General features: G+C 43.8%; 2 protein-coding genes, 1 long non-coding RNA gene and 1 pseudogene across 5 annotated transcripts; 3 read left to right on the top strand and 1 right to left on the bottom strand.

The window, feature by feature from the left end:
- The first annotated feature begins 7,971 nt into the window (after positions 1 to 7,971).
- On the top strand, positions 7,972 to 21,883 carry DHRS2 (dehydrogenase/reductase 2). 2 transcript variants are annotated; one of them, XM_032179538.2, is made up of 9 exons: positions 14,379 to 14,752; positions 15,160 to 15,337; positions 15,497 to 15,674; positions 16,110 to 16,211; positions 19,481 to 19,548; positions 20,440 to 20,491; positions 20,738 to 20,872; positions 21,160 to 21,215; positions 21,475 to 21,883. In XM_032179538.2, the coding sequence occupies exons 2-9, from the start codon at positions 15,198 to 15,200 to the stop codon at positions 21,584 to 21,586; spliced, it is 843 nt and encodes a 280-aa protein (XP_032035429.1). In that variant the 5' UTR covers positions 14,379 to 14,752; positions 15,160 to 15,197; the 3' UTR covers positions 21,587 to 21,883. The 2 variants fall into 2 exon arrangements, with proteins under 2 accessions (XP_032035430.1, XP_032035429.1); XM_032179539.1 differs by lacking the exons at positions 14,379 to 14,752; positions 19,481 to 19,548; positions 20,440 to 20,491; ... (1 more) ...; positions 21,160 to 21,215; positions 21,475 to 21,883 and adding exons at positions 7,972 to 8,092; positions 17,990 to 18,764.
- A 15,764-nt stretch (positions 21,884 to 37,647) lies between these two features.
- LOC116484642 (small ribosomal subunit protein eS10) lies at positions 37,648 to 38,207 on the top strand. The gene has a single exon (XM_032179540.3). The coding sequence runs from the start codon at positions 37,675 to 37,677 to the stop codon at positions 38,170 to 38,172; it is 498 nt and encodes a 165-aa protein (XP_032035431.1). The 5' UTR covers positions 37,648 to 37,674; the 3' UTR covers positions 38,173 to 38,207.
- Positions 38,208 to 40,214: 2,007 nt separating this feature from the next.
- LOC116484704 (dehydrogenase/reductase SDR family member 2, mitochondrial-like) lies at positions 40,215 to 88,541 on the top strand (annotated as a pseudogene).
- Positions 88,542 to 109,969: 21,428 nt separating this feature from the next.
- Positions 109,970 to 136,076, bottom strand: LOC131381428 (uncharacterized). Of its 2 annotated transcripts, none has more exons than XR_009210197.1 (7): positions 136,021 to 136,076; positions 112,898 to 112,997; positions 111,876 to 111,958; positions 111,556 to 111,711; positions 110,609 to 110,776; positions 110,291 to 110,386; positions 109,970 to 110,190 (listed from the first exon to the last, which is right to left on the bottom strand). It is a non-coding gene; the product is annotated as an uncharacterized LOC131381428 (long non-coding RNA). The 2 variants fall into 2 exon arrangements; XR_009210198.1 differs by having other exon boundaries at positions 110,291 to 110,399.
- Positions 136,077 to 144,179: the final 8,103 nt, after the last annotated feature.

Genomic DNA, 144,179 nt, shown 5'->3' on the forward strand with positions numbered 1-144,179 from the left:
AGGCATGCGCCACTACACCTGACTAATTTTGTACTTTTAGTAGAGACGGGGTTTCTCCATGTTGGTCAGGCTGGTCTCGAACTGCTGACCTCAGGTGATCCACCCACCTCAGCCTCCCAAAGTGCTGGGATTACAGGTGTGAGCCACCATGCCCGGCTTTTTTTTTTTTTTTTTTTAGATGCAATTTTGCTTTTGTTGCCCAGGCTGAAATGCAGTGATGCAATCTCGGCTCACCACAACCTCTGCCTCCCGGGTTCAAGAGATTCTTCTGCCTCAGCCTCCCGAGTAGCTGGGATTACAGGCATGTGCCACTATGCCTGGCTAATTTTTGTATTTTTAGTAGAGACGGGGTTTCTCCATGTTGGTCAAGCTGGTCTCAAACTGCCGACCTCAGGTGATCTGCTCGCCTTGGCCTCCCAAAGTGCTGGGATTACAGGCATGAGCCACCGTGCCCGACTTTTTTTTTTCTTTTTTTGATGTTGCCCAGCCTGGATTGCGCAGATGACCTCCAACCTTTCCCCTGTCTACTGACTCACTGCTGGGACAGACATTAATTAGAACTCTGGCTCTGCCAGCTTCTTATGGCTACAATATGTTCTTCCCTCCTTTTACACCCCAGGGCCAAGTTTTCTGGTGGCATTTGAAGCAGTTTGTCTGCTTGCATAGGATCTCACTCTGCTTTTTTTTTTTTTTTTTTTTGAATTAGGACTCCTTTGGGAAGAGGGAAATTCTTCCTTTGTCATTTGCAAGTTCTTACCCCAAGCTCCAAGTCCTATGGAGGTTACTTGTTTATGTTAAGAGGGTAAATAAATGTTGCCTTCTCAAATCCAAGGGCTGATATTTTTGTGAGCATAAGAAGGCTTTCCTTGAGTATTCCTCTTGCTTCCTTCCACTTTCTCCAGTAGCCTCCATTTCTCTAATTATTTCCACACCCTTGTCAATGTGCACCAAGACCTTCAAGGTCATATTCGAAGGGAGGGAAGTCCACCCCCTTGCGGCGGGACAAGACAGGCTTCTCATCCACTTAAAGAACATGGGAAATGGGAATCTGAGAAAAGAGACAATCATTTTGTTGCTCTGAGTGAGCATCACTATACGGTCATGGAGACAAGGATACAGGCCAGCCCAAGGCTGCAGGAGCAAGAGACCCATAGGACAGAGCTGAAGGCTGGTCCCAAGCTAACAGATAACCATTAGAATAGAGACCAAGGAAAGATTAGAGGTACACAGTAAGATCAGTTCATTCTGGAACCCCAAAGATGAACAGGGGGCCCCCTGTTCACTCCAGTATCTCCTTTGTTCTCAAGTGGGTAATTGTGACGAGATGGGACCAAGGTTAAAGGTACACAGTAAGACCAATTCATTCCAGAATGCTAAGGACAAATGGGGGACACCCTATTCAGGATAATAGGAAAGTAAGAAGGGGTAGCATCTTTTTCCTTTTTCCTCCTCTGTTCTGTCTTCACAGATGGGTAATTGTGTCTCCAGACCACAGGACATGGCCCTTGGATTCATCCTCCAAAACTGGAAAAAGTTTGATTCCCCTAAACCTTAAAACAAACAAACAAAAAAACCCCTAGTTTTTCTTTATAATATTGTTTGGCCTAAAAATAAACTGGGAGAAAATACAAAAGTCAGCCTTAGAACTTAGTGCCTTTATGCAGGAAATCCTCAAATTAGCCTCCTTGGTCTTTTATAACTGAGAGCAGAATAAGGAGGGCAGGGCTAGGGAGAAAGAGAAGTGCAGGTACTAGAGGCAGGCCGAACTATTAGCTGCTTTGCAAGCCCACCAGTCCCCTCCAGGTTGCCTTAAGGACACTCCTCCAGATAAGGGCCATTGGTGCTGAAAGACAGGTCACTGGAAGGCAAACTGCCCCAATGAGAAAATTGGGAAAAAGGCCCACATGTCTTACCCTGTCTGCCACAAGCTTGGCCACTGGAGATGGGACTGTCCTGAAGGCTGAAGGGCCCCTGGGACAGAATCCCAACCTCTGATGGCCCTGAGCTGAAGGGGCTCTCCACTCCAGCTGGCTTCCAAACCAGACATTGTCACCAACAGGACAAAGCCAAGGGCAACTCTGGAGGTGGCAAGTAAAATTTAAAGTTTCCCTTTTGGGTTTAAGAGCTGCCTACTCTGTGCTAATCTCCTTCTCTAAGCAACTCTCCTCCAAATCCTGTTGGGATCCACACCCCTTTATATTACTTAGGGGACTAATTGCCATTCTCTCACCAGTCCCTGGTAATGTCTAGATACTCCACATCTCCTTGGGGCAAAAATATACTTTCCAAGATGGATGCCTACTTAATATTTAGCCTATCTTTGAATTCATCTTTCCCTCTGATAGCCCTATTTCTCCCAAAAAGCTACCTAAATCTTTAACCTAAACATTTCTACCTCAGGGGTTTAGAAATAGCCCACTCTTACTCAAACAAGCCCTAGCAAAAAAATTTAACTGAGCAATCTCTTGAGAGGGCTAACTTCTACAGTATGTAGACAATCTCTTTATCTGCTCTCACTTCATGGGACTTGCACAGCAACATACAGTACAATGCTTAACTTTCTAACAGAAGGAAAATTACTTTGTTTAATTCAAAGGTTATAGAGATAAAGAGGTATTTTTGGTGAGGAAGGTTATAAATAAAAGACATTTTATATGAGAAAGGTTCTTATATGGTAAATTCTTGTCCTAAAGTAAAATGACTGGTTGTTTAGAAAGAGAGATATTTAGGACAAGTAAGAAAGTCCAAGAATGTTGTAGATGGTTTGTGTAAGTTGTAAAAAGATTTATGAAAGGGAATTTATGAAAGAAATGTTATACAATTTTAAAGGTTAGTAGGTCTACTAAATGCTTTAAGGTCATAAGCAACTACTATGACTCTTAACTGTGCAACTTGCCTGCTTTAAAGCTATTATAATTCTAGGTAAGGTCCTGGGACATACAGAGTTAGTCATGCCCCCTAGCTATGCTGGAAAGTCAAACCTTATGTGCACTTCTGTCTGGTGTTCTAGGCTCCAAACCCAGTACATAATTAGAATAGCTTACTTACTATGATTTTCACCAAAAGTAAAATTTGCTAAGAGTTAACAATGTAACATGTCTGGAAAAGCAGTTTTACAGGCAAGGTGTATAAGGAAAATAGAATGTACTTTTGTTAAAACCTTGTAAGAAGTAATGTAGACATTTTTGCTTAGTTTAGAGGGTTAAATAATGGTTTTAAGTTAGACAGAATAAAGCTGAAGATTTGAGCAAGTTGTAGGAGGTCTGTGAAAGACTAATCTTGTAAAAGAAATTCTGTGTGTGAACATATTAGCTAAAATTAAAGGAGCATTATTCAGTTTATCCATAAATTGAACATTGGAATAAACATACAACATGGTTTTCTTAGAGCATTGTTCTGTTGTTTAACAGAAAATTGTAAAGGGTTATAAAAGGTTTATAAAAATCTTACCTTATGGTCAAACTGATTAAGATTGGACAGATTTATCTACAAGGTTTTATTAAGAATTGTGTTTAACATCAATAGTATACTAACGCAAAAGTAATATTTGGCTAAAATTGTGTAAAACCCTTGTAATTCTGATAGGACTTAGTATATGTTACCAGTGATAATTGTAATTGTTATGTTAAATTATTGTGTGCCACAAAGATAGCAAATTTCCTTGTCAATTGCATCTTTGGCCGTGGCTGCCCTAAGACGTTTTGTCATCCACAGACCATTATTGTCTTCTTTTGAACCTCTGTAAAAGATGGTTTTATAATCGCTATAGGACCCTAACAGGTGCTCTTAAATCCAGGTTTCTGATAACTTTGGAGATTGTGACATTGGAATAGAAGAAAAAACTTTCAGGACTCTCATGGAGAGCTGAAATGTTCGTGAATATCAAGCAGAATAGGAGTTAACTGCATGGCCTGAACTAATAGAAGACTGAAATAATCCTTTTGTGACTTTTTGCTGAAAACATTACTGATCCTTTGTTTTTCAGAGCCAAGAAAACTTTTCTTCTGAGCTGTTTACAGCTTTTAACAATTAAGTAAAATATACTGCTGTAAACAAAATTTGGAGCATGTTTGTTTCTTTCTACCTGATTTCTTTAGGATTTGGAAACTATTTGTGAGTATTCTTAAGTTATGGCAATATAGTTGTTTGCATAAGTGCAATAAGAATCTGTTTCCTTTTGCAACAGGACACAATTGGAGAAACTGATTATTTTACCAAGGCTTTGACTAGAATGGTGTGCTTTCCTTTAAGGAATCAAATTTGACTTACAGAGCCAATAAAAGCCCCTTGGGAACACTGCCCTCATAGCTTGTCCACACAGTTCTTGTACACGGTTCTTGACTTGTGGTAAGTAGAGAATGTCACTTTCTGGCAGGTCCAGGAGCCTCAAGTTATCTTGGGACCTCTAGAGGAGAGGAATTTACCCAACTCATACAGGTATTTGATGGCACAAACCCATGGCTTGTCTTAAGGCTTTAAAAAGTCTTATCTGAGATTCCTCATGGAACAGTTTCATCAAAGCCCATTTTAAAAGAAGACTATACGGCAAGTAATTATTTTTACTGTATCTTATGTAAATAATCAGGCCAAGTATAATAAGACTAAAGCTTATTTTGTAAATAAGTCAGTCCTACCATGATTTGTTTTTAGTAAAAAAAAAAAAAAAAAAAGGGAAATTAGAGAGAGAAAAATTACGTTTCAAGAACTATGGTATACCTGTTATTAGATTCTAGTCTTATCAGTTGCTTTTGAGTTTTTTTTTCCCTGCAATTTAGACTGACCTTGCTTATTCCTGTGAACCAACCAGTGATCTCTGGCTGCAGCTCAGAATAAACAAGAGGGATGGGCCATCAAGCTCCAGATGATCCTCAGTGAGGAATACCATACTCTCAATATTCAGGAGTCACCCTTCTACAGAGGACCCTAGACTGCTCATCAGTGGGACACAACAGAGGTGAAATTCTGCCCCTGCCTTCCTTGGACCTGGCTGAATACTGCTTTCACCAACCCATGGAGCCACCCTGCCCTGACAGCTAGCAAGAGGCCAAGACTCACAGAACAACCACCACTGCCCATCTGTCAGCAGGAGGTAGCTATAAAAGACTGATCTTTGTCCATTTTCCCGAAAGAATTGGGAGTTTTGGATGAACTCTTGATGGGGGAAGTGTTTACAGTAGGTAGTCAGGTAGACATGAACAGGATAGGAGAGGCCCCCCACCCACCCAGGAATGTCAGGAGACCATCAGGTGATGGTCAGACAGTTGTTATACTGTCTCTCTAAAATAATTGGTCACAGCTGGTGCCAGGGAAAGGCTGTCTCCCAACAGATAGAAACACCTGAAGCTGGTGATCAGCAGCTTCTTGATAAGATCTCAGGAGTTGGGTGAGTGGGCTCAAGCATGCACATCAAGAGGCAAAATGTTGGAGTTTAGTATATGACCTTCTTCTAGGAACACTTGACCGGTAAGGGAAGAATGCCTCAAGTGAGCATGTGTACAACTCCAGTAAACACACTGTGCATACAGCCCCCTCCCAAGTGCTGGTAGGCCACTGTGCATGCAGACAGCCCACCCCAAGGGAAGAATCAGGGGAGAAGTAACACAACCCCGGAAGCTTGGCAACATATAAGATACCAAGTCAAAGTCAAACGGGGCACTTGATCTCTCAAGTCACCTGCTTGGCCCTCTTCTAAGTGCACTTTACTTTCTTTTATTCCTGCACTAAAGCTTTTTAACAAACTTTCACTCCTGTTCTAAAAGTTCCCCTGGTTTCTCAGTCTGCCTTATGCCCCTCAGTCGAATTCTTTCTTCTGAAGCGGCAAAAACTGAGGTTGCTGCAGACCCATATGGATTTGCTGTTGCTAACATACTTTGGTACAATGTGACTCATATGTTCCCTAGTGGTAACATCTTTAGGTCTCAGATCCTGATAGGGACCAGAAAGCTCTGGAATTCTCTCTCCAACAAAAGATTACATCGGGGACAGAACTCACTCCCAGCTGAAGAGTGACTCAATTATTAGGTTGGTGCAAACGTAATTGCAGTTTTTGCATTGTTGAAATTTGCCATTTGATATTGGAATATATTCTTAAATAAATATGCTTATATTGTCCGGGCACGGTGGCTCACACCTGTAATCCCAGCACTTTGGGAGGCTGAGGTAGGCGGATCATGAGGTCAGGGGATCGAGACCATCCTGGCTAACATGGTGAAACCCCATCTCTACTAAAAATACAAAACAAAATTAGCCGGGCATGGTGGTGGGTGCCTGTAGTCCCAGCTACTCGGAAGGCTGAGGCAGGAGAATGGCGTGAACCCAGGAGGCGGAGCTTGCAGTGAGCCAAGATCACAACACTGCACTCCAGCCTGGGCGACAGAGTGCGACTCCATCTCAAAAAAAAAAAAAAAGAAAAAATTATATATATATATATGTGCTTATGTTATACATCATTTTAATGTGCATTTCTTGCTTTGCATTTTTTTTTGCTAAGGACTTGTTACTTGCTGTTTATTTTATACTTATTTTAGACTATGGAAATGGTGTTAGACAAAAAGCAAATTTGAGCGATTTTCTTATTTGAGTTCAAAATGGGTTGTAAAGCAGTGGAGACAACTCACATCATCAACAATGCATTTGGCCCAAGAACTGCTAACAAATGTACAGTGCAGTGGTGGTTCAAGAAGTTTTGCAAAGGAGATGAGAGCCTTGAAGATGAGGAGTGTAGTGGCCGGCCATTGGAAGTTGATGACAAATTGAGAGCAATTATCCAAGCTGACCCTCTTACAACTGCACTAGAAGTTGCTGACCACTCTACATTCGGCATTTGAAGCAAATTAGAAAGGTGAAAAAGCTCAATAAATGGGTGCCTCATGAGCTGACTCAAAGTCAAAAAATTATTGTTTTAAAGTGTCGTCTTCTCTTATTCTATGCAACAACACTGAACCACTATTCAGTTGAATCGTGATGTGCAATAAAAAGTGAATTTTGTATGACAACCAGCAACGACCAGCTCAGTGGTTGGACTGAGAAGAAGCTCCAAAGCACTTCCCAAAGCCAAACTTGCACCAAAAAAAGGTCATGGTCACCGTTTGGTGGTCTGCTGGTCTGATCCGCTACAGCTTTCTGAATCCTGGCAAAACCATTACTTCTGAGAAGAATGCTCAGCAAATTGATGAGATGCACTGAAAACTGCAACACCTGCACCTGCAGCAGGCATCAGTCAACAGAAAAGGCCCAGTTTTCCATGACAACGTCCAACCACTCATTGCACATCCAACATTTCAAAAGTTGAATTAATTGGGCTGTGAAGTTTTGTCTCATCTGTCATATTCACCTGACCTCTCACCAACTGACTACCACTTCTTCAAGTATCTCAACAACTTTTTGCAGGGAAAACACTTCCACAACCAGCAGGATGCAGAAGATGCTTTCCGAGAGTTCGCTGAATCCTGAAGCATGGATTTTTATGCTACAGGAATAAATAAACTTATTTCTCATCGGCAAAAATATGTTGATTGTAATGGTTCCTATTTTTATTACTAAAGATGTGTTTGAGCCTAGTTATAATGATTTAAATAATTTAATTATTATTATGTTATTAATACTATATAATTAGTCATATTCTGCAATCCAAACCCTTTCTTTGAAAACTCCTGTGTTCCCTCCACAAATTGAAGAGTGGAATTGCTTTCTACTCTTCCCCTGCTAGCATGGATAATAAAGACATCTTGCTCCCTCTTATCATAACTATTATTATTTTGATTTCTTTCCACAAGCAGCAAGCAGCTGGACTCTTTTGCTGGTTATGCTTGTTAAGTGGTATGTGCAGCATTCTGCAGAATATTACTCAGACAACAAGTCCTGCACTTCCCCTAGGTTTCCTCCTAAGGTGTGGGTGAGGCCTTTTCTGAAACCCTCCTCCAACCTTTCTGAATTCTGGGACTATAAATTCCAGGAATCTTTGAGTTGTTTAGATAGAATCTGCAGTGCCTGAAGTCCAGCCTGCTGCTTACTCACATCCCCATACTCAGCTGAAGACTGCCTGACAGAAGGGCTGCCAACCTGCACTCTGGACAGACAGGTGCACAGCCAGGTAAGCCTGGGCCAGCATCACACTGCCCAGGGCAGGCATGATGTGGCTCAGGCTGGGGCTGCCTTGCCTTACTGCCTTGGGTTGGGTCTATAATGACTGGAACTGCCCATCTTCACTCCTGTTTACTTTTTATGTTGATGCTTCTTTCTTCCTGCCTCTACGTCTGCAGCTCAGTCTATTTCTTCTTTGATTATCAATACAAAGCTCTTGGGGCTATCAAAGTCCTTTGGACCACCCAAGTCAACCCCTTATTTTACTGTGACACAGATGGAGGCAAGAGGGGAACAGACTCGCCCAAGATCACACAGCGTCTGCTGATATCTCCTTAGTGCTGATGAAAAAGAATCAAACTGTAAAATATTTGAAGAGATTTATTCTGAGCCAAATGTGAGGACCATGACCCACGATACAGGTCCAGGAGGTCCTGAGAATATATTCCCAAGGTGGTTGGGTTGCAGCTTGATTTTATACATCTTAGGAGAACAGAAGCTACAGGCAGAGACATAAATCAATACATGTAAGGATTACATTGTTTTGGCCCAGAAAGGCAGGACATCTTGAAGTGGGGGCTTCCAGGTCACAGGTAGATTTAAAGATTTTCTGATTGGCAAGTGGTTGAAAGGGTTAAGCTCTGCCTAAAGAGTTGAGGTCAATAGAAAGAAATGTTTGTAGTTAAGATAAGGGGAGTTGTGGAAGCCAAGGTTCTTGTTACGTAGATGAAGCCTCCAGGTAGTAGGAGTCATAGATAATAGATGGTAAATATCTTTTATCAGACCCTAAAAGGTGCCAGACTCTTAGTTAAATCTCTCTTGGATCAGGAAAAGATCTGGAAAGGGAAGGGGATTTTCTATAGGATGTAAATTTTCCTCACAAGAGACAGCTTTGCAGGGCCATTTCAAAAAATGTCAAAGAAATGCATTTTGGTGTAAAATACTTCAGTTTTTTTCAGGACCTGCTATCTGTCATGTGATGCTATGCTAGAGTCAGGTTAGAATTTGGTATCTTATTGCTACAAAGTCTGTTTTTTCAGCCCTAAGGTCTCCATTTTAATGTTAATGCTGGTCAGTCGTGCCTGAACTCAAAAGGGAGGAGGGTATAATAAGGCATGTCCAACTCTGCATTCCCATCATGGCCTGCACTGGTTTTTTAGGTTGACTTTGGAATGCCCTTTGCCAAGCAGAGGAGTGCTTTCAGTTGGTTATTTCCTGTTTACATTATTCTCTTTTCTGATTTTCAATGTTTCTAACTCTTCCTTGTCTCTCATTCTTTCTCCTCGAATCTTTGTTTTCTTCCTCCACCCCCCCCACCCCTTTCCTTTTCCCTTCTCTTCTCTCTTTGGACCAGTGCTCAAGGTCATTCACCTCCAAGATGGGACTAGGTTAAGGGTGTGCCCATTCAGCTTCCCCACCCCCAAATTTGGGCATCTGAATTGATCAGCATGGAAAGGGGTATCAGAGTGGGCTGTGCCAGGCTCAGGGACCATTCTAAGCTCCCAGGACCTGTGGTCAGTTCTGCTCCAGCTGACCCAGGTGACTGTTTTGGGGAAAGCATAAGTGAGTGGGGAAGGGTGAACTAGAGGCCTTGGAAGCTGCTCACTCTTCCCATCCTCCCAGGCAAAAGAGGGGCTTTGCATGGGAAGGGGAAGCAGGGGAGACAGAGGAGGCCTGACTTCATCTCTGCAGGTTGTTTACCTGCAACAGGCCAGGCAGAGTTGCCTTTCCTTACAATAGCTCAGCTTTCCTGCAAACCACATTGAGGCAAGTTCAGACAAGCAGGGCTCGGTGAGAACTGTTAGAGGCCAGAAAGGGGACAGCCAGACTTGCTGAGATAGCAACACTTCTCAGAGGTGCTGTTACTCTAGCCTTCCAGCAGGGGGCGTCCTGTCCCGACAAAAGGCGAGTCCTCTTTTTCCTGCTGTCCTCCCAGCCAAGGGGACTGGATTCCTCTCAACCTCAAAACGGGGTTAATCTGTGCTCGCAGCGGAAGGAGAGGAGTTCCCAGGGGGGCATAACAATGTTCAGAATCTGGTGTCCTGTTTAGAAAAGGTAGACCAATCAGGAGCTGAAACCCCTTGTCTCCACGAAATGCAAGGCTGTAAATATGACCTTGCAGGAAGGAGAGAGGCGTGTGAGAGAGTAAGCGAGAGCAACAGCAGGCAGAGTGGAAGCAGCTGGGAGGGAAGAGGGAGGAGGTCTAGGACCTACAAAGATTGTTTTTGGAAATACAATATCAGAAGAGATACAATATCAGAAGAGATACAAATCGGAAATCAAGGCTTCCTTCCCAAAGCAAAGCATTTGGTCGCCTGCATTTTGACACTGAGTACAGACTGATATTTAATAGACAGTTTCTTCACAATTCCTGAGCAGCACCCATTCACTTATAATTTATAGATACAGACCCCTAACTCTAGGGAACTGAGTTATGCAAGGGTTGCTAAGGAACAAGGGGAGACGCAGTAGGTAAGGCAGGGGTTGCTTAGTAACCAGGAGTCCCTTGGTGATGGAGTGGCCAGAGCGTGTCTGGAACCGATGAGGGTCTGTAGACAGAGTCATCCCATGCCAGAGCCTCCTGAAAGTTCACATCTGTCGGCCCCTTGGCCCAGAGCTGCTAGAGCCTGCCTTGCTTCACCTTCCTGGCACTGTCCTGTCCCACATGAAAAGCACACTCTTAAGTCCCTGAGTGCCCTGCTAACCCCTTGCTTGAACCACTCCTTCCCTCCCTCTCTCAACAGGAAGCTCATCAGATTCTTCCATTAGAGTAGGGGATGGCAGGCCAATGGGAATCCCACATGGGGGAAGGCAGGAGCCTCTGGGCTAACATGAATGTGGAGCTGGGAAATTAGGGTTTGGGTGAAAGAGGGTCCCCTAGACAAGCATCCCTGGCATTTTCCAGTTCCTGGTGAAATATCTTCATACCTGAGTCTCCCATGCCAGATCCTCTCCCTGCCTTCACATCTGCGCATAGCTACAGAGGCACACCCTTCCCTTCTGAAGGGCCTCCTGAGGGCCCAGGTCTCCATACAGCAGCCTGGATGTCTGTGGCTGCTTTAACTGGCTCAGCTCCACAGACCTCCCTTCAGAGAGCTTCAATCAGCACCGGCCTGCTGGTGTCATTCAGAACTGCAGTCTGCTTTCTCAGACATGAGCCCCCCATTCTCTGTATTCCATGCACATACGCATCCCTGCTCTCTCCCAAACACCCTGGACATCCACACCCTCCATTCTTCCTCTCAGCCTGTTTCCCCTTGACAGGAGGACCTATCCTGTTGCTGCCCCTGTCAAAATCCTCCTCAGTCTTGCAGGTCCTATTTATCTGCAACTTTCCCAGCCTGATTAGCTCACCAGCCTTATTGAGCACTCCTGTGTTTCAAGCCCTGGGCCCCAAGAGGGAGGAGTGGAGCCTGTGTTCAAGGAACTCACGTGACACTCAATACTGATCCTCTGCTTCCTGGCTAGGATACTCCATGGAAGCCCTCTGTGAACTGAATGTTTAAAATCAGAAAGTTTTGCTTATTTAAAGCAAAGCCCTTTGCATAGAACAACTTTGAGAAAGTATCTGAGATGCTGGCAAATTTTCTTCTGAGAAGGCAAATTGGAGGATTTAATTTTTGAATTAGTTTTAAGCTGCTTGAATTTTAAAATTTACCATGAGCAGGTAATCTTTACTTTTAAACTTTTAAATTGTGAATTATAATACATACGTAAAAAATATACACATACATAGGTGATAGAATATATCTTCATGGACATCATGTAAGCATCACTTGCTTATCAAATACAATATTGCCAGCACCCTAGAAGCTCTTTGGTTTGCCCCTTCTTTTTTTTTTTTGAGACAGAGTCTCCCTCTGTCACCCAGGATAGAGTGCAGCAGCGTAGTCTTGGCTCACTGCAACCTCCAACTCCTGGGTTCAAGCGATTCTCCTGCCTCAGTCTCCCAAGTAGCTGGGACTATAGGCATGCACCACCACACCTGGCTAATTTTTGTATTTTTAGTACAGATGAGGTTTCACCATGTTGGCTAGGCTGGTCTCCATCTCCTGACCTCAAGTGATCTACCTGCCTTGGCCTCCAAAGTGCTGGGATTACAGGCATGAGCCGCCGTGCCTAGCCTGTTTGCACCTTCTTAATCATAACTGCCTCCCCACAGCTTTACCGCGGAAATACCCACTGTCTGACTTTTGTGGTGATCACTGCCCTGCATTTCTCCGTGTTTTTGTCACCTGTTTGCCTTCTTAAGCAACATAGACTTGTTTTACCTGTTGTTGAAACTTGTGGACTCACATAATACATATTCTTTTGTGTCTGACTTCTTTTACTCAACAATATATTTTTTAAGATTCCTTTATGTTGTTCAGTGTAGCTTCAGCTCATTCACTTTCATTATGGTATAGTATTCCATTATAGAAATGCAACACGATTTGTTTATCCATTCCACCGTTAATAGGCATATAGACTTTGATATGGTTTAGGTCTGTGTCCCTGCCCAAATCTCATGTCGAATTGTAATCCCCAATGTTGGAGGAGGGGGCCTAGTGGAAGGTGATTGGATCATGGGGGCAGATTTCCCCCTTGCTGCTCTTGTGATAGTGAGTTCTCATGAGATCTCGTTGTTTGGAAGTGTGTAGCACCTCCCCCTTTGCTCTCACTTCCTCCTGCTCCAACTGTGTAAGACCTGCCTGCTTCATTTCACCTTCTGCCTTAATTGTAAGTTTCCTGAGGCCTTCCCAGCCATGCTTCCTGTACAGCCTGTGGAATTGTGAGTCAATTAAACCTCTTTTCTTTATAAATTACCCAGTCTCGGGTAGTTTTTTTTTTTTTTTTTGAGACAGAGTCTTGCTCTGCCTCCCAGGCTGGAGTACGGTGGTGCAATCTCAGCTCACCGCAGCCTTGACCTCCTGGGCTCAAGCAATCGTCCCATCTTAGTCTCCTGAGTAGCTGTGACTACAGGCACACACCACCACACCCAGCTAATTTTTGTAGAGACAGGGTTTCACCTTGTTGCCCAGGCTGGTCTCAAACTCCTGAGCTCAAGGGATCTGCTCACCTTGGCCTTCCAAAGTACTGGGATTACAGGTGTGAGCTACAGTGCCTGGTGTCAGGTAGTTCTTTTTTTTTTTTTTTTTGAGACAGGGTCTTGCTGTCGCCCAGGCTGGAGTACAATGGCGCGACCTCGGCTCACTGCAGGCTCCGCCCCCCGGGGTTCACGCCATTCTCCTGCCTCAGCCTCCCGAGTAGCTGGGACTACAGGCGCCCGCCACTTCGCCTGGCTAATTTTTTGTATTTTTAGTAGAGACGGGGTTTCACTGTGTTAGCCAGGATGGTCTCGATCTCTTGACCTCGTGATCCGCCCGCCTCGGCCTCCCAAAGTGCTGGGATTACAGGCGTGAGCCACCGCGCCCGGCCAGGTAGTTCTTTATAGCAGTGTGAAAACTAACACAGACTTGTTTCCAGTTTGGAACATTCTAAGCAGGCTTCTGTGAACATGTGTGTATAGTCTCTTGGTGCACACATGACCTCCTTTCTGCAGGATGCGAGTTCCCTCTACAGAGTCAGAGATCTGTATTTTCAACTTCTCCATATAATGCCAAATCATTTCCTAAAGTGATTGTACTTACCCTCTATCCAGCAGTGAATGAGAGTTTCTGTTGATTTTGCTTTTTCAACTAGAAGTGAGAGGTGACAACGTGCTAGCAGCCCTTGCTCACTCTTGGTGCCTCCTCGGCCTCCACATCCACTCTGGCTGTGCTCGAGGAGCCCTTCAGCCCACCACTGCACTGTGGGGGCCCCTCTCTGGGGCTGGCCAAGGCCCGAGCCGGCTCCCTCTGCTGGATGCGAGGTGTGGAGGGAGAGGCACCGGCAGGAGCCCACACTGTGCAGGGCGCTAACCGGCCAGCAGGGGCTCGGCGGGCCAGCCGGTGCCAGCTGGGCTTGCCTGGGGAGAGCTCCCTCTGGGCTGCTGGAGTGCCTGGGCTGGGTGCCGCAAAGTCCCTCAGTGAGTGCCATTGAGAGAAGAAGCCGGCTGCGCTTCTGGGTCCGGTGGGGACCTGGAGAACTTTTCTGTCTAGCTAAAGGTTTGTAAACGCACCAATCAGCACTCTGTGTCTAGCTAAAGGTTTGTAAATGCACCAATCAGCACTCTGTCAAAACGGACCAATCAGCTCTCTGTAAAATGGACCAATCAGCAGGATGCAGGTGGGGCCAGATAAGGGAATAAAAGGAGGCCACCCGAGACAGCAGCAGCGGCAGCAGCCTGCTGCAGTGCGTTTGCATGCTGTGGAAGCTTTGTTCTTTTGCTCTTTGCAATAAATCTTGCTTTGCTGCTGATCACTCTTTGGGTCCACGCTGCGTTTAAGAGCTGTAACACTCACCTGGAAGGTCTGCAACTTCACTCCTGAGGCCAGTGAGACCACAAACCCTCCAGAAGGAATGAACAACTCCAGACGCACTGCCTTTAAGAGCTGTAACACTCACTGCGAAGATCTGCAGCTTCACTCCTGAAGCCAGCAAGACCACGAACCCACTGGGAGGAATGAACAACTCCAGACGCACCATCTTTAAGAACTGTAACACTTACTGCCAGGGTCTGCGGCTTTATTCTTGAAGTCAGCGAGGGCAAGAACCCACCAATTCCAGACACAGAAGCAGTTAATAACTGGTATAATTATTTGTTGGTGCCTGGCATCTCATTTAACTGGGAAGCTGCATGGGTGGGGTCCAGGGCTGAGTCTGTGGTTTGCTAAGGTGTCTCCACCTCTACTGCCCAGTGCCTGACACATTGCCAGTACTCAATGTTTGCTATGCAATGAATGGAAAAATCACCCTTGTCTACTGAATGTTGAGTCTCACATTTTAATTTGTGAATAATTTCGCCAGTTTTATAGCTTAGGAGTTTTCATGGATTGCTTTCCTGACCTGAGGTTCCCCTGTTTGAAATTTACCCTAACCAGCCTGACTCTGCCACTCTGTGTTGCTGCCCTTGTCTCTCTGGAGGAAGGAGGAGGGTAGATTACCTTCATGCTCACTGAGGCATCAGTGATAAGTGAAATTGATCTTTTCCCCCAGGCCCGATTCAGCAGGAAGCATCTCAGACACCAACCACCATGCTGCCAGCAGTGGCCCGGGGCTACCGGGGCTGGTTTCATCCCTGTGCTAGGCTTTCTGTGAGGATGAGCAGCACTGGGATAGACCGGAAGGGTGTCCTGGCTAACCGGGTAGCTGTGGTCACGGGGTCCACCAGTGGGTGAGTGCTGGATTGCCCATGGGTCCTGGCCCCTCACAGGGTCCTTGTGGCTTCCACAAGGACTCAGGGTTTTAAAGACCCAGCCTTATTTGCTGATTTCCAGAGCTGGGTAGAGGAAGGACAGTGAGGCTGACTTGTGCCCTCCATCTCTGCATCCAGGATCGGCTTTGCCATCGCCCAGCGTCTGGCCCGGGACGGGGCCCATGTGGTCATCAGCAGCCGGAAGCAGCAGAACGTGGACCGGGCCTTGGCTGAGCTGCAGTGGGAGGGGCTGAGCGTGGCGGGCATCGTGTGCCACGTGCAGAAGCCTGAGGACCGGCAGCGGCTGGTGACCAAGGTGAGGGGGCAGGCGATGGAAGGACACAGAGAGGAGAACATGCAGAACTTTTCCTTCACTGCTCAGCCCTGGGAGGGGGTCTAGAATATGTCCTGAGACCATGACTGCACCCAGGCTGCCCAAGCTAACCTCGCTACCCAGAAGGTCTCTCAGGAAAGTGGCCTGTTCGTGAGAGGATCCTCACCCCACCCCCAGGCCCTGGGAGAATCATTGTGGAGGAGGAGTCTGAAGGGGTGAGCGAGGTCCCCAGAGGGACTCCTGGAGGAGACCTTCCTCTCTCAGTGCCTGGCCCCAGGAGCCTGCCCTTGGGACACCTAGGTCATTTTCCTTTAGGAGCCCTGCAAGCTTTGCCTGAAGGCCCTATGACCTGGGCTGCCCTGGGAGGAAGAGCCCTCCTCAGGCCATCTCCACACTCATCCAATCCCCTCTCCGCAGGCCCTGGAGCACTGTGGGGGCGTCGACTTCCTGGTGTGCAGTGCAGGGGTCAACCCTCTGGTGGGGAGCACTCTGGGGACCAGTGAGCAGATCTGGGACAAGGTGAGAGGCCACCCCTGGGGAGGCAGCTGAGGGCCCGATGCCAGTTCTGTGCTGGGCTCCAGCATGCATGTGCCCACCAAGACTCTCTGTTTCCCTCCAGAGGTTACGGGAGAAGCAGGCCCCGGGTGGTAGTCCTGCCTGGCCAGCTGTCTCCCAAAACGTGCCCGGATGCTACTTTCTGGCTTGTTGGTTCTTAAATCTGACCCCCACACTTTCTGCTTTGTTTTCTCTTCTCATCACTTTTGCATTTAATCATTCAGCAGATATTTATTGCTGTCTGCCAGGCACCACCATTCCAGGCTCTAGGGATACAGCTGTGAATGGTTAGTCAGAGTCTCTCTGTAAGAGTCAAACAGTTCTGTATGGTACACCCTTTTGTAGGGGAAGATACGGATACTGTGTTTTTCTTTGGTGACCTGTGCCTCTTGCGGAGACTGTCTGTCCTAGAAGGGGGCTCCTCGCTGAGTCCCACACGAACTTGCTGTCAGGACCAGATCCAGCCATCAGCATTCCGGGGGCTTAGACATCCCAGCCTGCTGCAAGTCCATTCAAGGATTCTGCCACCTTGTCCACAAGGGACCGGGAGAGACCTTGTAAAATGCCTCGAAGCTCATCTTGGGCCTAGTTGTTCCCCAGTGACTTCTGTTCCCTTCACTCTCATGTTTTGTTTCCTGTTCTCTCTGCCGGAATGCATGGTGATGAATCTCATTCTTTCTGCCATTGTGAGCATTCCCCACTCTGCCCTAAGCACTGGGTCAAAGTGTTCCTGCCTTCTGGCCTTAGTGTGTTCTGCCTTCCCTAGCTCCTGCACTCTCACTTGCCAACATCATCTTCAGGCTGGCCCCTCCCTTCTGTCTGCCCTTGGCTGGGTGCCCTTGGCTACGTCCTCAGAGATGATCTGAAATTTGAGCTCCCTGCAGCCCCTGCTGAGCAGCTTCCCCAGGCTCTTTAGCTATGTTGTTAATGCCTCCAAAGGATCATTTGTGATTTTACAGCTGGGATTTTATTGCTGACAGTCTCCTAACCCTCCTGAATCATTTTCCTGTTTAGTGTCTCAGTTCACAGGATCATGACTCTTTTTCTCGAAACTGTTTGCAGTCCTCCCTCCTGAAGCTGAGGGCAGATGCCAACAATCTGACCTTACTTTCTCTGATTCTCCCCTGTTCTCCAAGGACTTGGCCTTCAGTGAGCAATTCTGTACCACTGGACAGAAATCATTGATGACTTGTCCCTGATCACATCTGCCATCACCTCGGAGGTGAAATTGTCACAAAATGAGTTTAGAATTTACCAGATGCTCTGCTTTCAACTAAATGCGTTTTCAGTAGGTGTCCTGTAAGGAGAGTTCGTTACCACTCATCTTATTCTTGAGCCAGTTTTGAGGCCAACTCCAGGCAGACCCCCCTTCTTTCCAGCAGGTGGGGAAACCTCTAATCTGTTAAACTACCAAAACCACATCACCTCTATCCTTCTCCTGATCCAGTGACTCCAGCGTGCGCCCTTTTTCAGGCTCATGGATAGTTCTCTGCTCAGGACTACTTGGCACACAGAGCTACTCTCTCTTACTTTCTAATGGGGCAGTTTTCTTCATCAAGGGAGGGAGTCTCACCTTTTCTTTGGCTTAGGTTTTGTCCCTGAGTCTAGGAGGGGTCTTACCTCAGCCCCTCACTCAGCCTGATGCACATGGAGTATTGGACAGATATCCTGTGGGCTAGTTGGGGTCTGTTTTGACCAGGAAACCCTTACAGCTAGCCTAATCCTCAATTCCTTCTTATTAGGGACCTCAGGGTGGTACCCCCTTCTGACATCTGGGCCACTTCTTGCAGTCATGGGGGGTCATCCCCCACACTGGTAACCTCTCGTCAAATGGGCCACAGCAACATTCAGCTTAAGTATTTCTCCTTCCCACATCCAAGGGATTGAGTGGGCGTGAGATCGGGGAGTGGAAAAAACAGTGAACAGTCCTGGTCAGTTGCAGATGTGCAGTCTCATTCCCTAGAGATGCAGGATGCAGCTGACCTGAATCAGGACAGATCCCTGCAGGAGGGACTCCTGGTGCCATGTCAGTCCCACCTGGCACTGCCCTAGCTCTCAGGCTCCGCCTCTGCATCTTTCCTTGCTACTTCCTCTTTCACTTCTCCCCTGTTCCCAGACCCACCAGACAGAGCTTCCAGAGTGTCAGGACCTGTGTGGCTTAGCCCAGATTCAGACTTTAGTCACAAGCAGGATCAGCATAGACATCTAGCTCCCAGAATGGCAATCCTCTGTTGTGTCTCCCTGTTTGTATTGGCTGCAGGAAAGCTCAGAGCCAAGTGTGCGATAAACTGGTGTGTGTAGGCCCTTACAGCCTGCGTTTTTGTGACCAAATAATAGAATAAATGCTCAGTCCTTATCACATGCTGTGAACTGTAGGCACCAACCTCACTCTTGCTTTTTCTTATTTTTCTACGCTGATTTTTCCATTTCTCCATTTCTTCACACATAGTACCTATTTGATTTATTTTGTGCTGTTGCATTGTGAGTATGCCTTAAATTCTATGGGCACTAGGCAAGAGGACAAGCAAATGAAAGCTCAGAGAGACAAAAAAGGCTCTTCCAGAAATCTCCCTTGCTTCTAGCACCTGCTTCCCCTCCATCAGGCTGTCTTCAGTCTTTCTCCAGAGGCCTCTGCTTACAGTGTGTTGTTGTTCTCTTTTTAAGAGACAGGGTCTCACTCTGTCACCCAGGCTGGAGTGCAGTGGCATGATCATGGCGCACTGCAGCTTCAAACTCCTGGGCTTCAGGGATCCTCCTGCCTCGGCCTCCTGAGTAGCTAGGATTACAGGTGTGCACCACCACACCAGGCCAATTATTTTAAAAATTTCTTGTAGAGACAAAGTCTCACTATGTTGCTCAGGTTGGTCTCGAACTTTTGGCCTTGAGTAATCCTCTCACCTTGGCCTCCTAAAGTGCTGAGATTACAGGCATGACCCACTGCCCCCAGTACCCATTTTCTTTAAAAGGCCTGAACATTTCCTTCCTCGTGTCAGTCCTGAACAATTCACATTTTCAGGGCTCTGCTCACAGGCCTGTGACTTAGCCTGCCTGCCTATGAAACCATTAGCAAATTGGAAATACCTCTTGCACCAGTCAGAAGGGGGATTGGTTTCTCTTATATGTACATAAATTGGGTCTACTGCACAAATTACAGGGCTCCAAGTGTCTTGTGAGAGCAGGACTTGGGCTGACCATGTCTCTCTGCCCTCACCCATGCTCTGCTCTGATTTCAGATCCTAAGTGTGAACCTGAAGTCCCCAGCCCTGCTGCTGAGCCAGTTGCTGCCCTACATGGAGAAGAGGTACTGCAGGGCGGGGTTGGGGACCAGTCGGAGTTGGGGACCTGAGGTGGGCACAGAAGTAGAGTCGGTAGCATAGCCAGTAGTGGGTAGAGGACAGAAGAGGTCTGGGATCTCCACATCCCTCATCTTCCTGTCCCGCTTCACCGTCTGTGTGGCTGCCATTCCCAATTCCAGTGGCTGCTGGATGAGAGTAGTATTCCGGGGGCCCAGGCATAGCCTCCTTGGCCTTGACATCAGCAGGTTTGGGACAAGGCTATGCTTTAGCTCCTTGACCTTGTGGGCTGGTCATTGTCACCTTACCTGCTCTCTGTTCTTACCAACTTAAAACCAATGACAGGGTTAGCCCCATTCCTCTCCATAGGAAAAAGCCTGTCCCAGACCCTTCCTCATGCCTGTGCTTGGTCTCCAGGGACCCTGCCTGTGTTCCAGGTCCTGCAGATCTGACTGTACTCCTCACAGACACACCCTTAGGAACTGGCCAGGGGCTGTCTTCAGTAGAAGGAAAGTTCCTGACTGTCACTTCTGGTCTCCCTTACCCCATCTGCTCCTTAGAGGTTGCCCATTGATAGGCACTCACCATCAGCCTTGGGTGCCTCTTCACGAAGCCCACCCTGCCCTCTCCTTCAAGTACCTGGCAAGAGAGGAAGCAGAGGATAAGGGTTCTGAGCACGGACATCGTATTTATGAGAAATAGGCATGGAGTCCCAGCTCTGCCATGTATTGGCTGGTACTAAACCTTTCTGAGCCTCAGTTTCCTGAACTCTGAGATGGGGATAGTAATAGGACCTGTGTTGCTTCTGTGAGGGTTGCATCATTTAATGACCTCATGATAGTATCACCATCAGTGGTAAGCTCTTAGCTTCAGCTTCTCTTGTGTTTGTCTTGTCTCAGGAGGGCTGCTGTCATCCTGGTCTCTTCCATTGCAGCTTATATTCCGATAGTGGTAAGTGCTTGGTCATTGTGCTCCTGAGTGGTATAGGGTGAAGGACAGCTTTGTTCTCTGCCTCAGAGCCTTACAGACAAAGTGCCTGGGACAGACCCCCACCATCCTCCTGCTGCCCTGGGCTGAGCTTGTCTCCATGTGGGTGGGAGGGCTGCTGGGCTTGTGAGATCCCTGTAGGTGAGAAATCCAACTGATGCTTTCCCCCACTCTCCCATATCCTAATCACTCTCTCAATTCCCTTCCCAGGAGCTGGGTGTCTACAATGTCAGCAAGACAGCGCTGCTGGGTCTCACTAGAACACTGGCATTGGAGCTGGCCCCCAAGGACATCCGGGTAAACTGCCTGGTTCCAGGAATCATCAAGACTGACTTCAGCAAAGTGGTGAGGATTGGGTGTGTCTTCCATCTCCCAGTCTGGCTCAGTGGGAACCCTTCCCAGTGACTAAGGGATAAAGGGGGTGACTGAATCCTTAGGTCAGCATGCCTATGACTGAGGTCCTAATTGTTCTCTGAACTCAGCCATAGTGTAGTCCATCCATCCTGAGAAGATGCTCCTTCTTTTGAGAAGGGCAAAGCTGCCCTAGGTGCTCTGCCTGGTGGCCTTCCCGGGGCCCTGCCCATCTTCTTGTTTTACTAGCACGGACTCCTTCATTTCTTCCCTTTGCCCAGTTGCATGGGGATGAGTCTTCCTGGAAGAACTTCAAGGAGCGTCATCAGCTGCAGAGGCAAGTGGGGTTTGGAGATTTGGTGGTCCATGTGTGGCTAGGCAGGGGCAGTTGAGTCTATTGCAAGAGCAGACCCCTCCCTGTCATCTGGCCATTCTTTTTGCTGAAATCTGGAGTCCACATGGCCCTGGAGGGTACAAGTAGCCCTGCTGCATCCCCCTTGTTCCCCATGGAGCCCACTCCCACCTATCATCTGTGAGCCCCAGAGCAGCAGAATCAGAGTACAAGACGCTTGACACTGTGTCCTCCTTCCATCCAGGATTGGGGAGTCAGAGGACTGTGCAGGAATCATGTCCTTCCTGTGCTCTCCAGATGCCAGCTACATCACCGGGGAGAGCATTGCGGTGGCAGGCTTCTCCTCTCGGCTCTGAGAGGAGTGGGGGCGGCTGCACAGCTGTGGTCCCAGGCCCAGGAGCCTGAGGGGGTGTCTAGGTGATCATTTGGATCTGGAGGCAGAGTCTGCCATTCTGCCAGACTAGCAATTTGGGGGCTTACTCATGCTAGGCTTGAGGAAGAAGAAAAATGCTTCGGTATTCTCCTTAGGACTTATCTGCTTGTAGATTTGGCTGATCCAATCAACATGTGGGGTTCTTGGTGTGGGGCTGGGGAGCTGAAGGGCTTTATGGAGCTGGTGCTTTGGAGGAACCTTAAAGGAAAGGAGTAGAAGGTCAGGCCTTTGAAGGATCTCAGCTCCTCCTCTCTGTAATTTGTGCTTTAAGCATTTTTTCCTAAAATAAACTCAAATTTATCCTCAAGTCTGGAAGCATCTGTCAAGGGTAGGGCCCAGGGCAGCATGGTGGGAAGAGACCTCTACCGCCAGCTGCCCTGAGCTCGTCGCAGACACACAGAGGTGGGAGTGAGTGTGCTGCCTTGCAGAAGGCTTTGTGTATGCTCTATTACCTGAACTGGGCCTGCTGGGGGCTCAGCAAGGTGGTGGTGGGTGATGGTGGAAAGATTCTGGGGTTCTCCCAGGAGTCCTCCAGGCTGGTACTTCTTAACGTTTTCTGGGCCACACAGGCCTTTGAGAACCTAGAGAAAACAGTTTTACCAAATCTTGTGCATAATTCCAGTTAGAGGAGAGTAGTTAGAGCTGAAGTTCCTCTTGGGGTGAACACATGGCTCTCTCGGAAAAGGCCCTGTGTATTGTCCTGAGTCATATTCGGGGGTACCACCCTCTGTGTATGCATACTGAGGCTCAGCACAGTGGAGGGGGAACAGTGGTCCTCGAGTCATCCGTGGCCCTGAGCACCCCTCTTGCCACCCGTAAATGTTGCCCTGAACCAGTCCAGAGGGAGGAACTGAGACAAGGCTTCCAAGCTGACCCCCGGCCTTGGTCTCATGGAAGCCCTTCAACAGCACCTCCTCCCCACACCACCCGGGGATGGGTCCTTGTGGTGTGAATAGTTCAATTACAAAAGCATTTGTGCATTTTACTACAAGCTATGCATTGTGCCAGGTACCCTGGAGAACACAAACATAAATAAGACCAAACCTTCCTCCAGTTCCTTCAGTGTGGTGGGAAAACAGAAGGTAGAACACTCATCAGAAAATGAGGCAGAACATGTTTATTCATTTGATACACTTATTTACTGTCACTCTGTGCCAGGCACTGTTCTAGGAGCTTGGGGTATAGCAACGAACAAAACAAAATTTGCTGCCCTATGAGCTCACATGCTAGTCAGGAGAAACTACAATAAATAACAAACTATATTATATATAGTGTTAGTAGGTACAGAATAAAAAAGGAGTAGGGCAGAGACGTTGAGGGTGTGGGGGTGGTGGGCAAGCCAGGGTAGGCACATCATATGCAAAGCATCACAGGACCACGGAGGACCATGGCTTCCAGTGAGGCTGGTGGAGGTGCCATTGGAGCTGAGACCTACTCATTAAACATAAGAACAAATCGGGTTGCAGGAATGCTGTCTTTCAGTGGGAAGGCCAGGATCTGAACAGGTGGGACTGTTAATGGTGAAGGGCTAAATGGACCTCTGGAATCCTTAAGACATGGGAAGAAATATTATAGTAATGGAGAAGACCAGAGTCTGGGTGTGTTTTTGGCCCTCCAGATCCACTCCTCACCCTTCTCTGCCCTGCGTGGTTCCGGGCTGACCTCTGTACTGTATCATGGAGGCTCCCTTGCCCTCAGGCTTCCACTCAGGGGTAGAACTGGGGAGGGCACATGTTTCCCTGGCCCCGTTCCTGAAGGCAATGGCTGTGTCCACCTATGACTACGGCTCCTGTGAGGCCACCCCCATCCCCAACCACCAACTGGCTCCCTCCTTGGTCCCTTCAGGCCAGGAATCACTGTTGCTGGTTCCTGGTGCTTCACTACCCTTTGCTGGTTCCTTTAATCTTTCCCACCTATTATTCCTTCATTGCATTCTCTTTAATTACTCCTTTGAATGTGGCCTGACAGGGGAGCCACAGCCAGGTCAGAGTGGGGCAACCCTGATAGGTTTAACTGTTGAAATCTTTCTAACTACCCCCAGCCAGGCTGTCCTGGCCTCTTCCTTGGGTTCCTCTGGGCATTCCTATGACTCAGCAGCCAAAGGGTGAAGGGGTGATGTAGCAGACTTGCCTCCTTTGTGGCCCAGGCCCTGCAGTAGAGAAAAAGCAAATGCAAGCAGATCTCTGGAGGTGCCAGGGATCTGCCTGAGACCCTCCAGGCATCACCTCCCTCCTCCTGGCCTTCTACAGCCAGGCTCCCACTCCTTTCCAGGAACTCCATGGAAAGGAAGAGGAACACAGTTGCTTGGAGGTGAGCAGTGATTTCTCACTGCATCAGAGACCACTTTTTACAGCTCCCCAGTGTCCCTACTTCCAAAACTATTTCTGGATGTTGAGGGGGGAGGGTCTTCTGGTTGAGCAGTGCCTGGCCCTGTCCGCTGCTCCTTCTCTTCCCACTGTCTAAGTTCTTTCCTTTCTCCTTCCTCATGGAATTGGGCCACCTGCAGCTCCTGTGCTGGGCCTCCCTAAATCCAGCTCTCCCTGCCTGGACATCTGTGCCATATCCAGGCTGCCCACCCTGGAAGGTGGGCACTACCATGCATCAGCCTCAGGCCACCCACCTCCATGGGCTGCTGAAGGAATGCATTCTTATGGAAGCACACCCCTCAGCCTGGGTCCTCCAGAAAGCAGAGCCAGATGTCAGGCTTCTGTGGCTTCTAGAGGAAGACAGGAAGAGCCAGAATTCAAATGTGGTCTCCATTCTGTAGCCCTCCATGAGTCTTGCTGTGAGTGGCATCGTCACTGCTTGGAGTAAGTCCGCTGGTGGAGTCCTTACCCCAAACCTGCCCTGACTGGGAAGTAAGATTGGGAGCCTCAGTTTCTGAGAAATGGGGGTCCCCCAAAATCCTTCCTGACTTTAAGGTGTGTGATTCTCATCTAATATTATTTGGTTGACAGCCCTCCCTCATGGAGCAAATGAGTGTGAATCCCTCCTATGGCAGTGTGCGGTGGGCATCCCAGGGTCCCAAGGGAGATTTGAACCAGCTACTGGGCTAGGTGCAACTTAGAAAGAATCAGGGCCGAACAGAAGAGTGTCTGAGTTACCCAGAGCCCCATACAGGTTCCAGTGGGTGAATTTATAGTGGAATCAGGCAACATAGACACATGGTTTTTCTAGCCAAACTCAGCAACTCTGAATTGAGGATGGAGGAAAATGGATAACGAGGTCTTCCTGGGTTTGGGACATGTCCAGGCCACAGTTCAGTGCCAGGATGTCACCTGACATGGCCCACTGGAGGGATCCCAGTACGGGGGATGGTGGGGATCCAAATTCTTCAGTGACCCAGAAGCATAAGGTCTCAGCACTGAGGCTTCAGTCAATGTAGGGAAGGTTCTACAGCCTGGATGAGCTGGGGAGACAGAGCAAGGTGTAGTAGGAGATGCAGCAGGCAATGGAAGGCCAAATTCTCCAGGTGAGAAGCCCAGGCCCAGAGAGGTGACTCACTCAAAGGTTCTGCAGCTCTGGAACAGCCAAGGCAGCGAATACGGCCCTGCCACTCTAGGTTCAGCACCATGACCTTCTCCTCCACTTTCAGGGGCTGAGTGCAGTGAAAGTAACCTGGTAAGATGGGACAATGTAGGCTTGCAGGAGAGACACCGAGAGTGGAGAGATTGGCTGCAGAAAGGCTGGTGGAACCGCAGTTCGAAAGCAGGGCAGGGGATTGATCCCTGTCCTCCCTGCAATGAGAGTAGGGAAAAGTTTGACTTCCTAGGTAAGAGCAGAGAGATGTCACCAAGACAGAAAGCCCCATTTCTGTACACAGTGGGGAGAAGAGGACTTGGCACACAGCTGAGCAATGCTCAAAGGGGGGATTTGGAGTCCTGGTGACATGTGTTTTTGTGTGTGGGCAAGTGTGTGTGTGTCGTGTGTGTGTGGTACAGTAGGACTGACCTTAGCAAGGGGAAGGCGTTGGAGAAAGTGTGGGTGAGGATGTGGGAGGTGCAGAGGGGGATTTGCACTTGACTTACAGCTCTTGCCTCTTCCTTTGTTGAAATACCCATCCTGGGTCCAAGCTGAGCCAAGCCTTGCGGAGTGAGGAGTCGGGGACAGACAGAAGGGAAGGCCTTTGTGCTCTGACTCAGCTCCTCCACCCTGCCATGCTCCTTGGGCTGTCCTGTGCCTCACAGTCCTCTAAGTGGACAGAGTGCAGTGTCTCGTGGCCTAACTGGGTAGGGTTAGGACAAGGGCTGGGACTGGCTGAGTCTCCCATCTCCTTCTCCCATAGTCTTTGTCAGGCCAAGTTTCCAGCACAGGGGCTATGGGTTGTATGTAACCATGCACATGTGCTTCCTTGGGATAAATCACCTCAGTATTTGTTTGGTTTCCAGTAGCCTTGGGCGGTACTGAGACTATTACCTGGGCTAGTCAATGAGAAACAAAAAACAAAACAACAGCCAGAGGGTTTCTGCTGGCTTGGAAGTGGCTGGGAGCTGGGCAGGAGGAGGAAATGGAACCCTGAAAGTGATGAAAGGCAGTGAGTGTGACTGATGAGTTTACAGCTCTTCAGGTGTAGGCAGAGCGCCTCAGGATGGGTCAGACTCTGGGGGCCGGAGTCGGAATAGCAGACTCTCCACTTTGGGAGCACTTTGTTGCCTACTTGTACATTTCAGGTTAATTCCCTTATCTCTGATCCCTTAAGAGAAAAGAGAAAAAGTCCCAGGGCTATGGGGGAATTCTAGAGTGTACAGGGATGGCCACAGATAAGCATTCTGGTAAACTGGGGTGACGGCATTCCAGCCCGAGCGTTCTCTGTCTGGTGACTCCCCAGGCAACCCATGCTTGCTTGGATATTATCCCCACCCCTTGGAATAAAAAGTGGTACAAGCTGCAGCCCCTGTTTCTGCTTTTTCCAGACCACTGTGTGGTTTGGGGAGATCCTCTTGTCCACTGCAGTGTAGCACTCATCTCGGCACTGCGTATCTCCAGCTGTCCCTGCCCATGTTTTACTTGTGAGGCTTGGCTCACCCAGCAGGAGGGAGGTCAGGGCAGTGCCAGGGTGAGGAACCCAGTGCTAAATTGTAACAGAAGGTGTGGTCCTAGGGTTTCTTGAGACTGTGGCTGTAGCTGAAGAGTAGAACGTGAGGTTTTATGGAGGCTTGGTTCTGTGGGATCAGGTGAGGACAGAAATGGGTGCATGCCTGAGGCAGTGTGTATTCACTGTTGACTTCAGCAGCAAACATCCTGGATTAGATTTTACCAAGAAGACGAGTTGTCCTTCCAGAGCAAATGGTCCCTTTGGTCAGTTATATAGTGGGGGTAAGCACTGGCTGATTGACAAAGTAAAAGAGTGACAGGAGTAGGATGGAAATGGAGGAAAGGAGTGATCACAGGTCAAGGTTCAGAATGAAGGCCACAAGCCACAGTATGCCTCATGCCTCCTCATGTGTAGGGCTGGGAGAGTGTGTCGAGGCAGGTGGAGGAACCTGAAGGAGCGGTGCAGGCCATGACTGTTTTGTGTGCCCTGGATGGCTGGACTCAAGTTTAGAGTTTCTGTCCCGTTAGCCCTTGAAGGCTAAAAGATGCTGTCCCCTATGCAGGCAGCATTCTTATGAATCCTAGTGAGTAAAATGACTCCCCTTGCTGATCATTTTATCTGTGACTTTTGATGTTTTCTAATTGCTACCCACTCCAGAGAAGTTAATTTGTGGATATTCACAGCTTGCAAGAGGCAAAGCTGTGATTTGAATCTGAGTCATTTTCTTAACCATCCTCCATGACAAAATGATGACCAAGGCTCTATGAGCCCAGTTCTCTCCTTTGGCTATTCCGTCCTGTTCTGTGTCTCTTGAAAGCAGAGCCTGAGGCTTTCAATATTTGGACAAGATATGAGAGGGAGCAGGAGTGAGGGAGGGAGTGGTGAGAGAGTTAGGGAGGCAGGAAAGCCACTACAGGGGTACATCAAGGAGGAAGCCCCCACATGCCCATCCCCCTAGGACCTCTTATAAGAGTGTGGGATGCCTCTGGAAGTGTGGGATGGCAGATGGAACATTCATCCATGGGTTCTTATCTCCCACCTATCAAGGGTTGCCTCGGAGTTATCAGCTCCTTCACAATTCCCCCAATCAAAGAGGAAGATGCATCCACAGTGCAATGAGTTGAGACCCACAGGAAATGGCCCACCCCAGCCATGTCTGAAATCAGGATGAGGGCAAGAGTCATGGCACTGAATACATCTGCTACAAGGTCTCTGGGAAGTAATAGTCCATGGGCTCAAATATGCTTAAAAACAAAACACTCAATCCATTGCTCCTGTGAGACTCCAGGGAGAAACAAAATATTTCCTATGCACAAAATGACAGTTAGTCCACTTCCCCCAAGGGGTAGGTTTAGAAATTTTCACTGGAGGCTTTCAAGCTGCCCAATCTCAAATCTCCCGTTAATGGTTTGAGCAGTCCCCGTGGCTGTCTCTTGGGGTTACCAAAAGAAACCAGAGAATTAAAAGGAAGGGAAGACAGGAAAGGAGGATCAGAGAGAAAACCTTTAATTAACTAGACACATGAAAAGAGCTTGGGGGTCTTTCAAAACCGAATGTTCTATTTGTTGCAAAATAGAATTATTTAAATGCAACAATTAATACTATAAAGTTTACATGCTGATCTTAAAACTCCCTTTACTTTTCCCTAAGTAAATAACAGGACAGTTTTACAATGTGAGGACTTGGGAAGTGGAGTAACACAGGGCCTTCTCTTGTCCCATTTCAGGTAACTTGGTTTCTGGAGACAATTGACAAAGGATGCTCGTGGTAATGGTGGGTCCCTGGTGGCCTGAAGCACCCCAAATGTGGATTTGATGTTTGGAAACCTCAGCAATAACCCCGACCAGAGCAACAAGCAGTTTGGGTCTCGAATGTCCTGGGTCAGATTTTACCAGAAAAATGAACTGTCCTTCCATCTAAAGCAAGTTGTTCCCTGGGCCAACTGAAAAGCTTACTGAGAGCACAGTCGGCCTATATCTGGAGGGGTTCTTTTAACAGGCAAGAGAAGGAAGTATGGGATGCCAAGGAAAAGAAACCATTACTTTCTATCTTAGCCTGTTCATGTTGCTATCACAAAATACTGCAGACTGGGTAATTTTTTTTTTCCTACTCTTGTTGCCCAGGCTGGAGTGCAATGGCGCGATCTCAGCTCACCACAACCTCCGCCTCCTGGGTTCAAGCGATTCTCCTGCCTTAGCCTCAGGAGTAGCTGGGATTATAGGCATGTGCCACCATGCCCAGCTAATTTTGTATTTTAGTAGAGACGGGGTTTCTCCATGTTGGTCAGGCTGGTCTCGAACTCCCGACCTCAGGTGATCCGCCTGCCTCGGCCTCCCAAAGTGCTGGGATTACAGGCGTGAGCCACCGTGCCTGGCTGCAGACTGGGTAATTTATAAAGAGCAGACATTTATTTCTCACAGTTCTGGAGCATGAGAAGTCCAAGATCAACATGCCAGCATTCTGTGTCTAGTAAGGGCTGCTCTCTGCCTCCAAGATGGCGCCCCATTGCTGTGTCCTCACTTGCTGGAAGAGCAGAAAAGCATGACCCTGCTCCCTCAAGCCCTTTTATAAGGGCCCTGATCCCACCCATCAGGGCTCTGCACTCATGACTTTATCATCTCCTAAAGATCCCACTTCTTAATACTATCACACTAGCCATTAAGTTTTAGCTATCAATTTTAGGGGCTACATTCAGATCATAGGACCCTCCAACCCTCAACTATAAAACAGTCTACATCAGGTAGAGCCATTTCCAGAATCCTGCTCTAACTCCTTTCTTCTGTTCCCCATTGTCCGGAATTTTATCAGCTAACTTCCTGCCAGACCTTTCAGAGAGGCTCAGTTCTACTCCTGCCTTGCTTCACTTGTTGGGGTTAAGCATTGACGCAGCTGTGGGGAGGTGTAACTGCCTGAGGATTCACCTGATGTAAGCCTGCATTCCTGCCATAAAGGCTGTGTTTTTCCTGCCAATTCTGCTGGTTTTCCTCCAGTGCCCTGGTCTCTAACCTTTTCAAGAAGAGATTGAAACCCGCCCATCACCTGCCTTGGGAGCAGCCACACCCCAGAGTTAAGGAAGAGAGAACTGGAAAAGATAATAGAAAAGTCTAATTTACCCCCACCTTTCCTCTCCCCTGCCATTTTATAGACAAGGAAACTGAGGGCCATAGAGGGGCAAGGGACTTGACAATGTGGAGGGCTGGTGGGAGAAATTATCCAGAAATCAGGTTCCTGAATTCCCAGTGTGGGCTTGTCCATGAGAAAGCCCCATGCCAGGTTCCCCTGCTTTCTTGGTCTCCTGCATTGATGATCCTTTAAGAAGTTCTTTTTTTCCCCCGCTAGGGCAGGAGCTTCTGGATTTAAATAGGAACAGTTCTTGAAGATGGGATGGCCAAGCTGGCATTAACCTCTGCCAGCCCACCGTAAGCCCAAATGACTTCACTGTCATACCAGTGGGAGGTCGGAGAGCCTGGCTGATCCCCACCGCATCCCAGCCAACAGCAGGCCCATCCTCAAAGCTCCTGCCCACTGGAGTTTTAGAATATCTTCTATTAAAGGACTTCAGTGTCTCCAAAAGTTGCTGGAGTGATCCTTACTTGGTATTCAATCAATAATTTAAAAAAAATCAGGTCAATTTCTGTACCACTCAGGCAGTATAGTAAAAGTAAATAATTGAATTAACATCTGTACTCCTTAGTTTGAAAGGCACTCAAAAAGAAAAGCAACCCTGGCAGCCAGGCCTTAGTGTTAATAGGAGCTGGCCTGGCCCTGTAGCTAGATGAAGGTGCTCTGTTCAACATAAACAATTTCAGGAAATACCCCTTCAGGCAAGGTCACTCTGTTCACTTGATGGATAAAGACAAAAATAAGATTACTCTGTAATCATGTCTGAACACAGGCAAGATAAATTATTATCTGATATGGTTTGGCTCTGTGTCCCCACCCAAATCTCATGTTGACTTTAATCCCCAGCGTTGGAGGTGGGGCCTGGTGGGAGGTGGTTGGATCATCAGGTGGTTTCTGATGGTTTAGCACCATCCCCCTAGTGCTGTCTCAGGATAGAGTTCCCATGAGATCTGGCTGTTTCAAAGTGTGTGGCACCCTCCCCCCTGCTCTCTCTCTCCTGCTCTGCCATGTGAAGTCACACCTGCTTCCCCTTTGCCTTCTGTCATGATTGTAAGTTTCCTGAGGCCTCCCCAGCCATGCTACCTGTGCAACCTGCAGAACTGGGGGCCAATTAAACCTCTTTTCTTTCTAAATTACCCAGTCTTGGTTAGTTCTTTATAGCAATGTGAGAATGGACTAAATATATCATCCAAACTACAAAAATGACCAAACACCCATTCCCCCTAGCCTGCTTAAGAGTGACTACCGCTGCTTCATCAAAAGCACATTTAATTTCACTCCTTTCCTCTCTCTTTCTAGACTCAAACTGTTAAGACACTCATGGTTAAGACTCTAACCAGAGAGTTACCCCTGCTTCCCGGCAGGATCCAATCCAGGGCAAAGCCTTGCTTCCTTGAATCCTCCTCAAAATCTCCTGACACAAGCTAAATCCTATAAGTCCTTTCTAACATTCTCTTACTGAGATGCCCCACAGATCCCCACGGTGTGTGTTCTCCCTTATTGTGGCAAATCAATAAAACCAGTTTTATTTGACTACGATTGTGATCTGGTGGTCTTTGGCTGGAGGGTGTTGACAGCACTTACATTTACTTAAAACATTTTTTTGACAAATTAATTTTGTAACAAATTTAAGTACTTTGAAAGGGTGAAAAGTGAGAAGTAAGTCTCTTTTTTACCCTCAAACCCTAGAATTCAGCTGCCCTCCCTGGAGGCAATCACTGTTACTAAAGACAGTCTATGTCCGTGCAAGTAGGTATGCATAGTTGCTTGTCGCCTTTATCATTATTACCATTGTCCCCCTTTCCATTCATCTATCCACTCAGTATGTATTTGTATTAGTCAGGGTTCTCTTAGAGAGACAGAACTAATAGGATATATATATATTCTTTGAATGAATATATATATGGGATTTTATTAAGTATTAATTTACAGGATCACAAGGTCCCACAATAGGCTGTCTGCAAGCTGAGGAGCAAGGAGAGCCAGTCAGAGTCCCAAAACTGAAGAACTTGCAGTCCGATGTTTGAGGGCAGGAAGCATCTAGCATGACAGAAAGATGTAGACTGGCAGAGACTAGGCCTGTCTCTCCTTTTCACATTTTTCTGCCTGCTTTATGTTCTCTGGAAGCTGATTAGATTGTACCCACCAGATTAAGGGTGGATCTGCCTTCCCCAGCCCACTGACTCAAATGTTAATCTCTTTTGGCAACACGCTTACAGACACACCCAAGATCAATACTTTTATCCTTCAATCCAGTCAAGTTGACACTCAGTATCAATCATCACATTATTGTACCTGGGACTCCACAGCAATGCTGTGAACTTTCTTAGTGAAAGTATAAAGGTGGCTCAGGATGGTGTATGAACAATTTTTCTTTTTCTTTCTTTCTATTTTTTTTTTGAGACAGAGTTTTGCTCTGTCTCCCAGGATTGAGTACAAGTGCTGCCATCTCAGCTCACTGCAACCTCTGCCTCCCAGTTTCAAGTGATTCTCATGCCTCAGCCTCCTGAGTAGCTGGGACTATAGATGCGCGCCACTACGCCTGGCTAATTTTTGTATTATTAGTAGAGATAGGGTTTCGCCATGTTGGCCAGGCTGTTCTCAAACTCCTGGCCTCAAGTGATCTGCCCGCCTTGGCCTCCCAAAGTGCTGGGATTACAGGCATGAGCCGCTGTGCCTGGCCAACAGTTTTACAATCAGCAAAGGCAAGGGAAGAAAGGTTTTGGTTGTTTGTGGTGATTTTAAACAGCTACCAAAAGTTTATTTGCGAAGAGGCCTATTGGTTGCTTTTGATTCTGCCTTCATTTATAGATTAGAACATCACTGTTGATGTAGAAGTTGCAGCATTTATTACAATAAGGGGTGTCTTAGTCCATTTGTGCTGCTATAACAAAATACCTGAGATGGGGTCATCTGTAAAAGACAGCTTCTCACAGTTCTGGAGGCTGGGAAGTTCCAGATCAAGGTGCTGGCTACAGGGGACCTGGTCTGTCTGCTTCCAAGATGGCACCTTAGTGCTACATCCCCTGGAGGGGAGGAACGCTGTGTCTTCACAGGGCAGGAGCGAAGGGCAAGAACGCTGAATGCTTGTGAAGTCCCTTTTATAAGGGCCTTAATCCCATTCATAAGGGGAGGGGTCCTTCTGACCTAAATACCTCTTAGAGTCCCACCTCAATACCATCACACTGGCCATTAAGTTTCAACACCTGGCCGGGTGCTGTGGCTCATGCCTGTAATCCCAGTACGTTGGGAGGCTGAGGTGGGTGGATTGCCTGAGGTCAGGAGTTCAAGACCAGCCTGACCAACATGGTGAAACCCCCGTCTCTACAAAAAATACAAAATTAGCTGGGCATGGTGGCACATGCCTGTAATCCTACCTGGGAGGCTGAGGTAGGAGAATGGCTTGAACCCAGGAGGTGGAGGTTGCAGCCAGCCAAGATCATGCCATTGCACTCCAGCCTAGGCAACAAGAGCGAAACTCTGTCTCAAAAAAAAAAGTTTCAACACCTGAATTTTAGAGGAGACACATTCAAACCATAGCAGGGGGATGGACTGAGGGGTACTGAAGGGTACTGAAAGGTACTGAATACCTTTTTTTTTTTTTTGAGACAGAGTGTCACTTTGTAGCCCAGGCTAGAGTGTGGTGGCATGATCTCAGCTCACTGCAAGCTCCGCCTCCCAGGTTCACGCCATTCTCCTGCCTCAGCCTCCCGAGTAGCTGGAACTACAGGTGCCCACCACCATGCCCGGCTAATTTTTTGTAATTTTAGTAGAGATGGGGTTTTACCCTGTTAGCCAGGACGGTCTCGATCTCCTGACCTCGTGATCCACCCATCTCAGCCTCCCAATGAATACATTCTTTGGTGTGACTTCCCATCAGCTTTAGGATGAGGCCAAATACCCTTGTGTGGCAGACAACTCTTCTCAAATCCTGACCTCTGCTTCCCTGGTCAGTCTTTAAAATTTTTTTTAAAAAATAGACATTACGTGTCCTTAGGAGCATCACTGCTGCCTATTGAATGATTTATAGTGCCCCATGAGTGCCATGTGCTGTGTCCTGTCTTGTCAAGAAGCCTTTGCAGGTTGCTCCCTTTGGTGGAATTCACCTTCCAGGGCAGCTTCTAGTGTAGCACTTGTTATAGTGCATGGGCATCATTGCCGTTCCTTTCTGTTCTTAGCGCGGGGATTACCTTTCATTTCGGAAGGCTCTGCGTCCAACAAGGAGGTTGGCACATAGGAAGTCCTTAGTGAAGGCTTGTTGAATAAATAAATGAATTCTGAATGAATGAATTCATGCTCTGAAGGGTCAGCCTGGTGCATTGGCAGTGGCAAACCATATAAGAAAACTGTTCCGGCCGGGTGCGGTGGCTCACGCCTGTAATCCCAGCACTTTGGGAGGCCGAGGGGGGCGGATCACGAGGTCAGGAGATCAAGACCATCCTGGCTAACATGGTGAAACCCCGTCTCTACTAAAAAATACAAAAAAATTAGCCGGGCGAGGTGGCGGGCGCCTGTAGTCGCAGCTACGCGGGAGGCTGAGGCAGGAGAATGGCGTGAACCCCAGGGGGTGGAGCCTGCAGTGAGCCGAGATCGCGCCACTGCACTCCAGCCTGGGTGAAAGAGCGAGACTCCGTCTCAAAAAAAAAAAAAAAAAGAAAGAAAACTGTTCCTTCTTTAAAAAAAAAAAGTGGAGGATTCCACCCTCCTGGCCACTCCGGAGCTACAGACCTCTCTGCCTCATGCACTCCAGGCCCTTACTGGGGTTGTCTTTCTTTTGAGATATAAGCAAAAAACTTCTCGGAGTTTCCTAGATCTGGAAATCAGGTTGCTTCCTCAGCAGCCATTTCCTATGTCACTTCCAGTCCTACCCAATCTGGGCCCTGCCAGAGAGATGGGGGTGGGGTGAGTACTACAGACTCTCAGAGCCTTAGGGCTCAACAGAAGCGCTCCGCATCTCTAGTTGCAGCACGGGAATAGTAGCTGCTATTTATTGAGCCTTTATTCTGGGTCAGGCACTGTGCTAACAGTGTCTCAGGAGTTCTCTCATTTATAGATTATAACAGCTCTGTGAGGCAGAGGGTTACCTGTGAAGAACCTAGATTCCAGAAACGGTCGGTAACTTGCCTAAGCGTGGTCATCCCTTCAGGGCCCCCAGCTCAGCCCAGGTGGACAGTTCCCAGGGAGTCCAGACTCATCTCAAACATGCACCTGTCAGAAGCACAGGGTTAACAAGCACGAGACAGAGCATAATTTCCCTTCTATGGGCAGGAAGACATTCTGTTAATTTCTCAGTGGGTCTTGGTGGGATTGATTCCTGTTGCCCACAGTAGCAACCCCACACTGCATCCTTATTTATATTAGCTCTGCTTGCTGACCTGAATCTCTCTCCCTGCCCCCTCCCTGCTTCCCCCAAAGTCACATCACAAAGGATTTACCTGTCTTAGGCTCTACTTTTGGAGAAATTCAAGCAGACAGACACTCAGTGGCATAATTGGTGAAGCTCATACTTGAACTCAGGTGTATCTGAAAAAGGCTTTTTGATTTGCTTTTAGTGAGTGAGACAACCCAGGAGAAACCCAGGGTCACGAAGAGGAGGTGAAGATGAGGAGGCAGCTGGGGGAGTGGCCGCCCATGGTTGGCTGCCCCACCTGAATATGCTGGTGAGTACCACCATGCTTGTGTCCTCACAAGGCCAGGCAGCTGGGAAGGAAGCAGTGACATTGGGCAGTGGAGGTAGACTCCTCTTATGGTGCTGCTATACCTAGCTTCAGTGTGGCAGAACTTTATGACAAATCACATCCTAGGCTTTAGAAATAGGAGCTGAAACAAAACCAACTCCCTTTATCACCCAAGGGAGTCAGCAAGTATAAAGAAATGCTTTGGAGAAAAGAAGACCCATATCATTTCTTTTTCTTTCTAAGAGTAAAGTTCAAATTTTATTCTTGTAGCACTGATCCTTGAGCTGGTGCCTGAATTCCACTTAAGAATTATTCCTTACAATTTAACCTCTGATTTCCCTGGGGGAGAATATACTTTAATCTGTTATTAGTCACATTCCGATGTGAATGGGTTTCTGATCCTCTTTGAAAGCAAGTATTGATAGGGAGAGACAAGAAGTTGTGGGGCGCCTGAGGTAGGTAGGGAAATGGTTCCTGTCTGAAAGGCAAAGGGAGGAAAGCCAATTTCTCTTGACCTAGCCCAGCCGGATTGCAGGAGTGCAGGTGTCAGATTAGCAAGGGACTAGGTGTTTCAAAGAGCCCTAGTGACCTCCCTGCTATACTGTGAGCTTTAACTGTGCAAAAGCCAAGATTCAAGGTATGAAAGGTAGAAAAGAAATATGCATACATGGGACAGAGAAATGTCTATCAGAGACTGTTGGGCAACAGTAGAGACTTGTTTGTTTTGTTATCAAAGGTTCTCCTAAAATGCACATGTTTTTCGGGTGGGGGGGCGTGAGGGAAGAGCATTGTTTTCAGCTGTATCAGTTCACACCCTATCAGGAAGTGAGCCCAGCGTCTTGTCAGAGTGGGAGAGAAGCCAGAGTCCACGGAGACTGGGGAGGAAGGTGTGCAGGGGGCACTGCCGCAGAATACTGAAAGGGCAGGTGCTTTTCAGCATCTCAGCTATACTTTCCTGACTTGCAAGTTTTCCTTGGCACAGTTAGGAACCTGGAGTTGGCATCCTCTATGGCTAGAATGTTAACACAGATGATGGCATCATCCGTTAGAAAGCTAAGCTTTCTGGGCCAGTGGAATGGCTGAAGAACTGTGTCGCAAGAAGGAGAATCTCTTCTGATGCCCCCAGAAGACGCTTATTTCCCAGGAGTTTTCCCATGAGTGCGTTTCCAAGGCCAAACATCCTTTCTCCACAGATCCTTTTGATCACCATGGAGACAATCTGCTGCTCTCTCCAATGGAGTGTTTGAGCGGCAGTCACCATGACAACCTGCGGGGGTAGAAGGACAGCTCAAAGCACCCCTCAGATGAGAGCCAGGACAGGGACCGGAAGACATTGTGGTTCTCACAAGTGCAGCAGATGAAGGGGGAATCCCTTCCTCTGTCTGAGCAGTGAGCTAGAGATGGGTGTGAGGGGTGGGGCCCAGGGCTGGTGAAGTCAAGGTCTTGGGCTGCTGAAGGAAATTGGCTTTGTTCTTTTCTGACTTCATGTTTTGCTTGTCCCTGGCCAGTCCAGCTGGTAGGTGTCTGGATACATGGCAAAACCAGAGCACAGCAAATCCATCTAGCCCTGGGTAGGGGGTGGGGCAGGGAGGAGGAAGCAGCATCCCCCTGAAAGATGACCCAAGTGCCTTTCACAGGAGTTAGCCCACCTCTCCCAGGATGGTGGCGGCAAGAGCTTGCTGACAAGTTGAAGCAGAAGCAAGCCCTGATCCCTGTGATGGCACATCCTGGCTCATCTAATCAGTAGACTTTGTGATGTGAGGCCAGAGGACTGCCACACCCTCCCTTTCTGACCTCTGTGTTCGCTGACTCCTACTACTGGAACCTGCCCTACACGGGTGGATCTGGGGACCTCTGTGTTCAGCCCATAGCTGGTTTCCTGCAGAGTTGGGTCAGGAGGCTTGCCCATCTCCTTCCTTCCTCCTGGGCTCTCTCATCCATCTGCTGACCTGGGCTTCCTGACTCCCTGTCCAGTGCTCTTACTCCCACTATTCCGTGGTTGCATTATTCAGAGAAACAGCTTGTGCCTTCACTGTAGTCTTCACCCAGGAGGACCAGGAAGGAACAGAGCAGCACTGACATCTGCCAGTCCCTGGAGTGGGGTCAAATGGCTTAAAAAAGGCACAGATTGCCTTTTTTTTTCCAGCCCTGGCCCCAGACCCTGCAGCCACAGAGATGTTGATGCCTAAGAAGAACCGGATTGCCATTTATGAACTCCTTTTTAAGGAGGGAGTCATGGTGGCCAAGAAGGATGTCCACATGCCTAAGCACCCGGAGCTGGCAGACAAGAATGTGCCCAACCTTCATGTCATGAAGGCCATGCAGTCTCTCAAGTCCCGAGGCTACGTGAAGGAACAGTTTGCCTGGAGACATTTCTACTGGTACCTTACCAATGAGGGCATCCAGTATCTCCGTGATTACCTTCATCTGCCCCCGGAGATTGTGCCTGCCACCCTACGCCGTAGCTGTCCAGAGACTGGCAGTCCTCGGCCTAAAGGTCTGGAGGGTGAGCGACCTGCGAGACTCACAAGAGGGGAAGCTGACAGAGATACATACAGACGGAGTGCTGTGCCACCTGGTGTTGACAAGAAAGCCGAGGCTGGGGCTGGGTCAGCAACCGAATTCCAGTTTAGAGGCGGATTTGGTCATGGACGTGGTCAGCCACCTCAGTAAAATTGGAGAGGATTCTTTTGCATCGAATAAACTTACAGCCAAAAAAAAAAAAAAAAAAAAAAAAAAAGGCACAGATGTGACCTAAAGCCTGATCACCGTGCTGGAGGCTCTCCTTGTGAAGACCACATCTTAGGGGACAGCCAGCCATCTGTAAGTGCATCCCTCAGAGCCAAATTGACATCCAAATTTTGATAATAGACACAAGTTATATGACTCCAATTCTAGAGGGTCAACTTCTTTGTGATCCAGTTTTCTCACATGTAAAGTGGGAGTACACTTGTAGGGGTGTTGAGAGAAGGAAATGAATTAACATCTGGGCCTGGATTATGATTGATATTAGCTGTTATTATGATGTCTTAATACCAAGTCTTCATACCGAGCATGGGGACACACCCTACTGATCAGTTATTCTCTGTGACACCCCAACCTCCACCCAGCAGGGGATTTGTTTGTGCCCATCAACTCCAAGGCTGAAGAGCAGCATCTGCTTTGCATTGTGTGCACCAATTCTCTGGGGAGTGAAGGTGTCTCATCACCCAATCCCAAAATGGAGCCTCTTACTGCTTGCCATAAGCCCTGTGTGTTGTCATGCAACCAAAGGGTCTGTTCTGTGTTCAGACATCTGGTCTGGCCCCTGCTGGCTTTGTCTCCTTGCCCATCACCTCTCCTAAAACAAGTACTTGCCTCCATTCCCTCTGGTGCTTGGCCATCCCTGTTAGTCTGCATCCACTGAATATTGTGCAGACAGCGGTTCTTCTGAACTGTTCACTAGGAGTTCCTTAAACAAATCACCAAGAGTGTGTCTTCAGAAGCTCTTCCATCCTGGGTCAGCACCCTTTGGCTGCACCCCATCACTGTATTCTTGTGATGTCTTTCTTCCCTCCCCATGTCAAAAATTACTCTCAGGAAAGTTCCTCAAACTCATTCATTCTGATGGGTAAGTGGCTATTAGGGCCTAGTCTTACTGAGGGTTAGAAGACTTCCAGGTAGCCCTCCTTAATGCTGTGGATTAATGGCCTCTTCATATATCCAACACCATTCCCTGAGGATGTGCTGCCGTGGATGCTGCTGTGAGTATCACTATCGCCATTGTTACTGGTAACCATTTACAAGCACCTGCTATGCGCCAGGTAAGATATTTGGCTATCGTAGTGTATAAGTGGTCAAGAGCATATGGTTTACTGATTCTGAACCTCATTTATTATGCCAAAACTTCCAGAAGCAACAAAGATTTAAATGCAATGGAGCTTGTGCCAAGACTTATGGACAAGGATACACTTGACAGCCTCAATATAACAGCAAAAGACAGGAAACCACTGAATGCTCATCGACAGGGGTTGATTAAATAAGTTACAGCATGTCCATTTGTAGAATACTCTGCATTTGTTAAAAACAATGAGGCTAGGTCTGTAGCCGTTGATAATGAAACAATCTCGAAGATATAAGTAAAGTGAAAACAAAGCAAGGTGTAGAAGAATAGCTAGCACATGCTACTGTGTGAAAGCAAATGGAAGAGTATATGTATAGACTAATTTTAGAAAGAAAAAGGGAGTTGACAGCAGTGATTGCTTTTGGGAGAGGTGTTGATGATCTGGGTAGCAGGGACACTTACTTTTTATCTTTCAAGGGAATTAGGTCCTTTTTATTCCTTACCATATGCAGGTATTATTTTTGAATTTAAAAAGTTTAAGAAATAAATGCTGTGGAGTCAGACTTGGATGTAAGTCCAATTGCTATCAATTTCTAGCCATGTGGCCTTGACTAAGTTACTTACCCTCTTCTAGTCTTGGTCTTCTAGCTGCCGGAGGGGGAGACTCTGTAGCTTGTGGTGAGGGTTAAGTGAGAGAGTTCCTGTGAAGTTCTCAGCACAGTGTCTGGCATAAAAGCAAACCATCAATTGTTAGATGCTTGCTCTGAGCTGTTTATGTCCCTCCAAAATTCATATATTGATGTCCTAATCACCAATGTGATGGTAGTTGGAGGTGGGGTGTCTTTGGAAGGTAAATAGGTTTAGATGAGTTCATGAGGGTGGAGCACGCATGATGGGTAACCCTTATAAGGAGATGAAGGGACCACAGCTCTCTCTACCTTGTGAAGACACAACAAGGAGGCAACTGTCTGTTCACCAGGAAGAGGGATCTCACCAAGAACCCAAGACTGCCAGCCCCGAGAAGTGTGAGAAACAAATGTTTGTTGTTTAAACCACCCAATTGTTATAACAGCCCAAACTGACTAAGACAGTGCTTTATGTAAGTATCTCTAATTAGCGTTCTGGATGTAGTACTATTCAGTTAAGCTGTGTTCTGTGCATTAGGTACCCAGCAAAATCTGATGATGCATAAGCAATGGGAGAGTCACACAGTGGACAACCAACTGCAACAATCCCAGGAGCAAAGTGCTATGGGACCACAGAGGAAAGTAGGTTTCAATTTGCTGGAGGGGTATTGATGGGTATAGGGTAGGGATCCAGTGTTCACGAAAGAGGCAGCAGTGGAGGTCTGTGTTTCACAGGATGAGAAGAAGTAGTTCCAGCAGAGATACCACATGAGAAAAGGCACACGGTGGGAGGGCTTGGGGCTTAGAGCCCTATATCTCTGCTATGGGGCTGGAGAGCAGAATGTGAGGAGAGATGGGCAGGGCCCTCAGGTGGAGACAATGGGCATCAGTTCCCCTCACAGAAGCGCCTTGTCCACTCCTTTCCTGTGGTCACCTCCTTGAGATCCTAACCAGTTTTGCAATGCCACAGAACTGGGGCAAAATTATGGTAGACTTTTTGCAAAAATGTCCTAGGGACTTCTATCCACAGCCCTTGTGTCATGTTAGCTGAGGAAGTAGCAGCAACATGTGTTCCTTAGGGAAGGAGTGATTCTATCCTATATGCTTCCAATACTGCAGTCAGTTACCTCGAGACACTACTCCCCGGAAAGAGTCATACAAAGGATTTGTATGCATGTACTGTTTTCTCTATCAATTATATATCTGTCTGTAAAATATAGATATGTTTTTCTGTCTAAGCAGGGAAGGATCGATGCAGGGAACTGTGATTAAACTAGACATCTCTGACAGGAAGAAGAGCTGGAAGGACTGACAGGCTCTTGTGGCCACTCTACAACCAGAAGACAGACACCTGACACTGTATTTTCAGATGATGGATTAGCCAAGCCTGGGGAAGAGAGCTGAGTGTGCAGCCTCCCTCCCAGTCTCCTGGGTGACAAAGCCGCTGGATGACCCTGCCAACAATAATGAGATGAAAACGAAGAACACTGCAGTATAATGAGCATGATAAAAATAGAGATGTTGCTAAATAATGGGTTGGCCATGGCTGAGGAGTAAGAGAAAGAGCCAAGCCCAAAGGAGGTGGATAAGGCCTTCCTGTGTGGTCTCCAAGCCTCACCCGCTGATGTGTTGCTGTTGCTCAACCAGGCCATAGATGGTTTTGAGTCCCTAGTGTGGCGAAGATGTCAGAGAGGGACTAGAGGGTGGGCCTAAGTGAAAAACCCAGCAGGCTCTATCCTGGTCACTGTGGCTCTGACCTCCACCAGGGGAGGGACAAAAGTGTGGTGAGCACACATGCTGATGGGGGTTATGAATTACTGCCTTTAGTAGGAACCTCTTGCCTGCCAATGAGTATCAGTAAATGGTCTGAGTTAATGCATCAGAGTTTTTCAGAACATTGCACCTCTCATCTACATAGTGCAGAGTGGAAGAAGCCTGTTAATTAGGCTTTTGTTTGTATTTTTGTTTAGTTGGTAGCTTGGAGTATCTGCCCCTGGGGAGGGAGGTACCTGGGTGCTACAGGGACGGCTGCCTGTAAAGATTTCTGGCACCAAGTCTCTCTGCAGTTTTGTTTTTTATTTTTTAAATAATTAAATTAAGACTTATTTTTGAATAAGTAATATCTACATAGAGTATAAAATTTAAAAGGGACAAAAGGGGTGCAGGAAACATAAATATCCTTTCTTCTCCCCCTATTCCCAGCTACCCATTATCCTTCCCTCAAGGCAACCACTGTTACTAGTTTTCTTCTGCAGTTTTCCAGAGATATTCTAAGCATAAATGAGTGCACGTACCTCACCGTCCAAACATACTTACCAGTTTTTTTTTTTTTTTGAGACAGAGTCTGGCTCTGTCCCCCAGGCTGGAGTGCAGTGGCACGATCTCGGCTCACTGCAAGCTCCGCCTCCCGGGTTCACACCATTCTCCAGCCTCAGCCTCCCGAGTAGCTGGGACTACAGGTGCCCGCCACCACGCCCTGCTAATTTTTTTGTATTTTTAGTAGAGACAGGGTTTCACTACGTTGGCCAGGATGGTCTCAAACTCCTGACCTCGTGATCCGCCCACCTTGGCCTCCCAAAGTGCTAGGATTACAGGCTTGAGCCACCACGCCTGGCCCAGTTTTTTTTTTTTTAAAACACAAATGTTAACATACTGTATCAACCAGAGTCCTGACAGAAAACAGATGGCACACATAAAGTGAGTCATTTGAGTAGAGTTTAATAAATGGACTGTTTACCAAGGTGTAGGAAAAGCCCAAAGCCAGCAACAGTTGAGTGAGAGGGCACAGTGACATAGTGTGAGCACCACTGCCAGTTGAGGAGCATTCCAGGGAGGTGTGGGGGCATAATCACCTGTCCTTCCTCTCCTCCCTCTGACCTTTTGCTGCAGCACCTCATGGGCTGCACTCAACCTAAGCCAGACAACAAGAGTCTATTGATGCAGTTTAAAGAGGTCACTCTGGGGCAGGGAACAGGTGGGGAAGGGCCGAGAGTGGATAAGGAGGGCAAATGTGGGCACTCAGCTCATGCACTCAGCTCCTCATCCTGTTCTTTGCTGTTTTCCACTTCACAGTCTGTCTGTACATAATAGCCTCATTCTTTCTCCTAGCTTATTCCATTGCATTTCTGTTGAGGAATACCATGCCACATGCAAGAGACTGAATTGTGACCCCCACCCCAATTATATGTTGAAGTCCTAACACCCAGTGTAACTGTATGTAGGGTGAAGAAGTCATTAAAGTTAAATGAGTCCATAAGGGTGATGCCTAGAATAAGGCTTATTAAGAGGTGACACCAGAGCTCTCTATCTGTCATGTGAGGACACAGACAGAAGATGGCAGTCTGCAAGCCAGGAACTCATCAGAAACCCTAGCAGCAGGAACCCTGATCTTGAACTTCCCAGTCTCCAGAACTGGGAGAAAGAAATGTCTTCTCTTTAACCCACCCAGTTCATGGTATTTTGTTATGGCAGCCTGAGCTAAGACACCACACACACACACACACACACACACACACACACACACACACACGTAATACATCACAAAAATAGTAATATATACAATCATATATTCAACTAGTCCCTCACTGATGGCCTTTTAAGATAGTTTCCAGTTTTCTGCTATTACAAACAATGCTGCAAGGAAAATCCTTCTACTGTCATTTCACTGGTAAGGATACATACAGAATAAATTCCATAGGAATTTATTTATAGGAAGGGATTGTTGTATCAAAGAATATATGCTTTAAAAATGTTGATAGATTCAGCCGCAGCACCCTGCATAGAATTTGCACCAATTTGCATGCACATCAGCAATGTATAAGGTTCCCATGCAGTTTTTAAACATCTGGGTTTCAAAGACGTGAATAAACTTATTACAGCATCTTTCCAGCAGTGCCTGTCACCTTACATGACATAAACTTTTCTTGTTTTTGAAATTATGAGAATACATATTCTCCTCTTGTTTTCTGTCCTGTCTTTCAGCTTTTTTCAGCAGGGATAAAATTCCTCCACTCCTGAATGAAATTCTTATGGTTTTTCTTTGTGCACAGTTCTGACTCATTTTAAGTCATAAATTAACAGCCTCAGTTTAGCTGTTAGGTATCCAGTTTTTCTTTCTGGGCATGAACAAGCCAATTATATATGAAAACATATCTTAGAGACAGTTAGGAAATCCACATATGTACGGGTACCAGGAGATGCCAAGGAATCATCATTAATCCCACAACGTTGCTGTGGCATGCAGGAAAACATCCTTATTCTCTGAAGAGGCAGTCTGAAGTCTCCAGAAATGTGAAACACCACGTCTTCAATCTACCCCAACACTTCAGCAAAAACAAGATGAAGCAAATATACAAAACAGTAACAATCATTACATCTAGGTGATGGACACCTTCCTTTATGTTCAACAACTCTCATAATAAAAAACTTAGAAGAGATGTCTAGCCAAGATAATAGTCAATACTTCACACTTCATCCATAGATAAGACTCCTTCCTCTCCTCCCCCTGCTGCTCCCCAGCCAGGGCCAGCAGTGAGAGAGTCTGTGATCTAGGAAGGAGGTTGCAGTGGCTTCTGCTCCTTCTTCATTCAACTCCTCTCCTACCAGGGTTGAAGAGAGATAGTCAGAGGACAGGACGGTACTCACTTGTCTTGCTCTTTGACCTGGCCGATGTCTAAAACAGACTCTTGTAACTCTTGGGTTTGGCAGAGCCCAACACGATCTGTGATGTGGGCAATGGATTCTGTCTCTCCAGCTGCCACCCCCACACTCCGCCACCAGCCCTGATCTGGTGGTCCACAATACACCAACAAATTTTACTCTTCATGTGATCTTCTTGGGAAGAACTTAAAAGAGCTCCAGCCTGGCTTTCCCTATGCTGAGTGGCAAATGTTTGTTCTATGGAAAACCTTCAACCCTCTAACAAATCCTGGAAATGCAGGTCATCTGTCTTTTGGCCACAAGCAACTTCAGCTTTCTCAGGCCTGAGTTAGGCAGGAATCTAAGATCTCCCCTCCCAAGCTGCAGAGAACACACACCAAGCTCTCTCAGTGTGCCCCGGAAGCTCCCTCTCAATAGATTTATGTTGGAAAGTAGCTTCTTATTCTCTTCCCGGACGTGAGGGAGTGAGAAATTGTCAGTATTCCCCAAAGAAATCTCATAAATTCTCCCAATATATCTCTTGCATAATACATTTCCCCCACCATGCTATTGAATATATCTTAGCATTATTAAACATTTACTTTCATTTCACACATTTAGAGTTTTATCAATATTTATACAGGATTTATTACATTTAATTCCATTTGTTTAAAATTGTGCTAGAAGAATGTTGTTTTATTAGTTATCTATTGCTACAATGGCTTAAGATAATGTTTATTATCTCATACAATTTCTGAAGGTCAGGAATCCAGGACTGGTTTAGCTGGGTGGTTCTAGCTCAGGGTCTCCTGTGAGGTTGCAGTCAAGAAGATGGTCAGGGCTGCAGTCACCTGAAGTCTTGATGGGCTGGAGGAGCTACTTCCAAGAGGGGTCACTCACATGGCTGTGCCTCAGTTTCCCTCTGGCTGTTATCAGGAGACCTCAGTTTCTCACCAAGTAGGCTTCTCCATAAGGCTGCCCAAGACACAGCAACTTACTCTCAAGAGAGCAAGAAAGAAGCCATGATGTCTTTTATGCCTTAGCCTTGAAAGTGACATGCCATCATACCCGCCATATGCTATTGGTTGCACAGATTAATCATGGTACAATGTGGGGGAGAACAAGGGTGTGAATACCAAGAGACAGGGACCACTAGGACCATCTTGGAGCTAGCCAGCACACCTATTGATGTCATCCTGCATGTCCTCTCAGCTGTCAATATAAACTATGCTTCATGGACTCGTGCTCCACAGAGTTGTATTCCATGGGAGAGAATCCCTCTGTGGTCTTAAGTGTGGCACTTTGTATAGAGCTCCCACGACATAAGTAACTCTCAGAAAAAGACTCCATCTTACATTTCAAAAGGCCCCTTGCCAAAAGAGAACAGATATTTTGCCTAATCAATAAAGACTACATCCAACCAGATAAGGACATAACCAAGCACACTCTTCCTCTATCAGTTATCACCAGAGGACTCTGGGGTAGCCATTAAAAGAGCAGGACCTCAGCAGCTTGAAAAGTCCACCTTAACACATGCCATCTTGCTGTCACTCGTGATATGCATCTGGCATCTGCCACCCAAAGCTCTACCCATATCAAAGACTCTTCCTTGCAAGACCAACAGCCACCACAGGCCAGACTAGAAGATTATTTTTGTCTACGTTGATCACCCTGGACTGGTTTATTAATGTTTTTACTATCCCTTCTCTTTTGATGATAAATGTTACTTTGTTTGTTGTGGAAAATTTAATTTATAACATTTACATATTGATCAAGTACACTATTATGTATGGTTTGCAATAATGACTGATTTCCTGCCCACAGGCTTGGGCCTATGTGCCCACGGCTCTGACAACTGAGTGAATGAGAAGTACTAAGGAGGACTGCCTTCTTGCTGAACTCCATGTAGCTCATGTCTTTTATGTTTGAGACAGCTTCAGTAAAAGTCTGGCGTTGTGGAAAGACACAAACGTGCATGAACCTGGTTATCTCTAACCTGGGGCAGCTCATGGGACACTTGGTCACAGGGCACAAGCATAGAGTGAAGTCTGCCCCTGTGTCTCCCAGAGGTCATGGTGATAATAGTCCCATCACTCTTTTTGCCATGAGTCTGGGCCAGAAGATAAATCTTATTGTTCTGTGTTCTTAATCCTGCCCACACAGCTCCCGCCTGCCATAGTGCCAGTGCTCTTTTGTGCCCTTACCATGGAATCACTCACAAAAGCAAGCTCTGTGGCCAGGCATGCCCGGACGTGCACTGAATCCTAGCAGAGTTCAGGCTCAGGCAGGAGCACTCCTAACCGTTCCCTCCCAGCCTGTAGCACATGCAAAAGGAGCCCTATTGTCTGCAGTGATCAGTGTGAAGAAATGGGGGCAAGTTGCGGGTGGAGTGTACTCTGATTGGGGCAAAGGGTTTCCATATTCTTGTCACAGAAGAAGTGGATCCCAACACAGGCAGTGTCCATGGAGGGGAAGAAAAGACACCAAAAGCAAAGGTACAGAGCATACACCTTACCCCATGAAGAGGACCTTGGAGAATCCATGAGCATAGTGGTCCTGCCTGAACTTAATTTCCCTCTACACTCTCTTTCCCCCTAGCTTCCATATCATGGAATTATATAGAATTCATATAACTTTATCGTGGAATATCATCTAGAATTTTAGTTCCTCCTCCACTCTTTGTTTGTTTTAAGAGACAGGGTCCTGCTCTGTCGCCCAGGCTGAAACGCAGTGGCACAATCCCAGCCCACTGGAGCCTTGAACTCCTGAGCGCAAGCCATCTCCCCACGGCAGCCTCCTGAGTAGCTGGGGCTACAGGTGCACACCACTCCCCGAGCTGACCTCCATGCTTTTAACCTCTCAATAGTTACGATTTATCATCCATTGATTATTAGATTTGCCAACATGTTTTATTGCTCTCTTGGCCCACTACTGCTCCTTACATGTCATTCCCCTTTATGGCTCATATTCTTTCTCACTGAAGTAATACTTTTGAAGTTCTTTCATCATTTTTTCTCTTTAATGTTCTATAATTGCACTATGATGTCTCCAGTAGAAGTATGGATTTGTCTTTAATTACATTGCTTGAGATTTGGTGTTTTCCTTCAATGCTGAACACTCTCAGCCATTATTCCTCAACACAGCAGTGTCTGGGAGGTGGAGACAACACATCGATCACTGCAGATGGGGCTCCATATGCATGTGCTGCAGGGTTGGGAGGGAACTCTTAAGGGTACTCCTGTTTGAGCCTAAACTCTGCTAGGATTCAGTACATGTCTGGGCATGCCTGACCACCCAGGCCTGCTTTTATGAGGGATTCTATGGGAAGGTGTCTGGGAGGTGGGGACAACATTGCATAGGATGGTCAAGAAAAGGTCTCTGAGGAGAAGATATGGGAGCCGAGACCTAAATGATCTGTAAGAGGAGTGGTCCAGGTAGAAGGAAGAGCAAACACAAAGAGTTGGCAGGATTCAGGAATTGAAAGAAGGCCAGTGAGACTGAGCATGGTGAATGAGAAGGAACGTGGCAGGAAATTAGATTAGAGCAGAGATGAGGGCAGGGACCAGCCCTCGTAGGCTTCCTGGGCCCTTCATAGGAGTTTGAGATGAGAAATGAAGGCAGTTAGCGTGAGCTTTTGTGGTAGATACACCTAAATCCAAGCCTTCTTTTCTAGGCTCCAAGCAATATTGTCATCTTTGTAGTTGGATGCATCTATGTGATTGAGTTCTAAACAATGGAATGAGAACAGAAGTGATGTATACTCCTCCCAGTCCTGGCCAATAAAAAACTCCCACAGGTGCTCTCCTGTGCTCTTTCCCTTGCTTTTGGCTGCCTGGGATGGAAACAGCCACATCAATCCTGAAAGCCACATGTTGCTGGTGGCAGAGTTGCCATCAGTCTGGGTACCTGAGTGACCCAGGTCACCCAAGTGACCCATTGTATGAAGCAGAATTCTCACCACCATCCTCAACTCATCCCTTCTGACCTGGAACTGCCTTAAGGTGTTAAATATAACACATCGATATCTTATTCTCTGAACCATCAACCTTGTTGCTATTGTAGCATACACGGCCTAAACTAATGCAGCCAAGAGGACCTTGTCGAAGAAACTTGAAGTTGTGTGGGTCGCACAAAAAGAGGATAGAGTGTCCAGGGTAATATTAAATTATACAGGTTAATAATGTATGTCAGAGATGGACTTGCCTACTGAGGAAATATTTCTCCAAGACTAACTTTTTTTTTTTTTGACAGAGTCTCACTCTGTTGCCCAGGCTAGAGTGCAGTGGCACAATCCCGGCTCATTGCAACCTCCTCCTCCTGGGTTCAAGAGATCCTCCTGCCTCAGCCTCCCGAGAAGCTGGGATTACAGGTGCCCACCACATCTGTCTAATTTTATATTTTTAGTAGAAACGGGGTTTCACCATGTTGGCCAGGCTGGTCTTGAACTCCTGACCTCAGGTGATCCACCCGCCTTGGCCTCCCAAAGTGCTGGGATTACAGGAGTGAGTCACCGTGCCTGGCCATGAGTACCTTTTAACAGATGAAGCAATCATAGCTCAGAGGAATTAGCTGCTCCTCTTGAAGACACTTGATGACAGAAACTGCATTATAAACCAGAACTCCCAATTTCTAGTCCAGGGTTCTTTCCCTGGGGCTGAAGGAAGGGAACTGGAGGGAGGAACAGACTTCGAGGAGAGGTGGGAATAAATCTCCACTTAGGTTCTTTGGTCACCCAAGGGCTCTGCTCTTCACTGATGCCTTTAGGACACTTCAGAAAGAACTTTATTTAGCTGCCCTTCTAAGTCTTTTGACAAGCATACTCTCCCTTCCCATGGCTGAGGACACTCAAATCCTGTCAGTAATGCTTCGGGCTCAGTCTCAGTTTAGGGTCTCAGCAGGAAACTGGTAACAACCCAAACTGTAAATTCCTTCAGAGGCCTGGGTGGGTTTAGGAAACCAACTAGGGATGGTGCAATGCCTCGGGGCCTGCAATAGTGGGACCCATTGTCACCCCTAAGTCTGAAGGAGTGTATCAGTTATCTATTGGTACAAATTACCATAAATGTAGTGGCTTAAAACAACACACTCTTATTATCCTACAATCTTGGGGGGTCAGAAGTCTGAAATGGGTCCCACTGGGTCAAAATCAAGGTGTTACCAGGACTGTATTCCTTTTGGAGGCTCCAAGGGAGAATCTTTTCCTTGCCTTTTCCAGCTTCTAGAGGCTGCCTGCATTCCTTGATTCTTGGCCCCTTCCATCTTCAAAGCCCACAGTGGCTGCTTGGGTCCTTCTAGTGATGCCGTCTCTCTGATTCTGACTTCTGTTTCCCCCTCCAAATTTAAAAGACTCTTGTGATTATATTGGGCCCACCTGAATAATCCACACTCATCTCCTTAAAATCAGATGATTAGCAACCTTAATTCCATCTTCAACTGTCATTCTCCCCTTGTCATATAGCTTTACATATTCACAGGTTCTGGGAACTAGGAAGTGGATATCCTTGGGAACTATTATTTGGTTACCACAAAGGACAGGGCTGAGAGCAGTTACTGGAACTGAGAGGAAGTAGCTGTGTGGACAGGGTCGCCTGGCGGGAATGTGACCATTGGTAGAGAGCCAGGTTCCCCAAACCAGACACTCATGGTAGAGATCATCTGGCTTTTCCACTTGACCACAGTGAACAGGCAAACCAAGGAAGGACTTATTTTATTGTACTGGTTGGGTAATCAATTCTGGTTAGCATGAAGAACTAGAATTCGTTCTGTATAAGGGATCATTAAAAAGAATTTCCAAAATTCAGGTAATGTATTTGGATGTCTCTCAGTACTTCTAAGTCCTATAATTACAGTCAATGGGAATTGTGCTTGTTGCAACCCACCAAGCACAGAGAGGACAAGGGGCCTGAAGGGCTGGGTTACTCCACCAAGAAATCATCCTGGACCAGGCTGAATGCTGGTAGGAGACAAGGGAATTTTAGCGTGGGTGGTGCAGGAGAGAGAGATGATAGAGGATGAATGTCTATTAAGGACTCTTGTTTCACTGAACCTCATTCCTGAATTCTCCCAGGGGATTTCAACTATGACTGTAAGGACCTATATCTCCCTCTTAGGGAAGGAGTGAGGGTGTCTTGTCTGCACACAAAAACAAAACAAACCCAGAATTGCTATAATATAGTATAAGAGTCAATATACTGGGAGAAAATGAGTGTATCTGAGTGGCTTAAGGGGTGAGTTCCACTGGATTCAAGTCTGTGTCCATCCTGGAGCCTGCTGACACTAGCGGAGGATTGGACCATCACTTTCTCTGGGAACAGTGGGTCTTTCCTCTTGACCTCCACTGTGCAGCTGCACTAACCATCCACAAACCCCAAGTTTCTGGCTCCTTACTTCCAGACTTGGATGAAACACCACATTAATGCTCACTGTAGAAGGGGCCACCTAACCACACCTGGAGGTGTTGGGGAATTAACTCTTGTGGCTGAACATTGATTAACAGGAAACCAGAGATGGGAGGGACATCGGCAGATAAAATCTTTTTCTTGGCCCCATGGCCTACACCAAAGTGTCCTTTCTCTTTGCAGCCTGTTTGGAGGAGACCCCTGTGTTAAACAGGCATGCTTGCTGAGTAACATGCTTTGCCATGATCCTTGAGGCTTGTCATTAAGCCTCTTCCTCTTCGTCCTTGATGCCTTCTCTTTGCACTTCCCAAGTGTAATGGTTAATTTTATATGTCAATTTGGCTGGGACACAGTGCGTAGATATGTGGTCAAATGTTATTCAGGATGTTTTGGAGAGGGTATTTATAAGTAACATTCATGTTTAAATTGGTAGACTGAGTAAAGCAGATTATCCTCCATAGTGTGGGCAGATCCACACTGAAGCCAGTCGACTGCAGGATAGAACAAAAGACTGATCTCCCAAGCAAGAGGAACTTCTGTAGCAGAGGGCCTTAGGCTTGAACTGCAGCACAAACCCCTCCCTGGGTCTCCAGCCTGCAGACTTTGGATTTGCCACTCTCTGTAATTTTCTGAGCCTACTCCTTAAAATAAATCTTTTTCTGTGTAAATACACCTCCTGTGGGTTCTGTTTCTTTGGAGAACCCAGACAAATACATCAAGTAAGGCTTCAGCTCTTTCATCCTTGCCTCAGCATCTGCTTTACAGAGAGTAGGGCCAAGGTCCCTGTCTTTTGTGGACCGAAGGCCTCATCACTCTCATGTGGATATTAAAATCTCAGTCTTTTACTCCAGGTCCAACACTCCACTGATGGCTCTAGTTTCTTTTACTTTTATTTTTATTTTTAGAGACAGGGTCTCATTCTGTCACCTAGGCTGGAGCACAGCGGTGTGATCATTGCTCATGCAGCCTCAACTTTCTGGACTCAAGTGAGCCTCTCACCTCAGCCTCCTGAATAGCTGAGACTACAGGGGTACACCACTACACCTGGATAATTTTTAAATTTTTTATAGAGGCAGGATCTTGCCATGTTGCCCAGACTGATCTTGAATTGCTGGCTTCAACTGATCCTCTCGCTTCGACCTTCCAAAGTGCTGGGATTACAGGCGTAAGCCATCATGCCTGGCCTGACGGCTCTAGTTTCATCTCACTCTTAGGATACTGGCTTTGGGTTCTTTATTCCTTTCTGGGACTTGAGAATTTCCTATTGTTTATTATGGTCCTATTATTTTATAATATAATTTCCTTTATTTCCTGCCTCAACTATATCATTTTAAATATTACTATACATTATTCAGCATATCTGTGTATTTGCAGCAGGAGGGTAACTGCCTCTATATGCACATTGTGTGTGTGTCTCATAATTCCCACCATATGCAAGCTCCATTTTCCTGAGCATTTCACTAGTGTTGACTATTTAGATTGATTTTCATTTTTACTATGATAAATCATTTTATGTGTGAATATATTTATGAAAAAAGCTCTTTAGGTAGTTAGTATTATGCTCCTAGTATATTTTCCAAAAAGTGGACTCACTGCTTCAAAGAATATAAACATTTTAAAATCCAAATTGCTCTTAGCAATTATGCCTTCATGTGACTTCACTCCAGACATCTTGATTGAAGTGTGGCATCAACTCATCTCTTCCTGCTTTGATCTGTTCCCTAAGGTGAACTTTTTAGATAGCTACTCTCATTCATTAAATATTTATTTTCACTAGTTTAAATCTCAGAGGGCAGGCTTCTATAAGTTGCATCTTTCTGGGGATAAGGACATCATCTGTTAATGAATAAGTATCCCACATTCTCTTACCATAGCGATTGCGTTTGATTTGATCTCAACTTCATGATATGTGTGTGGACATGTTACTCCAGCTTACCAGCAAATACACACATTGCAGTGGAGTGGTCAGGAATCTGAGCACAGGGGTCAGATGCGCGTGGATTCAAATCATAGCTCTACTGCCTGTGAGTTTGTGACTTGGGAAATTATTTACCCTGACTGAGCTTTAGCTTTTTCATTTGTTGAATGGGAATCATAGTAGTACTTAACTCAAAAGGCTGCTGTGAGAATTAAGTGAGATAACGAATCCAAAGCCCTGGATAACCACATCATTAGGCACACAATATGCCCTCATAGCATAACTGTTATTAGCAAGCCAATCTCCAGTTCCAATGGCCCCTGCTTGTGGCTCCCCTTCCTGACAGCAGACAGGACTGTAGAGAGCCTGGCCCAGCCCCTCAGGGAACAGGGCATCATCCCTTTTTTCTACTTCTAATGGAGCTTAGTTCATATACAGCTAAGTGTATCATAATTATTTGTTTTACTCTAACTTCATTTTAGCCTTCAAAAAATTGTTTAGTCTTTTACAAGTTTGAACATCGTAGATGCCACTGAAGTCCCATCAGACAAATGCTCCTGTTCTCCAATGTCTCTCCCTGTAAATGAGTTAACTACACTCATGAATTTAGTATTTTTCCTTCCAGACCTAAAAAAAAAATTATACTCACAGAAAATGCATAGTGTATGTGTGGTGTTTTACATAATTAATATCAGGCTGCAAATAATATTTTGCATATTGTAATTTTTCACCAAATGTTTTAAAATTTATCCATGTCAGTGCATATGGATCTAGTTACTCTAATACTGTATAATTTTTCATTTTATTTGTATATTTCACATTTTATTTACTCATTCTTCTGTTGATCTCCAGGATTCAAGCCTAATAACTTTTGGTAGCTTTCTGATGCTTTCAAATACATTAAAATATTTTGTTGTTTTTCTAGTTATTAGGGGGAGAGTTGGTCCTGACTTTGTTTCCAGGTCTTCAATGTGCAAAGCCCATACACAGAAATATTCCCACAAAAATTTTTCCAAAATAAAGCCATAGATGAACTGTGAATAAAATTTTCAACCCTCAAGGGAGGGAGGGAAAGAAAAACAGAAGAGGAAGGGATCAACTACCTTCGTTGACTGTATTTCTGAAAAATTAGGAATTAAAATAGCTAACTTTATTAAGTACTTAATAAGTGCCAGGCACTAGTCTAGATGCTTTAAATATATTGTTATTAAATTTCATTTAATCAGAACAACAGTCCCATGAAATAGGTACTATTATTATCAGTCATACACAAATGAGGAATCTGAGGTGAAATAACTTGCCCAAGTTGTCACAGGAATCATTGGTAGAACAGGGATTCAAAGCAGAGTAGTGGTTGATTCCACAGGCTTAATCACTTCAGTCAACTGCTAGGTTAAAAGTAGAATTAGAAAAAAGAACAAATACTTGCAAATTAAAAGTCAAAGAGAGAATACGTGAATTGGAGGAGAGTGCAGGATATTCTGTAGGACAGAGGCAAATAAGACAAGAAAAGAAAATAGACTGAAAGGCTTGAAATATGCCTACTAAATTACTGAGTGAAGGCAACTGAGAGGGAAGAGGTAGGAAGCAAAAAGCAATGGTAATGATTGAATTTTGTAAAATATTTTAGTAAATGTAATTAAGCATTGAGAGTAAATTTCTTAATATACTTTTTGTGTTTTTTCTCACAGTAAAATAACATCTCTAAACAAATGGTATTCAAAATAGGGTGTATGCACCCCAGATGGTTAGCAATATAGTCTCCTGGTAATCAAAAAGAAAATATTAGAACTTTCATCTTTATATTCTATTTCATTATATATATGTATATATTTTATAATTTCTATAATATGTTGATAAGCAATGCATGTCTATAGTTTATAAATAAGTAATACACTTATATTACAGGTGTGTGCTCAAAATTCATTAATTGAGTATTTGAAAATGTTGGAGACCACAGTTCTAGGCAAAATAGCAAAGAACATTGGGTCAGGGATTATTCAATGAGTAATGAAAGTATCCTAACCTTTTCGTGTTTTTAAATGAAAGAATAGAAATATTGAAAAAAATAGGATTTCATTAGAAAATTTTATGGGTATGTATGGTATAAGTCAGAGTACTTACTAAATTAGTGTAAATATCCATAGCTTCTGAACAAGCAGAAATAAAAAGATATACTGTAGAAAACTTTAGAAATCTGACATTAGTCAAAAAAAGGAGTAACAAAAAAGAAGCAAAGATATAGAACAAAAATAATGTGTAGTAGGTTGAATAACGGCCCCCAAAGTATATGTCCACATCCTGATCTCTGAAACTTGTAAATGAGACTTTATTTGGAATAAAGGTCTGTACACATGTAATTAAGAATCCAAAGATGAGAACATTCTGGGTTATCTGGGTGGGCCTTAAGTCCAATGACAAATGTTCTGATAAAAGACACACAGAGGAGTGACACATAGGGAGAGGAGGAGATGGCCAGGTCAAGACAGAGGCAGAGCCTGGAGTGATGCAGCTATGAGTGCAGGAATGCCGACAGCCATCAGAAACTGCATGATGGGAGGAACGGGATCTCCCCCAGAGCCTCTGGAGAGAGCACGGACCTGCCAACAGCTAAATTTCAGACTTCCACCTTCCAAAACTTCAAAAGAATAAATTTATGTTGTTGGAAGCCACCCAGTTTGTGGTAATTTGTTATAGCAGCCCTAGTAAGCTAACGTAGATGGTAACAGAAAACACAATAAAAACATCGAAGAAATAAATCCAAATTTATTAGCAACTATACTAAATGAGCAGATGATTCATCTGTTAAATGACTATCAGATTGGATTAAATAAAGGAATACAAAACTCAATTGTATGCTGGTTACAAGACATGGAGTAAAAAAAATTGATTGCAAAGATTGTAAATAAAAGAACGAAAAAAGATATACAGGGAAATTGTTAACCAAAAGAAAGCTGGGGTAACTATTAATATCAGATTACATAAACTTTAAGGCAAAAAAGAATTAATGGGAACAAAAGGGGACAGTACATAATTATATTGGGAAGGATCCACCAAGAGGACTTTATTTGTAAGTAAAGTTAAAATGCAAATAACAAACTAGAGGAAAGTATTTGCAACTTATATTATAGGCTAAGGGCTAATTTTCTTAATGCATAAGGAACCTCTACACATAAATAAGAAAAAGACAACAATCTTGGAAAAATGGGCAAGAGACATTAATAAATGTTCACAGAAAAGAAAAAACCAAATGGTTCATAAATATATGAAAAAAGCTCGATCTCAACAGTGATGAAAGAAATGCAGTTATAAGCTATGCTGAGATATCATTTTAAAATTATCAGATTGATAAAGATCCAATAAGTTTATTAAATGCTGGATTAGCCAGTGTTCAGGATGTGATGGAAAAGGCCCTCTCACACATTTCTAGTGGCAGTGCAAACTGGGACAACCATCTATGGAGGACAATTTGGCAATGTCTCATAAAACAACAAAAATCTTTTGATTTACAAATTTCACTTCACCCTATTTGCTATAGTCTGAAAGTTTGTGTCCTCCCCAAATTAATATGATAAAATCTCATTTGGGGAGGTGATTAGGTCATGAGGGCAGAGCCCTCAGGAATGAGATTACTGCCCTCATAAAATGGCCCAAGGGAGTTGTTTGTCCCTTCCACAAACGGAGGACACAGCAAAAAGGCACCATCTATGAATCAGAAGGTGGCTCTCACCAGACACCAAATCTGCCAGATCTTGGACTTCCCAGCTTCCAGAATCATGAAAAAATACATTTCTGTTGTGTATAAGTCACCCGGTTTATGGCATTTTGTTACAGTAGCCCAAATGGAGGAAGACACAATTTGTCTTGCAGATACCATGAGCAAAATGATGAATGACAAAGGCTATTAATTGCACTATTTATAAGAGATTGATCATATTATAAATATCCATAAAATATATGGAATATAAATACTACTTGTAATTATTAAAAAGAATGAGGGATTTCAGCATGCAGTGACTCATAATAATCCCCTAAGTAAAACAAGGAATGAGCACAACGGTGTGCACGATATACTGTTCTTTTATAAAAGTAGTTAAAATTACATAAGTACCATTTATGAATGTCTGTATATAAATATACATTTGCTCACACCTGCACAAAATCTTTCTGGAAGGATACATAAAAAACTGGGAACATTGGTTGCCACTGGTGAGGTGGCCTGATAGGCTGCCAGAGAGGAGTGGGAGGGTGGCTGAAAAACAACCACCCAACCAAACCAACCACCACCAATACCACCCAATCGGCCCACCTCTACCATCCTCTTATCTCCATAGGAAGAAGAACCAATACAGATGGTCAGCAAAACCAAAAGGTGGTTCTTTAAAAATGAATAGTGAAATAGACAAACCTCTGTGAAAACCTGATCAAGGAAAAGAGAAAATACACAAATAATGTCTGGTAAGGAATGTTCATTCTCCACGGCTGCCTATTGTGTGTCAGGGTTGTGGATAAATGCCATGTCATAGAGAACAGGCAAAGGAGTAGGTTTTACTGGGAAATGGGACACTTACATGGCTGAGTCATCAAGAGAAGACTGAGTCTCCCATCATCCCATGGAAAGAAGGCTGGGCCTTGCTGTGCCCACAGTAGGGATCTGCATTCCACTGCAGGGTCCTCTTCCCCTTGTCACCCTCCTTTCTTAAAAGAGCAAACTTGTGAGCAGCCTTATCAGTGGGAGAATAAACAGACTGGCATGAAGAAAACTGGAGAAAATTTAAAAATCATTAAAAAATTAAATCAATAGGTAAACTCTGTCTCTCTGTCTCCTCTCAATAAAAACATTAGGATGAGATGGTTTTATAGATGTCTTTTACAAACCAGAAATATATATATATATATTTTTTTTAAAGAGACAAGGTCTCGCTCTATCACCCAGGCTGGAGCGCAGTGGCGTGATCACAGCTCACTGCAGCCTCAACTTCCCAGGCTCAGGCAATCCTCTTGCCTCAACCTCCCAAGTAGCTGGGACCACAGGTGCATGCCACTATGTCTGGATAACTAAAATTTTTTTTTTCTAGGGATGGGGTCTTACCATGTTGTCCATGCTGGTCTCAAACTTCTAGGCTCAAGCAATCCTCCTACCTTGGCCTCCCAAAGTGCTGGGACTACAGGCATCAGCCACTGTGCCTGGCCTGGATCATCATTTTTTATACAAGCTTTTTTGGAGGAAAGAGAGAGAGAGAACTTCTCAGCTTATTTGCATTCCACAAATTTTGATACATTGTGTTTTCATTTTCATTTAATTAGAATATTTTCTAATTTCCCTTGTGACTTCTTTTTTGTGCATGAGTACTTAGCAGTGTGTTGTTTAATTTCCAGATACTTAGGGATTTTCTAAATATCTTTGTTGTTTACTTATAGTTTAATCCTGTTGAGGCCAGAGAATGTATCTGTAAAATTTTAAATTTGTTGAGACTTGTTTTATGGCCTTAGATACAATCTACCATGATGAATGTTCCATGTGTGCTTGGGAAAAACTCTTTGAGAGGTGCGTTCTATAAATGCCAGTTTGGTCAAGTTGGTTAATAGTGTTGTTTGAGTCTTCCATACACTTAATGATTTTTCTGTTTACTTGTTCTATCAACTACTGATAGAAAAGTGTGTTGAAGTTTTCAACTGTGAATATACAGATTTTTCTATTTTTCCTTCTAGTCTTGTCAGTTTTTACTTTATCTATTTTGAAGCTCTGTTTTTAGACACTTACATGTTTAGGATAGTTACAACTTTTTGACAATTTGATCCTTTTTTCGTTATGTAATATTCCTCTTTATCCGTTAATATTCTTTGTTCTAAAGTCTATTTTGTTTGATGGTTAATATAGCTCCTCCAGCTTTCTTTTGACTAGTGCTTACATGATATACCTTTTCCCATCTTTTAACTTTTAACCTAGTTACCTCTTTATATTTAAAGTGAGTTTCTAGGAGACAACGGATCCGTTGGGTCATGTTTTGGTTCTAAGCTGACCAGCTCTGGTTTTTAATTTGAGGTTCTCTCTGTCTCCTGTCTTTCTCTTTTTTTTTTTTTTTTTTTTTTTGAGACGGAGTCTTGCTCTGTCGCCCAGGCTGGAGTGCAGTGGCGCAGTCTCGGCTCACTGCAAGCTCCGCCTCCCAGGTTCACGCCATTCTCCTGCCTCAGCCTCTCCGAGTAGCTGAGACTACAGGCGCCCGCCACCACGCCCGGCTAATTTTTTTGTATTTTTAGTAGAGACGGGGTTTCACTGTGGTCTCGATCTCCTGACCTCGTGATCCGCCCGCCTCAGCCTCCCAAAGTGCTGGGATTACAAGCGTGAGCCACCGCGCCCGGCCGTGTCTCCTGTCTTTCTCATTCGCACGTGGTGAAAGCCCGTGGAAAAGAGCTTGTGAGTGACAGCAGACATTCCCGTGCCTGGGTTTCCACCAACTACACCAGTGGTCCTCAATCAAAAGCAGTTTTTCCCCCCAAGGCACGTTTAGCAATGTCTGAGGATATTTTTGTTTGTCACAAATGGAAGAGGCTGTGCTACTGGTATCTGGTAGGTGGAGGCCAGGAATGCTGCTAAAAATCCTGCAATTCATGGGGCGGCCTTCCACGACAAATCATTACCCAGCATGTTAATAGCGCCAAAGCTGAGAAACCCTGTTCTAAACTGCTGCGATAGTCCATCCTGGCCTTTAATAATTCACTAAAATGTTAGAATGTTAGCTGCTTTTTTCTTCTCATGTTTATGGCAGTCACCTCTTCCTCCCACGCTTTGACAAGAGGGAAGCCGCTCATGTGCCATGTCTTTCTTCCGAGGGTCTTGTCAACACTCTTTGGAACTCAGTTCTCATAGTGGCCTCAACTCTCTGATGGACTGAAGAAAAGCTACAATTTTGTAGATTGTCTATATCTTTTCATTGCTAGGGTGAGGGTGATGTTCTCTTGTGGCTTCGTACATCCTAAGTGGAAGCAGAACGCCTCCCATCTCATTTTTAAATAATCAACTCTAAACCAGGATAAGGACAATTATAGATTAATCTCATTGGTGAACATGGATGCAAAAATCATGAAGTTGTAATAGTATGTATACAGTAGTATATATATTATATATATTTTATATAAATAAATCATGGCCATGAAGGTTTTGTCCCAAGAATACAAGGAATGTTCACCAACAAAAATTAATCATCATAATCCAGTCCAACAGATCAAAGGAACAATCCATATAATCATTTAACAGATGCAAAATTTTATTCTATATAGTTTTAAATCTATTCATGATTTTTAAAACTTGTAAACTAAGACTAGAAGAAAATTTTCTTAAATTAGTATAAAATTCTACCAAATACCTACAATAAATACCATTTAATGGTAAATACCATTACATTCCCACTGAAGTCAGGAATAAGACAAGGATGCCTGCATCACCCCACCATCCAACATTACACTGGAGGATCTGTCAATACAACGAGATAAAAAAAGTAAGGCATAAGAATTCACAGAGAAGAGAAAAATTCAATATTTACCAAATGCATAGAATTTTTGAAAATATATTAGAACTAGTTAGATAATTCTGCAGTTTGCTAGATACAAGGTCGACATGTAAAATCAATACAGTTGCCATTTAACACGGTGCCAGTTAAAAGCATTTTTTTTAAAAAAAGATAATATTCATAAGATCTATAAGATATCTAGGAATAAAAAGAACATAGATTTTTTTTTCAATGTCTTCATGGAAAAACTCTAAGCTATCTTTTTTTAAGAGATGGAGTCTCACTCTGTCACTCAGGCTGGTAAGCATATAAAACATCTTTGAAGAGCAAAATGAAGCTCTGACTAAGTGGGAAGACACATCGTATATAAGAAGGCTCAACAGCTTACAGATGTCCATCTGTCCCCATTTTAATAAATGAAGTAAATGCAATTCTGATCAAAATCTCAACAGTTGTTGCTTTTAAATAATGGAGCTCATATAGAAAATGGAAACTTCAAAAACAGCAAAAACAATTTTGACAAAGAAAAATAAGATGACGGTACTTGGCTTATTATAGCACTGTGGTAAATAAAATGTTGTGTTATTGGAACAGGGATAGACAAGTAGACCTGTAGAATGGAATGGAGAGCCTGGAAAGAGACCCTCACATAGATGAAAATTTGGGAAATGACAGAAGTGTTGTTACAAGTCATTACAGGAAAGGAAGGACTAGTCAACAAATGATAACCACGATTGGTTTTCCACATGAAAATAAAGTAAGATTTCCTACTTTAAACCATATACAAAAATAAACTAAAGTTGCATTAAGAGCTAAATATGAAAAATGCAAAACTGTAAAACTTTTAGGAAAAATAATTTGTTAATTTGTTTATTCATTCAACAAAAATTTATTGAGCTGCTGCTACACACTGGCCTAGTATTAAGGACAGAGCAGTGAATAAAACAAAGTCCCTGCTCTAGTGATGGTTTATGTTGACAGTAAACAAATAAATATGTAACATGTCAGGTGATGATAAGTGCCATGGAGAAAAATAGAGCACAGTAAGGGGCTAGGAAGTGATCGTGGGTGGATTTGCTACTTTATACAGGGTGGTTGATGAAGGCTGTCCTGATAGGTGACACCTGAGGAGAGAGCTGAAGGAACTGGGGGAGTTTGGCATGTGGATATTCAGGCAAAAGAAATTTTCAGGCGGAAAGACCAGCTGAACAATTGCTCTGAGGCCGGAGAGTACTTGGCCTTTGAAGAACAATGAGAAGGCCAGTGTGGCTGGGATTGGGGAGAAGGGAGTGATAGAGGATGAGGTAAAAGAGCAAGTAGTGAGGCCAGGGGACACAGGGCCTTGAAGGCCATGGCAAGGACATCTAAAGGGCATGGCACATCATGGGAGGATTTGCACTAAGGAGTGACAGGATATGAATGCAGTTTATAGGATTACTCTAGCTACTGTGCAGAAAGTAGATTGGAAAGGCGCGAGGGTGAAGGGGCAGGGAGTTTTGTTAGAAGGCTATTTCAATAGCCCAGGTAAGGGATGAGGTGACGGGGTAGAGGTGGTAAGAAGTGGATGTTAATCAAGTGTTCTGACATACTTTGAAAGTAGAGAAGATATAATTTGCTGACGTGGGATGTGAGAGAAGAGGAGAAGCCAAGGTGCGGTGACTCTGAGGCTTAAGCAACTGGGCTAACAATGGTAACTTTTAATAAGATGGTGAACTCTATGGGAGGAACAGGCTTGCGGGAGAGCATTAAGAGCTTGGTTTTAAACACATTAAGTTAGAGACACTTATCAGACATCAAGTAGGCAGCTGAACAGTATATGAGTCTGGAGTTCAGGCAAGAGGGTGGAGCTTGAGATAGCAACTGAGAGTGGTCAGTCTAATAAATGGTATCTAAAACCATAGGGCTGGGTGACATCACCTAGTGGGTTAGTATTTACAGAGGAAGGGTCTGAGGACTGGGCCTTGGGATACTCCAACTTTAGAGTCGGGAGGAAAGTGAAGGAACCAGTGAACGAGACTGAGAAGAAGCATTCAGTGAGATTTGAAGAGAACCAAAGAGAAGGAGGTGTGTCAAGAAGGAGCAAGTGAGTATGTCAAATGCTGCTGAGAGGCTGGGTAAGGTGAAGATTGAGCATTTATCACTGGATTTAGCAAAGTAGAGATTATCTGTGACCTCAATGATAGTTTCAGGGCAGGGGTGATGAAAGGCTGTTTGGAGTAGGTGCAAGAAAGAATAGGAGAAGAGTAAGTGGAGAGGGTGCACACAGAAAATCTTTTTGAGGAGTTTTCTGTAGAATGAGGGAGAAAAATGGGATGGTAGTTGAGGGCATCATATATTAAGGGATTGTGTTTTTTAAATATAGAAAATATACAGAGTGTTTGCATGCTGATGGGAACGATCCAGTAAAGAACAATAACCTTGAGGAGGTGTGAGAAAGGATGGGACCCAGGGAAAAAATGGAGTGTTGGTTTTACACAGGAGCACTGACAGTTTATACACTGTACTAGAAAGAAAAGCAGAGAATTTGGAACGTATGTAAGGGATTTGTAATACTTTTTAAGGGATTGGTAATACTTTTTAGATTGCTTCTACAATCTCAGTGCGATAAGAAACAAGGCCATCAGCTAAGTGAGGAAGTAGAAGGTGTTGGAAGTTTGAGAAAAGAGAAGAAGTTATAAGATAATTGTCTGTAAGAGTATAAGAGAGTGAATTGACCAGGGAAGTGAAACAAGATTGAAGGGCAGCACTGAAGACCTTCCTAAGGTCAGTGGTCATGAATTTAAAGAAAGACCCTCGCCATGCTTATGTGTTTTTTCCCTAGTCAACATCATTTGCTTGTGTGCTATTAGAGAGTAAACAGAGAGCTATGTTTTTCCAGTTGTGGGGTTTTTTTTCCTGGAAAAGTCCAAGAGAGGAAGAGAAGAGCAAGGGAACTACTACACATACAGAGAAGAGACTCTCATGATGGAAGGTGGAATTAAGCTCAGTCATATAGGAGGTGAGGACACGAATGGGGTGATGGATGTGCAAACTGACAGGTCAGTGGAGAGCAGGTTCCATTAGGTTTGAAGAATTTAGAAATTGGGCTATTGGAGGGAGGATGCTGAAAGATGAGAAGCCATAGTGAAAGAGTGAGATGCTTCTTTCAAGGTAATGGGGAAAATGTTATTGTTGGTAATGGCAAGGTCTCACGAATGACTGTGGAAGTTCGTGGCTCAGAGGAGGGGGAGGATAGGATCACTGGGAATGAAGGGGTCAAAGAACTAAGAAGATCATGCTTATGAATATTGAAGTCACTAATAATTAAGACAGAGTTGGTCCTAGAAAGAGACAATGACCCAGCTGCTAAAATCTTCAAGGAATGAGGAATGGTAGGTAACCTGGAGGTCTTAAGATGACCTCAAAAAGTAGAAGTAAGATGAGCAAAGCCTACCAAAAAAGGAGTAGGTTCAGAATATGCAAATACCTTAAAAACAAATAAGAAACAAGCAAGCAACCCAATAAAAAATGGACAGAGAACGAACAGGCAATTTACAGAGGAGGAACCCTGAATGACCCAGCAGGCAAAGAGGATCAACCTCACTGCTAATCAGAAAAATGCAAAGCAAGACAAGATGCTCTTTCACATCTACCAGGATGACACAGATGAAAATGTCTGAAAGCACCAGCATTAGGAATGATGTGGAGGAATAGGAGCTTTCATACAAGTGTAAATTGCTACAATGGCTTTGGAAAACAAATTTGGTAATATACAGTAAAAATCAAGATGCATGTGATCTTTGACCCAGCTTCTTCCTTCCAGATATAAACTCTGGGAAAAGCTCACACATGTGTGGTGCAAGGAGATATGCATAGGATACTTATGGCAGCATTATGTGTAATAGATAAAAATTAAAACAACCTAAATGTCCATCAACAGGAAAGTAGATAAGTAGATTGGGTATAGTCACACAATGAGAATATTCTATGGTGGTGCAAATGAATGAACTAGAGACGCGTATGTTGTGGTTCAACTCCAAAAACTTAAGGTTGCTAAAAATCAGTAAGTTGCATAATGATAAGTACAATGTGATAACACCACCTTTGGTAAAGTTTAAAAACAAACAAGACAACATATATGATTTATAAATGCATATGTAGTAAAATGTAAAAAACATGAACAAGAAGGATATATACAACTTCTGAACAGCAGCCACCTCTGGGGAGGGCAGAGAGAGGAGAATGGATCTGGAAGAAGTGCAAAGTGGAGGTTCTACTCAATTTGTAATGTTTTATTTCTTTTCTTTTCTTTTTTTCTTTCTTTTTTTTTTGGGACTGAGTCTCACTCTGTTGCCCAGCTGGAGTGCAATGGTGCAATCTTGGTTCACCTCTGCCTCCTGGGTTTAGGCGATTCTCATGCCTCAGCCTCTCAGTGATGTTAGGGTGTCAATTTTAGATCTTTCCTGCTCTCTCTTGTGGGCATTTAGTGCTATAAATTTCCCTCTACACACTGCTTTGTATATGTCCCAGAGATTCTGGCATGTTGTGTCTTTGTTCTCGTTGGTTTCAAAGAGCATCTTTATTTCTGCCTTCATTTCTACCCAGTAGTCATTCAGGAGCAGGTTGTTCAGTTTCCATGTAGTTGAGCAGTTTTGAGTGAGTTTCTTAATCCTGAGTTCTAATTTGATTGCAGTGTGGTCTGAGAGACAGTTTGTTTTGATTTCTAATCTTTTACATTTGCTGAGGAGTGCTTTACTTCCAACTATGTGGTCAATTTTGGAATAAGCGTGGTGTAGTGCTGAGAAGAATGTGTATTCTGTTGATTTGGGGTGGAGAGTTCTGTAGATGTCTATTAGGTCCGCTTGTTGCAGAGCTGAGTTCAATTCCTGGGTATCTTTGTTAACTTTCTCTCTCGTTGATCTGTCTAATGTTGACAGTGGGGTGTTAAAGTCTCCTATTATTATTGTGTGGGAGTCTAAGTCTCTTTGTAGGTCTCTAAGGACTTGCTTTATGAATCTGGGTGCTCCTGTATTGGGTGCATATATATTTAGGATATTTAGCTCTTCTTGTTGAATTGATCCCTTTACCATTATGTAATGGCCTTATTTGTCTCTTTTGATCTTTGTTGGTTTAAAGTCTGTTTTTATCAGAGACAAGGATTGCAACTCCTGCCTTTTTTTGTTTTCCATTTCCTTGGTAGATCTTCCTCCATCCCTTTATTTTGAGCCTATGTGTGTCTCTGCACGTGAGACGGGTTTCCTGAATACAGCACACTGATGGGTCTTGACTCTTTATTCAATTTGCCAGTCTGTGTCTTTTAATTGGAGCATTTAGCCCATTTACATTTAAGGTTAATATTGTTATGTGTGAATTTGATCCTGTCATTATGATGTTAGCTGGTTATTTTGCTCATTAGTTGACGCAGTTTCTTCCTAGCTTTGACGGTCTTTACAATTTGGCATGTTTTTGCAGTGGCTGGTACTGGTTGTTCCTTTCCATGTTTAGTGCTTCCTTCAGGAGCTCTTGTAAGGCAGGCCTGGTGGTGACAGAATCTCTCAGCATTTGCTTGTCTGTAAAGGATTTCATTTCTCCTTCATTTATGAAGCGTAGTTTGGCTGGATATGGAATTCTGGGTTGAAAATTATTTTCTTTAAGAATGTTGAATATTGGCCCCCACTCTCTTCTGGCTTGTAGAGTTTCTGCTGAGAGATCAGCTGTTAATCTGATGGGCTTCCCTTTGTGGGTAACTCGACCTTTCTCTCTGGCTGCCATTAACATTTTTTCCTTCATTTCAACTTTGGTGAATCTGACAATTATGTGTCTTGGAGTTGCTCTTCTCGAGAAGTATCTTTGTGGCATTCTCTGTATTTCCTGAATTTGAATGTTGGCCTGCCTTGCTAGGTTGGGGAAATTCTCCTGGATAATATTCTGAAGAGTGTTTTCCAACTTGGTTCCATTCTCCCCGTCACTTTCAGGTACACCAATCAGATGTAGAGTTGGTGTTTTCACATAGTCCCTTATTTCTTGGAGGCTTTGTTCGTTTCTTTTTATTCTTTTTTCTTTAAGCTTCTCTTCTCGCTTCATTTCATTCTTTTGATCTTCAATCACTGATACCCTTTCTTCCAGTTGATCAAATTGGCTACTGAAGCTTGTGCATTTTTCACGTAGTTCTTGTACCATGGTTTTCAGCTCCATCAGGTCCTTTAAGGACTTCTCTGCATTGGTTATTCTAGTTAGCCATTTGTCTAATCTTTTTTCAAGGTTTTTAACTTCTTTGTGATGGGTTTGAACTTCCTCCTTCAGCTTGGAGAAGTTTGATTGTCTGAATCCTTCTTCTCTCAACTCATCAAAGTCATTCTCCATCCAGCTTTGTTCCATTGCTGGTGAGGAGCTGCGTTCCTTTGCAGGAGAAGAGGTGCTCTGATTTTTAGAATTTTCAGTTTTTCTGCTCTGTTTTTTTCTGCATTTTTGTGGTTTTATCTACCTTTTGTCTTTGATGATGGTGATGTACAGATGGGGTTTTGGTGTGGATGTCCTTTCTGTTTGTTAGTTTTCCTTCTAACAGTCAGGATCCTCAGCTGCAGGTCTGTTGGAGTTTGCTGGAGGTCCACTCCAGGCCCTGTTTGCCTGGGTATCAGCAGCGGAGGCTGCAAATCAGCAAATATTGTTAAACAGTAATGTTGTTGCCTGATGGTTCCTCTGGAAGTTTCATCTCAGAGGGGTACCTGGCCGTGTGAGGTGTCAGTCTGCCCCTACTGGGGGGTGCCTCCCAGTTAGGCTACTTGGTGGTCAGGGACCCACTTGAGGAGGCAGTCTGTCCGTTCTCAGATCTCAAACTCTGTGCTGGGAGAACCACTACTCTCTTCAAAGCTGTCAGACAGGGACATTTAAGTCTGCAGAGGTTTCTGCTGCCTTTTGTTCGGCTATGCCCTGCCCCCAGAGGTGGAGTCTATAGAGGCAGGCAGGCCTCCTTGAGCTGTGGTGCGCTTCACCCAGTTCGAGCTTCCTAGCCGCTTTGTTTACCTACTCAAGCCTCAGCAATGGCGGGTGCCCCTCCCCAGCCTCGCTGCCACCTTGCAATTCAATCTCAGACTGCTGTGCTAGCAATGAGCAAGGCTCTGTGGGCATAGGACCCTCCAAGCCAGGCATGGGATATAATCTCCTGGTGTGCTGTTTACTAAGACCACTGGAAAAGCACAGTATTAGCACGGGAGTGACCCAATTTTCCAGGTGCCGTGTGTCACATCTTTGCTTGACTAGGAAAGGGAATTCCCTGACCCCTTGTGCTTCCCAGGTGAGGTGATGCCTTGCCCTGCTTCAGCTCATGCTCGGTGCACTGCATCCACTGTCCTGTGCCCACTGTCTGACAAGCCCCAGTGAGATGAACCCGGCACTTCAGTTAGAAATGCAGAAATCACCCGTTCTGCGTCCCTCATACTGGGAGCTGTAGACTGGAGCTGTTCCTATTCAGCCATTTTGGAATGCCATTTATAAAATTCCCTGCTTAGATGTTTTTATGACTCAACAAAGGGCTTGGGAGCATGGTTGGAAAGGAACAGGGTGAGCTTAAAAGGAGTGTCTGAAAGATAAGAGGGAATGGGCTGGAACTCTTATATAACAGGATGCTCAGTGGCAATCAGCACAGCTCCAGGACTGCTGCAGCCCCAGGCTTCTGCTCAGGAATCTGAGGTAAGCACCTGAGTCTTTGGTCCCAGGTAGGCATGTCTCTTCCTTCAGGGCCCCCTGGAGATAATGGGCTGTTGAGGCTGGAGAGGCCGGAGTCCTCTAGGAGACACATAACTCTTCTTAGCACAGCCCTCGTTTGGAAGGGATAAGTTTGGCTCCCAGGGAACCCAGTGGTCAGTAACCTGTACTGGTCACCACCAGTTGTGCCGGAGTATAGACAGGGGCAGTCTTAAGGCTTGGACTTAAATCCTTATCAGAGGAAGTGCAAACTTCCTTATTTCTGTCCCCAGAGATAAAAGGTCAAATCCCCATTTCCTGCTGTGGTAGCAAGTATCAGCCCTGCTGAAGACACCTGTGAGCTGAGCTATTGCCCCCCTTAGAGACCCTGGGCCTTGCTTCTTGGGCTGGAAGGGCTTCCCAGGATTAGGGATGGGAGTGAAGAGAGGGTGCTGCCTGGGGCTGTCCTGTGAATCTTGCTGTCTTGAAAGTGTGTCAGATGGTTTCTGCTATGAAACTGGAACATATTAATTCAGAAAATTTAAGAATAGCACAGTTTTCATACAAAAGCTCTAAGTGCACAGCTAATTTAAAGTTGTGAAATTTTAATGATAGATTTTTACCATTCACAACTTTAATAATCATTGCCAAATTCTACATTCAAATTTAAGAAACAGACTTGGAAAATTCTCTGAGGCATGTGTGGTTGGCCATTTTAAAATAACAGGTAGCTCATGACTGTAATCCCAACACTTTGGGAGGCCAAGGTAGGAGGATTAATTGAGCCCAGGAGTTCAAGACCAGCCTGGGCAATATAATGAGACCCTGTCTCTGTAGAAAAATAAAATAAGATAAATCAGCCAGGCATGGTGGCATGCACCTGTGGTCCTAGCTACTTGGGAGGCTGAGGCAGAAGGATCACCTGAGCTTGGGAGTTTGAGGCTGCCGTGGGCTGAGATCACGCCACTGAACTCCAACCTAGATGACAAAGTAAGACCTTGTTTCAAAAACAAACAAACAAACAGAGAGAGAGAATTGTTGTATTTTTAACCTCTTAAAATTTATATTAAAAAACCCCAAAACTTTTAGTTTTGTAATAATTGTAGATTTGTGAAAATTGCAAATATAGTAGAGAGAGTTCTTGTATACTCTTCACCCAGCTTCCCTTAATGTTAGCATCTTATATAAAACCTGGCACGTGTATCAAAACTAAGAAATTAACACTGGTACATTATTACAGCTAAACTATATACTTTATTAATATCTCACCAATTTTTTCTCTAATGTCCTATATGGTTCAAGGATCCAATCTAGAATAATACATTGTGTTTAATCCTTGTGTCTCCCCAGTTTTTTTCCTTATCTGTAACATTTTCTCATCTCATTTTTCATGGCCTTAACAGTTTTGAAGAGGATTGGGTTGGATGTTGTAGAACATTACTCAGTTTTGGTTTGTCTGATGTATTTCTCATGATGGTAGGATGAGTTTTGGGGAAAAATGCTACAGAGAGAAGTGCGCTTCTCATCTTGTCGTATTGAGGAGTACATGGGATCAGCATTACTTAGATCGTGATGTTCACTTTCATCACTTGGTTAGGGAAGTGTCTGCCAGGTTTCTCCACTGTAAAGTTACTATTTCCCCCTTCCTTGGAAGTGAGACTCCAAATCCAGCCCATCTTCAAGATGGGGAAGAAGGGATTAAGCTCCACCTACAAGGAAAAGTATCTTCATGTATTATCTGGAATTTTTCTATAGAGAAGATTTGTTTCTTGTCCACCATTTAGTTATTTACTGAATCTTTAAAAAAATAAATATGGACACATAGATATTTATCTTATTTTAGATTAAAATCCAATAATTTGTTACTTATTTTATTGCTCAAATTGTTGCAGCTTTCATCATGGGAAGCTCTTTTTGTTTGGCTCCTGTGCCCTTGTGCCAGGCCTCCATTCTTTTGGGATTTTTTTAAATGTTTGTTTGTTTGTTGAGCACTTCCTTACTTTCTGGCACTACAAGATGCTCCAGGATCATCCCATATTTTCCCTGTCTCAGCCCTAGAATCAGCCATTTCTCCAAGGAGTAACTGGCCATTTAAAAATAGTAGACTTTTTAAACATAAAAGCAATGCATTCTTTTTGTTGAAAATTTGGGAAATAAGTAAGAATTCAAATTCAAGAAAAATTAAATGATAGTGCCATGATCAAAAGAAATCCATTTTGGGAATTTGATATCTTTCTTTTCCATTCTCTTATTGATTTTCTTTGTGTTCAGTTTCATAATTTCTGCTTTTATCTTTGTTTTCAAAATTCTTTTCACTTGGGTTTATTCGTATTTTTCTTTTATTTAGCTTCTTGCATTGAAAGATTATTTCATTTTCAATTATTTTCTAAGTGTATTTAAGACTGCTTTATTCTCTGTATATTGCTTTGATCACATCCTACAGGGTTTCACTTTCCTACAAAGTCCTCATATTGTTGTTCCTTCCTTCCTTCCTTTCCTTCCTTTCTTTCCTTCCTTTCTTTCTTTCCTTCCTTCCTTCCTGCCTGCCTCTCTCCCTCCCTTCCTCCCTTCTTCCCCTTTCCTTTCTTCCCTCCCTCTCTCTTTTCCCTCCCTGTCTCTCTCTTTCCTCCCTCCCTTCCTTCCTTCCGTCCTTCCTTCCTTCCTTCCGTCCTTCCTTCCTTCCTTCCGTCCTTCCTTCCTACCTTTTTCTTTCTTTTCTTTTTCTTTCAAGACAGGGTCTTGCTCTTTCACTTAGGATGGAGTGCAGAGGCTCAATTATAGCTCACTGCAGCCTCCAACTTCTGGGCTCAAGTGATCCTCCTGCCTCAGCCTCCCAGAGTGTTGGGATTACAGGTATGGCCACTATGCCTGGCTTTGTTTTTCATTTCTAAGTAGTGATTTCTGCTGTGATTTTTCTCTTTTAAAAACTATTATGTAAAGATATTTAAAATTTCCAAGTAAATGATATTTTTTTGGATTCTATACTTTTATGCTCATTTTCCGTATTTATTGCATAGGTCAGTGACTATGAATGGCTCACATGATTTCCACTCTTTGGAATTTATTAACATTTTATTAATTATTATTTTAAATTTTCTCTATTCTTACTTATATTTTGTCCATTAAAGTGTTGATTTCATAGGGATACATGTTAAAGTAACTCACTGACTTAGTATTTGCCGATTTTAAACTCGTGTAATAGACATAAAAGTTACTATTGTAATTTTTGTTTTATATACTTTTTAATAATATAATTATTATCTTTTTCCACTTTAATGCCATTTTCCTTGAATTATATTTTTTCTTATTATAATATTGTCATACTTTCCTTCCTTTTATTAACATTTGCCTGATATGTGACCTTCTGTTCCTTTCTTCCTATTTTCCATCTTCCTTTGGTGGTGGTTCTAGCTGTACCTCTTACAAACTGTATTTAACTGGGTTTTAAAAAGAGACTCCATCTTTCAATACATGAACTTAACCCACACATCTATTGTGAACATCCATATATATTTGGACTTATTTCTGAAATCTTATTTTGTGTTTCTTATTTATCATGCTGTTTTGTTTGTTTTTTCCTTCATTTGATTTTACTAATCCAAATTTCTTCTGACCTTCTCACAGTTACCTTCTGAGGGGCTGATACTTTTTCTCCTGAGATGCCTGGCAAAATGATAGTGATTTGCAGAAGATACCTAAGGTCCTTGCTCCTCCCAATGCAAATACAGTCATGTGTGGTTTAAGGATGGGTATATGTTCTGAGAAATGCAACATTAGGTGAGTTTGTCACTGCGGCAACATTGTAGAGTGTACCTACACAAACCTAGATGGCAGTAGCCTACTATGCATCTAGCCTATATGGTATAGCCTATTGTTCCTATGCTGCAAACCCCTACAGCATGGTACTGTACTGAATATTGTAGCCAATTGTAACACAGTGGTAAGGATTAGTGGGATCAGTGTATCTAAACATAGCTAAACATAGGAAAGGTATACTTAAAGCACAGTGTTTTAATCTTATGGGACCACCATTGTAAAAGTGGTCTGTGGTTGACTGAAATATTGTTATGTGGTGCATGACTTACCTCTGCAGTGACAATTGCCCAGGACCCTCCTACTCCTTATGTCTGCTGCCTCTAAGCTTGGAGCACCCATAGCTGCTCCCATCTTTTGCTATTATTCTTTCCTGAAGACATTTTGGACTGTAATTTTCTCATGCAAGGCAACACCATCGATCTTTCAAGAATTCCTTACAATTTTTTTTTCAGACAGGGTCTCACTTTGTTGCCCATGCTGAAGTGCAGTAGCATGACTGCAGCTCACTGCAGCCTCAACCTCCTGAGCTCAAGTAATCCTCCCACCTCAGCCTCTTAAAATGCTGGGATTACAAGTATGAGCCACCATGCCCAGCCTCCTCATAATTTTTACAAGCTTTTGTTTTGTTTTGTTTTGGTTTTCTTTCTTTTTAAAAATATCTTCTTCATCTAGTGGTATTTGGTATAGAAGCCTGGAGTACATATTTAATCTTTCACTTTGATCCCAGCACACCTTCTTTTCTTTCTAGCTTTTCTCTATGTAGATACTTGTGTAAATATAAGTTGTCACTGTGTATGTAAAAGTTTGTGTCATGATTTTTCAGTTAGCATTTTAATGGAAGCATTTCTATGTTATTACAAATTACTTGCTGTATACATCCCATTGAGTAATATACCATATTCAGCATTTAGGTTTTATTCATTTTTTTACCTATTAAAAATAAGGCCATAAAGGTTCTTGTTCACAAATCCATTTTTTTGTTATTATTATACTTTATGTTTTAGGGTACATGTGCACAATGTGCAGGTTTGTTACATATGTATACATGTGCCATGTTGGTGTACTGCACCCATTAACTCGTCATTTAGCATTAGGTGTATCTCCTAATGCTATCCCTCCCCCCTCCCCCCACCCCACAACAGTCCCCGGAGTGTGATGTTCCCCTTCCTGTGTCCTTTTGTCCTCTTTGTTCAGTTCCCACCTATGAGTGAGAACATGCGGTGTTTGGTTTTTTGTCCTTGTGATAGTTTGCTGAGAATGATGGTTTCCAGCTTCATCCATGTCCCTGCAAAGGACATGAACTCATCATTTTTTATGGCTGCATAGTATTCCATGGTGTATATGTGCCACATTTTCTTAATCCAGTCTATCATTGATGGACATTTGGGTTGGTTCCAAGTCTTTGCTATTGTGAATAGTGCCGCAATAAACATACGTGTGCATGTGTCTTTATAGCAGCATGATTTATAATCCTTTGGGTATATACCCAGTAATGGGATGGCTGGGTCAAATGGTATTTCTAGTTCTAGATCCCTGAGGAATCACCACACTGTCTTCCACAATGGTCGAACTAATTTACAGTCCCACCAACAGTGTAAAAGTGTTCCTATTTCTCCACATCCTCTCCAGCACCTGTCGTTTCCTGACTTTTTAATGATTGCCATTCTAACTGGTGTGAGATGGTATCTCATTGTGGTTTTGATTTGCATTTCTCTGATGGCCAGTGATGATGAGCATTTTTTCATGTGTTTTTTGGCTGCATAAATGTCTTCTTTTGAGAAGTGTCTGTTCATATCCTTTGCCCACTTTTTGATGGGGTTGTTTGTTTTTTTCTTGTAAATTTGTTTGAGTTCATTGTAGATTCTGGATATTAGCCCTTTGTCAGATGAGTAGGTTGCAAAAATTTTCTCCCATTATGTAGGTTGCCTGTTCACTGTAATGGTAGTTTCTTTTGCTGTGCAGAAGCTCTTTAGTTTAATTAGATCCCATTTGTCAATTTTGGCTTTTGTTGCCATTGCTTTTGGTGTTTTAGACATGAAGTCCTTGCCCATGCCTATGTCCTGAATGGTATTGCCTAGGTTTTCTTCTAGGGTTTTTATGGTTTTAGGTCTAACATGTAAGTCTTTAATCCATCTTGAATTAACTTTTGTATAAGGTGTAAGGAAGGGATCCAGTTTCAGCTTTCTACATATGGCTAGCCAGTTTTCCCAGCACCATTTATTAAATAGGGAATCCTTTCCCCATTGCTCGTTTTTGTCAGGTTTGTCAAAGATCAGATGGTTGTAGATATGCGGCATTATTTCTGAGGGCTCTGTTCTGCTCCATTGATCTATATCTCTGTTGTGGTACCAGTACCATGCTGTTTTGGTTGCTGTAGCCTTGTAGTATAGTTTGAAGTCAGGGAGAGTGATGCCTCCAGCTTTGTTCTTTTGGCTTAGGATTGACTTGGCGTTGCGGGCTCTTTTTTGGTTCCATATGAACTTTAAAGTGGTTTTTTCCAATTCTGTGATGAAAGTCATTGGTAGCTTAATGGGGATGGCATTGAATCTATAAATTAGCTTGGGCAGTATGGCCATTTTCATGATATTGATTCTTCCAACCCATGAGCATGGAATGTTCTTCCATTTGTTTGTATCCTCTTTTATTTTGTTGAGCAGTGGTTTGTAGTTCTCCTTGAAGAGGTCCTTCACGTCCCTTGTAAGTTGGATTCCTAGGTATTTTATTCTCTTTGAAGCAATTGTGAATGGAGTTCACTCATGATTTGGCTCTCTGTTTGTCTGTTATTGGTGTACAAGAATGCTTGTGATTTTTGTACATTGATTTTTTATCCTGAGACTTTGCTGAAGTTGCTTATCAGCTTAAGGAGATTTTGGGCTGAGACAATGGGGTTTTCTGAATATACAATCATGTCATCTGCAAACAGGGACAATTTGACTTCCTCTTTTCCTAATTGAATACCCTTTATTTCCTTCTCCTGTCTGATTGCCTTGGCCGGAACTTCCAGCACTATGTTGAATAGGAGTGGTGAGAGAGGGCATCCCTGTCTTGTGCCAGTTTTCAAAGGGAATGCTTCCAGTTTTTGCCCATTCAGTATGCTATTGGCTGTGGGTTTGTCATAGATAGCTCTTATGATTTTGAGATACATCCCATCAATACCTAATTTATTGAGAGTTTTTATCATGAAGGTTGTTGAATTTTGTCAAAGGCCTTTTCTGCATCTATTGAGATAATCATATGGTTTTTGTCTTTGGTTCTGTTTATATGCTGGATTGCATTTATTGATTTGTGTATGTTGAACCAGCCTTGCATCCCAGGGATGAAGCCCACTTGATCATGGTGTATAAGCTTTTTGATGTGCTGCTGGATTCGGTTTGCCAGTATTTTATTGAGGCACAAATCCATTTTTATATGTGAAATATTTTAAGTGGATGTAAGATTATTGTAGATTTCCAGCAAACAGATTAGGTCATTCCATACCTACTATCACACACACACACACACACACACACACACACACACACAATTTATATCATATGTACATGCATATTTATATATAATATATATGGCATGTATAAAATATACACACATATTCTCAGAACATACAAATTCCTGAATGTTATCATGGTTCCATTAAATTATATGTCCTTGAAAACTAAGATGGTAGATCAACTGTACAACAGGCAAAGACTGGGACTGGGAATGTGAAATATTATAGCGCATATCGCATAGATGCCTGTGAATGCAGGCCAACTACTCCTTATTGCATCATTTTCTTTGGGAGGGGGAAATACGGCAATGATGACAACCTTTTCTGGACCTAAATGGGTACACATAATTTGTTACATGGTCAGTCTCAGAAGATGAAGGATGGAGTAGGAAACTCTAAATACAGGGGGTTTTTTGGTCTTTTTGTTTGTTTTTACCTCCTCTTGCCATATAACTTTGCTAACTTTCTAATACTATTATTCCACACAGTAGAAGTACAATCTATTTTTCTTGCATCATCAAGGGGGCCTTTGCTCTTTACAATTTTGTAAATCTGAGGCCCATGGACTCTTTTCTATTCACTATGTCCTGGACTTCTTTTCCTGAAGGTCAGATACTCTTAGTGCTCCATTTCTGTTGAAAGAAAGGTCGAGGGAAATTAACAGGTCATAATGGGAGGTGTTAAGGAATAGTAGTGAGGTTTCTCCTTGTACTGGTTTCCTGGGGGTCCCCTAAGAAAATATCACAGACTGGGTGGCTTAAACAGAAATTTATTTCTCATAGTTCTGGAACCTGAAAATTGAAGATCAAGATCGAGTTCAAGGTTCTGAAGCCTCTCTCCTTGGCTTGCGATGGGTGTCTTCTCATTGTCCTCCCACGGCCTTCTGTCTATGTGCACATGTCCTTGGCTCTCTTTTGTGTATCCAGATTCCCTCTTCTTATAAGACCACCAGTCAGACTGGATTAGGGCTTACCCCAACAATATTATTTTAACTTAATCACCTCTGTAAAGGCCCTATCTCCAAACACAGTTATAGTCTGTACCAGAGCCTCAGCATATGAATTTTGGGGGGACAAAATTCAGTCCATAACACTCTTTGAGACAAACAAGATTGAACTCGCTTCGAAAGCCTTGTTTAAAGTTTTGATGTTAAGTTCAGACATGAACTTGTCTATTGTCAGAGATCTATGATTTTGTTCCCTAGAAAGGGTTGTTGGCTTTTTATATTGATTCCCTAATTGTGCATCGGCTTAATATTGACATAAAGACTGGAGTATGAAGGACAGAAACCAGGAAATTTTTTTAAAAGGAAAGAAAAAATTAGACTAGAATAGACCACCCAGGAAGTGGAATAAGAATTAAACCAAGATTAAAAAAAATGAAAAAAAAAAGAGTACTAGAGAAACAATGATTAGCTCTTTTAGTTGTTAGGGCCCAGAATGAAATTTATGCCTTCCTGAGCATAATCATCATTTATTTACATAAAAATCATCAATTTGTTAAAAACAAAAACAAAACAAAAAAAACCCTAGAAGCTTTCTTTCATCCAGAAGACAAAGTCCAAAGTGCCATGGTCTTATCACTCCACCCCACCTTACCAGACTCTCTGTTCTGTCTATGCCACTTCTCTGTTCCACTCCACACCCAGGCCCTCTAGACTCTGTGCCTGGAGCAGCCCACAGCCCTGCTGCGAAAACACAGCCTGCTCTAACCTAAAGCTCCGTCCTATTTCCTTCCCAAGCCTTCTCTCTCTCTCTCTCTCTCTCCCGCCCCCCTCCTCACTCCAGCCCAGGGATATCACTCTGTGCTTATGATGATCTTTGATGTCTTCCATCATTACCTTGAGAAGAGCACTTCCTTTTCTTCTCACATGTCTCAAGAGCCAAACTGTACACATTTCTAAGCTCTGTCCCCAAGTACTACTTGTGAAATCACAAAGACTAATGATTAAGGATATGCCTCACTTATTAAGAGGCAGGAGTAAATATTATAGTGTAGATGTCTGCTTTAATAAACAATTGTTTTAAGTGGTCCCAGAAATTGAGCCTGATTAATTAATTTGTGTTTTGTTCTTTTATAGATCTTAGCCCAGTTGTGTTCTACAAGTCAGAGCTAAGTGAATTTCTTAAGAAACTTTTAGTTTAAAATAATTTTAGGTTCAGAGGAAGTTGCAAAAATAGTACAGAGAGGTCTCACATACTTTTTATCCAGTAGTTCCAATGGTATTAAAATAATGTATTAACATCTTCCATAATGATAGTGCAATATCAAAACCAGGAAGTTAACATTGATACAATCCACAAATTTTACTCATATCTCATCAGTTTTATATGCACTTTTGTGTGTGCGTGTATGTGTGTGTGTGTGTGTGTGTGGTTCTGGACATTTTATCACATGTTGATTTGTGTGGCCACCACAATTGAGACACAGAACTGTTCTATCACCACAAAGATCACTCATGCTACCTCTTGTAGTCACACTCATCTGCCTCCCCTTAACCCATCCCTAACCTCTGGCAACCACAAATCTTTTCTACATTTCTATAATTTTATCATCTCAAGAATATATTAGTGGGATCATATGGTACATAACTTTTTGGAGTCAACTATGTTTACCCAGCAGAACCCTCTTGAGATCCATAAATTGTTGCATTTATCAGTATTTTGTTCTTTATTGCTCTAGAGTATTTCCTCACACTCCAATTTTCTGACACCAGCTGGTGCCCCACAGTTCAATCCTACTCTGACTCTAGCTGGCAGTGGCACCAGATTCCACAGGTTCAATGGTTCAGTCTCACCGATTGCCCCCATTTGAGATGTCAGTTGCAAATCCCATGCCACCCATATTTCTGACTGACTAGCTATAAATCAGGGATTCCTCGGGTTGGATAATTTGCTAGAATGGCTCAAAGAACTCAAGAAATCTCTTTATTTACACCAACTGGTTTATTCCAAAGGATACAACTCAAAAACAGCCAAATGGAACAGATGCATAGCACAAAGTATGGTGTGTGTGTGTGTGTGTGTGTGTGTGTGTGTGTGTGTGTGCGTGTGTAGCTTCCATACCTATCTCTCTGGGTGCGCCACCCTCCCAGCACCCCGGTGTGTTCACCAACCTGGAAGCCCTCTGCATCTCATTGTTCATGAGTTTTTATAGGGCTCAATCTCCAGACCTCTTCTCCCCTTCCTGGAGGTCAGTGGGTGGAAGTGAAAGTTTCAGCCCTTTAATCACTTGATCTCTCTGGTGACCAGTTCCACCCTAAGGCTATTTAGAGGCCCCAATCAAAGTCACCTTATTAGTATAAACTCAGGTATGATTGAAAAACACTCATTGTGAATAGCAAAAGACACTCCTACCACTCAGGAAATTCCACGGAAATCTGTGCCAGGAACCTGAGACAAATACTGAATGTATGTTTGGGATATAGCACAATTGTTTTGTAGTGGTCCAAGGGATGGATGTACTACAGTTTGCTTAACCATTCACCCACTGAAGAACATTTGCGTTCTTCCCAGTTTTGGCTAATATGTAGAAATGAAGCTGCTATAAGCATTCATGTACATGATTTTGTGTGAGCATATGTTTTCAATTCTGGGATAAAGCCTGGGAGTACAGCAACTGGGGTCATATGGTAAGTGTATGTTTATTTTTTAAAGGAAATTCCCAAGCTATTTCTTAGAGTGGCTGTACCATGTTATGTTCCCACCAGCAAGGTATGAGAGATCCAGTTTCCCTACATCCTCACCAACATTTGGTATTTTTCTGATTTTAGCTGTTGTAATAGATGAATAGTAATATTTCATTGCGGTTTAAATTTGCATTTCCCTAATGTATAATGATATTCAACATCTTTTCAGGTGTTTATTTGGCATGCATATATCCTCTTTGATGAATACTCAAGTATTTTTTCTCAGTTTTTAGTTGAATTGTATTTTCACTGTTGAGTTTGAGAGTTCTTCATGTATTCTAAATATGAGGTTTTTTGGTCAGATGTGGTTTGCAAATATTTTAATGTCAATCTATAGCTCGGCTTTTCATTCTCTTAATAGGGTCTTCCACAGAGCAAATATTTTTATTTTGAGGAAATCTGATTTATTTTTTCTTTTATGGATTATGATTTTGGTGCCATTTCTAAGAACTCTTCATCTAGTTCTTTGTCCTGAAGATTTTAGCCTATGTTTTCTGTAAAAAATTTTAGAGTTTTACATCTAAATCTGTGATCAATTTTGAGGGATTTTGGTTTGTTTTAGACAGGGTCTTGGTCTGTCACCCAGGCTGGACATCTCAGTCACAAATGATCTTCCACCTCAGCTTCCTGAGTAGCTGGGACCACAGACGTGCACCACATTGCCTGGCTAATTTTTTAATTTTGTAGAGACAAGACTCTTGCTATGTTGCTCAGCCTGGTCTCTACTCCTGGGCTCAAGTGATCCTCCTGCCTTGGCCTCCCCAAATGCTGGGATTACAGGTGTCAGCCATCACACCTGGCCTTTTTTTTTTAAAATAAAGTATGAGGTTTAGCTTGAGGTTCATTTTCTTCTCCTATAGATGTCCAATTGCTCCGGTGTCATTTGTTTAAAAGATTGCCCTTCCTCATTGGATTGTTCTTGCACCTTTGTCAAAAGTCAGTTTGCTGTACTTGTGTAACTCTATTTTGGGATGTTCTGTTCTGTTCCATCTATCTGTGTGCCTATTCTTCTATCAATATTACAGTGTCCTGATTATTATAAAGCCAAGTGAAGTTTGAGGATATCCAAGACAAATATAAAAGTTCTGTGGGCTCAGAGCAAGTAGCACCTTCCTGAGAGGAGTCAGAGAAGCCAGTATAATTTAGATACTAAGACTGCAGATTTTCTATTCAGTAGATGTGGGTTGAACCTCAGCTTTCTACTGGTTGTGAGAAATTGAACAATTTATTTCTCTGTGCTTCTGTTTCCAGTTCTATAAAATGTGGAAAATAACAATGACTACTTCAAAAGGCTAAATGACTATTAAATGAAAAAAAAATCATGAAGATTACATAGCACTATGCTTAGAAGATAATGATCAATACATGTGAACTTTACAGCAGATGCTGTTGGTATCCTGCCTAAGTCCTCTCAGCACTCACCTTTCTGTATTCATCCGCCCAACTTCCAACAGCTCGCACCTGTGACTTTCTCTGGGTTTTCTGGTTCCTGGAACCTGCTCCGTGCACAGGTGGGGCAAGCTGGCAGTGCTAAGGAACTTAATGCTGCTTAGGAGCAGCCCTCAACCAATGACTGACAAGAGTTGACCAGCTGTCCTGGTTTGCCTGGGACTTGGCGGTTTCCTAGAGTGCAGGAAAACTGGGAGGGTGGGCCACCTTAAGTCCCCAATTCCCTTGAAATTTGAAGCAGATGCTCAGAGTTCCTCAGCAGATTGAACTTCAGTGGCCACAGAGGTAACCTGATTGATCACACACCTTTTGTGAATGGGAGTCCCTAGCTGGCTCATGACTAGGAGATGTCAGTGTCCTCATTCCAGAATGGGCTCTGCAGTCAATGCCCATCTCACACATCCCTGCCCAATGCTCCCACCTCATCACACAACTCTGGAATTTATAATTAACTCCAAATCTCAGCATCTCTCCCTAAAATATCTGATTTCTGAGCACTATGAATGATGTAGTTGGAAAACCAGCTGCTTTGTGGGTCAATGAGGGTAGTACTTGAATCTTGTCTACCTACCTACTGGCTCGGTAGTCCTAAGATACTGATCTTATTACCACCAGGACATCCCTCTCTCTCCATCTTCCATCTTCCATCTTTCCTGGGCTATCTTCTTTTCCATCTCACTCCCTCCGGTCTCCTAACATTTCTTCCCAGGGTCATCTCCAGAAAAACTACTTGCTTCACAGTATACCTCTTAGAGGAGACAACCTAGGATTATTATTGTTCCTTGGTCTCCCTATTGGATAGTAAGGGGGTTAAAGGTATGTGTTGAAAATTGTTTCAGATATGAGGTGCTGCTGTTGCAGTTACAGTGACACAAGGTGCTGTGGGCTGTTCGGGCAGGTAGGCCTGGACAGGAAGGCCTGGGGGTCAGGAGGAGGTGAGGGGAGAGACTCTGTGAAGTTTTTTGGAACCAGAGGGAGTGGCCTGACTTTACTGGAATCAGAAGGGAGTGACTGGACTTTATTTAGAGTTGGAAGGGAGTCATTTGTAATGAGGAGAAGCAACTTGCCTGTTGGAAATGTTACAAGTTTAGTGTCTGAGGAGGGTGCTGTTGCTGTTACTTTAGGTGGGGAGCTGAGGGGTGGCTTCAGGAAAGGTCAGAACCTGGAGCTGTTGACAACAAGTTCAATGCTCAGATGATGGATGTGGAGGTGAGCCAGGTAAATGTCACTCAGGCACTTACCGGGGGCACAGCACCATGCCTGGCCATGTCTGCCATGGTGCTGCAGTTCACTACAGTGAGGAAGCCCTTCTTGGGGAATAGGCTGTGGAAAGAACATGGACAGTCCTGTACTTTCCTGGAAAGTTTGGAGAATGGTGGGACATCCGTCAGAGGCCTCAGTGGCACTTCCATGGAGGATGCATGGAGACACAGGTCCTAATGTGTTCCATAATGTGAATATCTTCCCAGGTTCTTCCCCAGCTTTGGGTCCAGAAGGAGGAAGACCAGACAGTGACTGCCATGTTCAAGGCTGTGTCATGGGCCTTTAGGAGTCTTCATTGCCCCCCAGTTCCTCTCTCAGCAAAAATGTTTGGTAAAAGAGCAGATAAGAGCAGTGCCCTGGCTGATAAAGTGGCTGTGATCACTGGGTCCACAAGAGGGTGAGTGAATGGGAGTCCCTAGCTGGCTTATGACTAGGACATGTCAGTGTCTTCATTCCAGAGTGGGCTCTGCAGTCAATGCCCATCTTACGCATCCCTGCCCAATGCTCCCACCTCATCATACAGCTCCAGAATTTATAATTAACTCCAAATCTCAGCATCTCGCCTTAAAATATCTGGTTTCTGAGCTCTAAGAATGATGTAGTTGGAAAACCAGCTGCTTTCTGGGTCAATGAGAGCAGTGCTTGAATCTTGTCTACTACCTACTGCCTCAGTAGTCCCAAGATATTTATCTTATTACCACCAGGACATCCCTCTCTCCCCATCTTCCATGTGGCTATGGCCTTTTAAGATCCTGGTCTAATAGGGAGAAACCTGAGACCTATTTGTCCCTCAGACTCAGGGGTTTCATTGACTGGAGGATGCCCACTGGCACCAGGGGAATAAGCAGGGCAATGTCTCAGGACCAGCTCAGGGAGTTTTCACAGGTGAACCTCTTCTCATTGTCACATTTCTTCCCGTGTCCCTCCAATTCCACTCACCCTGTAACTGCCATCATAAGCCACAAGCTATGAGTCATTATCACTGGCAGGAGTCGGAGTTTCTGGTGTTGAATGCTTCAGGGGCACAATCTTCCTTTTGACCTTTCATGGTCTATAACTTCACCAATTTAGACCATTGTATTTCAGAACTGTTTAATCATTCTAGACTTCCCAGATCTCCATGATGTTTTAAATCTTTGTGGGTGCTCCCAAGGCCTGACCTTCATAATAAATGAATACCAATAAAATAAAATACCAACGAATACCAATAAAATAAAATACCAATGAATACCAATGAAAAATTCCAAGCTATCCAGATAGTTTGTACAACGCAGAGGAAATGTGCCTTCTGCTCTTTCTTCATCATAGGGGTTTAGCCATCAGATCTCCTTAAAGTAAGGAAATGCAGAGGGCAGAATGCGTTCTTCACCATGAAAGTGTTTCAACTGCAAAGCAGAGGGAAGCTGTTAAGCTTAGAGAAACTGTCATTTATACCAGAGGCCTCTGGCTAGAACAAAAAGAAAATAAGCTGGGCCATTAAAAAGATTCTTTACAATGTAGGCAGGGTACCCGGCAAGTTAACTGTTCTGATGAAACATTACTTTTTAAAAACTCCTTTAACAAAATTGATATGAACATTTCCTTATCTATAAAATATAATTATACATTAAGTTGTGAGAATTAAATGGGGTAGGCTTTGCGATGGCCTGATAAGTATTAGCCACTCAGTTCCTCTTCCCTGCTTAGAAGGATTTGGAGGTTGCTCTCAGACAACACCAGGGAACTCAATTTGTGTCTCAAGATCAGGCTTCCAGGAGGAGAGTTGGGAGGGCAGAAGCCATCACTCCATCTCTGCCCCCAGGATCCACTTTGCCATTGCTCAGCGTCTAGCTCAGGATGGGGTCCACGTGATCATCAGTGGCCAGAAGCAGCAGAACGTGGGCTGGGCCGTGGCCGCTCTGAGCATGGCGGGCACTGTGTGCCACCTGGGGAAGGCCGAGGATCAGGAGCGGCTGGTGGTCCCGGTGAAGGGGCAGGCAGTGGGAGGAGGAGAAGACGGGGATACCCAGATCCAGCCCTGACACGGCTGGGGTCTCTAGCAATGTTATCTAAGTGAACAACGTGTGCAGCCCAGGACAGGGCCCTGCCCAGGGAATGAAGCAAATGGACAACCAGATGTGTCTGAGAAGAGATGTTCCTGGCAGGAGGGAGCTCACATGGGCTGGTCTAGAGCACTGCTAATCAAAGCGCAGCCTGGCCTGGGAGCTTGCTGGAGACCTGGAAGTTCAGATCTAGCTGAGGTTGCTTGAATGGAGGCTACCTTTGAACACGCTCTGCCAGTGATCTGTGTACTTGTTGAAGTTTGAGAGCACTGCTCTAGTGCACCCCCAGGTGCTGTGCTGGGGAGCCCACTGGGATAAGAGCTCTTCATGTGTGACCACCCTGGAAGGGGTGAGTTGTGAGGCAGAATCTGAAGGAGCGTGCAGTGGGCAGCTGCATGTTGCAGAGAATGAATGGGTCCTTGATGTGAGACTGTGGGAGGAAGATTCCAGAGTGGAGGGAGAGGTGAGACAAAATTGGTTAGAAATGTAGGAGGTGAGTGAAGATCTGGACTGGTCAGGACCTGGGTGTCAATCAGGCATCACACAGGGGCAGGAATTTGATGCCTCCAAGGAGGTGAGAAACAAATATTTCACTCACCTCTGATGGCCAGGATCTGCCAGCACTCTAGGGATGCTGCAGGATGGCCTTGGGCAAGGGTTTGTCACTTTGCCCTGGGTTGTCACTACCTCTTCTCCATCCCTTCCTCCACATCCTCTGTCATTTCCTCCACAGGCCCTGGAGCACTGTGGAGGCGGTGACTAGTGTGCGTGGCAGAGGTCAATCCCTTGGTGGGGAGCACACTGGGAGCCATTAAGCTGGTCTGGGACAAGGTGAGGACCGGGGGTAGGATCACTTCCTGCCTGGCTCTCTGTCCTCCATTTCTGTACACATGCACGTGCACACAGAGTACCTCAGCTCCCACATGCCCTCCCTCCCCACCTCAATGTTGACTCTGATGGGTGGGGGCTGGGGCTCCCTGGGGCAAGCTGCCCATCAGTAAGTTGAACAAGCACTGACCATGCCGAGCCTAGACCAGGCTCCAGCTGCCTCCTCTACCCTGACTCTCCTTGTGCCGGTCACTGCTACAAAGAGCTGAGATGCCAGAGATTTCCTGGTCTATCCATGGCAAAGACCCTCCCTTGGCTCAGGTTTCTGAGGCTGTCTCTGTCTGGACTCACTGGCACCTGTTCCAGTCTCTTCATTCTGCCTGTCCCATGGGCCCCCTCTGGGCTGTCAGGGAGACACCTCACTTGTTCACAGACACAGCTGAAAGAAGGGACTCTTGCCCAGGCCCACCGTCCCACTCAATCAATAGAGCATTCCAGGGGCTCCCACTGCCTCTGCAGACCCCCTGCCCCTGCTGTCCTGATGGGCCCCCTTCGAGGGCCCAGTCCTGGTCTCCCACCTGACCTTGTTGGGAGAGACTGGGTCCTGTGATCTATGTGAGCCATCCCCTCCTCAGGAAACCTTCGTCCCACTGATCACCCCTCCCCTTCTCCTGGTGGAGTCCACCCCTCCTTCTTTCTGTGGGTCTCACATTCCATGGCCTTCTAGACTCAACTTTCAATTCCCCTCCTCTCCCTTTGGCCACAATCAGGCTCTTCCGGTTAAAAAAAAAAATCCTGGTTCCAAATCTTTCCTGACATAGACTAAATACTCAGTATAGATTCCCTTCTCTCTTCGCACCTACCTAATGGCACTCACTAATATCTTAGTGATTCCTGATGTCCCTCCCTCACCTGTATTTTCCCAGCCTCTTCTCCAGAGGGCAATATTGACTGGGGAGAGGTTGTGTGGGGACCAATAGGGAGAGGGTTCCCTAAATCACGGATTATTGGTGGCTCCCCTATGACCTGGGCAGGACTGGAACCTCTGATCCCTTTTCCCTCACACATAGTAAGGGACACAGTGTCCCAGCGCTTGTCACAGTCACAGGGCTTCATTCTTGCTCTGGCCACAGGTCTCCAAGTGACCAGTGAGATGGGCCCTAGACAGACCTTATCTCTCCTTGTCCCCTGCCCCTGGATTCTTTCTCATTTCAGATCCTGTGTGTGAATGTGAAGACCCCAGCCCTGCTGCTGAGCCAGCTGCTGCCCCACATGGAGAACAGGGGATGAGATGGGCTAGTGGGCACCGAGGTCTAAGTGCATTGTTTTTTTCTACCTCCCTGGAAGCACTTGGGCAGGGACTCAAGAAGTAGAGGATGGCAGGGGAAATGGTAGGTGTGTCCTTTGGGAAATGTTCTCCATTTCCAGACCTACCTACTTCCTCATGGGATGTGGCAGTTGTGATGAAGATGAAGAGTCACTTTCTGGGGAGGGGCAGGACCTGCCTTCCAGGTCCTCAAAGGACATTTCACTGGCCCTTGTTTCTTTCATCCCAGGGAGTGGCATGGACCTTGCCCCTGCAGTGGCAGCTGCAGGGATGAAGGGGCCAGAGTGAAGTCACCTGGAGCCACCAGCTCCAGTTACTCTTGCCCTTGTCTGTGGGTATGTCATCTGTTTCCCTTCTGGTCAGAGGCCCTGTGGGTTTGCTTCTTCTCACCTTCCCATGCAGAGCCTGGCTGTCTTGTGTCCCATGGCTGCCCAGAGGCAGGCCAGGCTGGGACTCGTTAGTGATGCCCAGACCTCATGCGGGTCTCTGTGACACATGAGTGTCACTTGGCTCTGCTCTCCAGGAGTGCTGCCCCTCAGCCTTGGGACCATGCCCCAAGGGATGCCACTCTGGCTGTGTGTATTGGGTGGCTTTGACCCCAGCAGTGGCCTCGGTATCCACTAATTTAGATGTCCAGCTTCCCTCTAGTGTTCCAAATAGTTCCCAAACTTTTATGCTTTCACCCTGAACCCTGAGCTGGTTTCCTCATAGCATGAAAATACAATTTCCTGGCTCACCTTGTCTCTTTATTGAACTTTCATCTCTCCTCATCTCCCTTTCTTCTCACAGTGGAAGCTCTGTGGTTCTGGTCTCATCTATGGTGGCTTGTGTGCCAATACCAGTGAGTGTCAGCCCCTTTGGATGTGGCTGGGTGAGGATACCTGAAACTGGTTTCTTGTGAGGCTTTGCAGGGGTGTGTGGGAGAATTGGCTGTTGATCCCAGATAAGATGGAGTTAAGATGTGTGAACACCAGGCCAGATGTGGTGGCTCACACCTGTAATTTCAGCACTTTGGGAGGCTGGGGCAGGTGAATCGCTTGAGCCCAGGAGTTGAAGACCAGCCTGGGCAGCATAGTGAGACCCCATCTCTATTAAAAAGACCAAAATAAAAATTAAAAAAAAAAAGAGATATGTTAACACCAGCATAACACCCTGACTGCTACAGACCAGGTATAATCTCACTTTGTCATAATAGATCTAATACCCAAGGACATTAAGCCATGTGCCCGGGGTAAGAATAGTCAGTTTGCATTACTTCAAGGACTGGGTCCTGGGTCTCTTAATTCCCACTTCCTTCCTGAATGTTCGAAAGCACAGTGCAGCTTTCTCTGTGTAAAGCTTGGACACACATGGCAGCAACTTGACATTTCCCTAAGCCTGGAGGAGCCCTGCTATCTCAGAATTTCAGTCCTTGAAAATTATTATGGGGTGGTGAGGGGCAGGGGAAGGCATTTTAGTTTGGGGCTGGAGTCAGGCATGTCTTCTTAGTCTGTGACCCAGAGTCACAGCTTTGGTTGTTCAGGTAATTGTCCATCCCTGCATTGCCAATCCACTTTGTCTGCTTCCTTTTGCATTTCAGAAGTTGGGAGCCTGCAACACCAGCAAAACAACTCTGCTGGGCCTAAGTCCCTGGCAATGGAGCTGGCTCCAAAAGACATCTGGGTAAACTGCCTGGTGCCAGGAATAATCAAGGCTGACTTTGTGCAAGTGGGGAGGGTCGCTGTGGCTCCTGCTCCCACTCCCTGCCCCCATGGTCCCACAGGTCCCTTCCCCAGCAAAGCTTCCAGCTGAACTGAGGCCCACAGAGACCTGCACACTTAGGCCGGAGCCCCAGCCCAGGTTCATCACTCAGAGGCTCTGGCCTTCAGCCTTTGGGACCCACAACCTCTCCCTTTCCTGTAGAAGCATAGGAGGGCTGTGTCCTTTCTGGGAGCAGACCAGAGTCCTTCCTCACCCTTCTCACCCAAACAGGGTCACCCTCCCACAGAGGACTTGGTCTGCCGTGGTGCTCTTCCCAACCCCCATCTCCTCCCTGCTGCCATCACCCCCCAACATTCCCTGCTCCTGCCAACAGTCCATCTGCCTAACATTGACCTGAAATCTTTCCTCAGGAGAAAACATTGCCATATTTGCTACCTGGCTTTAACAAAGTCCATGGATTGCAGCGGTAGGTGGGGCTTGAGACTTCAGTGGTCTGTGTCTACTTGAGGGAAAGTTCAGGTTCAAGAAGACATAGATCCCTGATCTTCCAGTCTACTAGCTGACCCCCTCTTTGAAGTCTGAAGACATCACAGTCTTGGGCTGGAGGCTAGAAGGTGGGTGTGAGCCCCCCATGGAGGCTGGTAAGGTGTGAGTTGATTGGTGTCGATGCTGGGCACCCCTCTGGGGCAGCAGGACCTGAGGTCAGAGATTAACACTTCAAAGGCTGCACCCTCAGCTCTGCTCTCTTCCGTCAGGTTTGGGGAGCCAGAGGACTATGCAGGAACCATGTCCTTCCTGTGCTCTCCAGATGTGCTCCATCACCGGGGAGAACATCGTGGTGGCCGGCTACTCCCCTAAGCTGTGAAGAGAGTGTGTGGCTAAGAGAGTGAGGCCATGGTCCTCAAGTGGAAAATGGGGGGCCTTAGGGAAATATGGAAGTGGGGAGCCTTAGGGTGTCATTAGAATCCAGGGCCATGTAAGGAAACTTGCTCAGGAAATGAGAAGGAAGGCAAGGTGTTTGAAACTTTTATTTTGGGAACAAACATGTTTGGCCACTTCTAATCTGGGCTCATTTCTGTTTGGCTAGTGATATATGAGCAGTCCATTGGCCCAGAAGCCTCATCCCTGGCAGAGTCCCTCGCCTCATTCCCTAAGACTATTTACCCCTCCCTATTTTCCTTCATTCCTTTCCCATGAAATTATAAATTGGGCTGGTTACTTTCCATCTGCCCTTCCAGATCCACTCTCCATGTGTCTTTTCTTCTCCGTGCCCTGAGAGGCTGACCTGCAGGGATGATTCCACAGTCCCTTAACCTCTGGCTTCCAGTTGGGTTTGGTCAAGGGGAGGCACTCTTAGGAGATTGGAGGGCGCAGGAGAGTGAGGTCAGGGAATTTGTTTTTCAGGCTCCCTTATTGCCTGGCTACCCCATGAGGGCAGTCTCCGCTGAAGGCTATGGCTCTTGTCAGGCAGCACCTTCGACTCTCTTGTCCCTTCAGGCCTAGAGGTGGTAATGGCTCCCCGCTGTTGCTATCTCAGGAGTACTGAACTGTACCTTGTTGGATGCACTAAACTGTTTCCACTTATTTGTAAGTAATTTTAAATTAAAATCTCCTTGATTATTCAGTTTGAGAATATCAATGTTATCACCATATCTTTTCCTTAAGAAAACCATTTACTTACAGCTTATAGACAATAAATCAGATGCACTTCAAGCAAACTTTTCATTGAGTGTTAACAAATTTTTACATACATATGACCACTACCGTAATAAAAATACAGAACCTTTCCATTGCCCCCCTCCAAGTTCTCTTGTGCCCCATTCCATTGGGCACCCCTGCCAATGGCCCAAGGCAACCATTGATCTTCTGTCATGATAGATTATATATTTTTTAGAGTTTTATGTAAATGGAATCATATGGTTTATATGTACTCTTGATGTCTGGCTTCCTTTGCCTAGCATGATGCTTTTGAGATTCATCTTTGTTGTTGTGTATATCAGTAGTTCTTTCCATTCTACTGCTTAACAATATTCCATTGTATGAATATACCACAATATATTTGTTCACCTGCTGATGGACACTTGAGTTGTTTCCAGTTTTTGTTTATTATAATTATACGTTTTGTGACTATTCATGTTGAAGTCTTTGTGTGAGCATGTCTTCATTTTTCTATGGTAAACAGGAATGGCATTTTTATTTAAAAATTCTTTGCTGATATTTTCTGTCTTTTCATTCATTGTGAGCATTTTAAAAACTGTATTTAGGATACTTATAATAGTTGCTTTGCAATTCTTGTATGTTTGTTTCAACATTTGGTTCATTTCAGAGTTGGAATCAGCTGATATGCTTTTCTCTTGAATATGTGTTCCGTCTCTTTGTTCTTTTGTTTTTTTCACATCCAGTGATCAATCTTTGATTCTCTTATGTTGACATATTTTGTATTTGTATTCTGAGCATTATTAATTTTAAGTTGTGGATATTCTGGCATCTATTATTTTTTTCATGATGTGCAGTATCATTTATTTTTGCTGGCAAATGTTTGGATTAGATTTGACCCATAAACTCTATTTTTCTGGTGACAGTTCTGGTCTCGACTTAGATCTTTGGTCTTTAGCCGAGCTGCTTTGAATCTATTCTTACGTGCAGGGCTCAGGGGTAAATTAGGCACATAATCTGGGAATTCTCCTCTCTGGATCTTTCGCTTCTAGGATTCTTACATTCATTTTAGTGGTCAGTTTCACTAGCTTCAGCTTTCTGTTTTCTCATCCAGAAAAAAATGTAGCTTTTCTACTCATGCTCCTGTCACTTCATGGGTGTTACGGTAACTCCACTTAGCCCCAGGCTGAAAGTCATAAAGAAAGGAACTTTCTTAGTATGGCTCATCTTCTCCCCATTCCAAGGGTGTACTTCCCATCAGAGTCTGTCTTCTATTCACCCTCTAGTGACTTCAGGGAGTTGCTTTAAAAAAAATTATCTTCTGATGTTATTGTTGTTTTCTGTGGGACAGTCATCTGGTAGGGTCCTACCCCTTTATTCCTGGAAGCAAACCTTCATTTTGTTTTTTATTTTTAAATGTTTAAAAAACACTTTTTTTTTTTTCAGACATAGTTTCACTCTTGTTGCCCAAGCTAGAGTGCAATGATGCAATCTCGACTCACTGCAACCTCTGCCTCCTGGGTTCAAGCGATTCTCCTGCCTCAGCTTCCCAAGTAGCGGATTACAGGCGCATGCCACCACGCCTGGCTAATGTTTTGCATTTTTAGTAGAAACAGGGTTTCACCATGTTAGCCAGGCTGGGCTTGAACTCCTGACCTCAGGTGATCTGCCCCCCATCAGCCTCCCAAAGTGCTGGGATTACAGGTGTGAACCATTACGCTTAGCCATAAAATACTTAATTTTTTACGAGTAGTTTTAGGTTCAAAGCAAAACTGAGTAGAATGTATAGAGAGTTCCTATATATCTCCTGCTCACCACCCCCCAGCTTTCCCCACTATCAACATCTTATACCAGAATGGTACCTTTGTTACAATTGATGAACCTGCATTGACACATCATAGTCACCCCAAGTCCATAGTTTACCTTAGGGTTCACTTGGTGTTGTACATTCTATGGGTTTGGACAATTATGTAATGACATATAGCTACCATTATAGTATCATACAGAATTGTTTCACTGTCCTAAAAATCTTCTGTGCTCCTCCTATTCATCTCTCCGTCCTTGCTAAATTCTGGCAACCACTATTTTTTTTTTTTTTACTGTCTCCTTAGTTTTGCTTTTTTCCATGGTGTCATATAGTTGGAATCATACAGTATGTGGCCTTTTCAGACTGTCTTCTTCCACTTAGTAATATACATTTAAGTGGTTCCTGTGTATATTTTTGTGGCTTGATAGATTATTTCTTTTCAACACTGAATAATATTCCATCATCCAGATGTACCACAGGACATCTTGGTTGGTTCCAAGTCTTGGCAATTACAAATAAAACTACCATAAACATTTGTGTGCAGTTTTTTTGTATGGACATATAAGTTTGTAATTCATTTGGGTACGTACCTAGGCCCATGTATTAGTCAACCTGGGCTGCTGTAATAAAGTACCATAGACTGGGTGGCTTAAACAACAGACTTTTATTTTTCACTATTTTGGAGTCTGAGAAGCCCAAGATGAGGGAACCAGCATGGTCAGGTTCTTATGAGGGCCCACTTCCTGGCTTGGGGTGGTCTCCTTCTTGCTGTGTTCTCATATGATGCAGAGAGAAAGCGTGCTCTCTGGTCTCTCTGCTGGGATGGCTGATTGGCTTTGTGGTACACACTCATACTAATCTCCTTATAAAACTGTGGTTTGGGCACACCCATGGTGCTCTCTGCAGTGTGGATAAGCTGAGAATTTTTCAACCTTTAAGTTCTGGTTCAAAATCAAGATGCTGCAGATTTGGTTCTGGGCCCTCTTCCTGGCTTGCAGATGGTTCACTTCTTGCTTGCAGAGAGAAAGCTCTGGTGTCTGCCTCTTCTTATAAGCACACTAATCCCATTATGGAGGGCCACCCTCATGACCTTGTGTAGACCTAATTACTTCTCAAAAACCCTACCTCCAAATTCCATTGCATTAAGGGTTAGGGCATCAACATATGAACTAGGGGGACATAAAAACATTCAGTTTATAACACAGCATGATTGCTAAATCATATGGTAAAAATATGTTTAGTTTTGTATAAAACAGCCAAACTGGCTGTTTGATGTTGTCAGTGTTTTGGATTTTAGCCATTCTAATAGGTGTTTAGTAGCATCTCATTGTTTTAATTTGCAATTCCCTAATCATATATGATATTGGCATCTTTTCATATGCTTATTTGCCATCTGTATATCATATTTGTAATATATCTGCTCAGCGAATTTGCCTGTTTTTAATTTGGATTGTTCGCTTTTTTATTGTTGACTTTTAAGAATTCTTTGTATATTTTACATACAGTCCTTCATTAGAAATTTGTATTGCAAATATTTTCTCCTAGTCTATGGCTTATCATTTTGTTCTCCTAAGTCCCTTTCAGCTTTGAAGAATATGTTTGCTTGTTATAAAATTCTAGGTTTACAATTTTTTCTTTCAACATTTTAGAGAGATCATTTACTTGTCTTCTGGTTTGCATAATTTATAATGAGAAGTCTGTGTAATTCTTTTTTTTCCTTTGTATGTAATGTGTCTCCCCCACCCTCACCCTTCCCTCCTTGTGGCCGATTTTAAGATTTTAGTTTCTGTATTACTGGTTTTCAGCTGTTTTATTATGATGTGCCTTGGTTTTATTTTCCCATGTGTTTATTCTACTTGGAGTTTATTTTCCCATGCTATATGAGTTTAGTTTCTTTAAATTTGTAAAACTTCAGTCTTTATTTATACGATTATTTTTTGTTCTATCCTTTCCTCTCCTTTCCTTACATGGGACTCCAATTACATGTCTATTACACCACTTCCTATTATCTCACAAGTAACTAAAACGCTCGAACTTTTTCTAGCCTTTTTCTCTCTGTGCTTCATTTTGAGTATATTCTACTGCTGTATCTTCAAGTTCACTGATCTTTTCTTCTGCCATGCCTAATTTGCTATGAATATTTGTATCTGAGATATTGTATTTTTCATCCCTGAAACTTCAAAGCTATATCTAACTTCAAGGAAGATTGGGAAATATATATTGTCCGTGTGCTCAGGCAAAAAAGGAAAATAAATTTTGGTGAAGCAACCAAACTCTGACATGGTGTCCCAGCCTGGATTCTTTAATCTTTCAAGTCTTGCATAGTCTAGTCCCTGCTTTCCTCTCTGATTTCATCTTCTACCACATTCCCCTTCACTCATCATACCTCAGTCACGTTGGCACTCTTACAGTTCCTCACACAGAATCTTTTCATGTGCCTTTCCCTTTGCCCGGGATACTCTCCTTACCAAACCTTTTTTTTTTTTTTTTTTAAGTCACTTAGTTTTCAGACCAAATAGCACTGGCTATGAGACACCTTCTCTTGACCACCTTATATAAAATTGCTCTCACCACAGTCACTTTCTATGACATAACCCTATTTTATTTTCTTCATGGCACTTTTAACTCTTTATCATTTTTACTTGAGTGTTTGCTTGTTTTTTGTCTGTCTTGTTCACTCAAATGTAGGTTCCATAAGACCAGGCACCTTGTCAGTCTTGTTCATGGTTATCCACATTGCATATAACAGGTGCTCAATAAATGGTTGTTGAACAAATGATCTGCCATCTCTATCTGGCTCAGTGATTCTCCTGCTCACATTTCCAGACTGAGGAAATCTTATGCTAGGCCCATAAATTGAACATGAGTCATTTTAGGGAGCATCACAAATAAATGAAACACTTTCAGTTCTGAGTTGGAGGATATTTTTATTTCTTTGATGCACCACTCACCACTTGACTTAATTAATTCATAAATATTCTGCACTCTTATTATATGTCTAGTATTTTCTAGGTAGAACTGAGAATAGAATGGTGAATGAGAAATACACAGTCTCTACATATTATCATGGGGTTTATCTTCTGGTAGATAGATTTATGAGTGCCACATTCTCTTGGTTCCCCAATGATACTTCCAATTCATTACTTCTCCACTATCATGTATAAATGTGTTTCTCATAGGTTCATGCCCTTAGGCCTTCAACTGCTCATCACCATCCTCCATTTCTTCACCAGAATGTGGGAATCTCCACTGGAAGACTACCAGGATCACAGGGAGCATTCAATATTAGTTGAGGTCATATCTGTGGAACTTGAATTATGGAAAATGCTCCATAAATGTTTACTGAATAAAAAACATACTGTCATTCCTCTCATTCATAGAAAACTGGTTCACAAGATTCTTCTTTATCTGAACTCTTTTTTTGGGGGCGGGTGGCTGATGAAATCTTTTTTTAAATTATATTTTAAGTTCTAGGGTACATGTGCACAATGTGCAGGCTCGTTACATAGGTATACATTTGCCATGCTGGCCCACTGCACCCATCAACCCGTCATTTATATTAGGTATTTCTCCCAATGCTATCCCTCCCCGCAACCCCCACCCCATGACAGGCCCTGGTGTGTGATGTTCCCCATCCTGTGTCCAAGTGTTCTCATTGTTCAATTCCCACCTATGAGTGAGAACATGCAGTGTCTGGTTTTCTGTCCTTGCAAGAGTTTGCTCAGAATGATGGTTTCCAGCTTCATCCATGTCCCTGCAAAGGACAAGAACTCATCCTTTTTTATGGCTGCATGGTATTCCATGGTGTATATGTGCCACATTTTCTTAATCCAGTCTATCATTAATGGATATTTGGGTTGGTTCCAAGTCTTTGCTATTGTGAATAGTGCCACAATAAATATACATGTGCATGTGTCTTTATAGCAGCATGATTTATAATCCTTTGGGTATATACCCAGTAATGGGATCTCTGGGTCAAATGGTATTTCTAGCTCTAGGTCCTTGAGGAATCACCACACTGTCTTCCACAATGGTTGAACTAGTTTACAGTCCCACCAACAGTGTGAAAGCGTTCCTATTTCTCCACATCCTCTCCAGCACCTGTTGTTTCCTGACCTTTTAATGATGGCCATTCCAACTGGTGTGAGATGGTATCTCATTGTGGTTTTGATTTGCATTTCTCTGATGACGAGTGATATTGAGCATTTTTTCATGTGTCTGTTGGCTGCATAAATGTCTTCTTTTGAGAAGTGTCTGTTGATATCCTTTGCCCACTTTTTGATGGGGTTGTTTGTTTGTTTCTTGTAAATTTGTTTAAGCTCTTTGTAGATTCTGGATATTAGCCCTTTGTCAGATGAGTAGATTGCAAAAATTTTCTCCCATTCTGTAGGTTGCCCATTCACTCTGATGGTAGTTTCTTTTGCTGTGCAGAAGCTTTTTAGTTTAATTAGACCCATTTGTCTATTTTGGCTTTTGTTGTCATTGCTTTTGGTGTTCTAGTCATGAAGTCCTTGCCTATGCCTATGTCCTGACTGGTATTGCCTAGGTTTTCTTCTAGGGTTTTTATGGTTTTAGGTCTAACATGTAAGTCTTTAATCCATCTTGAATTAATTTTTGTATAAGATGTAAGGAAGGGATCCAGTTTCGGCTTTCTACATATGGCTAGCCAGTTTTCCCAGCACCATTTATTAAATAGGGAATCCTTTCCCCATTGCTTGTTTTTGTCAGGTTTGTCAAAGATCAGATAGTTGTAGACATGCAGCATTATTTCTGAGGGCTCTGTTCTGTTCCATTGGTCTATACCTCTGTTTTGGTACCAGTACCATGCTGTTTGGTTACTGTAGCCTTGTAGTATAGTTTGAAGTCAGGGAGAGTGATGCCTCCAGTTTTGTTCTTTTGGCTTAGGATTGTCTTGGTAATGCGGGCTCTTTTTTGGTTCCATATGAACTTTAAAGTAGTTTTTTCCAATTCTGTGAAGAAAGTCATTGGCAACTTGATGGGGATGGCATTGAATCTATAAATTACCTTGGGCAATATGGCCATTTTCACAATATTGATTCTTCCTATCCATAAGCATGGAATGTTCTTCTTTTTGTTTGTGTCCTCTTTTATTTTGTTGAGCAGTGGCTTGTAGTTCTCCTTGAAGAGGTCCTTCACATCCCCTGTAAATTGGATTCCTAGGTATTTTATTCTCTTTGAAGCAATTGTGAATGGGAGTTCACTCATGATTTGGCTCTCTGTTTGTCTGTTATTGTTGTATAGGAATGCTCGTGATTTTTGCACCTTGCTTTTGTATCCTGAGACTTTGCTGAAGTTGCTTATCAGCTTAAGGAGATTTTGGGCCAAGACCACGGGGTTTTCTAAATATATAATCATGTCATCTGCAAACAGGGACAATTTGACGTCCTCTTTTCCTAATTGAATACCCTTTATTTCTTTCTCCTGCCTGATTGCCCTGGCCAGAACTTCCAACACTATGTTGAATAGGAGTGGTGAGAGAGGGCATCCCTGTCTTGTGCCAGTTTTCAAAGGGAATGCTTCCAGTTTTTGCCCATTCAGTATGATATTGGCTGTGGGTTTGTCATAAATAGCTCTTATTATTTTGAGATATGTCCCATCAATACCTAATTTTATGAGAGTTTTTGCGTGAAGGGCTGTTGAATTTTGTCAAAGGCCTTTTCTGCATCTATTGAGATAATCATGTGGTTTTTGTCTTTGGTTCTGTTTATATGCTGGGTTACATTTATTGATTTGTGTATGTTGGACCAGCCTTGCATCCCAGGGATGAAGCCAACTTGGTCACGGTGGATAAGCTTTTTGATGTGCTGCTGGATTCAGTTTGCCAGTATTTTATTGAGGATTTTTGCTTCGATGTTCATCAGGGATATTGGTCTAAAATTCTCCTTTTTTGTTGTGTCTCTGCCAGGTTTTGGTATCAGGATGATGCTGGCCTTATCAAATGAATTATGGAGGATTCCCTCTTTTTCTATTGATTGGAATATTTTCAGAAGGAATGGCACCAGCTCCTCTTTGTACCTCTGTTAGAATTCGGCTGTGAATCCATCTGGTCCTGGACTTTTTTTGGTTGGTAGTCTACTAATTATTGCCTCAATTTAAGAGCCTGTTATTGGTCTATTCAGAGATTCAATTTCTCCCTGATTTAGTCTTGGGAGGGTGCATGTGTCCTGGAATTTATCTATTTCTTCTAGGTTTTCTAGTTTACTTTCGTAGAGGTGTTTATAGTATTCTCTGATGGTAGTTTGTATTTCTGTGGGATGGGTGGTGATATCCCCTCAATCATTTTTTATTGCATCTATTTGATTCTTCTCTCTTTTCTTCTTTATTAGTCTTGCTAGCGGTCTATCAATTTTGTTGATCTTTTCAAAAAACCAGCTCCTGGATTCATTGATCTTTTGAAGGGTTTTTTGCATCTCTATCTCCTTCAGTTCTGCTCTGATCTTAGTTATTTCTTGCCTTCTGCTAGCTTTTGACTGTGTTTGCTCTTGTTCTCTAGTTCTTTTAATTGTGATGTTAGGATGTCAATTTTAGATCTTTCCTGCTTTCTCTTGTGGACATTTAGTGCTATAAATTTCCCTCTACACACTGCTTTAAATGTGTCCCAGAGATTCTGGTACATTGTGTCTTTGTTCTCATTGGTTTCAAAGAGCATCTTTATTTCTGCCTTCATTTCTTTATGTACCCAGTAGTCATTCAGGAGTAGGTTGTTCAGTTTCCATATAGTTGTGCAATTTTGAGTGAATTTCTTAATCCTGAGTTCTAATTTGATTGCAATTGGTCTGAGAGACAGTTTGTTTTTATTTCTATTCTTTTACATTTGCTGAGGAGTGCTTTACTTCCAAGTATGTGGTCAATTTTGGAATAAGTGCAATGTGGTGCTGAGAAGAATGTATATTCTGTTGATTTGGGTTGGAAAGTTCTGTAGATGTCTATTAGTTCTGCTTGGTGCACAGCTCAGTTCAATTCCTGGATATCCTTGTTAACCTTCTGTCTCATTGATCTGGCTAATATTGACAGTGGGGTGTTAAAGTCTCCCATTGTTATTGTGTGGGAGTCTAAGTCCCTTTGTAGGTCTGTAAGGAGTTGCTTTATGAATCTGGGTCCTCCTGTGTTGGGTGCATATATATTTAGGATAGTTAGCTCTTCTTGTTGGAATGGTAAAGGGAATTGATCCCTTTACTATTATGTAATGGCCTTGTCTCTTGATCTTTGTTGGTTTAAAATCTGTTTTATCAGAGACTAGGATTGCAACTCATGCTTTTTTTATTTTTGTTTTCCATTTGCTTGGTAGATCTTCCTCTATCCCTTTATTTTGAGCCTATGTGTGTCTCTGCATGTCAGATGGATCTCCCGAATACAGCACATTGATGGGTCTTGACTCTTTATCCAATTTGCCAGTCTTTGTCTTTTAATTGGGGCATTTAGCCCATTTATATTTAAGGTTAGTATTGTTATGTGTGAATCTGATCCTGTCATTATGATGTTAGCTGGTTATTTTGCCTGTTAGTTGATGCTGTTTCTTCCTAGCATAGATGATCTTTACAATTTGGAATGTTTTTGCCATGGCTTGTACCTGTTGTTCCTTTCTACATTTAGTGCTTCCTTCAGGAGCTCTTGTAAGGCAGGCCTGTTGGTGACAAAATCTCTCAGCATTTGCCTGTCTGTAAAGGATTTTATTTCTCCTTCACTTATGAAGCTTAGTTTGACTGGATATGAAATTCTGGGTTGAAAATTCTTTTCTTTAAGAATGTTGGATATTGGCCTCCACTCTCTTCTGGCTTGTAGAGTTTCTGCCAAGAGATCTACTGTAAATCTGGTGGGCTTCCCTTTGTGGGTAACCTGACCTTCCTCTCTTGCTGTCCTTAACATTTTTTCCTTCATTTTAACCTTGGTGAATCTGACAATTATGTGTCTTGGGATTGCTTTTCTTGAGGAGTATCTTTGTGGTGTTCTCTGTATTTCCTGAACTTGAATGTTGGCCTGCCTTGCTAGGTTGGGAAGTTCTCCTGGATAATATCCTGAAGAGTGTTTTCCAACTTGGGTCCATTCTCCCCGTCACTTTCAGGAACACCAATCAAATTGTAGATTTGATCTTTTCACATGGTCCCATATTTCTTGCAGGCTTTGTTCGTTTCTTTTTACTCTTTTCTTCTCACTTTATTCCATTAATTTGATCTTCAATCACTGATACCCTTTCTTCAACTTGATCACATCAGCTATTGAAGCTTATGGATGCGTCATGTAGTTCTCATGCAATGGTTTTCAGCTCCATCAGGTCATTTAAGGTCTTGTCTTCACTGTTTCTTCTAGTTAGCCATTCGTCTAATCTTTTTTCAAGGTTTTTAGCCTCCTTGGGATGGGTTCGAACATCCTCCTTTAGCTTGGAGAAATTTGTTATTACCGACTTTCTGAAGCCTGCTTCTGTCAGCTCATCAAAGTCATCCTCCATCCAGCTTTGTTTCATTGCTGATGAGGAACTGTGATCCTTTGGAGGAGAAGCGTTGCTCTGGTTTTTAGAATTTTGAGCTTTTCTGCTCTGGTTTCTCCCCATCTTTGTGTTTTTTTTTTTTTAATTATACTTTAAGTTTTAGGGTACATGTGCATAACATGCAGGTTTGTTACATATATATACATGTGCCATGTTGGTGTGCTGCACCCATTAACTCATCATTTAACATTAGGTATATCTCCTAATGCTATCCCTCCCCCCCTCCCCCACCCCACAACAGGCCCTGGTGTGTGATGTTCCCCTTCCTCTGTCCATATCCACCTTTGGTCTTTGATGTTGGTGACCTACAGGTGGGGTTTTGGTGTGGATGTCCTTTTTGTTGATGTTAATGCTGTTCCTTTCTGTTTGTTAGTTTTCCATCTAACAGTCAGGTCCCTCAGCTGCAGGTTTGTTGGAGTTTGCTGGAGGTCCAATCCAGACCTTGTTTTCCTGGGTATCACCAGTGGAGGCTGCAGAACAGCAAATATTGCAGAACAGCAAATATTACTGCCTGATCCTTCCTCTTGAAGCTTCGTCCTGGAGGAGCAGTCTGTCCATTCTCAGAGCTCAAACACAGTGCTGGGAGAACCACTGCTCTCTTCAGAGCCGTCAGACAGGGACGTTTAAGTCTGCAGAAGTTTCTGCTGCCTTTTGTTCAGCTACGCCCTGCCCCCAGAGGTGGAATCTACAGAGGCAAAAGGCCTTGCTGAGCTGCAGTGGGCTCTGGCCAGTTTGAGCTTCCTTGGCTGTTTTGTTTACCTACTCAAGCCTCAGCAATGGCAAACACCCCTCCCCCTTCCAGGCTGCTGCCTCGCAGGTCAATCTCAGACTGCTACGCTAGCAGTGAACAAGGCTCCATGGGCATGGGACCTGCCGAGCCAAGTGCAGGATATAATCTCCTGGTGTGCCGTTTGCTATGACCATTGGAAAAGTGCAGTATTTGGGCAGGAGTGTCCTGATTTTCCAAGTACAGTCTGTCACGGCTTCCCTTGGCTAGGAAACAGAAATCCCCCAACCTCTTGTGCTCCCGGGTAAGGCAATGCCCTGCCCTATTTTGGTTTACCTTTTGTGGGCTGCACCCACTGTCCAACCAGTCCCAATGAGATGAACCAGGTACCTCAGGTGGAAATTCAGAAATCACCCATCTTCTGTGTCAATCATGCTGGGAGCTGCGGACTGGAGCCATTCCTATTCAGCCATCTTGAAATGGAATCCCTACCTGAAGTGTTATCTTCATCCTGGGTAAATTGTTTGTTCAACTACTTTAATATTTAGCCTTATTATTTTTTGACATCCTCAGTTCCAGTGAGCTTCAGCTCAACTTCACTTCAGCCACTTCCAATTGTGTTGGTGACTTAGACTTGTCATCACCCAGGTCCCTTCTATCTTGAAATATTACATGTATACATCCTACTCTCTGGCCACAAATTCTTGCTTTTCCACTGGTTTCTGCTTTATTTCCTCTTACATCAGCTCTTCAACATTATACAGAATTCTTGTTCCCTGACCTCTCTGTGTTGTCCTAATCTGTAAATCCCTCTCTCATTTTATTTCCTTCTTCATATAGCCTAGACTGCACAATATATCCCTTCAGTTACTGTCTTGTAAGTTCTTTCCTTGCTTTCCTCACTTCTTTTTCACTGTAAACCATTGGGAGAATATTTGTGCCTGATCAATCCAAATGTCTTTTCTTCCATAGCTAAGTTGTGGAAAGTTGTAGAAATTCACTTAACAAATTTGGCTTTTAATGTAAATTGACTTTTGATATCACTTGTCACCTTTTCCACATGATCCTACTCAGGACCACTTCCCTTCCCCATCAACACATTTTTAAACCACCAATTGTATTAGTTTGCTAAAGCTCTGTCTTTTTTTTTTTTTTTTTTTTTTTGAGACGGAGTCTCACTGTGTCACCAGGCTGGAGTGCAGTGGTGTGATCTCAGCTCACTGCAACCTCTGCCTCCCAAGTTCAAGCCATTCTCCTGTCTCAGCCTCCCAAGTAGCTGAGACTACAGGCATGCACCACCATACCCAGCTAATTTTTTTGTATTGTTAATAGAGACGGGGTTTTACCATGTTGGCCAGGATGGTCTCAATCTCTTGACCTCGTGATCTGCCCACCTCAGCCTCCCGAAGTGCTGGGATTACAGGCGTGAGCCACCATGCCTGGCCCAACTAAAGCTCTGTCTTAATCCATTTTCTGTTGCTATTAACAGAATACCACAGACTAGTAATTTATTTTAAAAAGAAATTTATTTCTTCTAGTTCTGGAGGCTGGGAAGTCCACGCTTGAGGGGCCATATCTGGCGAGAGCCTTCTTATTGCATCATAACAAGATAGAGGGCATTACCTGTCAAGGGGGCAAGAGTATGTCAGCTTAGGTCTTTTTTCTTCTCTTTATAAAGCCATCAGTCCCATAATGGAGGCAAAACCTGATGACTTTATCTCATCCTAATTTTCTCTCAATGCCTCACCTCCAAATGCCATAAACATGAATTTGGGGATTTAGGTTCCAACAAATAAAATTTAGGAGACACATTCAAACCATAGCAGGTTACCATAACAGAGCACCATAATCTGAGTAGCTTAAACAACATACATTTATTTTCTCACAGTTCTGGAAGCTAGAAGTTCAGGATCAGGGTGTTTTCAGGGTTGATTTCTTCTGAGGCCTCTCTCTTTGGCTTCTAGATGGCCATCTTCTCCCTTTGTCCTCATGTGGTTTTTCCTCATGTGTGTCTACATCCTAATCTCTTCTTCTTATAAGGACATTGGTTATATTAGATTAGGGCCCACCTCAATGTCCCAATTTAACTATCATTACCTCTTTAAAGACCCCACCTCCAAATACCTCACATTCTGAGGTACTTGGGGTTAGGACTTCAATGTATGAATTGGTGGCAGGGGTTAGGGGTTGGCAGATAGACACAATTCAGCCCAGGACAATCTTCTCAAGCCTGCTCCTTCCCTACCTCACTCTCCCTCTTCATAGAGGAGACAGAAATGATTATCTGGCCTCTCCCACTGCCTTATAAATTTGACTGTGAGGAGTTCTCTTCTTTCCTCACCCCCTCCCATTGAGGCAGAAATTTAAAAATAAATATGCATTCATTCACTCTAAAAGTAATAGGCAAGGTAAGAGTTAAAAAGAAAAAAACAAGTTTTCCTCTGCCTAGCAAAGTGCAGCAAGCTCACTTCAAGGACAGTAATAAGATAACACTGCTTGAGAAGCCAAGGCCAAAGGAATGGACTCCAGACACCCCCCAGCTCCAGAGCAAGGTTGAAGGAAAAAAAAAAGAAAGACAAATTCTTTTACTGTTACTCCTTTCCCAGGCTTCTTAAGCATGATTATGTTTTACAAATGTCTGTATTTAGCCAGTTGTTGTTTTTCTTTCAATGCAGCTACAAGGCCACCAGCTATGCAAGGCCACAAGTTATGCTATGCTATAGATTATGTGACCTATCGTATTTGATAAACATTTTGGTTTATTTATTGTAAGTCTGCTTATAAAAACCTGACTCTGTCTTTCTTTAATGCTCAGCTTTTTGGATGTGAGTCCACTGAGCTGGTGTGTACCTAAAATGAACAATCCTTCTCTACTCTCATATCGGTCTCTCCGGTCCTCAGTTTCCTGCAACATTTTTGGTGACCACGAAGGGACCAGAGACAGCAGGTTTACTGTTTTCTTTGGCTCTGGGCGCTGGAGCCCTGGGCCTCGGGAGACCTGTGACCCCAGGCACCACTGGAAGAACTTCAGCCCGGAGAGGAAGTCACCTCTCCCCTGACCTGGCGCCCCCTACCCAGCAGTGCAATGGAACCTGAAAGGAGCTACAGGACAATTTCAGAAACAGCGCGCTTCAGGAACTGCGGTAAGGTTTTGGGGCCCAAGGCAGTACCTGTCCCATGGGGATGGAAGAGGAGCCTAATCACCTTCTGGGGTGTGCTGAATAGTTCGACCCAGAGGGGCTGGGGGTGACAGGAGTGGCTCATCAATTCAGATGAATCTCACACCCCAGTCAACACAGGATGCGAGAGTGGCTCACTAAGTCAGCTAGGAAACTGGAGATGGTGAGTGGCTCACCACCCCAACTAGGAAACTGGAGGTGGCAAGAGTGGCTCACCACCTCAGCTGGGAAAGTAGAGGGGGTGAGAGTGGCTTGCCACCCCAATTACAAACACGGGAACTGGGAGTGGGGAAGTGTGTGAAAGTGTGTGAATGGAGGGGCCTAATTAGGCTCATCAGCTGTGAAGTGGGGAGTCACAGATCTCTTAGCATGGACTGTATGCTCCAGGAAAGTGTGGGGCCAACTAAGACTAGTGGTGATCTGCATATGGCTAATAGGAGCTGCCCTACAGCTCAGAGTTGTAGTGAGAATAAGGACCTCTCCAAAGCCAAGCAGCATCTGAAAACTCCCATAATAGGAGATGGTATAGTCGGCCAAAATGAGAGGAACAGTGAGTGTGCAAGAGTGATTGTGCTGTGCCGTAAAGGAAGGAATGGGAGGAAAGTCATCAAAACTTACTCCATTGGAGTACATGTTACAGAACTTTAAGAAAGATTTTGCAAGGGATTATGGAGTTAAGTTAAACCCCCAAAGATTGAGAACTCTCTGTGAATTAGAATGGCCTTCATTTGGTGTTGGGTGGCTGACTGAAAGAACTATAGATAGGGATAATTGGCTGTGCGTTTAAGGTGGTGACAGGGGTTGGAGGACAGCCAGGGTACCCAGACAAATTTCCTTAAATTGATTCATGGTTAAATATAGCACAGACAAGACCAGCCTGGATCCAGCCCTATTTAGCAGCTTCACTGGCAGACACAGAGTTAAAGGGAAAGTTCCAGAGAGAGCAAGAGAAGCCAGTTTTGCAGGAGCTGCCAGAGGGAACAGAGATTTATCCCAGCCTACCCCCCTTTACCAAGGCTAACAGCCCCCTAGGAACCAGATTCAGGAGCTAACACACCCCAAGTTTCACTCCAAAGGGGAGAATCAGAGCCTCGAGAGGCCAGGGAAGGAAGTCAAGATAGTCAAGCAGGCAGTCTCAGATCTGGCCGTGCTCAAGCTATGCAAATGCCTCTCACGGAGATGCAAGGACCCATCTATTATTATGATCAAGGCCAGGTTCAAGGGGGCAATGAACTTTCATCTACCAGCCCTTTTCAACCACTGATCTTTTAAACTGAAAATGCCACATTCCCTCCTACACGGAGAAGCCCCAAGCTCTTATAGATCTGATGCAATCCATCTTTCTGACATGCAATCCAACCGGGCCAGACTGCAGGCAGCTCCTCCTCACACTAACACTGAGGAGTGCAGGAGAGTAACATAGGCAGCTCTCTGCTGGCTAGAAGCCCATGCACCAGAAGATGCAGTGAATGCTCAGGCATATGCTCAGAGTCAGTTCCCAGACCAAGATCTCAACTGGGACCTGGTGGATGCAACACAACTTTAGCGTTTGCAGAGGTACCAAAAGGTCGTTTTTGCAAGGGATGAGAGCTGATAGAAAGCAATTAATATAGGGAAGATTTCAAAAGTGCTTCAGGGAGGTAATGAGAGCCTAAGTCAGTTTTACAGAGACTTTGTGAAGCATTCTGGTTTTACACCCCATTTCACCCTGAGGCTGCTGAAAATCAGCACATGGTAAACACAGCATTGGTAGGGCAAGCCCAGGGTGACATCAAGCAGAAGCTGCAGGCATGAATGTCACTCAGTCTATGTTAATCAGGACCAGAGAACAAAACAGAAAAGAGCAAAAGCAACAAGTGTGGTGCCAGGCACGACACTTGGCACGGCATAGGCACGCCAAGGGTTAAGTCCCTTTCCCCAGCCTGGCTCTATCTGGAAAAAGAGGGGGGCGGGGACCAGCACCAGGAGAAGAGCAAAGGAGATGGAAGGGCATAATTCTGACATTTTGCGGCAGGCATCTGCCAAGCCTCTGGGCCAATGATGGCCCAGGGGAACTACGGTTGGGCAGACCCCACCCAGCCCAAAAGAGTAAATGTGAGAAGGGAAAGAAGAAAGTAGAAACAGAAATCGGAAAGAAACAGGAGAGACCTATGGCAGTGTGTGCATGGGGGTGGGGCCATTGTCATTGCCTGGCCCGAGGGCCTTAGGAACAGGAGAACTTAGGAAGGAAAAAGCAAGCAGATTGAAGGCTTAAGAAAAAGGCCAATCTGTTGGCAGCAGTCTTTATAGAGAGATTAGCAATGTGAGAGGACGTGGACGCAAATGCGGATTTGGAAGAGGTCAAGTTAGGCAGAGATTCAAGAGCCAGACAAAGCTAGAAAGAGATTACTGTGCGGGATGCAAAAAGAAAGGACACTGGAAGGATGTATGTCCAGAAGGTAATAAAGAGAGTGGTAAATGCTGTGATATAAAGAAGTCATTGGCCAAGGGCTGCCGCACGTTAGAGGAACCAGATACTGATCTGATTGGGCTGGCATGAGCTGAAGGATGTGAGGACTAGGACAGACCAGGCTCCTTTTCATAAAGCCTCCAGGATCCCATGGTCACATTAGAAGTTGAAGGCAGCAGCAGGATGCTGCCATATCTGGATTCCAAATTTCTCACTGAGGGCTAAGCCACTATATAAAGTTACAAAGGTTGGGTCGGGATACTGAACTGAGAAGGAGCCATGCCTTCATGCCTTGTGAAAACTTGCTTATAGACTTTACCAAAATGCCCCATGCTGGAGGCTGGCAGTATATGCTAGTGTTTGTTTGCACCTTTTTCGTGATGGAGTGAGGCTTTCCCCACCAGGACAGAAAAAGTATGAGAAGTGACTAAAGTACTGTTAAGAGACGTTATCCCCAGGTTTGGACTGCCTCTAACTTTAAAGTCAGATAAGGGGTCAGCATTTGTAGCTGAAATAGTGCAAGATTTAACAAGACTGTTAAAAATAAAATGGAAGTGACACACAGCCTATCGGCCGCAAAGTTCAGGAAAAGTGGAACCATGAACTGGACACTCAAGCAGCTACTGAAGAAATATTGCCAGGAAACTCATCTGAGATAGGATCGGGTTTTGCCTATGGTCCTCCTCTGAGTCAGGTGCATCCCCACCAAACAAACTGGGTATTTACCCCATGAGATTTTGTTCAGTGGGCCACCTCCAAATCATAAGTCAAATTAGAGATGATCTCCAGGAACTAGGGGAATTAACTTTAAGAAAACAAATGCAGGCTTTAGAAATAGCCATGCAAAGTGTTCATAATTAGGTACATGAAAAAAATGCCTAAAAACCTGACACCCCTTTAAACCTGGTAACTCTATTTAGGTTAAAAAGTAGAACCCAACTTCTCTAAGACCCATGCGGGATGGGCCCCATACGGTAATCTTGTCCACCACCACTGCTGTTAAAGTCGCAGCTGTTGTGTCTTGGATCCACCACAGTTGGCTGAAACCGGCAGCTCAGGACAAGTGAATCAGCTGGTTGGACCCAGACCCTTTGACTTGGCTGATCCTGTGACAAGATTGTGTTGCTGCTGAGTACAACAGCCCTGCTCTGGTCACTCCAGAGGCTGACCAGTCTACACATGGCTGAAGCTTGAGGAAACAACAAGCCCTGCTCTAATCACACACCGGAAGCTGACTAGTCTACGCACAGCTGAAGCTTGAGGACTTGTCAAGCAAGTAAATGTAGTTAGAAATCTTAGGACTAGTAGTTTTACTGTAATTCTGTTTTACTATTGTTCCGTCGCTGTGCTCAACCTCCTTCCCCAGGTAAGGACCTCTTTTGTCCTTGCTGGATATGAATATGCTGTACATTGCTTTGCTGTTGTTACCCCACCCTTAACCATGCTAGAAGAATCACCCATAGAAGGGTGTCCCCACTGTACACATACTACTTGGTCAGGGAACAGTATAACTAAAACTCTATTGTACCATACTTATTATGGATGTATGGGGAATCGCTTAGGAACTTGTACTTATAATCAGACCACGTACTCAATTTGTGACCCAGGAAATACCCAACTTTATGTATGTTATGACCCCAAGTTTTCACCTGGTGAATGGTTTGAAATTCGTGCAGTCAAAAGAAGGTCTCCTCTTAAACCAAACCAGGGTCCCTCCCTTTTACTGAGGGACTATTTCTCGGTATTTTGATTCTCGTTAGGTAGCATACCAAGACTCACCCATCTGTGATAACCTACCTTTGGAAAGATACTATAGAAATAACTACAAATATATATGCACGCCACGAGTAACTCCACCTTGTTCCCCTGGACCCCAGAGAAAGATCGTCGGTATTGCATATCGTGGCACCCTAACACACAACAAAGGTCAATTATGCTTACCAAAATGCTGGTGGACTGCAGGTTACCCCTTACATGTCTACATACACACATAGCCAGCAACCTTCATATATGTTATCAAAAAGGGAACCCAGACCCATCTGGCCCAGCAAGCCACAAAAATGAGGAACGCTATCTATCAGAACAGATTAGCTTTAGACTATCTCCTAGCCCTGGAAGGAGTAATATGTGGAAAGTTCAATCTAACAAATTGCTGCCTGGAAATTGATGACAATGGAAAGGCAATTATGGAAATAACTGCAAGAATGAGAAAATTAGTCCATGTTCCAGTTCAAACTTGGAAAGGGTGGTCTCCAGATTCTCTCTTTGGAGGCTTGGTTTTTATTTTTCTGAGGATTCAAGACTTTAATAGGAGTGGTTCTGGCCATATTAGGAAGTTGCCTAATACTCCCTTGTCTCTTACCTCTCCTTGTTAGAAGCATTCAATCGAGTATAGAGGCAATAGTAGCTAGGCAAACTACCACTCAGCTAATGGCTCTGCATAAATATCAACCTTTGTCTAAATAAGAAAACTTGTCCCTTCAGGCAGAACTAAGTAATAGTGATGCCTTCCATTAAACTTCTTTTATAAAAGGCATCAAAGGGGGGAAACTGAGGCAGAAATTTAAAAATAAATATGCATTCATTCACTCAAAGAAAAGTAACAGGCAAGGCAAGGGTTAAAAAGAAAAGAACAAGTTTTCCTCTGCTTAGCAGAGGAAAAGTGCAGCAAGCTCACTTCAAGGACAGTAATAAGATAACACTGCTTGAGAAACCAAGGCCAAAGGAATGGACTCCAGACACCCCCCAGCTCCAGAGCAAGGTTGAAGGAAAAAAAAAGAAAGACAAATTCTTTTACTGTTACTCCTTTCCCAGGCTTCTTAAGCATGATTATGTTTTACAGATGTCTGTATTTAGCCAGTTGTTGTTTTTCTTTCAATGCAGCTACAAGGCCACCAGCTATGCAAGGCCACAAGTTATGCTATGCTATAGATTATGTGACCTATCATTTGGTTAGCTGCTTTGTTTTATTTATTGTAAGTCCACTTATAAAAACCCGACTCTGTCTTTGTTTAATGCTCAGCTTTTTGGATGTGAGTCCACTGAGCCAGTGTGTACCTAAAATAAACAATCCTCCTATACTCTCATATCAGTCTCTCTGGTCCTCAGTTTCCCACAACACCATAAGTGAAGGCTGTTGCTGTGCTTTGAATATTTGTGTGCCTCAAGAATTCGTGTTGAAACTTAGTCCCCAGTGCAACAATGCTATGAGGCAGGACCTTTAGGAGGTGATTAGGCAGTGAGGATTCCACTGTCATGAATGGGATTAATGCCTTTATAAAAGGGTTTGAGGTAGTGAGTTCCTCCCTTCCATCCCTTCTGTCATGTGTGGACACTGTGTTTGTCCCCTCCAGAGGTCGCAGCAACTTGGACACAGAGAATAAGCCCTTACCAGACACCAAATTCACTGGCTCCCTGATAGTGGGCTTCCCAGCTCCCAGAACTGTGAGATAATAAATTTCTGCTGTTTATAAATTACCCCGTCTAAGATCTTTTGTGATAGCAGCAGGAATGGACTAAGACATAAATTGGTGCCAATGAAGCAGGAAATTTCCCTGACCTTTTCGTGGGCAGGAACTGGAGTGCATAGGCACTAGAAATAGCCAGCTGTTTTGGTGACAGCAGAGTGGACTCCACTTGCTTGGTCCCACTGCATTCCACCCCTCACAGGAGGGGGAGCACAGGTGAGTGGGTGCAGGAGTCGGGGTGAGTGCTTTTGGCTACCGGCAGGAGCAAAACTCCATGTGGCCTCGTGGCAGCATCTATGGGGGTGCCCATTATGCCTGAAGCCCTAGAAAGAGTGTTACAGTCAGTGCTCTTTTAGCTTTGCCATTCGCGGATGGCTTAAGTGTTAACAGCTCAGTGGAGGGTCAGTGCGACAGCCTTTTGCACTGACACTCGAGTTCTTATTCAGTGTCCAGGAGGAATGAGGTCGCACGAACAAATTGGCGATGGTAAATGTGGGGGATTTTATTGCCAATGAAAGTGGTTCTCAGTGGGAAGGGGAGCTGAAAAGTGGATGGTGCAGGAAGATAATATTCCCCTAGAGTCCAGCTGTCCCTGGCTGAACTCTTCTCCGAAGCAATGCCATCAAGTCATCCCTTTGAAGTCAAGCTGCTTCTCTCCAATGTCCAACCATAGTCTCTGATGTCCAGCTGCTTCTCCTCTTCTCCTCCCTCTGCTAGTGGGGCCTGGGGATTTTATGGGAATAGGATGGGGGGGTGGGGCAGGCCATGGGTGGTTTTGGAAAAGGCAACATTTGAGTGGGAAAACAGGATGTAAAGTTCTCACTTTGGGCCGTGGTATTAGGCTTTTCAGCTTGGACTCACCCTCTTCTGCCCAGAATTTCCCTGCCTCTTGTCACTATCTCCAAGAAGTGGGATGCTTCTGTAACAAATACCTAAAAATGTGGAAGCAGCTTTGGAACTGGGTAATGGGTAGAGGCTGAACCATAAAGGGCTATTTGGATGAGGACTCAGAAGAGGGGAGCTGTGGAGAGAGCCTCAGCCTTCTTAGAGATTATCTAAGAGGTCATGAACAGAATGTTGTGAACAGAATATGGACAGTAAGGGCCATTCTGAGGAGGTCTTAGATTGAAATGAGGAATACCTTATTGGAAATAGGAGGAAAGGCCATTCTTGTTACAAATTGGCAAAGAACTTGACTGAGCAGTGTCCATGTCCTAGTAGTTTGTGGGATGCAGATGTGAACTAGGATATTTAATGGAAGAAATCTCTAAGCAGAGTGTTGAGGTTACGGCATAGCTTCTCTTGACGTCTTAGAGTAAAATGCAAGAGAGAGAAATGAATTACAGATGGAATTTATAATTAAAAGGGAAACAGAACTTAAAGAGTTGGAAAAATCTTAGCCCAGGTAGGTTGTAAGGAAATAAAAGGTATATGCAGAAGAGAATACCAAATGGTGTGCTCAAGTGAACATTTGATAAGGAGATTAGAATGAAGAGAAGGAAGCCTGATGCTATTCATCAAGACAATGGAAGTATGCCACTGAAGGCATTTTGGAGATCTTCAAGGCTGCCATTCCCATCATAGGGCCAGGGTGCTGGAGTCTTGAGGGCAGAATGGTTTCAAGGGAAGGGCGCATGGTGCTGGAGAAGCCCAGGGAACTTGTGGGACCTCCAAACTCTCTGTCCGGGGCTGCCTCAAGTTTCTGCTCCTCACATTCTGGTGCAGCATCCCTTGGCTGCCCTGGATTGGCTGAAGTGGGGTTGGTGTGTTGGGCTGCCCCTCCAGAAGGCATAGGAATAACCCTTGATAGTTTCCACATGGTACTAACTATGCAGGTACACAGAGCACAAGACCTGGGGGGCATGGATTCCTCCACCTAGATTTCAAAGGATGCCCCAGAGAGCCTCAGGGCCCAGGCAGAGAACTGCCACAGGAGTGGGGCCACCACAGGACAATGTCTGGTGGAGTAGTGGGAGTGAGGCTATCCTTAAGACCGCAGGACTGTAGAGCCACAAGTATGCAACTCCAGCCTGTAAAAGCCAAAAGGCACAAGACTACAACCCATGAGAGCTGCAGTGTGGAATGTACCCAGGAAAACCAGTGAGCTCTTTCCTTCCATTCCTTCTGCCATGTGAAGATGCAATATTTGTCCCCTCCAGATGTTGCAGCAATGTAGACACAGAAAGTCCTCACCAGACACAGACTCTGCTGGCACCTTAATCTTTGACTTCCCAGCCTCCAGAACTGTGAGAGAATAAATTTTGGGGCTGGGCTGCCCAAGGCCTTGGGGGACAACCCCTGCCCCAGTGTGTCTAAAAGGTGAGACATGGAGCCAAATAAGATTATTATTAAGCCTCAGTATTTAGTGAGTAGACAGTGTTGTTTGCCTTGTCGGGTTTTGGACTTACTTTGGACCTATTGCTCCTTTTTTCTTTTCTATTTCTTCCTTTTGGCAGTTCTGTAAGGAGCAGTTCACTCCAGGTTTGGAAGGCTGTTGGAAGAGTCATTTTCCATCCTGGGTCAGGAGGAAGGAGGTATGGGCTCCAAGAACCCTTCCTAGCTCCCTTATTTCCAGAGCCAACTATACCTTCCTCCCTTACCAAACAATTTTTACTCTGTCAGAAAAATTTTCTTAAACTTGGAAATAGGCAGAAGAGATGACAGGGCATTTACCAGTGTAGTGGGCTGAGTTTTCTATTGTCTATTGTCTTTGGGCAAAAGTTAATGTTTGGTTTTTGTTTGAGATGTGAATAATTTCTGTCTAATACAACAGATGATCCCAAAGATTCTGGTTTGTTTTCTTGTTGGATTTTAACCAGTCTCTAACCCAGCAATCTTATGCTAATATTTTCTACAAATATCTAGCTTCTCAAATGCTCTTTGAATCAGTTATAACATCTTATTGGTTCCCTGAGTTGAATAAAACTTGAGAGTCATGAGAGTCATAATGTTACATTTTTTTGAAAATTTTACTTTTACACTTTTATTGTGTACAGAGGCAAACAAAAAGGAGAGGTTATTAGACATTGCAGAACCATCTTTATTCATTATGCTGCTGAACTTCTCTCTCTCTCTGTTTACCTTTCACATGAAGAAAAGTTTGTTCTCTCTTTTTTTCTGAAGAGAAAACTCTCCAGTCATCCTTTATTATTCTGTAGCTGCCATATAATACTCTGCTTCCTCAAAAAAGTAGTTTGAAAAGTTGTCTAAATTGTCTAAAAAGTTGTCTCAGACCAAATGTTAAGGCTTTACATAAAAAATACTATGAATATGTAAAGTTGATGTTAGATAGGTTTGGAAAGTTTCATGCCTATGCAAGGTAATTACAATGACAAGAAAGGAATTCTTTGTGTGCTCCTACTAACTCTTAACTTTGCTATAAAGCTTCAACCTCTGCTAGGCACTTTCAGGATCTCCACCTGCCCTTTACCTCAACTAGCTTTAATGAGCTCTTAAAGTAAGTGAAGGCTTCCAGTTGCAACAACTCTGCAAAGACTTTCTCTTGCATCGCCATAGAAACAAGACCTTCACTGTAAAAGAAAAAAAAATCACATTATAATGAGGAAGACTGCTATAAAATAGGGATTAATGAGTTGAACAGAAAACAGGGAGGAACTTGTAGTAGGAAGGAACTAAGTGACAGCAAGGACAGTTGGAGGAAGGAGATAGGAAGAATTGTGGGCCTCAGAAAGGGGAGACAAAATGTACAGTCTAATATTTGCACTATGAGCCTGAGTTCTTACATACCACAGTTTCTGAGTGCAAGCTCCCACTATGGTGATGGTGAAGCAATAAGCAAAATATTCATGACCCTGAGTTGCTTCTACATATTATTTTTGGAGATTCAGCAAAAAATGGCAGATGAGATTTAATGAGCTTAAGAAAAAGATTGTGCAAATTTATAAGAAAAATATGATGCCTCAGTAGATAATGGGCAAAATTATTAAACATAGTGCATAAAAAGTATAGGAGAGGAAAAATAATTTTCTCCTCCACCCTTCATATTTCTTAGCTGGGACTTTCTGTAACAAAAGGCAAATTAATAAGAGAAAAACAAGCAGAAGTTTAATAACATGTATGCCTCATGTATTCGGATGGTGCAAATGTAATAGCAATTTTTGCATTGTTGAAAGTTACTATTTGATATTGGAATACATTCTTAAATACATTCTTAAATAAATGTGGTTATGTTATACACCATTTTAATGCATATTTCTCATTTTATTTTGTTTTTTGCTAATGACTTATTACTTGCTGTTTATTTTATATTTATTTTAGACTATGGAAATGGTGTTAGACAAAAAGCAAATTTGAGCGATTTTCTTATTTGAGTTCAAAATGGGTTGCAAAGCAGCGGAGACAACTTGCAACATCTACAATGCATTTCACCCAGGAACTGCTAACAAACGTACAGGGCAGTGGTAGTTCAAGAAGTGTTGCAAAACAGGCAAGAGCCTTGAAGATGAGGAGTATAGTGGCTGGCCATCGGAAGTTGACAACAACCAATTGAAAGCAATCACAGAAGCTGATCCTCTTACAACTACACAAGAAGTTGCCAAAGAACTCACCTTGGCATTTCTACAGTCATTTGGCATTTGAAGCAAATTGGAAAGTTGAAAAAGCTAGATAAGTGGGCGGCTCATGAGCTGACCAAAAATCCAAAAAACTTCATTTTGAAGTGTCATCCTCTCTTATTCTATGCAACAACATGAACGTGTATGAACTCGCTCTGAATGAGCTTCCACTGTCAGTTGCATCACATGTAGGGATCAGGGACTTTTCAACCAGTAAAGATAGGAGAGAGAGCCTTCCTCCCTTCTGGGCAAGGCAGCCAGCTCTGTTCACCTTTTAGCTTTCAGGCAACACCAGAGAGTGGCTTGGTCAAATATTATACCATCAATTTCCAGAGAGATACTAGAAGCTAGCTACTGAAAGACTGAAAAGAATAAGTAGAGTTAGGTCCCTCGTCTGAATGAATGATGGTGGTTAGACGCTTTCTCATGGACACCCTTTAGTCCCACCCTCAGTGTAGCTCTGGCCAGAGACCTGCAATTGTCTCCATGCTTAGATGCTGTCCACTGAAGGTTCCGAGTGGGAAAAAGAGAAAGGGGAGAGAGTTCCCTATGAAGAGAGAGAGTTCACGTATGGGCCACCAAAATGTCTCGGGTGAGCGATGACTATTGGGGCCGGTGGTGCAGGAGTAAAATAATTTACTGAGACAGTTGTAGGTAAAGAAAGACAGATTTATCAGAGAAAGTGGGAAAACACATTGTGACGAGGCAATGGGCAGGTCAGCAGAAGAGAGGCTGACTTCCAGGAAACAAGAGTTTGATGGAGATTTTATAGCATAATGTTTATGTTGTCTGTTGAAGAGGGCTTTGTGCAGTATTGATAACACCAAGGTTGCAGTGAGCTAACTTGAAGGTGTTTGGTGATAGTTTGGCACAGGAAGATTGTGTTATTTGTGTAGGAGGGCTATGTGTCTTAGGCCATAAAGAAAGGCCGACTTATAGCTTATCTACTTTCCCTTATTCCCACTAGCCTGACTCCTTTTCTCTAATTAGGACTCCACACTAACCATGGGAGGAGTGTAGTTTATAGTTTAACTTTGAAGCAATGATGATAATAGTCTTTCCTAAAACTAACCCTTGCAAACACCTTGCTCAGAGATGAAAACTGCCTTTGTAAAACTAATAAAAGCCGATGAGATTAGGATTATGGCAGGGGGCCTAATTCTGCTAATATGTAGGCATAGTTAGATGATAACCAGCCGTTGTTCTGGAGGTCACAAACTTTGCAACTTTCCCAGTTGCTCCCACAGATAATATCACTATTGTAGGTTCTACAATAGTAATGGTAAGTTCTTTTGAGATGTTTTTCTGATTTTTACATTCTGAGACTGACTGACTCCACCTGGACCCTTGACTCATGACTCAATCAGTCCTATGGCACCTACCCACAGGCTGACTCAGCACACAGGACCATTTTCTACACTCCTATGTTTCCATCCCCAATCAATCAGCAGTACCTATTCCCTAGTCCCCTGCCCACCAAACTATCTTTGAAAAATGCTAGCCTCTGAGTCGTTAGGTAGGCTGATTTGAGTAATAACCCGTCCTTCCACTAGGCTGCCTTGTGATAATTAAGTTCTTTTTCTATTGCTATACCACAGTCTCAGTGAATTGGTTTTGTCTGTGCTGCAGGCAGGAAGAACCTTTTGGGCAATTATACTTACTGTACTTTAACCATATTGTTCTCTTTCTGTTTCTTCAATAGGCCAGGCTTGCTCCAGCATTAGGACAATTACATTAGCTGTTCTCTCTACTTGGGACACTTCTCCCTCAGATAAGTGCATGGTTTGCAACCTTACCTCATTCAGATCTTTGTTCAAATGTCGTCTTTGTATTGACCCCTTTATAAAACTGTACCTGTCTACCATACTTTTTTTCCTGGCTTTATTTTTCTTCCTAGCACTTATCACTAGCTAACATTCTATGTGGGACATCCATTTCAAGTCAATCTATCTACAAAGTTCATCCCTGTCTAGTAGCCTTGAAAAAGTTTTAAATTTTAAAGCCCAATTAAATTCTACGTTTCATTGCACTGCAAGTTCTTGCATGTTTCTAAAAATAAGACAAAAAGAAGGACCTTTGAGTCAAATCAAGATTTACAAGGGTATTGACTCTAAAATGTGAAATTGGCTGAGTGAGAAGCCCTCTTTCCTTGTTATGTGGTAGTGACAAAGATGACGAAACTTGTCCTTACTGCAGCTTAGCTATCTCAGACCAATGTCTATTAAAGCTGGAGCTTTAGGAAACTTGGTAGAAAAACAACAGGGTGTTAGAAAATATTGGCCGTTTCTTGTTACCTTTAGTAAGGTCTTACCAAAAAACAAGCCAAAAGGATAAGATTTGAACTGAGCTAACCTGGCTGAAAGTAGAAAGGGAACAACATACAACTTTGCTAATAGAGATCCCTCTGCCTATGGGTGAGATTGCTGGGGCTCAGTTAACTATGCTTCTTATAGAATTGCCAAAACCAAAATTTCTGCCCTGTTTTAAAATTAGCATAAAAGGCAAGGAGGTGGGAAACACAGCAGGGAGATAAAATTGGTATACCTGAGAGGCCAGAGAAATGAAGGAAGCTGGAGTCCCTGGGCTCTTCCCACATACCTCCTTTCTCAAACTATCTGATTCAAGGAATCTTTCTTCCTATTTGTTAGGGTTAGCCAATGGGCTGCAGGCTGGTCACAGGTGCACATCATTCTGCCTCACCTAGTGTTTCACCAGAGGTTTATTGCCTTCAACTTATTACTTTCCAAGAAGGAAATGATTAAATTTAGGTCTAGGGCTACAGGCAAAGTTCTGAGGCTATAGAGACAAGACAGAGTTCAGGTCTGTGAACCAAAAGGTTCTAATGCCTATTAGAGTTTTATTGGAGTTGGTTATCAGTGAAATTCCAAGCCTAAACAAAGTGGTAACTTACGTTTCCTCAGCCTCAAGGGCAGTCATAGGCCCCCACCTCTCATAAACTATGTCAGCAGGAAGTGGGCTGCTCGAGAGGTTCAGTCTCTGGAAGGGATTTCTATTTTATGATCTCTTCTATACCCTTCTCAGCATGGCCATGGATAAAAGAGGTCTCCCAGTGGGACTGAAGGCAGGCATATTGGCTGACTAGCAAATTCACTCCTTTGCTGAGACAAGAACTCCATGCTATCCCTGCCCAGAAATAGGTACTTTCGGTGGATGGCTGCTGTTTGTTTCCTTTTCCAGATGATAGTATGTTTTAATTTAAAAATTTTATATTTCCCTTCACCATTTTATATCTGCTGGGGTGGCAAAATGTATCAGTTAATCATAGGTGCATAGCCATGAGGAGAAAGATTTGAAATGAAGAGGAATGCCCATATTTCAAGGATCTAGAGTTGAAGCTAGATGCAATAATAACATTACATTTGGTCATTTCTCTTTCAGAATTAGGATATTTTCATTTATAAATGAGATAGTTGCATTTCACTAAGTGGGGACATTTCTGATACTATATGTATGAGAAGAAAGAATGCTAAACATCCAAAGGGTAGAATATAGTGGACATATATTGTTCCTCTATCCAGAATCTCTTCTTTGGAGGAAACATCCTTTCCCTACTCCGTGTGCACCTGGGTATCAGCAAAAGTGTCTGCCCTATGTCTTGGTTGCACACCTGCTAGAGGCTATGCAATCAGCATTCTCCATTCACCTGGCCACAGGGTTGGTTTGGGGATGGGTGCATGACTTAAGATGGGCCAATTAGAATTGTCACTGAACTCTTGTGATAAAGCTAAGATTTTCTCATTCCGATTTATGATTCTGAGAGTATTTGAAATTTGGTAACTAAATATGGTGGTCTTGGAAGAAGTCCATCTGAATAAGGCAGAGGTTTAAAATCAAATTCAGAATTAAAAGATGAAGTGGAGGAAGAAAAAAGGGATAGTTAGAGAGATAGAGATCAAAACCATTTTCTGAAAACTATTTCTGAGTGTCCCTGGGTCTATTAATAGCTGTGACAGAAGACAGCTCTACCTCTATACTTTCCATTTATACTATACAATAAATTTCTTTTTTGTTAAATGAGTTCGAGTTGGGTTTCTAACGCTTGCAACAGAAAGCGTCCTGATTCAGGCAGTAGCTACCACTCAATCTTCCATATACTGCAGAGCAGCTTGGCTCTTGTCCTCACCACTCCTCTGCAACTGCTCCTGTACCATTGACTTTCTGGTTTCTAAAGCTGATGAATCTTTTTCTGTATTTACCTTCCTAGATCTTTCTACTGAGTCTGATGCTGTTTATAACTCTTTTTCTTGAAATTTTCCTCCATTGATTTTTGAGAGATGCTGTTCTTTTTGGTTGTTGTTGTTCCTACTTAAAAAAATTTTTTTTTATCTTCCAGGCCAGTGCTTATCTCTAGAATGATTTGCTTCCAAGTGTTATGTTCTAGACTTTCTCATTGTTTTAGTACACAACTTCTCCCTGGGCAACTTTGTTCATTTCTGGAGCTTCTATTGCTATCTATACACTGAGTACTTCAACACTTTTATCTTTAGACTGGAGTCTCCTGATTTAAAGTCTACTGCCTTCTGGATGTATCTGCTCAGATGTCCTTCAGCCATCTCAAAATCATTATCTCTCAAATCTAACTTTACTGTTTATCCACCCAATTATACTCTTCTTCTAATGTTCCCAATCACAGTGACTGGTACCACATGTAAGCATTTGCTTTTGTAAAAAATCTGAGTATGATTGCTGACTCCTCTTTTCTACCCTCTCATCATATCTGTGGATGATGTTTCACAGATATTTCTCAGATCCATAGCCACATATCCATATCTCACTCACCAGGGCTACAGAGGCCACACATTTCACAGCTCCAGGAGCACCAATCTCTAGGTCTCAAAATGAGTGAAATCTTGATGGGCAATGGATCTGATTTAGGTTCTCTTAATTTCTCACATAGGTTACTGCTGCAGCTTCCTAATGTTTTTTTCACATCCGGGCTCTCATTTCTCTTCAATCCTTTCTCCAAATGTGGCAAAAGGTTTCTCCTAAATGCAAATGAGATCATATCACGTTTGTCCTACAAATTCCATTGCTTGCCCTACCTTTCCACCTTAATCTCTTACCACTTCAAATATCTTTTTATACTTTTGCCTTACCAAATATTTGGACTCCTCAAATGTGCCATGCTTTCTCCTACCAGATATATTTGCATATATGCCCCTGTGCTTTGAAAATACATCTTTCTTTACCTTGCTAATTCTTATTTATCTTTCTAGATGCAGCCTAGGATTAATTCTCCAGCCCACTCCAGTTTGGGTTGGCAGCCTTTCCTGTGTCTTATATTCACACCTTACATTTACCTCTATTATAGCACATACACATCATGTTGAAATATGTTTTTACTTATCAGTCTTGTTCATTAGATGGAAGTTTCTTAGGGAAGGAGACCTTGAGTTATTTTTCTGTGTATTCCCAGAGCCTGGCATATCACCTAGTGCATATTAAGTGCTCAATAGTCTTAAGAAACTTGGAAGAAGGAAAACAGTTTTTTGTATCTGTCCACTGCCTGCCAGCATTCCAGTCCCATCTGTCTGGAAGGTGGAAGGGAGGGGAAGATGTTCCTTAGTAATTGCTATTCACTCACTCAACATTTATCGAGTACCTTCCATTGTCAGTTATCATGCTAGGCACTTTCACACCGTTAGATCATTTAGTTGATTCAGCCACATCATCAGGAAAGCATTTTTTTTTAATTTTAGACATAGGGCATTCTATATAGCAGCTTTTTTTTTTTTTTTGAGACATGGTCTTGCTCTGTTGCCCAGGCTGGAGTGCAGTAGCACCATCATAGTTTACTATAACCTTGAGCTCCAGGACACAAGCAATCCTCCCACCTCAGCCTCCTGAGTAGCTGGGACTACAGGTGTGAGCCACTATGCACATCTAACTAATTTTTTTTTTTTGTTTGGTAGAGACAGAGGTTTTTCTATGTTGCCTAGGATGGTTTCAAACTCCTGGCCTCAATCGATCCTTCTGGTTCAGCCTCCTACTACTGGCTTGGATTACAGTAGTGACAAACCCAGCCCTACAGCAGCATTATTGAAGCTAAGGCTACCAGAGTTTTAAGTTCAACAACTTATCAATTTAGCCAATTTTTGTTGACTTAAATAAGCCATCTATTGCCAGTGTTCAATGTGCTGTCTTTGGCAGCACACATATTGCCAGGGTTTCATATGTTCTCCACTCAGCTTTAAAGACATTTTTAAAAAATGAAACTTCCATGTTTATGCAGCCAAAAGACACATGAAAAAATGTTCATCATCACTGGCCATCAGAGAAATGCAAATCAAAACCACAATGAGATACCATCTCACACCAGTTAGAGTGGCGACCATTAAAAAGTCAGGAAACAATAGGTGCTGGAGAGGATGTGGAGAAATAGGAACACTTTTATACTGTTGGTGGGACTGTAAACTAGTTCAACCATTGTGGAAGACAGTGTGGCGATTCCTCAGGGATCTAGAACTAGAAATACCATTTGACCCAGCCATCCCATTACTGGGTATATACCCAAAGGATTATAAATCATGCTGCTATAAAGACACATGCACACGTATGTTTATTGCAGCACTATTCACAATAGCAAAGACTTGGAACCAACCCAGATGTCCAACAATGATAGACTGGATTAAGAAAATGTGGCACATATACACCATGGAATACTATGCAGCCACAAAAAGTGATGAGTTCATGTCCTTTGCAGGGACATGGATGAAGCTGGAAACCATCATTCTCAGCAAACTCTCGCAAGAACAAAAAACCAAACACCGCATGTTCTCACTCATAGGTGGGAATTGAACAATGAGAACACAAGGACACAGGAAGGGGAACATCACACACCGGGGGCCTGCTGGGGGGTGGGGGGAGGGGGGAGAGATAGCATTAGGAGATATACCTAATGTTAAATGACGAGTTAATGGGTGCAGCACACCAACATGGTACATGTATACATATGTAGCAAACCCGCACATTGTGCACATGTACCCTAAAACTTAAAGTATAATAATAAAAAAAACTTCCTGTTCAAGATGGCAGACTCTGTCCACATTTTGTCTCCACTCATTTTTGAGATATCATTGAAATAATACTACATGAGTATAAAAAACACCCACATAGCAGTGAAGTAAACAGAATTAGATGGAGGTCATTAGTTGCTTAGAGATTGTGCCAGTTATTAAATCTATTGTCTTTCTGCTGCAAATACACCCTTTGTGCCCCTGCTTGTGGAACTAAAACATTGCCTCCATGCAGCACAGCACGCCATGCACAGCTCCTCCTGGGGCTCCAAAAAGCAGTTTCCTAGTGAGTTCCAACAGTGTGGCGCCTCTGTGTGCATGGCTCCCCCCAGTACCTCCTTGATGGCTTTGTAGTGAGTTCCTAGGCACAGGACCTTCCTGTGATGGTTCTCCTGATACCCTAGAAGGTGGCTTTCTAGTCACTCTTCCTAGCACCATACCTCAATGAGCTTATCCACCACCTAGTGAGTCATGAGCCATGCAATGCTCTCTCCAACAATATCTGAATCAAAGCCCTGGGGGCAGGGGATCTTCAGATTTGCTCCTTCCTCAGGGGCTCTGTTTCAGCCTGGAGAAGTAAGTGGCTGCACCCTATGTCTTCTATTCCTGTATTGGTAAGAGTTCTGTGGAAAAATTCAAAGAGACTCCCTTTATTAAGGGTTTGAGATATACATTAGTGCAGAGACAGGAATCCTTGCAAATCTCTGTAGTGGTTTTATTTGTTGGCCAGATATGACCGTAGAAAGTGTTACTCACTATTGAGATGGCCTCCCTGATTTCAGTGGGGATAATGGGTTTTCAGAATAGCAGAGGACTGGTGGTATCACTTAACCTCCAAAAACAAAGTAAGTACTTCTGTTGTAAAGAGCAACAAGGACATGCTGATTGTTAGAATGCCTCGGCTCACAGAGATATTTGGTGGGGGCAATTGATCACTGTGTCTGTAGAAAAAAGATAGATGGTCATCCTACTAAATTATTGTTATACATACCACAAATCTTCCTCCAAGCCTTCACCAAAAGTACTGTAATAATTTACTAGGTAACTGTTCATTAGAGAAAGAAAATACCCAGACCTTGCAGGGGTTAGTAGACACTGACTCTGAATTGACATTGACTCTTGGGGACCCAAAGCCCCTCTTTGGTCTACTATTAAAATAGGGGCTTACAATGGTCAGGGGACCAGTGGAGTCTGAGCTCAAGTGGGCCTAGTCATTCCATAGACTCACCCTGTTGTTATTTCCCCAATTCCTAAATGTCTAATTATAATAGGCATAATTAGCAACTTGAGGAATCTCCACATTGGTTCTCTGACCTGTGTGGTTGTATATATCTCATATATATATGAAATATATATATGATAAAACCCATCAGATTTATAGATCTAAATATAGAAAAAATTGAAATTTAAAATATTATTTAGGTATAACCTTGAAGTGGATGAAATATTTTGAAACATGGCATGAAACCCAGAGTTCATCAATGAAAAAGATAAATGTATCTGGGTATATAGCAATTTAACTTTTTTTGTTTTTTTGAGATGGAATCTTGCTTTGTTGCCCAGGCTGGAGTGCAGTGGTACAATCTTGGCTCACTGGAACCTCTCCTCCTGGGTTCAAGCAATTCTCTGCCTCAGCCTCCCGAGTAGCTGGGATTACAGGCACCTGCCACCACATCCAGCTAATGTTTTCTTTTTTTTTTTGTATTTTTAGTAGATACGGGTTTTACCATCTTGACCAGGCTGGTCTTGAACTCCTGACCTTGCGATCCACCTGCCTTGGCCTCCCAAAGTGCTGGGATTACAGGCATAAGCCACCGGGCCCAGCCAATTTAACTTTTTTTATATGGCAAAAGATACCATAAACAAAGTCAAAGACAAATAGTAGACTTAGAACAAATATGTGCAAACATGTAATTTATAATATGCAAAGGGTTCCTATAAATTGATTCCCAAAAAGCCCTCAAATAGCTCAGTAAAATAATGGATAAAAATGTGAAGAGAAAATTTACACGAGAATGTAATCAAATGATCAATAAACATGAAAAGATATCTCACCCTACTAGTAACAAAAACTCAAAATAAAGGAAATAGTCAATAACATTATTAGTATACCTCATGATCTTCACCTAAATTAAAAGCAATCTAAATTCCTTCTCCTAAATTAAAAGGAATCTAAAACTAACAGCCTGATTTTTACCTTTTGACATCTTTATGTGTAAAAATATATGTAAAATATGATTAGAAATGTAGAGAATTTTGTTTGTTTTTCTAAAAATGGTATATATCTCTGTAACTTGTTTTTCTCATGTGATAAAATATAAGGAACATTCATTCAGGTAAATAATAGATGTGGTTTTTAAAAAAGCTACATCATAATAATAATCCATTGAATGGATATGCCATAATTTACCTAACCATTCATCCATTTATTGGACAGAGAAAATAGTAGGAAGTATACAAAAGACTAAGACTTAGATTGGCATCAGACCCCTTGTCAACAGTAGTAAATGCTAGAAGACAATTAATGGAGCAATGCCCTGAAAGAGGGATATTTTCTTTTTTTCTTCTTTTTTTTTTATTATACTTTAAGTTCTAGGGTACATGTGCACAACATGCAGGTTTGTTACATATGCATACATGCGCCATGTTGGTGTGCTGCACCCACTAACTCGTCATTTACATTAGGTATATCTCCTAATGCTATCCCTCCCCCCTCCTCCAACCCCATGACAGGCCCTGGTGTGTGAGGATACTTTCAACTGATAAAAGTTTACAATTCCTGTAGAAGATACAACAGTCATGAACTTTCATGTTTCAAATAAAAAGGCAGCCTGATGGCTTTTGTCAGGCCACATAACCCAACATGGCTGGAATGGGCTTGCATACCCATTTGAATTTCTATCCACACCAATCCCCACATAAGCGAAATTCAAATACACAGTGTGACACGGTGACCAATAGTGAATGAAATGAGCCTTATACACTGCTATTAGGAGAATAAAGGGGTACAGACTTTCTGAAAACCAGTTTGACAGCTGCACTGAAAACCAGTTTTACAGCTGCACTGAGACTTTAAAATATTTATATCTATCATTCATTAATTCTACTTACCTGATTTGAACCCAAAGATATAATCAGGTGTGGAAGCAAAGCTTTATCAGTAAGGATGAGCACGGCATTACATATAATAAGGAAAAACTGAAAACAGCATAAACATTTAACAACAGTGAAATTGTTAAATTAATTATGGACCATTATTAGGTGGCATATACATCTTTTAGAAATCTTATTTTTAAAGACTATACAGTGCCAGGAGGAATTGCTCAGGATTAAGGATTTTAAAAGTCCCAAACAAAAACCCCAAGAAAACATGGATTTAAACACTGCATTGTGAAATATTTTGTAGCCTGGAAGTTTGCTTCTGGAAGTTACTGTAAAATCTCATTAGACTTTTAGTTAGAAAGAGAAAAAAATCATCACAGAACATAGACTCAACTGCAAACTTGTAAAACTAGACATTCAAGGAGAAGACAGTGGAAAAGTTCATTGCATATGAAGGGACATTAGTGCTTTGGCAGAGAATAAGAGAGTCCCTTTCACTTAATGCACAGTTTGTTTTGCTAGCTAGAATTGAGTAACAATATTCTGGGTGTGTTGGTATACCACTGAGAATAAGCATAGTCACTGTCCTGAAGAAATTTAACATGCCATGTCAGAAATACAGATAAGTATGTTATCAACTGAAACAGGTAATTATGGTCATTACAAAAGTGCATTAAGTGAAAAGGAGAATCATGGTTGTGTTGGTGGCTTGGACATCAAATGATTACTCTTGACAGGGGGCTCACATTTAAAATCTTCCCATGGTGACCCATTATCCTGTCCTAACTTTGTCTCCCTTCCCTTCTGGGGCATTCCCACTATCATACACGGTACATGATAGTGAGAAACATCATATCAATATCATATGATACATGATAGTGGATTATACCATCCTCTGACTCCCATTTCTTCTTCCTTTCCCACTTTCACCCTAAGGCAAGCAAGAGCTCTTTGCAGGATGGAGCCACTATAGACAGATTCTGAGGGGCTGACCTATACTGGGGTGTGGCATGTGTCCACACACATGGGCCTGAACTCAAGGGGAGTATTCTGGAGGAAGAGAAAGAGGAAAAAGAGAGAAGAAGGGGTGGGGGTTGAACCTAAAGTTTAAGTATTTGCGCACAAGGGAGACAGCATCTGGGAATCCATGGATGGAGCTGACACCATTACAAAGCCATGCTTCCATAAATCAGAGGCAAAGGCAATTGGGTTCTGTCCTCAGGTAAGGTAAGGTTCTGTCCTCTCCAGAGAGGCATCTTGTCTCCTAGGAATACTGGATGGAAATGTCCCCTCAGGGCTGCGACTCTGAAGACAGGCTGCTTCCTTTGCTGAGTTTACTCCCTGCCCTACAGGATGCCAGAATAGAGCTGGGTGAGCGCTTGCCCTGCTCACCACCAGGAGTGACCAGAGTGTGGCCACGAAAGGGCTCATGGACTAGTCTGCAGTAGTTGTACGCCTATGTGTGTGAAGTGCACATGCTTCTCCAAGTTCTGACCCTGCCTTGTTACCCTTTGGCTGTGAGAAATACTTTCTTTTAAAACGAACTTTTTTTCCCTGAGGATAAAAAGCCAAATCTCCATTGGGCTGCAGAAGCCAACAGCCACTGCCTGAGGCACTACTGAGCTGGCTTCACTCTTAGAGGCCTGGAGGCTTTCCTCTCCTCAGACCAGTACCAGTACTGGTTCATGGCCTGTTAGGAACTGGGCTGCACAGCAGGAGGTGAGCAGCGGATGAGCAAGTATCACTGCCAGAGCTCTGCCTCCTGTCAGATCATCTGCAGCATTAGATTCACGTAGGAGCGTGAACCATATTGTGAACGGCGCGTGTTAGGGGTCTAGGCTGTGCACTCCTTTTGAGAATCGAATGCCTGATGATCTGAGGTGCAACAGTTTCATCCTGAAACCATCACCCTCTCTTCCCCTGCCCTGCTCCCCATCTGTGGAAAAATTGTCTTCCACAAAACCAGTCCCTGGTGCCAAAGAGGTTGGGGACCGCTGCCCTAGGCAACTCCTTCCAGACGTCTCTCACTGATTTCCGTGTCTAGGAAATGTGGGGTTGAAACAGCAGATTTGGACCAGGGTAATCTTTCAGCAAATCTAAGAACACTACAGTTTTTATACAATTTGCCCAATTGCTTGTGTGCAACTTGTTCAAATCTTAAAAACAGATTTCACTATTGGAACTTTAATAAGTATTGGCATTTGAAGATAAACTTTCAAAATCCTCTGTGATGTTACAGGACATTTTTAAAGACAGGATTTTTATATTATAAAAGCCAGACTTAGAAAAGTTGGTAACAGAAGAAAAATAGAGAGTCAAAGGAAAGCAAACGCTTGAAGCCCTATCACCCAGAGAAAATTGCTTTTGAAGTTTTGGTAAATTTCATTTCCATTTCAATAATTTCTGCCTTTATCTTTCTTATGACCTTTCTATTTTGAGTTTATCTGCTATTCTTTCTGAAGCTGCATGGTTTAAAATAATGCTTTTATAATTTTCCATCTTTTTAAAGTGATTTCCAATGAATATATCTAAAACTAAATATCTATATATTTTTTCCTGAGTATTGCTTTGGCTATATTAAATATACTTTAAAAGTGTGGCCTGTTCTCATTGTTCATTTCTAAGTATTTATAATTTATGTTTTAATTTATTCTTTAATTGAAGAATTTTTAATAAGGCCACTTGATAAAGTTGTGTTATCTAGTTATCTGTAGTTTTGCTGTCCAATGTGGTAGCCACATGTATTAGTCTGTTCTGTTCTCACATTGCTATAAAGAAGTATCTGAGACCAGGTAATTGATAAAGAAAAGAGGTGTAATTGGCTCATGGTTCCAAGGCTGTACAGGAAGCATGATGCTGGCATCTGCTTCTGGGGAGGCCTCAGGAAACTTACAATTATGGTAGAAGATGAAGGGGAAGCAGGCACATCTTACATGGTCAGAGAAGGTGGAAGATGAAGGGGAAGCAGGCACATCCTACATGGCCAGAGCAGGTGGAAGAGAGAAAGACGGGGGAGGTGCTACACACTTTTAAACCACCAGATCTCCTGATAACTCACTCACTATACAGTACCAAGGGGGGATGATGGTAAACCATTAGAACTGTGCCCATGATCCAGTCATCTCCCACCAGGCCCCACCTCCAACATTGGGGATTACAGTTCAACATGAGATTTGGGTGGGGACACACATCCAAACCATATCACCACATGTGGTAATGAGCACTTGAAGTGTGGATAGTCCAAATTGACATAGGCTTTGAGTGTAAAACACACACCAGTTTCGAAGACTTAGTATGAAAAATGAATAACTTTTTATATTGATTACATATTAAATGATTGTATTTTGGATGTGTTAAGTTGAATAAAATAAATTATTAAAAGTAATTTCACCTGTTTCTTTTATACTTTGTAAAAAATGTGGCTACTAGAAAAGTTTAAGTGACTAATGTGGCTTGCATTTGTGGTTCACATTATATTTCTATTTGATTGCATTAAGCCATAGTTTTATTCTTGAACTGTTAATTCCAGAGAGAGATGTGTTAAATCCATCTACTCAGATTCATAACAGATTGTGAGGGAGTGTATCTTTTATCAACATAAAAAACTGTATCCTTCTTTGTCCTTTTTAATGTCTTTTGCCTTGAATTCTACCTTTTTCCGATTTTCATATTTCTACGCTTGCTTTCTTTTCATGAGCATTTTACTTGATGTATCTTTCTCGACTCCTTTATTTACAAATGTCTTGCTTGTTTTTATTTTAGGTGAATTTTTGTAAACCATATATAACTGTTTTTCAAAATAAAGTTTGAAAGATTCTTCTTTTTAATATATTAATGCAATTTGTTCACATTTATTGGGATTGTTAATATGTTACAATTGGTTCCTGCAAAGTTCTTTTGTGTTTCTAATTACAAGGCTATCTCTTTTCTGACTTCTGGTATATTGGGTTAGTGGCCTTCCATTCTGATCATCATTACTCACAATGGGGGTAACACCTTTGCTGATGGCTGCCTGGCAAATGGTAGATACTGGGGAAGGCACCATTTTGGCCAGCTCCTCTCAGCACAGCACCTGCAAACTGTCACCCCGACCACCTCCTACCTTCCTGTGTCTGCTGCCATCCAACTCAGGGCGCCATAACTGTTCTTACCTTTGGACGCAGTCTGCTCTTCCATGACTTTGGACTATGGTTTATCTTTCAATGTGACTCCATTCCTCATAAATTTTGGTTAATCGAGAACACCAGTTCATGTTTTCATGTGCTGCTATTGATTTTTTTCTTTTTCTTTTAACTTTCTTTTTTTTCTTTTTCTAATGATATATTGTGCAGGGACAGGCAGGAGTGTGGCTTAATTTATAATCTTTATCTCATTATGGTGTATTTCTGCTTTCTTCTGTATGTATCATTTTATTTTAACATAATTTTGATTATTCAATATTTGCATATGCAATGTTGTGTCTTGATTTTCCATTTAGCATTTTAACATGAGCATTTCACCCACACTATTATGAACTATTTAAAAACTTTCATTTTACTATCTGCATAATCCCATCAAGGAAAAATGTCCGAAATTTCTTGTTATTGTGAATTTAGGTTATTTTCATTTTTCTGCTATTATAAAAAGATGATAAAGTTCCTTGCACATATAGCTATGTTTTATTTTGAATTGTAGTCCTAGGTGGAGTGCTGAGGTTCTTATAGATTCCTAGCAAAGAGTATAAGTCATTCGGATTTGCTCTAATTTTAGTAAGACAATGTATGTGCTTAGAGCACAAAGCTTCTTTGTGCTATTGCGGTTCTTCTGTATCATGTGTCACTGAAAACCAGGAGGCTAGGACAAATCTTCAACTAGGATTAGGCCTAGATTGAGGATATAGTATTATAACTGTTTGGATGCCTGTGGATACTGTAGAATGTTCTTGGCTGACATCACTCTCAGGAGGGTGAGTTATGGCAAAATCGACCACATTTTCTGGACTAAGATGGGAACACATCTCATATGTGCTTCTTTATCTGTACTGTTCAATATGATAGTCATTAGCAACATGCGACTATAACATGTGAAATGTGGCTAGTCTGAACTGAAGCCTGCTGTAAGTATACAATGCACATATAATTCTTCAGTATAAAAAATATTTGGCCAGGCACAGTGGTTCATATCTGTACTCTCAGCACTTTGGGAGGCCAAGGCAAGAGGATCACTTGAGCCCAGGAGTTTGAGACCAGCCTGGGCAACTGTTCAATATGATAATCATTAGCAACATGTGACTATAGCATGTGAAATGTGGCTAGTCTGAACTGAAGCCTGCTGTAAGTATACAATGCACATATAATTTTCCAGTATAAGGAATGTTTGGCCAGGCACGGTGGTTCATGCCTGTACTCTCAGCACTTTGGGAAGCTGAGGCAGGAGGATTGCATGAGCCCAGGAGTTTAGACCAGCCCAGGCAACATAGGGAGATACTGTCTCTACAAAAAACTTAAAAATTAGTCAGGTGTGGTGGTGTGCACCTGTATTCCCAGATACTCTGGAGACAGAGGCAGGAGGCTCTCTTGAGCCCAGAGGTCGAGGCTGCAGTGAGCCCTGATTGCGTGACTGCACTCCAGCCTGGGCAACAGAGTGAGATCCTGTCTCAAAAAAAGTTAAATGTATCATTAATGTCTTTATATTGAGTTCATGTTGAAATATATGGCTCACATTATATTTATTTTGGCCAGCACTGTTACAGTTCATTCATTAGAAGATCAGGAATGTATGAAGCCATGTTTCTTACCTCCTCTTCTGTATAACTTTATAAGTAATTTTCTGATACACCTAATTCACACTGCAGAGGGACAATCTATTTCATCTGCATCATCAGCAGCTCCTTTGCTGTCCTTGAATCTCAGCATGTGAATCTAAGGTTCATGGTTTCCTTTCTGTTCTGTAATTTCTAGCACTCCTGCTTGCTGAAGGTCAGTGGAGGTTCTCAGGGACTATAATGTTAGGTGCTCGAGAGCACTTGGAATAACTTCGAAACAGGAAGCTTTAGATTAAAAGTGCACTATTGCATAAAGCTGTTACCTAGGAACATGTAGATTTGCCAATTTATTCATTCAACACTTATTTACTGAGTGCTTCTATGTGCTAGTCACTGATGTAGACACTTGAGATATGCCAGAGACCAAAGACAGAGATCAGTGCCATCTTGGAGTTCACATTCTAGCAGGGGATACGGATGGTAAACAATAAACATTTAAATAAGTAAGTTACATAGGATGTTGGAAGGTGATAAGTAGGGTAGAAAAAGAAAAAGAATGAGAGGGATTCAGAGTGCTGGAAGGAGTGGGGATAGACTGCAACTGTAAACAGAGTGGTCAGATCGGGCTTCACTGGGAAGAGACATTTTAGCAAAGACTTGAAGGAGAGAAGGATGATAGGTGTGTAGGTATCTGGAAGAAAAACATTTCAGGTAGAGGGAACAGCTGTGCACAAGGCTTCAGGCTGGAGTGTGCCCAACATGTTTGAAAAACACTAAGGAAGCAGGGGTGGCCAGGAGGAGAGCAGTAGTGAGGTCAGAGGTAAGGAGGCTTCACAGATCACTTAGAGCCTTATAGGCCATTGTAAGACTTGTGCTTTTACTTTGAGGGCAATGGGAGCCACTGTGGACTTTAAGGAAAGGAGTCACCTGCTCTGGCCGACATGTTTAAAGGATCACTCAGACCCCATGTTGAGGATAGACTTCAGGTAGGCAAGGAGAGAGGTCATGGTGGCCCCACTAGGTGGTAGCAGTGGAAATGGTGACAATGTTACATTTTGATGTATAGTGAAGATGGAATCAACGGGATGTTCTGACAGGTTGGATGTGAGGTATGAGACAAAGATAGGAATCGAGGATGACTCCAAGTCTTGAGCCAGGGCTATTGGAAAGATGGAGTTGCCTGCCATCAACAGAGGGGGGGAAGGCGGCAGATGGAGCAGGTTTGGGAGAAATATGGGGAGTTTCAGCTGCATAATTATATTATCTATTGCTATATAACAAAACACCCCAAAATCTAGTAGCTTAAGACAATGACCATGTATTATCTCACAGTTTTTGTGGGGCAGGAACTCAGGAGTGGTTTAGCTGGGTGGGTTGGGCTCAGAGTTTCTCATAAGGTTCTAGTCAGGATGTGAAGCAGGGCTTTAGTTTCTGAAGGTTTGTCTGGGGCTGGAAGAGCCACTTCCAAGATGGCTCACTCAAGTGGCCACTGGCAGGAGGCCTTCCTCCTCACAAGGTGGGCCTCTCCATAGACTGCCTGAGTTTCCGTGTAGCTGGCTTCCTCCAAAGCAAGGGAGCCGAGAGAAAGAGGAGAGCTTAAGAGAGAGCAACCAAGATGGAAGCCTCAGTGCTTTTTCTGACCTCGTCCCCAAAGTTGCATGCTGTCATTTTCACCTTTTTCTATTCATCAGGAGGGAGTCACTCCAATTCAGTCCCACACCAAGCCCCAGATCTGAGGAGCTGCCACCAGTTCTGCTCCCGATTCTCTCCTGGCTCAGGTTTCTGAGGCTGTCTCAGTCTAGACTCACTGGCACCTGTCCCACGGGCCCCCTCTGGGCTGTCACAGGGACACATCACCTGCCCACAGTCACAGCTGAGAGAAGACACCTCTGCCCAGGCCCCTTCCCAGCCAGAATCCAGGAGTATTCCGGGGGCTCCCACTGCCTCTGTAGACCCCACGCCTGACGTGCTCCCTGTGAGGGCTCAGGCCACATCTCCCCCAACCTGACCCTGTTGGCAGAGACTGGGTGCTGTGATCTGGATGAACCATCCTGTCCTCAGGGAGGCTTTGTCTCACTGACCAGGCCTCTCCCCTCTCCACCTGCCCCACTTTGTGGTTCTCACAGTCCATGACCTTCCTGGCCCATCTCTGCCCAGGCCAGCCTCTTGCTTTTATGAAAAACTGAAATTTCAGCACCTGCCCCAAACAGTGCCCCAAACGGGGCTGGTGTTTATGCCTTGTGAATTCTCACCTCTACTCATTAAAGCAGAATGGATACAGCAGCCTTCTTGACATCCTCCCCTGATATTATTTTCAGTGACCTGTTTTTCTGGAGGGTGCTGTGCCCTGCGGTGGGTCTGTGCAGCAAATCACAGTGAGGTGGTTTTTAGCCAAGTGTTCCTGGGGGGCAGGGCACATCCCTCAGGTCCCTTTTTCCTCCATGACTCAGCGGTCACATAGAGAGCAGCAGTGCAGACCCTCAGCGCCTCCCCTCAGTCTGGTCCGTGGGACTCCAGGTGAGCAGAGGTGCCGGCTGAACGGACAGTCCCCCTTCCCCTCCTCGTTCTGACTTCGGATCCCGAGCAGGAATGCGAAGGCCCTGGCCCTGCTGCTGAGCCAGCTGCTGCCCCATATGGAGAAGATGGGGTGAGGGCTCCATGGGAGTTGGGGGGACTTTGTCTTGCTCTCTGCTATCCCGAGGCAACACTGGGGGATGGGGCCTAGGAAGTGGAATATCCCAGGGAGAGCAGGGTGGAGTGTGCCCTGGATGCCAGGCTCTCTTGTCACTTCCTAAACCACGTCTTCAGCCTCCTTGGGCCCCACAGGATGTGACCAACACAGTGAAAGGGAACATTTGGAAAGAATGTGGTGGGCGGACTCCACACCCAGAGGGGAGCCCCAATCACCTCTGACGTGCTCTGTCCTCTGAGAACCGCAGGCCAGTGGTAGCTGCAAGGGACGGGACAGGGCCATGTGGTACAGCCATGAGACCTTAACCTTTCCAGAGAGGCCAAAAGAAGCTCCTTCAGTCCTTCCCCTGCTGGGGCCTCTCAAGGCTGAGCTACTCTCCACCTTTTGCCATTCGTCTGGGCTTGTCTGAGTCCAAGTCAGCAACTAGTTACTGCTCCTGCTCCAAAGTGAGATTTGCAACCCAGGCCACTCTCAATGCATTTTCCTCCTGTGGGAGTGGCTGTCCCCAGGTGGCAGCCTCACACTGATGGCTCCACGTTCCCAGGTCCTGTTCTCCAGAATTCCAGACGCTGATTGGCCCTGCCTGGGTGCTAGTTCCTGGGAGTCCTGGGGCATCTGAGCAGGGCAGCTTGTATCAGGACCTTCTCGGCTCTAACTTCCCCAAAGAAGTCACTTCTTCCCAGAGACCCTGGCACTGTCCCTACTTTCCCTTGTTTCCTCTTCCTCAGTTCTGCCTCCTTGTCACTTGGAAGCTCATTTTCTGGAAGCAAATAGCTTCTTAATTATGTACATCTTCCACTTGTCATGCCTGTTCACTTCTCACAGGGGAAGGCCTGTGGCGCTGATTGCCTCTGCTCCTGTCTGTGCACCTCAAGCAGTTAGTGGGGAGTTTGGGGATAGAGCAGTGGAGTGGTTGCCAGGATGAGGGAGGTGAATATTGCCCGCATGATAGTAAAATCCAAGTGCACAACACTGTATACCTGTCCTGCCCACATTTAAAACCACACTTATTGCCATTATCTCATTTAGTTCCTTAAGCCCCAGGGCTGCCATGTGTGGTTGTATAGGTTGTTCACTGCACAAGGTCACCTAGTCTAGAAACAAGTGGGAACAGAAATCCAGTCCATGCTCTGCTTGACAAGACATGTACCCTGGCTTGGGGCTACATTCACCTGAAGAACAGGGTGGCTTTACTCTTTGCTCTCACAAAGTCAGGCACCAGTGGGGCTGCATAAGCTCAGAGGAAAGTTGTTTTTTTTTAATTTACAGCAGGGGGCACTATAGGCTATCAGTGTCCCTGCATGACATTCCTGTGACTGTCACAGAGCAGGCCTGATAAACTCCTTGTGGCAGAGGAGGAGATTGAGACATGGAGATGTTAAGTGACTTGCCCAAGGGCGACCAGTCATGGTAGAGCAGGAATCTGGTCATGGGTCTCTTTAGTGCATTTCCCTGGCTTTGCACCCTAAGCAATTCTCTCTGGGCTAAGCATGGTTGAACACAGCCTCTGGCTTCCTGACTTTTCTTTTTTTTTTTTTTTTTTTTTTTTTGAGACGGAGTCTGGCTCTGTCACCCAGGCTGGAGTGCGGTGGCGCAATCTCGGCTCACTGCAAGCTCCGCCTCCCGGGTTCACGCCATTCTCCTGCCTCAGCCTCTCCGAGTAGCTGGGACTACAGGCGCCCGCCACCACGCCCGGCTAATTTTTTTGTATTTTTAGTAGAGACGGGGTTTCACCGTGGTCTCGATCTCCTGACCTCGTGATCCGCCCGCCTCGGCCTCCCAAAGTGCTGGGATTACAAGCGTGAGCCACCGCGCCCGGCCCTGACTTTTCTTTAAGCCCAGGTTTCGTTCCACTCCTGCTCAGATTTTGTTCACTGGTAATTTCCTGGAGTGGAGTGGGAGAAACATGTGAGTGCAGGTGTAAGAGCAGGCATAGTCATCCTCCATAGCCTTGGGGGTCTAGGAAGAGCCCCTCTCCTCCAGCGCAGTGCACCTTATCCATTTCATTTCCTTCTTAGATGCTGGAGGCCTACACCACCAGCAAAGCTGCACTACTGGGACTCACCAAGCCCTTGGCTATAGAGCTGGCACCAAAGGGCATCCAGGTGCCCTGCCTGTTGCCAGGAATCATCAAGAACTGACTTTAACCACATGATGAGGGTTCAGCAGCTCCCAGTTGCCCCCACCAACCACTTTGTTGGTTTCCCCAGCCTGGCCATGGCTCTGTGAGACCAGCAGCCTCTCACTTCCTGTATCTGCACCAGGGCTGTCCTCTGTGGGAGCAGTCGAGGGACTGCAGACCCAGCACTGAGCAGGGTCATCTGCCCACAAGGGCACTAGTCTGCCATGACAACCTGTCTGGCCCTTCACAGTTCTATCTAGCACTGAGCCTCTGAATTTTTTCAGGTTGAAGATAATCTGGCTCTGCAAAACTCCTTTAAAAACCCCTGTGGATAGCAGAGACAGGTAGTCTTCTCCAGGGGAGACAGGGCTCTCGGACTGTATCCTCACCTATCAGTCCGTCCCCTCACAGAGTCTGGGGATGCACAGCCCATGAGGTGGGATCTGGAGGGCATGAGGGGCCCCACCATATCTCTCTATGGAGCCCAGGCCTCTGATGGGCCGGGGAGGTGGGATTCAGGGCTGGAGGTGGTGCTGGGCCCTATGTTCAGAGCAGCAAGACCAGCAGTCAGAGTTCATTAGAGCATAGGCTGAGGCCTCAGTTCTGTTGTCTTTCCATGCAGGGGTTAAGAGGACTGTGCAGGAACCATGTCCTTCCTGCGCTCTGCAGATGTCAGCTACGTCACTGGGGAGAGCATCCTGGTGGCCGGCTTCTCCCAGAGGCTCTGCAGGCTGTGACTCTGGGTATAGATAATGCACTTTACCCTGGGGACCAGATAGTGATTGGATAGGAGGATGAATGAAAGCCAGGCCCTCAGGGGTGTCATAGGTAGCAGGGGCCAGTTTGCACATAGAGTTCTAAGACAGATCCAGTGTAGGGCATGACCGGGGATGGGACAGAGTTGCTTCTGAGATTTACAGAGCATGAATCTATGGGTTTTGTGTGTTTTTCTTGGCAGCAAACTTGTTTTGAAACTCCTAACCCGGCCTCCTGGTGTGGTTGGCAAATACAAGTAGCCTCTTTGCCTACAAACACCATCACTGTCTCAGTGGCCTGTTTCCTCACCACTGCCCCCATCCTCAGGAGCTCCTTCCTCTGTGTTTGTCCCAGGATTCAAGCATCTTGAGATCCTAGAAAAGAGAAGCCTTTGCCTGAGGAGTTAAGGATGTGGATCATTAAAAATTGTGCCAAAATGCCCAGGAGTGCAGCCAAAAGCCCACCCCTAGGAGGCCAATGACTCTAAGAGGAGATTCACTCAGTTTTCTCCCTCCCCATTTTCTCACCTGGGAGCCCCGGAAATGATCCTGGATTAGGAATGGAAGATCTGCTAGGAAAGAATTCCTCCTCTGCCACTGTCTTTATCTCCCTGGGCTTCTGTTTCCCTGGCTATTAACTAAGGAGTTGGACTGATAGCCCCACGTCCTCCCCTGTGGCTTTCTGTGAGATGCCACTCAGTGTTTCCCAACACTCCGGCCTCCAGGTCACAATGGTCTCTATGGTTCCAGCTCTCTGCAGTGGCATGTGTCACCGAATGCTGTCACCATTGCAAGGTAATGTCCCCTCTCATGTGGCAGCAAACCTAACCTATCAGGGAGCAAAGAAGCTAAGAAAATCTGGGGCCTTCAAGGGGCATTGCTCAGACCTCAAGCTTCACCCCACACAAAGTGTGCTGTGACACTCCAGTCCTTGTCTCCACCTTCTCCAAGCTCACACCATTAGCTCTGCTGTCTTCTTATCAATGCTGTGCCATGTCCCCTGTCCCCTGCCTGGCCCAGCCTCCCTGGACCCTCACTTGTCTTCCCCAATGGCTATTAAACTGTCACTTCCATCTACCCCTGCAGTTCCACTTCTGTTCACTCTAAGCAGTGGTCCTCCTGTGTACTCCCCAGAGAAAGCAATGGCGATGAGACAGCACTCCTTTAATCTCCCCTACTCTCGTCCAAACTTACATCTGCTTCTATTCTTACCAGAAAGCTCACATATCAGTGGAAGAGGTGCATCTTCCCTCTCCAAGGGCGTCTTTCCATATTCACATTCACTCAGAATCTCATTTTCTCCCACCCCTCTGGGCACCTCGTTCCATGAGCCATCTTCTCTCTTATCTGCAGCTTCAACCTCTTGGAGCACTTTAATTTAAAAGCAGAACAAAACCAACCAACCAATAAAACTCAGACTCTCCAATATCTAGTCATCCTCTAGCCATCATATTCCTTCACTCCTCCCCATAGTAGTCCCTCTCTCTCATGCCATCTGAAAGTTTTGTTGTTGTTGTTTTTGTTTGTTTGTTTTGTTTTTAGATGGAATCTCACTCTTTCACCAGGCTGGAGTGCAGTGGCGCAATCTCAGCTCACTGCAACCTCCACCTCCCACTATGAGCAACTCTCCTGCCTCAGCCTCCTGAGTAGCTGGGATTACAGGCATGCCCCACCATGTCTGGCTAATTGCAAGTTTTTTCATTATCAATGCACATGCTGAGGTTTTATTTTCCTACATTTTTGGGTATTTAGAGTTTAGAACCCTGTTACTCTTCACACACTCAAATACTCAGTAGGGTCTTCAAGGATTATTCCCCAGCCTCCCAGGAAAGCCTGTAAGCATGTTATTATCTACGGTTTTATTTTATTTTCTGTCTTCTCAGAAATTTGCCATTTCTGGATTATTTCTACAAGGGGGCTGGGCTGCCTGGGCAATCACCTCTTCTTTCATTTCAGTCCTGCTCCAGGGAAAATTCTCCTCAGTCTCTGGGGAGAGGGGTGCAGCTATCTGCCATAGATTTTCTTCCCAGTTCTAGAAACAAGTTCCTGGCCGTAAATGAAAGTCATTGATTTTCAGACGAGCTTCCAGGACACATTCCTGACCCTTCCCAAGGGAGTTTACAGTGTGTTAACCCCTGGACAGCTCATAACAGAACTGGGCTGGCCTCTTTCTGCTGGACATAGGGGGCCCCTGTGGTCCAAGCTGGAGCACTAACCCTGCAAAGACGTGTCCCCACTCTCCCCCGGTTGGTATCTCAATCTCAAGGCTCACAAAGGGGCACTCTTTTCCATGGCCACAGCCATGAAGCATTTGGACACCATGGAAGGAGTCATACTGGATGTGAGAAGTGGAAAATTTCCTCGCCCCCACGGAAGCATGGAGATTTACCATGTGGAAATCCCTTCAGTAGGGCTTCCAAAGTATGTATTAAGATTCCCAAGCTATCTGTATGTCTATGTGTAGAAAAAAGGTAAAACTATATAAGTCACAAATCATTATTTCTTTGGCTCCAGCCCATCTACTCTAAGGAGCATGAGGGAGTGTGGTTTCCTCCCACTTCAGTCTTAAGTCACCAGCTGCATTTGCACATGGGCTTCATAGACGTTTGCAAGTGGGGGATCTTTCTCATCCTCTCTCCACCTTCTTTCTTCTGCTCATAAAGGAAAGTACATCATACAGTAGCTGTGCCCTTTCAAAAGTGCTGGTGAGGAAATGTCTACCCTTCCCTTCGCTTTGTTACTTCCTCCTGTAGTCTGAGGAGGAGCTAAACTGAAAGGTCACGTTACTGATGGTGTCTTACGGAAGCAAGGCAGTCTTCTCCGGCTCTATTCTTCTTGGACCACCTGGACTTAGGCAAGGAGGACTTATTTCTGCTAGAGCTAGTTGGATTTCTGCTCTGGGTTAAGGATGTTTTACCTGAACCTGAGTACATCAGGTCAGTCCTACTCTGCCAGTTACCTTCAATTTGGAGAGCAGACAGAGGAAAGCTTTGTTCTCCAATTCAGCATTAACAGTATGAAGGTTACCCTGACTTTGATTCCCATCTGTCTTCTTCCATATAATTCTCAACTTCCTAGAACCCACTAGGGAAGCAGGTGTGATTAGGTCCTTCCAATGACTATCCCAGTCAGGAAATTGATAGAATACGTATCCTTCCTCTCTGCTCCAGTTGGGCCTGGTAAGAACTCTTGGCTCACTAAGGCTGTTCTAAGGATGAAACTCCTGCTAGGACACCACTGCCTGTGGCCATGAATGTTGGTGCAGATGTGGGTCCTGCATGCCAGTGCTAAGTGTGCTACATTTCATTTACTGCCAAAGCCATTCATGTCATCTCTTGTTTCTGCTAAAGTCAAAGGCCTTGACTGCTGTGGGAACAACAGTTACCAGTTCTCAGGAGGGCTTGTGTCCTCAAAGATGAAATGCTTCTTTTTAGTCACACTTAAAATTTTTTACAATTTCATTTTTAAAATCTTGCCTTAAGTACTGGAATTAGACTTCAGGAAAGCTAACAACAGTGTCATGCAGAATCACTGGGAAGTGAAGATTTTTCCAAGAATACTTGTTCAATTGGGCATACTCATTGCTTTTCAGACAATGATGGGTGAGTCTGCTCCTTCAAGCTAGCCTCCTTGCTTTTCCAACATTATACAACAATTTCTGAATGTATCATTGCTTTAACAAGATGCCCCAGTCCCATCTTGATCTTTTGTGCCATAGAAGGCAGCACTTAGAGAACCTCTGGTTGCTGTGCCAAGGTACAGTGAAACTCAATGAGCCAGATCTACACTCAGCCTTCCTACCCCAGCCCCGCACACGATGCTGAATAAAGTAAGAAACAGAATGACTTACATAAGTTTAAAAGTATGCATACAAAATGCCAACACACACACACACATATATATATATATATATATATTTTTTTTTTTTTTTTTTTTTTTGAGACGGAGTCTCGCTCTGTCACCCAGGCTGGAGTGCAGTGGCGCGATCTCGGCTCACTGCAAGCTCCACCTCCCGGGTTCACGCCATTCTCCTGCCTCAGCCTCCGGAGTAGCTGGGACTACAGTTGCCCGCCATCACACCCGGCTAATTTTTTCTATTTTTTTAGTAGAGACGGGGTTTCACCGTGTTAGCCAAGATGGTCTCGATCTCCTGACCTTGTGATCTGCCCGCCTCAGCCTCCCAAAGTGCTGGGATTACAGGCGTGAGCCACCGTGCCCAGCTGCCAACATATATTTTAATAAGAATGTATACAAATAAAAAGGTACAAATCAAGTGTATTAGAGTGGATGCCTTTGAGTTTGAGGGGAGGGAAATGGGAGTGAAGGTTGAGAATAGAAAGGAATAAGTAAATAAATACATGAAATAAGAGTGGAGGCTTGGATACACAAGCTAGAGCAACGGAGCAATGGAACGAACCCTGGGTCCTGGGACTGGATGTCATAGCCAAGACAAGCCCTGCATGGTGGAACCACTGAGCTTATAACTCCCTGCTGCCCTCCTTCAATAAGGAAGGATCTTTATGCTTGGCTGGGGCCACTGCTGTACCATGAAGGTAAAGAACGAGAGGCAGAAGTGATGAAGCAAGAGAAGGAAATGGACTGCTCCACATGAGGAAGGGCAGGGAGCCACTGGAGGAAGCAAATAAAATATCTGGGAAAATATCTGGTGGAAAAAGTTTGCAAGGATAAAAGGAAGATGAGAGAGAGATAGAGAGAGGTCCCATAGGTTGTGTGTATGTGAGAAAGTACTGATATGTGGAACTTGAAGGTTGCTGGGTCCTAGAGAAAGAGCAAATTTGCATAAGAAGCCCAGGAACATTCTGGGAAGACAGCAATGCATCCACATCCTCTTTCGATGGATTTAAAATCACGATTACCTGGGGCAACTTGACCAAGGGCCAATAAAGCTTCTAGCATATAATATAGCAGAATATGTTCATGATCTCCTGGTAGGGAAAGATTTCTTTAACAGGATGCAAGAATGCCAACTATACAGAACAGATTAATATATATGATAACATTCAGATTAAGAACTTTCGTTTTAAAGATGGAATCTCACTCTGTCACCCAGGTTGGAGTGCAGTGGTGCAATCATAACTCACTGCAGCCTCTAACTCCTGGGCTCAAGGGATCTTCCCGCCTCCGCCTCATGAGTAGCTAGGACCACAGGTGTACACCACCACACTTGGCAAGAACTTTTTTTTCTTGATAGATGCTATTTACAGTATTAGAAGGTAAGCCACAGAATGGGAGAAAACATAAGCAACAAACAACTCAAAAGCAAAGGGCAAGAGACTCAAGCAGACACTTTACAAAACGGGATTTCTAAATAACCCATGAACATATGAAAAGGTGCTCAGCCACATTAGTAATCAGGGAAATTCAAATAAAAAATGTAAGATGCACCAGAAAGTTATGAAAGCCTGACAATACCAAGTGTTGGTGAAGATATGGAGCAACAGGGAGCACAAATATACTACTATTGGAAGTTTAAATGGATACCAACCGCCACTGTGGAAAACAGTATGGCATTGTTTACTAAAGTTGAACATACCTTAAGGGATAGTAACTCCACTTCTAGATACATAAACAACAGCAACATGTGCACTGTGTAGCTTTATTTGTAATAGACCTAAACTGAAACAATCCAATATTCATCAATAGGAGAATATACAAATAAATTGTGGTCTAGTCATAGAATGGCATACTATACAGTTATGAAAATTAACAAAATGAAAATTTATACAATATCATAGACTGTGTATATGTATGTATACTCAAATGTAATATGGAGTTAAGTGAATCAGTCATAATAGAGACTATGTTGTATAATTTTATTTATGTGGTGTTAAAAGAAAAAAACCACAAAACTAAACTACCGTGCACAGGGGTACACTTAGAGCTTCAGCAGTAGGGATCTAAAGAGAAGCAAGGTGGTGGTTGGCTGTGACAGTCAGAACACTGATGGAAGGGTAGTAGAGAGAGGGTGCTCACAGGGGAGGATGAAAGGGCCTTCAGGGTGCTGGCAATGTCTGTTTATTGGCCTGAGTGGTTATACAGATATTTACCTTGAGATAATTATTATGCTTGTGGAACATTTTTGTTTTGCAAACTCCATTGTAGGTGTGTTCTACTTCACGATCCAACTGGACCCCTACCTATCACCATATACAAAAATTAACTCAAGACAGATTAAAGGCTTAAATATATAAGACTTCAAGCTATAAAAATCCTCAAAGAAAACCTAGCAAATACTCTTTGCAGTATCTGCTTTGGCAAATAATTTATGGCTAAGTCCTTACAAGCAATTGCAACAAGAACAAAAATTGCCAAGTGGGACCTAATTAAACTAAAGAGCTTCTGCACAGCAACAGAAACTATCAAGGGAATAAACAGACATCCGACAGAACAGGAGAAAATATTTGCAAACTATAGGCTGACAAAGGGCTAATATCTAGAATCTATAAAGAACTTAAATCAATAAGCAAAAAAAAAAAAAAAAACCGTTAAAAGGGGGGCGAAGGACGTGAACAGACACTTCTCAAAAGAAGACACATAAGCAGCCAACAAACATGAAAAATGCTCATCATCACTAATCATCAGATATGTCCTTATGTACGCAATGTTTAGCTCCCACTTAAAAATGAGAATATGCAGTATTTGGTTTTCTGTTCCTGCATTAATTCGCTTAGGATAATGGCCTCCAGGTGCATCCGTGTTGTTGCAAAGGACATGATGTTGTTCTTTTTTATGGCTGCATGTTATTCCATGGTGTATATGTGCCACATTTTCTTTATTCAATCTACTGCTGATGGGCACCTGGGTTGATTCCATGTCTTTGCTACGGTGAATAGCATTGCAATGCAAAGAACGCAGAGAAATGCAAATCAAAAGCGCAAAGAAATACCATCTCACACCAGTCAGAATAGCTTTTGTTAAAAAGTCAAAAAAATAACAGATGTTGGCAAGGCGGCAGAGAACACTTATACACTGTTGGTGGGAATGAAAATAAGTCTAGTCACTGTGGAGAGCAGTTTGGAGATTTCTCAAAGAGCTAAGAGTTGAACTACCATTCAACCCAGCAATCCCATTACTGGGTATATGCCCACAGGAAAATAAGTCATTCTATCAGAAAGACACATGTACCCACATGTTCATTGCATTGCTATTCACCATAGCAAAGACACGGAATCAACCCAGGTGCCCATCAGCAGTGGATTGAATGAAGAAAATATGGCATGTATACATCATGAAATAATATGCAGCTATAAAAAAGAACAAAATCATGTCCTTTGCAGCAACATGGATGTACCTGGAGGGATTATCCTAAGCAAATTAATGCAGGAACAGAAAACCAAATACTGCATGTTCTCACTTATAAGAGGGAGCTAAATATTGGGCACACAAGGACATAAAGATGGGAACAATAGATACTGGGGACTACTAGAGGAAGGAGGGAGAGCAAGGTACAAGGGCTGAAAAATTACCTCTTAGGTACTATGCTCACTCCACAGGTGATGGATTCGTCTGTACTCCAAACCTCAGGATCATGCAGCATACCTTTTAACAAAACTGTACATGCATCCCAGATTCTAAAATAAAGTTGAAAAAAAAGTTTAAAAATTGCTTTACATATATATATATACACATATATATACACACACATATACATATATATATATACACATATATATGTGTGTGTATATATATAGCAAAGTGAATACAGATGTTTGGAGTGGACTTGCTTGCAAAACTCTGGTAGTTGTGGGTTTGGGTTTTTTCCCTTGTGAATTGGTGGAAGAAAAGTGGTGGTATGTGATTCTCTGGTATTTCCCTTGGAGCCTCTTTTCCCTCCTTCCTCTTCTGCTGGGGCTTTTTATACCCAATTGGCAGCTGATGTTGGCAAATATGGCCAACATCAGGAAAATTCAAGCACTGGGGCATCCAAGGAAAATCACCACGTCTGATCAACTCTAGAGTACAGTATACATTAAGGATTCAAGTTTTCTTGATGTGACATTATAATCTATACATGCTGCTCCAAGGAGTCTGTAAAGAAACCAAAGGCATGCTCCCAGAGCCCAAGAATAGCAGTGTGTGAACTTGGAGGTTTGCTGTGATATAGCAAGGCTGCAGATGTTAATGCAGTGGGTACATAGAGGATCTCAGGTCCAGTGCTCTGAGACAATGTGCTTTGGAATCAAAACTACTAAAGACGAAGATAGCAAACCATTTTTAAAGGTTGCATGGTCTAGGGCTTTTGGAAGAATATGCTGTCTTTCATGTTTGTCCTGCATGATGAATTACAGAAATTAGATACGGAAAGAGAGTGAATCGATTGGGTATAATGCTTACCACACATCATTAGGAACCATTGATCACAAAGAAATAAGAAATCCCTTTGTGTTTTTGTTCCAGTCATATCATGTTTACACAGTGTTTAGAGGAAACTGTATAAGAGGGGAATGTGATTAACTATTTATACATTTTAACTAATGGCACAGAATACTTAACATATTTGAGTTTAGGAGAAACTGAGAAATAATAACTGTGAGCCTGTAGGGGCATATTAGCTCGAGCAAGTGTATAAACCATTGCATTTTTAGATATTTTACAAAATCCTGAGACCTATTATGAGATTTTAGTTTATTTTATTTTATACTTCAAGTTCTAGGGTACATGTGCAC

This window comes from Hylobates moloch, unplaced genomic scaffold, assembly GCF_009828535.3.
Source record: "Hylobates moloch isolate HMO894 unplaced genomic scaffold, HMol_V3 SCAFFOLD_16, whole genome shotgun sequence".
Taxonomy (NCBI): domain Eukaryota; kingdom Metazoa; phylum Chordata; class Mammalia; order Primates; family Hylobatidae; genus Hylobates; species Hylobates moloch.

Bases quoted from the DNA above. Each gene is read 5' to 3' on its own strand.
- DHRS2 (XM_032179538.2), top strand. From the start codon at position 15,198: ATGCTGCCAGCAGTGGCCCGGGGCTACCGGGGCTGGTTTCATCCCTGT. The intron at 16,212-19,480 runs GTGAGAGGCCAC...CTCTGATTTCAG, and splicing joins GTGAGCAGATCTGGGACAAG to ATCCTAAGTGTGAACCTGAA. The intron at 20,492-20,737 runs GTAAGTGCTTGG...TTCCCTTCCCAG, and splicing joins CAGCTTATATTCCGATAGTG to GAGCTGGGTGTCTACAATGT.
- LOC116484642 (XM_032179540.3), top strand. From the start codon at position 37,675: ATGTTGATGCCTAAGAAGAACCGGATTGCCATTTATGAACTCCTTTTT.